Source organism: Ricinus communis, chromosome 1 (assembly GCF_019578655.1).
Source record: "Ricinus communis isolate WT05 ecotype wild-type chromosome 1, ASM1957865v1, whole genome shotgun sequence".
Lineage (NCBI taxonomy): Eukaryota > Viridiplantae > Streptophyta > Magnoliopsida > Malpighiales > Euphorbiaceae > Ricinus > Ricinus communis.
In genome coordinates, this window is record NC_063256.1 from 4,995,614 (window position 1) to 5,117,509 (window position 121,896).

At 34.4% G+C, this 121,896-nt stretch overlaps 19 protein-coding genes across 26 annotated transcripts in view; 9 read left to right on the forward strand and 10 right to left on the reverse strand.

The window, feature by feature from the left end:
- Positions 1-1,288, reverse strand: part of LOC8270359 (glycosyltransferase family 92 protein RCOM_0530710) — a 2,179-nt gene extending 891 nt beyond the window's left edge. Inside the window, exon 1 of the mRNA XM_002520147.4 lies at positions 1-1,288. This exon is cut by the window's left edge and continues 891 nt beyond it. Within this exon, the coding sequence (XP_002520193.1) occupies positions 1-1,023 (1,023 nt within the window). The 5' untranslated portion in view covers positions 1,024-1,288.
- A 9,007-nt stretch (positions 1,289-10,295) lies between these two features.
- On the reverse strand, positions 10,296-14,166 carry LOC8270361 (TORTIFOLIA1-like protein 4). Of its 2 annotated transcripts, none has more exons than XM_002520149.4 (5): positions 13,146-14,166; positions 12,758-12,866; positions 11,879-12,459; positions 11,055-11,548; positions 10,296-10,879 (listed from the first exon to the last, which is right to left on the reverse strand). In XM_002520149.4, exons 1-4 carry the CDS (start codon positions 13,971-13,973, stop codon positions 11,096-11,098), a joined length of 1,971 nt encoding a protein of 656 aa, XP_002520195.2. In that variant the 5' UTR covers positions 13,974-14,166; the 3' UTR covers positions 10,296-10,879; positions 11,055-11,095. The 2 variants fall into 2 exon arrangements, with proteins under 2 accessions (XP_002520195.2, XP_015575318.2); XM_015719832.3 differs by having other exon boundaries at positions 11,051-11,548; positions 13,146-14,164.
- Positions 14,167-27,127: 12,961 nt separating this feature from the next.
- LOC8270362 (paired amphipathic helix protein Sin3-like 4) lies at positions 27,128-37,070 on the forward strand. Of its 4 annotated transcripts, none has more exons than XM_015719798.3 (24): positions 27,128-27,285; positions 27,695-27,895; positions 28,356-28,583; positions 28,676-28,862; positions 28,948-29,046; positions 29,175-29,342; positions 29,423-29,765; positions 30,298-30,434; positions 30,891-30,966; positions 31,048-31,077; positions 31,570-31,850; positions 31,951-32,105; positions 32,400-32,527; positions 32,671-32,925; positions 33,213-33,869; positions 34,016-34,107; positions 34,522-35,169; positions 35,270-35,370; positions 35,451-35,589; positions 35,677-35,829; positions 35,935-36,098; positions 36,168-36,267; positions 36,383-36,558; positions 36,819-37,070. In XM_015719798.3, exons 2-23 carry the CDS (start codon positions 27,810-27,812, stop codon positions 36,524-36,526), a joined length of 4,371 nt encoding a protein of 1,456 aa, XP_015575284.2. In that variant the 5' UTR covers positions 27,128-27,285; positions 27,695-27,809; the 3' UTR covers positions 36,527-36,558; positions 36,819-37,070. The 4 variants fall into 4 exon arrangements, with proteins under 4 accessions (XP_015575284.2, XP_015575286.2, XP_048234304.1 ...); XM_015719800.3 differs by having other exon boundaries at positions 36,180-36,267; XM_015719799.3 differs by lacking the exon at positions 27,128-27,285 and adding an exon at positions 27,332-27,539.
- Positions 37,071-37,593: 523 nt separating this feature from the next.
- Positions 37,594-43,239, reverse strand: LOC8270363 (DExH-box ATP-dependent RNA helicase DExH15 chloroplastic). Its single transcript, XM_002520151.4, has 8 exons — positions 42,497-43,239; positions 42,237-42,412; positions 42,019-42,132; positions 41,808-41,916; positions 41,636-41,722; positions 41,208-41,326; positions 40,220-40,397; positions 37,594-40,088 (listed from the first exon to the last, which is right to left on the reverse strand). Exons 1-8 carry the CDS (start codon positions 42,944-42,946, stop codon positions 37,833-37,835), a joined length of 3,489 nt encoding a protein of 1,162 aa, XP_002520197.2. The 5' UTR covers positions 42,947-43,239; the 3' UTR covers positions 37,594-37,832.
- Positions 43,240-46,228: 2,989 nt separating this feature from the next.
- On the forward strand, positions 46,229-50,489 carry LOC8270364 (pyruvate dehydrogenase E1 component subunit alpha-1, mitochondrial). Its single transcript, XM_002520152.4, has 8 exons — positions 46,229-47,104; positions 47,193-47,272; positions 48,269-48,346; positions 48,879-48,974; positions 49,077-49,148; positions 49,388-49,441; positions 49,600-49,665; positions 50,117-50,489. The coding sequence occupies exons 1-8, from the start codon at positions 46,396-46,398 to the stop codon at positions 50,159-50,161; spliced, it is 1,200 nt and encodes a 399-aa protein (XP_002520198.2). The 5' UTR covers positions 46,229-46,395; the 3' UTR covers positions 50,162-50,489.
- Positions 50,490-51,920: 1,431 nt separating this feature from the next.
- LOC8270366 (zinc finger MYND domain-containing protein 15) lies at positions 51,921-55,886 on the reverse strand. 2 transcript variants are annotated; one of them, XM_048376853.1, is made up of 11 exons: positions 55,662-55,886; positions 55,475-55,588; positions 55,241-55,398; positions 55,104-55,153; positions 54,911-55,011; positions 54,401-54,488; positions 53,476-53,584; positions 53,069-53,231; positions 52,833-52,904; positions 52,596-52,709; positions 51,921-52,492 (listed from the first exon to the last, which is right to left on the reverse strand). In XM_048376853.1, exons 1-11 carry the CDS (start codon positions 55,761-55,763, stop codon positions 52,400-52,402), a joined length of 1,164 nt encoding a protein of 387 aa, XP_048232810.1. In that variant the 5' UTR covers positions 55,764-55,886; the 3' UTR covers positions 51,921-52,399. The 2 variants fall into 2 exon arrangements, with proteins under 2 accessions (XP_048232810.1, XP_048232811.1); XM_048376854.1 differs by having other exon boundaries at positions 55,292-55,398; positions 55,662-55,879.
- Positions 55,887-62,636: 6,750 nt separating this feature from the next.
- LOC8270367 (two-component response regulator ARR5) lies at positions 62,637-64,153 on the forward strand. The gene is made up of 3 exons (XM_002520155.4): positions 62,637-63,067; positions 63,157-63,379; positions 63,485-64,153. The coding sequence occupies exons 1-3, from the start codon at positions 62,905-62,907 to the stop codon at positions 63,873-63,875; spliced, it is 777 nt and encodes a 258-aa protein (XP_002520201.1). The 5' UTR covers positions 62,637-62,904; the 3' UTR covers positions 63,876-64,153.
- A 4,535-nt stretch (positions 64,154-68,688) lies between these two features.
- LOC8270368 (formin-like protein 4) lies at positions 68,689-71,827 on the forward strand. Its single transcript, XM_002520156.4, has 2 exons — positions 68,689-70,187; positions 70,291-71,827. The coding sequence occupies exons 1-2, from the start codon at positions 68,968-68,970 to the stop codon at positions 71,618-71,620; spliced, it is 2,550 nt and encodes an 849-aa protein (XP_002520202.2). The 5' UTR covers positions 68,689-68,967; the 3' UTR covers positions 71,621-71,827.
- A 762-nt stretch (positions 71,828-72,589) lies between these two features.
- On the reverse strand, positions 72,590-78,128 carry LOC8270369 (protein WVD2-like 7). 2 transcript variants are annotated; one of them, XM_015719803.3, is made up of 9 exons: positions 77,992-78,128; positions 77,193-77,305; positions 76,317-76,976; positions 75,755-76,180; positions 75,583-75,647; positions 74,639-74,735; positions 74,427-74,498; positions 74,110-74,220; positions 72,590-73,026 (listed from the first exon to the last, which is right to left on the reverse strand). In XM_015719803.3, exons 2-9 carry the CDS (start codon positions 77,232-77,234, stop codon positions 73,000-73,002), a joined length of 1,500 nt encoding a protein of 499 aa, XP_015575289.2. In that variant the 5' UTR covers positions 77,235-77,305; positions 77,992-78,128; the 3' UTR covers positions 72,590-72,999. The 2 variants fall into 2 exon arrangements, with proteins under 2 accessions (XP_015575289.2, XP_015575288.2); XM_015719802.3 differs by lacking the exon at positions 77,992-78,128 and having other exon boundaries at positions 77,193-77,938.
- Positions 78,129-79,169: 1,041 nt separating this feature from the next.
- On the forward strand, positions 79,170-80,058 carry LOC8270370 (germin-like protein subfamily 1 member 1). The gene has a single exon (XM_002520158.4). It carries the CDS (start codon positions 79,200-79,202, stop codon positions 79,854-79,856), a length of 657 nt encoding a protein of 218 aa, XP_002520204.1. The 5' UTR covers positions 79,170-79,199; the 3' UTR covers positions 79,857-80,058.
- Positions 80,059-81,227: 1,169 nt separating this feature from the next.
- LOC8270371 (probable galacturonosyltransferase-like 9) lies at positions 81,228-83,170 on the reverse strand. Its single transcript, XM_002520159.4, has one exon. It carries the CDS (start codon positions 82,769-82,771, stop codon positions 81,557-81,559), a length of 1,215 nt encoding a protein of 404 aa, XP_002520205.2. The 5' UTR covers positions 82,772-83,170; the 3' UTR covers positions 81,228-81,556.
- A 4,794-nt stretch (positions 83,171-87,964) lies between these two features.
- LOC8270372 (phosphomevalonate kinase, peroxisomal) lies at positions 87,965-93,352 on the reverse strand. Its single transcript, XM_002520160.4, has 10 exons — positions 93,195-93,352; positions 92,767-92,917; positions 92,400-92,497; positions 92,077-92,186; positions 91,935-91,987; positions 91,190-91,561; positions 90,223-90,327; positions 89,446-89,673; positions 88,713-88,835; positions 87,965-88,537 (listed from the first exon to the last, which is right to left on the reverse strand). The coding sequence occupies exons 1-10, from the start codon at positions 93,200-93,202 to the stop codon at positions 88,274-88,276; spliced, it is 1,512 nt and encodes a 503-aa protein (XP_002520206.2). The 5' UTR covers positions 93,203-93,352; the 3' UTR covers positions 87,965-88,273.
- Positions 93,353-93,425: 73 nt separating this feature from the next.
- LOC8270373 (vacuolar protein sorting-associated protein 25) lies at positions 93,426-97,296 on the forward strand. Its single transcript, XM_002520161.4, has 7 exons — positions 93,426-93,571; positions 93,891-93,993; positions 94,205-94,344; positions 94,836-94,889; positions 96,442-96,530; positions 96,614-96,689; positions 96,944-97,296. Exons 2-7 carry the CDS (start codon positions 93,935-93,937, stop codon positions 97,063-97,065), a joined length of 540 nt encoding a protein of 179 aa, XP_002520207.2. The 5' UTR covers positions 93,426-93,571; positions 93,891-93,934; the 3' UTR covers positions 97,066-97,296.
- A 727-nt stretch (positions 97,297-98,023) lies between these two features.
- LOC112535001 (extensin-like) lies at positions 98,024-99,184 on the reverse strand. The gene is made up of 2 exons (XM_048376227.1): positions 98,399-99,184; positions 98,024-98,265 (listed from the first exon to the last, which is right to left on the reverse strand). Exon 1 carries the CDS (start codon positions 99,164-99,166, stop codon positions 98,528-98,530), a length of 639 nt encoding a protein of 212 aa, XP_048232184.1. The 5' UTR covers positions 99,167-99,184; the 3' UTR covers positions 98,024-98,265; positions 98,399-98,527.
- Positions 99,185-99,920: 736 nt separating this feature from the next.
- On the forward strand, positions 99,921-103,953 carry LOC8270374. Its single transcript, XM_002520162.4, has 7 exons — positions 99,921-100,429; positions 100,726-100,866; positions 100,965-101,330; positions 102,260-102,502; positions 102,773-102,865; positions 103,207-103,407; positions 103,510-103,953. The coding sequence occupies exons 1-7, from the start codon at positions 100,103-100,105 to the stop codon at positions 103,720-103,722; spliced, it is 1,584 nt and encodes a 527-aa protein (XP_002520208.2). The 5' UTR covers positions 99,921-100,102; the 3' UTR covers positions 103,723-103,953.
- On the reverse strand, positions 103,864-105,568 carry LOC8270375 (non-functional NADPH-dependent codeinone reductase 2). Of its 2 annotated transcripts, none has more exons than XM_002520163.4 (4): positions 105,058-105,550; positions 104,732-104,975; positions 104,466-104,645; positions 103,864-104,208 (listed from the first exon to the last, which is right to left on the reverse strand). In XM_002520163.4, the coding sequence occupies exons 1-4, from the start codon at positions 105,384-105,386 to the stop codon at positions 103,984-103,986; spliced, it is 978 nt and encodes a 325-aa protein (XP_002520209.2). In that variant the 5' UTR covers positions 105,387-105,550; the 3' UTR covers positions 103,864-103,983. The 2 variants fall into 2 exon arrangements, with proteins under 2 accessions (XP_002520209.2, XP_048230820.1); XM_048374863.1 differs by having other exon boundaries at positions 104,146-104,284; positions 105,058-105,568.
- A 1,156-nt stretch (positions 105,569-106,724) lies between these two features.
- Positions 106,725-108,413, reverse strand: LOC8270376 (non-functional NADPH-dependent codeinone reductase 2). The gene is made up of 4 exons (XM_002520164.4): positions 107,787-108,413; positions 107,439-107,682; positions 107,180-107,344; positions 106,725-107,002 (listed from the first exon to the last, which is right to left on the reverse strand). Exons 1-4 carry the CDS (start codon positions 108,113-108,115, stop codon positions 106,778-106,780), a joined length of 963 nt encoding a protein of 320 aa, XP_002520210.1. The 5' UTR covers positions 108,116-108,413; the 3' UTR covers positions 106,725-106,777.
- A 2,083-nt stretch (positions 108,414-110,496) lies between these two features.
- Positions 110,497-112,066, forward strand: LOC8270377 (metalloendoproteinase 2-MMP). The gene has a single exon (XM_002520165.4). The coding sequence runs from the start codon at positions 110,862-110,864 to the stop codon at positions 111,954-111,956; it is 1,095 nt and encodes a 364-aa protein (XP_002520211.1). The 5' UTR covers positions 110,497-110,861; the 3' UTR covers positions 111,957-112,066.
- A 2,158-nt stretch (positions 112,067-114,224) lies between these two features.
- LOC8270378 (protein JINGUBANG) lies at positions 114,225-115,697 on the forward strand. The gene has a single exon (XM_002520166.4). The coding sequence runs from the start codon at positions 114,320-114,322 to the stop codon at positions 115,613-115,615; it is 1,296 nt and encodes a 431-aa protein (XP_002520212.2). The 5' UTR covers positions 114,225-114,319; the 3' UTR covers positions 115,616-115,697.
- Positions 115,698-121,896: the final 6,199 nt, after the last annotated feature.

The following is a 121,896-nucleotide window of genomic DNA, read 5'->3' on the forward strand; positions in this document are numbered from 1 at the left end:
ATCAACCACTTCTTGAATCCCATCATCACTATTGTTGTCATAGATGAACCACCGCTGAACACCAAGCCAAGCATGGTAAGTAATCCATTCATGGAGAAAAGAAGCTTGGTTCCACAGCATTGTACAAGCACAAAGCTCATACTTGCCTCTATTACTCCTCTTCTCATAAGACTTGGCACCATAAACTTTAGCCACAGATGGCAAAGGTGCATCAACACCATCTTCACCAGCATTAATGCGACTAACAGTAACACGAATACCCTGAGCCTTGACTGGATTATTCCTAATACTCCGGGGCAACAAACACCGAATAACCTCTTGTGCAGCTGTGATTGCTTCAGTGGTAAACACAATTCCTTCATCCTTGTCAAATTTACTCAAACCAAAATGACATCTGAACTTCGATGAATCCGATTCCTTATGCGGCCGCAAATTCAATCCTTTAACAAACACAGCCACAGTATTCCAATCCAACATCGCCTCATACACCACTCTATCCCAAGAAACAACTGACGCGGGGGCTGCAGCGGCAACACCTTCAGCCGCCTCCCAAGACCACCGTAAATAAACAGCGGCAGAATAGTTATTGGGTGGAAGCTGGCAGCGAACAATGGACTTATCTCTATGATATTGATTAACAGATAAAGCAGGCTTCAAAACCACATCATGTGAATTATACAAATTGGAGTAAACACAGTCTAGATTTTGACTGGTAGCAACTTTATTAGAAACAATGAGCAAGACGTGGTCTGGTAGCAAAACCCTATCTTCGACTATTAAAGGCAAAGATTTAGTATCAAAAGAATCACGAGTTAAACCTAGAGGAGTGGGCAAAAGTGAAACGGGTACATTAAGAACGGGTCGAAACGACACAGTTTTAATCGGCGACCGATCCGAAGAGATAAAGAGAAGAAAGACGAAGAATGATAAACAAGCGGTTAAAGACCTTACTGAAAAGAAAGAGTTGCTGGTGCTGTCTGGTTTGTATATTCGCTTCCGCTTACGGCGTTGCTCAGATTCCATGACTAATGAAACAAGAAAGTATTGGAAGTTTTCTTCTTCTCTTTTTCTTTTTGTTTTTTAGATCTTGAAGTATTGAAAACAGTGAGCGGATCTGGGGAAGTTTCTTGATTTATGCTTAGAGAAGGAGAGCAAAACGCGTCAATGGCTGCCGTCAAAGGAGGCTGCTGGCGAAGGTGGGGGGTGGAAGCAGAGAAATTATATAGAATATAGAATTCTTATTATATAATGGAAGAATGGGAAAGAAAAGCGAAAGAGATGGACTCCGAATTGATTAAGATTACGACTCTCTCATGGAAAATATTGCAATTTATATTTTTAATTTATAACTTAAAATTTTAAAACTAAAAATTGTAGAAAATAAATAATATTTTATTAAATAAAAAATTCAAATCGATGGTTAAAATCATACAATATAATTTATTATGTTGAATTTAAGCATAAAAAGATATTAATTCAATTTGATTTAACGTTGTTTAGTGATCATAAGAGCGTGAAAGTGACATCTGTCCCGGTTCTAAGAACTTTTGGTCGGTAAAGTAGTTAATTGTTGCTGTTTAATCATTTTTTTTTTTTTTCTGGTTTGTGAAATTTTGTAGGCCTTGAGATTTATTAATTGTGCAAATACGATTTGTTGCTGTCCCAAGCAAATTATTTGTTGCTTTTATGATTTCTGCAATTTCTTAGCTTTCCTTTTCAACTATTTAATTTAATTTCACAAATCTTCTTCTTCATTTCCATTTGTTAATTCATCAAACATTGCTGTACTGAATTGAAATATCATCTTTCATAGTTGGCTAGTGGCATTCTTTCAGATAAAAAATCAAAGAATTAGTTACAAGTATTCACCTCAAATATAATTGTGATTTTATTTTAAAATACCTATATCACAGTAGTGCATAAGAAAATTTTTATATTTTATTTAAAAAATTCATTAATAATTAAAAAAAATAGAGATTATAATATATAATATTTTCTTAATACAGTCCTTAATTAAAAAGAAAAAAGATGAACAACGGCTGTTTGTGATTTTATTATTGGTGTGAATGATTGATGAGGTGACTTCATGATAACGAACTAACTATTTCCTCTATTTATTATCTTTTTTTTTGGAGTTTTCTGGTTGGTTTTGATGACGGAAGTAACATTCATGATTATTTTTTTAATTGGAGTTTAGTCATTGTTTCCAGAATCCCTGTAAATAATTTGATTGGTTCAACGTTGCTTGTGGTTGAAAGAAGCAGGTCACCTCTCCCTTCTCCTCGAAAAACACAGCCCATGGCACTACTTTTCTTTGAAGCTCCATTCACACGTCTTACTGCTGAAAATGTATTTCACCCGATTCCATGGCTCAATTTTATTATTATACAATACATTCGGTATTTAAATGTCATATTATTATAACAGAAAAATTATTATGTCATACTAATCTTGAGGCATGGAGATTTTTTTTTTATATATTGAATTTTTTAAGTATAAAAATTTATATATACTCTTATTTACAAGACTCTTATTTTAATATAAATTAGGAATCTAAAAAATATGAACATATATGGAATGAGATATATATACTATTTAAGAGATAAATACCAGTATCAAAACTTTTTTCTTGATACTGCTTTGATAAGGATATTGACGAGCTGATCTTCAGATCGGACATGAGGAACTTTAGTTATCTTGTCTTCTAATTGCTCTTTAATAAAGTGTCTATCTATTTTCATATGTTTCGTCCGATCATGCTGAACTGGATTATGAGCTATATCACATGTAGCTTTATTGTTACAATATAGTCTCATATGACTAATATATGGAACTCATAGCTCATGTAGCAAATTTTTGATACAAAATAACTCACAAACACCTTTAGCCATCCCTCTATACTCGGCTGTCACACTAAATTGAGCTACAGCACTTTGCTTCTTACTTCTCCATGTAACAAGGTTTCCTCCAATAAAGGTTAAGTAACATGTTATAAATCACATATCATCAATACAATCAGCTCAATCAACATCAGTATAGCCCTCAACCGACAAAGTTATCCTTTTGGTGAATATAATGGCTTTCCCTCTAGAAAATTTCAAGCATTGCAAGATACAAAGAATAATATTCATATGATCTTCACTTGGAGAATGCATAAATTGACTCATTACACTTAGGAAATATGCCAAATCTGACCGAGTATGAACAAGATACATTGATATATGCCGAGCTTTGATATCTTTATTTATTTGTAGGTACTTGCTCGAAAAATATGCCGAGCTTTGTATGTTCACTAGCAGAAGTGTCAATTGGTTTACATGCTAGCATATTAACCTCTTGAAGCAAATCCAAAGTGTACTTTCGTTGAGATAAAAATATACCTTGCTTAGATCGTAGTACCTTAATCCCTAAGAAATACTTGAGATCACTAAGGTCTTTCATTTCAAACTCTTTAGTAAGATAGTCTTGTAAGGCTATCTTTTAATCATCATCATCTCTTGTTATAATTATATCATCAACATATATGATAAGAACAGTTGTTCTTTCTTCCTTATGTTTTATAAAAAGAGTATGATCAGAACTACTTTGTTATAGCTAAAAGTTTTCATTGAGTTTGTAAACCTTCTGAACCAAACTCTCGAAGATTTTTTTTCAATCCATATAGAGACTTCTTCAACTTACAGATTTGCTTACTTCCTTCAACCTGAAGTCTACATCTTGGAGGTAGTTCCATGTATACTTCCTCTTGGAGGTCACCATGAAGAAGTATTATTTACATCGAATTGATGTAGAGACCAATTTAAATTCACAGCCAATGACAAAAGAATTCTTATAGTATTTATCTTGGCCACATGAGCAACAATTTATGCATAATCTATCCCAAATGTTTGACTATATCCTTTCATAATAAGCCAAGCTTTGTATCTCTCCACACTTCTATCTACCTTGTATTTAACGGTATAGATCCACTTACATCCAACATGTTTTTTTCAATTTGATAGATCAACAACCTCCCATGTTTTATTCTTTCAAAGAGACTTTATTTCTTCGTTCATTGCTTCTTTCCACCTTGGGTCTTTTATGGCTTCCTACACACTGTTAGGTACATATACAGAAGATAATTGATTTACAAATGATTCACATATCTTTGATAGCCTATGGTACGAAACTTAATTATTTTTTGGATCTTTAGGTCCAGATTCATCATGGGTTCATAAATTGGTTTAGGTTTCCCTCGGGTAGTGCGGTTCGGGAGTATTCTAACAGAGGGTTCATGAGTTACATGAGATTCAGCTCGGGATGACTCATACAGTAAATGTGACACTAATTATAGTGCTTCAACCTTAGCTCTATTACCTTGACCCCGAATATCAAGCTCCCAATGCTCGGTTGATCCAAGGTCGGGAAAATAATGCTCAGGTTGTTCTGATAGGTCGGAAGTTTCAGTTGGAAGAAGGTCGGAGGTCTCTGTTGGAAGAGCGGGTTGAGTTTTTGGAAGGTCATTAAAATTTTGAAGGTCGGGTTGTTCGAGTTGTGTTTGAAGGTTGGCAAAATGTTGTTGAAGGTCGGGCTGTAAGTCAATATTTCTGTCCCTCTAACTTGCAGTAAGAAAATACATATGATGTTCATGAAATTGGAATTCATACTGACATACATTCATTAAGTTGGAGGGTAATAACACCTATATCCTTTCTGATGAAGACTACATCCGACAAAGATATAATGAATAGCACGAGGTTGGAGCTTATGGCGAGTATAGTGAGGAAGGTGAACAAAGACTGTGCAACCAAGGACTTTAGATGGTAAGTTCGGTAATGACAGTGAGGTAAGGATTTTATTTAATATATCAAGTGGAGTATGAAAGTCTAAGGTATGAGATGGAAGTCAGTCTATGAGATATGATGCTAAAAATAAAGTTTCTCCTCAATATTGGAGAGACATATTTGCTTTAAATAGAATAGCTCGTACCATTTTCAAGAGATGTCGATTTTTTCTTTCGGCAGCCTTATTCTATTGGGGAGAATAAAAGCATATGGTTTGATGGATTACACCATGTTGTTGTATGAATTGTGTGAGTTCACCATTAATAAATTCACCTCAATCATCCGTTCGTAATACTTGAACTGAAGTTTTATATTGAGTTTGCACCATTGAATAATGAGCAAATCTCCTGCTTACTTTTTATTAAGCATATCCATGTCATGCGACTATAATCATTAATAAAAGATACAAATCATCAAGCCATATTCAAGATCAGTACCTTTGGAGGTCCCGAAACATCAGAATGTATAATCATAAATGGTGCTAGACTTTTATTTAAACTAGTAAAAAAAGAGAGACGATAGTCTAGTAGAAAAAGAAAGACGATGACTTTTTGCCAGTTTACAAGTTTCATATTTGAAGTTTAAAATAGATGTTTTTATAAATAACTTAGGAAACAAATATTTTAAAGTATCTAAATGATACATATCCAAGGCACTCATGCCATAGCGAGATCGTATCTTCTATACTTGGCGATATCGAGCTACTATTTTCCAAGCTTGAATTAGTCAAGACACTTAAGCTAGATGGTGCAAGGACAAGATGATAGAGCTTTCATTTTCTAGTACCATAACCAATTGTCCTCTTTGTCTTGATGTCCTTAAAAATGCAATAGCCAGGCTAAAAAATTACTGCATAGTTTAAAGTGGTGGTTAGTTGAGATACAAATATTAATTGAAGTTTAAAGATGGAATAATAAAACAAATCCTAAATTTAGGGTGTCAAGTATGAATGACCCTTTACCAGTAACACTAGTTTTTGTACCATTAGCTGTAGATACAACGGATTGTTCGGTTATTTTAGCTTGGTAGATGTGTTAAAAGACATATAATCAGTTGACCCATAATCAATAATCTATATATACGACCTAATAGTAGCAGAATTACAAAAAACATTACTTGGTAATTCTAAAGATATGTGTAAGGCAGCAACATCTGGCGATGAAGGTTGTTTGGCTACAACTGTTGATGCTGATGGAGGTTTTCAGCTTTTGACTTTCTTTTCAAGGCTTTAGAAGAATCCTACCATTCAGGATATCCAATCAGATCATAATATCTACTTTGAGTATGACCTGCCGCACCGTAATGTATATATTGCTTTGTTGAATTAGTCTTTTTATTACCAATATGATGCAGGTTTTTTAGTTTTTTGACTTTATTTTCAAGGCTTTAGAAGAATCCTACCATTCAGGATATCCAATCAGATCATAATATCTGCTTTGAGTATGACCTGCCGCACCGTAATGTATATATTGCTTTGTTGAATTAGTCTATTTATTACCAATATCAAAGCTACGAGTAGTATTTTTCCGAGCTGACAAGTTAGTTCTTTTGGCGAGCAATGCAGCCAACTCCGAGAAAGCATGTTCACCAGTCAAGGATTTTTTTATTTGCTTCTCGATGAACATTTGCATATGTTCGTTGAAGATCTAAACTTGGATCCATTCGAAGAATTTCTCCTCTCACTTGCTCAAAACTCGGCATCAAGTCCGTTTAAGAAGATATAAATCCTCAACTTCTCCACAGCTGCTTTATACATAGTAACGTCCTTAAAAGTTTTCATTCTTAATTTATCCCGATGACCAAGTTCCTAGAATATTTTAACTAGCTCGCCATAGTAGGTCAAAACCATTATGCAGACTGCCGACTTAGGAATGCTCGTTGATTAAGAGCAAAAATCTGAGTTTCATCTGATCTATCATAAAATACTTTTGACATAGCACTTCAGATTTCACTGGTTGTACAAATACGAAGATATCTTTTTATGATTTCTGGTATCATTGATGTGAGTAACCAGCTTTTAACTTTCTGGTTTTCAACATATCACTTGGAGTAAGAAGAATCAGTTGATTCGGGTTAAAGAGAATCTCCCATAATATATTTTCTAATTCTTCACGCCCAACGATATGCATCTCCATAATTTGAGACTATGTGTCATAATTGGTTTTAGTGAGAGTTATTCTAGTTTTAAAGCCAGAATTTTCAGATGAAACATAAACAATTTGTGATGATGGTATGGTGGTTAATTTAGTGAGAGTTTCAAATGGATAGGAATATATTTTCTCTCTCTTTTTTTTACAATGGAGATTTTATACAGCCCGCTCTGATACCATATAGAAACTTGATTCGATCTTATTTTTTTCATATATTGAATTTTTTAGGTACAAAGACTCATATAGACTCTTATTTACAAGACTCCTATTTTAATACAAATTAGAAACCTAAAGAATAGGAACATATATGGAAGGAGATAAATACTATTTAAAAGATAAATATCAAATCAAATCTACTACATGGAAAAATTTGTTTATTATTTAGGTTGAAAACGAATGATGGTAATTTTATGGCAAATGGATGGATTAGTCAATACTTATCTTAAATTATGACAGTATTTTTTAATTTTATGTAAATAAAAAAAATTTGCGTGAGAGAAACTATTAGAGACTATTACCTTAATTTAAATCACAGTAACAATTAGCTTCAAATTAATTTAAATTACTAATGATGGTTCATGTTTTTTTTTTCTCTATTTATTTTTTCTACTTATGGATTTAATTAAAGTAAGCATATGCATAAAAACTATTAACTAAAAACTGAATAAATTCAACATAAATTTGGAGTTAGAACTCCAATGATTTCCCAAAATTGATTGAACCGCACAGGTGTATACGAGTACAATTTTTTAAACTAAATTAACATGAAATATATACCTAAATACATTTATATGAATGATGGTAAGGATATCATTTCGGAACCAACACCAAGCCTTATCTATTATCTGAGGAAAAAGAATTGTCACATACGCAACAAACAACAGAGAAAAGCAACAATTTGAAAGCAAAAATCTGGTGTGAAAGCAGAGACAATAATAATAAGAGAAAGAGCTGGAAGAATATAATAATAATAATAATAAATTGGTGCTGTTTGTTCTAATACTATATACACATTTGGGTGCGTTGTGTTGTATATAAGTAGTAGTTCAGTGGGTAGAAGGATTCTCACAGGACAGGAAGATATAGAGCTGGCAATGGCATTAATCAACAAAAAGCTTAGGTTAGGTTGTTTTCATATTCTATTATCGTGTAAACCACTCATTAGCCTGTCTTTTTCTTTTTCCTATTTGAGTTTGTAACCTCAAACATGTCCTGTGCTTCCATGTGCTACTCCTTTTTTCTTTTTTTCCAATTTTCAGATGTTCATAGGAGAAAACACACCAGACACCGGTCTAAACTTCAAACGTTAACCAGGTTTATCTTATTATTATTTGCAAATAAGTTACTAAACCAGATTGTGTGCAATCCACATTAACAAAACTCACACATTAAATCAGAAAATAGAGAAAAGAAGACATTAAGAAATGGATGCGTTAATGACCTGGCAATTGTTCATTTGCTTGTTTTACCTAAACTTTTTGCCAATAATGAGTGTGATGCACACTCAAGAAGTGACCTTTTTTCTTTCTAAATTACGCAAAAACTCTCGGGAAAGAAGAAGAAGTAATGGTGGGGGGCCACCATCAATTAGATGGTATATTTCTTTTAAATTTGTCAAGTACCAAATCTATTATTCATGTATTATTTTGTAAAACAAAAATTAGTCGGGGATTTAACTAGATATCAATGCGCATACGGGCCTGACGGACAGCCCAGTACCATGTAGGCCGTGTCTGCTTTGGTAACAAAGGCGAAGATTTCTTTGCTCATATGAAGTCGTGATGTGGTAGTCATTCTGTCTGTAGCCCAAATTTATGAGCTCAGATGCAAAAAATTTAAGTCGATTGGCCACGAGGAAATAATTAAATCCTTTACAAGAATACTTGTTGGTGGACTAGTTTACCAGCCAGCTAACGCAAGCTTGGCCATTTGATTTGCACAACTCGATCTCTTGACAGTAGAACATGAACTCTTCGCACAATTTCTTTGGCTGAACCATGAACAGCTCTCTTGCTGCTAATGTACTCTAAAGCTAAACTCGAATCCATCTCAAGAATGATCTTCCTATAACCTTGCCTCGAAGCCATATCCAGACCTGCTAAGGCTTCCCATAATTTTGCGTCTAAGGGAGAACACTTGCCAATGTTATATCCAAAACCCGACAACCAGCCAGCTCTACAATCCCGAATCACTCCACCAGCTGAAGCCCTACTCTCCATGCCCACAAACGCTCCGTCAGTGTTCAAGTTCACTATCCCTTCCTCAGGGAGTGACCATAAACATAACCTATTCAAGCTCAGAGCACTATCAGAGGCTTCAGCTGCAGCAATCTCATTGCAGCTATGCAAAATAGTTTGACAAGAATCATGTATGGGGATACTACTGCTCTAAAAAACAAATAGATTCCTCCAGCGCCACGCATGCCAAGACACTATACCAAAGGTCAAGCTCCAACTGTGTTCCTCCTTCCCAAACGCGAACTTCCTTGCTTGATTTTTATCTACCCAATCTTGAAGAGTAGGACAGCTAAATTTCGACCATTCTCATGAGGAACAAAATGACGCCAGACATTAGCTTCAAATGGGCAATGTCTGATGGCACGGATCGCTGTTTCTTCACTTCCTCTGCCTCTTGGGCAAACGTAGGGATGAGTTTCCTTTTGCAACATAATGAATTCGCTGGGAGACTATCCTCGGCAAGCAGCCAGAATAAAGTCCTCATACGCTGGGGGCCTTTCCATTTCCAGACTCTACTCCACAGAGGTTTCTCACGCAAATCATTTGCACCTTCAATACGATCATAGGCAGAACGTTGTGGTGCAGCTTGGATATGTAAAAGCTATAATGCACACACAGGCATCACATCATCAAGATATTATCTCTCAGCAAGATGATGCTAACACTAATCTAATTAATGTTTTGGTCTATTTAGCTTAGACTCAGCTTATCATACCAGTAGAGTGTTCTGAACTCAGCTCATTATCATGCCACGTCTTATTTTCTTCTCTTAGACTCTTACTAGTTGAATTTAGCCTTACCCCAAGACATGGACAGTAAGAGCTGAATTCACCACCCAGCGTGGGTGATAATTAATCATGCACAAAAAGGTCATGCAGTCCCAGCTTAAACGGCCACTACATCGCATTTAAAATTGCTGTCAGTGATGAAAACCAGAACGAGAATATCAAGTCATCTACAAGCATTGCCTTGGAAACCTGTAAGGACTATTCTTATTTTTAAAGCTAATCGCCACATTAATCAGAGCTGCATCCCATCACTTTAGCAGATTATTCATTACTGTTGGGCAACAAGACAATGGTGCCTTCTAACAAATGCCATATCTGATCCATTAATTGCATAGCAGAAATTACAGTCACATAACCAACATAATTCTAAGAGTAATAAGATATGAGAGCTCTCTTTAAATGGATGCTTTTATTCACCGTACAAAAAATTATAGCAAGCCATAAATGGGCGAGAGAGTGTGCAAGGACTGAACGGTAGTCTCTGTACAGATCAAATCAGCGCTTTTGTAAGTGCTAAATAAGAATCATATACGCAATGACTTGCTCTGGCGGTTCCGTAGGTCAAGGAGAAATCCTGCCTAAGAACTTAAGATATAACATTAAAACAGGCTGCAGAATTTGATGGCCCCAGAATTTTGCATTCACACCCTTCCCTCGCAGACTAGGCATGACTCAACTGGCTTTATCTAATTTCTTGCCATCTTCTGGTTAAGATGACTAGTGATACTTGTTCTCAGTTAAGGTTGTTGAAACATATTCCTACCTTGAAACTGAACATGCAGTTTGGCTTTTATCTTTCTTGCTATCTTCTGGTTTCGATGACTAGTGATGCTTGTTCTCAGTTAAGATTGCTGTTGAAACATATTTATCGAGGAGACAATCTGATGATGTAAAAAGAGAATGATCACATTGGTTACTATGGATAGCTGGGAAACAATAATTTTAAAGCATGCTAAGCAAATGATAAGGGCTAAAAGAAATGACTAAAAAACAGATGATTTGACAATAAATTTTTCTAAGTGCAGAACTTAGATATCTAATATTCTAATTACCTACTGCTTAAGTTCAATGTTGCTGTACAAGAAGCTGATGAAGCTTCAGCAATCAGAATGCCCATGTGCATTCTGGACTTGTCCGTCATCTTGAATTATGTTACTTGACAATTGACTTGAATAGTAGCCTGAATTCCTCCTTAACGGGGATATGACCAACCCGCTCCTAATTTGAGATTGAGATCTTTCACTATTTGCATTGAATGATGCAGTTCTGGCATCTCTATCACGAATGTTTTGTGCAGCATGCAGTGATCCAATACTTCCAGGGAAAGAGAACCTTGAAGTAGAAGACTGACCTTCTGTTCGCCTCCAAAACTTAGAACACAAGAATTCTGTGCCAGGCAGTTTGCAACAAGTGTTATCTGCAGAGTCCATATTAGGAAGCCTTCCAGTCGATAGTGCCAAGTCATAGGAAATTTCATCCAATGCCATCTCCAGTCCATTAACTCGTGTCTCCAGAGAATTTATACCATGCTGGGAGCTCCCGATAAATTTCTACATTCAAATAAAAAAGAGATAAATAAAGCCGGAAACAGCTATTCAGACGTTTAAACATCAGCATTTTGCTAGAGTACCACTGTCGAATAAAGCATTTGTACATTTATGAGATTGACAATTATTGGATGATGAAGACAAGATTTCATGAATAATTAGATGGATGGTGGAGATGATTGTTGAGAATAAGGAGACTGCAGATACAGGCTATAAGCAAACAGAACAAGAGTATTAGTGACAAGTTACACAATTACTTCTTATAAATAGAGGAAAACCGGAAAAAAAAAAAAAAAAAAAAAAAGAAGAAGGATATCGGCTTCAATATTGTACCTGGAGGAGGTCCAGAAGATGGGATTGCTGGTTTTCAATCTGAATAAGTTGGTCATGTATCAAAGATAGATCCTCAATATCTTTACTGTTCTCTATAGATTCTTCAGTAGGGTTATTGACCTCAACATCTTTACTGTAACAGTCATCATCATCATTACAAGGAACCACTCTCGACCCAGATCGAAAACCACCAGATTTGTGCAGCTTATCCTTTCGGATACTATTGAAGAGGACACGTTTAGTTTCTGGCCTACATTTCCCATTGTTTACATCCTCCCCTGATTCAAAACCCCCAAAATCCTGCCTTTTGATATCTTCTTCGCAGCCGCCCGTGTCTTGTGGTAGAGCAATTTCAATTTTCCAAGCAGAGGTTTCCTTGTGTTCCGACTTACGAAACATAGATGTCTTTGAATTGTCATTGATGCACTTTGCCGGGCTTTGTTTTCTGGCTGTGGTCACAACTGAAGAATCCGATAGGGGGGACCGATTTGCAAGGACTGTTTTCTTTGGTACAGGATGGTTGAAGCCAACTTCATTAGAATTATGAGGGGCAGAAGGGAAGCTTTCACTAATAGCATTATCTGGTCCCATGGCAAAACCAGAAAAACACATACAAGAAATGAGTTCTGGTCTATTTTAAGCTTATTTCATAACAAAGTACAAAATTTGGCAATCAAGAGCTCTTCAATTAATCATCAGGAAACAGGATAAGGAGCAAATTGTACTTTAAATATGTTATCTTTTCTTTTATTAATCCTAAATCCCTGATCCATTATTAGAAGGATGAACAAGTGACAAATTAGCTTAGCAAATTAGACTAAGAACTGCTTCTGATTTAAATTATAATAAAACTGATTAGCAATTAAGAAAAATTCTTACCTATCGAAGAAAATTTAGATTGAGATGGTACTGAAACTTCATCAGAAACACCAGGAACTTGTTTCCACAACTCCAAGGTACGATTCATGGTCTCCCGAACTGCTTTCACCTGTTAGATTAATTATATATAAGACCAGAAATCCCAATAATTTATTTTTTCTTGTATGGAAAATTGGGTCGTGACCGAGATTTAAACCCGAGACTCGAGAGCTCACGGGCCTAGTCAAAGTTTATAATAATGTCAATGCTTCTTAAAAGAATCAGAAGCAAAAGGGAAAAGCTTTTTGTTTTTTCTTAGTTCTTTTGCTTCCATTCATACATTTTCTCAGCAACCAAACAGACTAATCCAAGAATTCCTTTGGAAGAAACAATAATTAGGAGACAGTACCTTGTCAAACCTCCTATTCTCCAAACAACTCAAGCACACAGCTTTGTGCTCCTTAGCCAGCTCCTTCTCCGCTACAGCCAGCTTCCCTAACACCTCAGCAGCGGCTTTTCTAGAGGACCAATCATCACAACTCAAAAACTCAACCAAACACGGCATTAACCAGTCAAGCACACCCTTACTTTTAGCACCACCAACACTAACAATACTCCCTATAACACTCAACAAAGCAGCCTTGGCTTTAAACCCATCACCTCTCACTAATTTCCCTAGTCTCGGTAACATCTTCCTCAGCATCTCCAGCTCAGGCTGCGGCGCCGCCTCAATCGCTGCCGCTAAACATAAAGCAGAACCGATCTGACAATTAAAATCTTTCTCAACCGTCATGATCTCAATAAGCGGTTTCGACAGAGTAGAAAACGGAGGTTTAGTGATTTGAGATGACATGGCGGTGGTGGCTTCGACGCAGGCGGCGCGTACAGCGGAGTCAGGATCATGGAGCCGGCGAGTGAGAGTGGAGATCATTTTCGAGAAATGAGGAGCGAGAGAGTTTCCGTGAGAGTTAGAGAGGAGAGTCAAGAGGTTAACGCAGTGTTTGCGGACTGGTGATCTACAGGAAGAATCAGTGTTGTAAATGCATGTGAGGAATGAGGAGAATGCGTCGTGTGTTGCCAGAGTTTTAGCGATGGTTTCGAGTTCTGTCGTCGCCAATAGGAGCGTGTCGCGGTCTGAGAGCTTGTTTAGACATGATATTACTCGGTTTTTGAGATCGTTGTTTGTTGTCGTCGTAGACAACGTTAGTGAAGGTGGAGATCTTTTTTGTAGAGACATTGTTTGTGTATAGTTTGTGAAGTTTCTTCAGTTGGCTTGCATTCAGGAAAGCAGCTTTTGGCGACGGCGGTAATAGTGGCAGTTTGAGGAATTGGCGGCAGAGTTGGCCGGGTGGTGGTGGGAAATGTTAGTCAGTGAGTACTAGTGTTGAAGTAAGGTGCGTGAATGAGTGGATGAATGGATATTTAAACGTTCAGACTTTGAGGAGACGAGGCAGTAGAATTTGGAAATTCTATTTGGATTTTTAACTTCTACTGTTCTTCAACTTATACTTCAATTAAAAAAATAAAATACAATTCTTTTAGTTAATATTATTTTTAAAATATTAAAAGTTACATAAATATTAATTTTATATATGAGCGCTATTTTAATAATTTTTATTATTAGTTAAAAAATAAAAATAAAATTCTAATTTCTAATTAAATAGTACGTATGTTTATTTTTATGAATAAGAAATTTTAGGTTTAAATATTTTCTCTGTTGAATTCTCTTTTTAGCTTTTATATAATATAAAATTTCATTTTTATAGCATTCATGACTTATTGATACTGGCATGCATAAAAAGAGATTAATTACTGCACCAGAAAATATTTATGGGAGTGGTTATTGAGAATTATTGTTAGAGAGACAGTAAGAAATTATGTAAAAATGGTCCTTTCTTTTTCTTTAAGGGACTTAGGAGTACTTTTTATTGGGAAAATAAATCTTATAATATTGCTGTTGATGGATCCGGCAGGACTCTGAGTGGTCTTTAAACTGGTGAGGTTGATGTGCCAGATGAGGGAGAAAGGTTAATAATATATTTATTAAGTAAAAATAATAAACACATAAGAAATTATTAGTTAGTTCTTTGAGCATGCACAGTAGTTATATATAAATATATATATTATATATTTGATATTAAATTATTAATATATATTTTTTATTTAAAATTAATAAATATATATCAATTATTTATTAATTTGATGTATAAATAAATATAAATTGGGTTAAAATTCTTTTAAATATAAAAAAATAAATTTTCATAATCACTTTGTTTATTAAATAATAAGAAAAATAATAATATAATAATAACAATAACAATGACAGTAATGTTTTACTTGGCAATATGGATTAGTTACCCCAATTATCTTGTTAAGGAATTGATATCATAAGAATTGGATGATCTGAATGTAGAGAATGAATGAAATTCTGACAATAAAATAGAGCTCATGCTTCCACATGGAAGGTCTCCAGGGTTGCCGGCTTTAACACAAGAAAACAAAGAGAGGTTTTCACCATGGTCCATTTGGAGATAGAGCCATCAGCACGTGGTTTGGTGATCCACTGAGCCATGGTTTATCTAACTAATAAGATCATCCCGAGACAATCCCAGAAACAAAACATGCCTTGTGAGCAACTCAGCATTATGGTTCTTGCTTCCTCAACCAAACTCGGAATTCCTTTTGCTCCCTCTGCAAAATTTTATTTACATAACTAATGATAACCATTTCTTGCTTTTAGTTATATGCCCAAAATAATGTGGAAATTCTTTTTTAAGATACCTTTTGTATTCAATGAAAATCAAACAAAAACTCAGTACGAGTGAATAATAATAATGACTTTATTCTTCATAAGTAAAATAAATTACATGTATAAGAAATGTTATTATAAAAATAATATGACAAATATAACATTTTTGTGGCGTTGAATTCGAAGTGACCCACAATATATATAATATATTATCCAAAAAGGAAATTAATGATATGACTAATTTTCATATTCATCTCAATCATCGCATAGTTAAGCACACACCTTACAGTTTTTGTTGGAAGCTAATGACTTACTTTTCTTATCAATGTCTTAATTAGGTTAAACTTAGATCTAAATTTTTGGTAGACCCACATGTCAAGATTATAGAAATAGGGAACCCTGCAGGAGTATGGTGGTGGGCTCTTCACTTCTTTTATCGTTTTTTTTAATTCATGCATCTGCACAAAACCATGTTACAACTTATAAGCCACTTGAGAAATTTGATTAGACTCAAGTAGACCAAAATCAAATGAGCTGGTGCTCCAAAGATCCCAACTATACCTGTTAGCAACAATCTTATACACAATTATTAATTTGTAAATATTTAAACAGGAAGGACAATTTTAATTCTAATATCATTAACAGGACACATTCAATTATTGAACTATCAATTTATGATAAATTATTAACTCGCAATTTATTTCAGTTTCAATTATATCTTCAAATGATTATGTTACATCCATGATTTATGTGCCATATTCATCTCAAAACCTCCCTGTATCATCACCTAAGAGGATAAGAACAATATAAATTAACCAATTTTACCATCAACAGTTCAAGTATTACTAACTTCTAATGGAAAAACTGTGAAAAGGGTCATGGAAAAGGGCATCTCTTGGATGATGGGGGCATTCAAAGAAAGAATGGAAAAGGAAAGACACACACAAAGCAAATCAATGAAGAGAGGAGGAGGATTAATTATTAATGTTAAGTTGCTAATGGAGATAGATAGAAAGAGGAGCTGAATGTAGAGCATGTGAAAGATGCATGGAAGGAAGGAAACATTGTTAAAAGTGATTAAAACACAGTCAGGTCACGTGACCGCTGAGTATGGAGAAGAAAATTAAATGAACTGAAAGAAACAACAAAGAGTTTCTAGTAAAAAGTATGGCTTGATTGGGATTTAGATATTCGGGGCGAGTACAAAAGATGCGTTCGTATATTTCTTTTTTATCGGCCTGCTTTTTTCTCTGCAGTAAAATTCTTTTACCTTTACCGTAGTGGGCTCCAACCGCTTCAGTAATCGTGGATGATAACCACCAAATCCCAGCCATTAGACCTACTTACTTCTATATGTTTGACTTTGATTAAAACTCAGCAGTACTTGGTAACCCAATGTGATGCATGTGGTGATGATGATGATGATCAAGATTCTGGACCCACATAGTGCCAAATAGTCAAAACCCTATCCGTAACTCCCATTAAAACACCTAAGGTAGCTAAAAGATTTTGGTTTTGTTACCCACGTAAGTAGCACAGTTAGGGCATCTGAGCTTTTCTAGTGTAAAAAGAAGCCTAAAGTAGGTGTAAAAGAAGAAAGATGCCCCGTGAATCAAGTTAATGTGCAATAATTAAATGCGATTTGGGCATTGGAGCAGCTAACTAAGAGGATGGTTATTATGGACAGCAATTGAGATTTTCACGAAAGGTTTTAGGGAATTTCTTTTCATTTTATTGATGCAGTAGCAAGGTGATGGAGTGCACTTTCAAGTATATTTAATGATTAAATGTATATTTAGTAATACATGAGGCTGAAAATTATTATTAAGATAAAAGAAGTAATAATATCAAATGCAACTTTAATTTCCCTAATTTGTAGGGGAATAGATAGGGACAGAAAAAGAGTTAGAATCCATGTGACCCTATTTGATTCTAATGACAAAATGGATTTGGCAGTTCTTAGGCTTATTCTGCTGCTATCATGTTTGTGGGAACAATGTATTGCGTTACATCCCAACAAAATTGCTAGTTGGCCATTAGGTTGTCAATAAAGCCAAGAAAAGATTAATATATAAATGGAGCAGATTGATTTTCCTTATCTACTAGTTATTTAGTTTCATTCATTCTCCTAAATCAATGCAGTTCTAATTTCAACTCTTTTTGGATTTTGCATTATAGTCTAACTTGTGAGAAATTCCAACTTCCAAATCCAAAATCATAACAGCAATAGATTTGGGATCAAATATAAATGTATTATAAAAATTAATTATCTAACTAACCAAGGATTTCAAGTGCTGTATCAACTTCACTAAGCAGATTGATATTGACTTGTTATTAATCATAATGGTATGTCAGTTTTGTTTTATAGATATTAGAAGGAAGTTAATTAATCACTTTGGTTGGATTATTTCTAGCATTTGGTAGATGGGTAAACTTAAGTAATAAGCAACTATAGAAGGTCAATGTCTACATTAACAAGAATTCCTAATAATAGTGTCTGGCTTTGGTGGATTATGTACTTGGTAAAATGCAAACCCTTCCATAATTCTCAACTGAAATTATCCCGTAAACCAAGGGAAAAAGTTAGGAGTGATGACAAGCTGATGATGAAAAGTGTAATTGATGCAGAATGTGGTTAGGGTAACACAGACAGGATAAAAGGTGAAATAGGAAAGAAATAATCAGCTTTGGCTTTGCATGAAACACTTGCTTTGCTAAAGTTAGATTTTGTTCCCTTTACTTGCTTTGCTAGAAGCAGTAAAATAATTGTTTGATTGGATCCTAAGTCCTTACTCCAATTATCAAAATATTGGTAAAGGAACTAACAAAGAAATAGTTCAACTATTGCTATATGCAAACTCGACTTATAATAACTGAAATTTGTTAGTAGATAAATAATTTTGACACAATGATATTACAAATGTATTTCAGAATATGTAATTGAGAATTTGAATTACAATCGAGACTCGGTTAAAAGAAAAACTGATGAAGAATTCATGAGTCTAAGATTGAGAAGCAGGCCAGCTAGTTGCTAATTTGTCATGAAACTTCAAACCATATTTATTAATTTCAACAAGATCCAACATACAGGGTATATATATCAAGAAACTGAAAACAATTTCTTGCCAAGAACTTGGGAACTAATTTGAACTGAAATTGCAGTCAAATAATGGAATAACATTAGATTCCTCTTGCATATATAAGTAGGATACATGACCATGACTAGAACTAAATGCATGGCTTGTAAATCTATGACAAGAACTTGGGCTAGGAGAGGGGGGCTAGATGAGGAGAAATCAGCAATAATACATCTTATTTATATGTTGTTTGACTTAGAGGCAAAGACCCAGTTTGATAAGCTTGTCCTTTAGATATTGGTAAGGTCATCACATGGTTTGGCAAAAAAGAAAAATTTATGACCAAAACCATCGAATTTGTCCATTTGGTTTTTCTTGATGTATCACTTCCCCATGTGTGTTCTCCTTCTTCAACGACATCACCACATGCAAGTTTCAGTGTTCGTGTAACAAAGCCAAGACGGCATGGGACATTACATTTTGGATTTAATTTTAGTTATAGGGAGAAATTAAACCATGCCATCCCCACTAAAACATTCCCTTAGCCATTTGCCTTACGAAAACATTTATCTTACTCGGCCATTTGCCTGTTGCCACGTGACCACTCGCCTTTTGGCCTTATCTAATAATTCGATTCATTTATTTGTTAGGAAAAAACATTTAGCTTTTGTAACCCAAAACAGATGCATAAATTTGAGTTATATATAAATATGGGTATGTGTATATATTGATGTGGGGTAGGAGACATTCTCTTATGAAGTGTATCTATCAATGGCCTTGGATTTTTGGATTTGATCTTGCGAGACAAGGGCACAATATCAAAGAATGCCTTATTGGGTGATTGATGAATTGTGATGGTGACTTGACTTTAAAGAAAATAAATACAGTAGCCATTTTACAGTAAAATGAGTTCGTATTCATTTTCAATATTGAGAATTGGTTTCTGCTTTGGAAAAATTATTAGCAAGATTGTCTTTAAGTGAGGATCATGGTTGAAAGAAAACGGTGCAGTTTTATGGTTGTCAATGCATGAAGCTCAGCAAGACCAATTAAAGATTCTTCAAACACTTCCTTGCTTATCAAGTTGTTGTGAAATTCTAGACCGAGTTACAGTGTACTCTATACGTAATTAATTTCTAAGTACATCCCAAAATGAATCTTCATCTCTGTAATGCACATCCCAAGAACACATTTCCATAACAAAGAGTTTTTTTTTTTATGATAATATTAAAGAAAATAGTCACTTTATAAGTGTATATATATTTGAAATAATAGACATTCGATTGGTGAAAAAAAGAAAAAGGAGAGTCACTTATATATATATATATATACAGTGTTTGTTGAAGGGAATAAAACAAGTAAAACAAAGTTGATTGCCTTAAATTGAGGGAACTTTTGAGAGCTAGGACAAACTCCCAATCTTTCCATTAATGAAGCAAACATTAAACTGATACATTAGATCAATGATGTTTCAATCAAGTTTTCAATTTTGCTGGAAAAAAAGACCCTGCCTGACTAGAGGGACTAGATCACCAGGAAATCTAAGTGGAAATTTGCCAAAGACATGAAAGTAATCCCTAAATGAAACCCATTTAAAGAAAAAAATTAATATTTAGAGAGATTCTTCTTCCATTATTAATACTTGAATGATTAGTAGCCTGTATAGAAAACCTATCTTTCAGCTGGAGGGTACTGCCTTAGTGGTGGTCGGTCCAACCCTTCCTAGGTGCTGCGGCTCAATTTGTCCTCATTATCATGTACATGTTACACTTATTATTATTCTTTTTATCTCTCACTTTCTATTTATAATTCATTTTTACATATATGATAATTAGATATTAGACCTATCATAAGCCTTCATAATTCCACATGAAAACTGCAACACAATCATTGACTAGTTTTTGGCTTCATCTCTACATAATTAGATGGTTTTTTATCTTCAAATTAATTGAAATAAAAAAATAGAACATTTTCAATTCTCTTCCAGTTTATAAAATTTGGTAAACCTGAATAATTAAAAGATCCAGTGAAGCTATCAGGTACCAGTGCTGGGCTGCTGGCATGATAATTGGCAAGATACCCACTTCATTATCATTTGATGCTTTCACAATTATTAAATAAAACAACCCTTCTTAGTTATTTATTCATTGTTTTCAATGTAATATTGGTGTTAGATTATCAGAAAGATTGCAATCAAAGAAAAGGTAAGATGATAACTGGAGCAGCTTTAAGCTTTTTAGATCCCTGGAGTTGGTAATTAGGTAGGCAAGGCAGGCCTTACCAACTAATGAATATTTGATGATTGAGACCTTTTATTTCTCTCATCTCTTTGATGGAGAAATTTGATGCAGCTTTATACAAAATAAACACTAAACAAATACAGAACTAGTATATGTGCCTCAGGAAACTGTTAACTCATTAATATCCTTCTGTTGATGAGCCCACACGCAGTTCTTCAATCTGCAAGGTGACCTGTTGTTGATTTACTGCAACATGAAGGACTCTCTAAGCATAGCATAGCATAATATAATTAACAGTACTCAATTTATTTAGGATTTGAATTTTTCTCCTTTTGATCTTCCAGGATAGAAGAATTTTTGAGATAGCTTTCTATTCCAGAGAGAGAAATTAAATCTATCCTTATTGGGTTATCACCATTGCTTTCTTTTTGACTAGTAGCAAGCCCTATTTTTATTTTCTTTGTTTCCTTCATCTTCTTTGTCCAACTTCCAGTTCTGTTTCTTCAGATAATTATTCTGATTATATTTAACTCTTTTGCTTGTTATGACACGAAATACAACTTCATTTTTGTTAAAAAGAAAGAAAAGACTCGCAGAACAGTAGTTAATAATATCTGTAATAAATCAGAGTAAGCAACTTTTTCTTTTCTTTGAAAAATATATAATTTTGGCGTGATGTAGTGTGGCAGCAAGCAAGTGTCCTACAACATTTGCTAGGGTTAAAGGTCATTAAGGACGTTTTTTAGGTCCATTATGCAAGTGATTTTGGTTCACCAGCGTGAATTTTGCAGGATCGTACTAACACACTGTCAGGAAAGTCTTGCAAGAAAATTCTTTGGCAGGTGGATTTGGAAAGCAAAGAAAATGAATTAATTAGGTGGTGGACACAGAGGCAGCAGGAGGAGGATTCTGTCTTTTGTGAAGAAGCAGAAAAAGTCAAGCCTATATTTGGGCTTTTGTATTGGTCTTGGACCACTGCGATCAGCATTCAATACCAATTATGGTGTCTCAAGACTCTCAACAACCGCTTGTAATTTTGCATCTCTGTTCAAGTGTTGACGAAGAATACACTGTGATTATTTTTAAGCCATTTTCTTTTTCTTTTTCTTTTTAATGTGCTTTCGGGTATTTTCCAAAGAATGTATTATTATTGATAGTCTTATGACCTCTTCGCACCAATGCTCCCACTTTCACAACTCAAAAGAGAGAGATTTGATGACTTATGACCTCTTCGCACCAATGCTCCCACTTTCACAACTCAAAAGAGAGAGATTTGATGATCATTGATCACTACCCAAATAACACTAGCTTATGGCTGAAATTAAGCATTGAAAACCGATGAAAAATACCTTACATTTGAATCTAGACAAAATTTGGAAAGATGTAAATGTAACCTGAGTTAAGGCATCATATTTAGGAATACATATGGTAGTCAAAACTCAACATGTCTTTTCGAGCAAATTAATATAAAATTAATCCAGCAGCCAAGAAGTAAAGAGAAACAAGTGTGTTCATAAGAAAACACACAAACACAGATCATTGAGGAAGGGAATGGAGAATTCAAGATTTACATGTTCATGGGTTTGAGGCAATGATGCAGTTAATTACCCTCCAACTGGGTAGAAAGTTCCATTGAAGTATGAGGGACGTTCTTGATCTCCACCATCTAACAAAGGGAACATGTGAGGAAGTTAGGTGGTTATTGTTTTATTTGTTACTTACAAGTCTTGAAAATCATTTTCATCTGTGTTTGCTAAGAAGTAGCAATAACGATCGTCAATTTCCGGGAAACTTCAATACTGTTCAAGTCAAGTTGTACTTGTGACTTATTCTCCAAAAGATAAATAAATAAACAAATAATAAAAGTTGTACTTGTGATTTATGCAGTTCAAAAGAAAAAGTAGTTTGGAGTTATTGCAATTCACTAAATTCGAGGGGTAGAAGAAAATGAAATCTCAGCCTATGGTATCGCCAAATATTGGCCCAATCAAAACCGTTACAAGCCCAGAGACGGATGCTTTCTGCACCCATTCCAACTTAATAGAACAGCCCATAAGCTGACATTGGAAAAATCCAGTGAAGTGTATGGTTTGGACACTGGGATGTCTGTTAAGATTTTAGCATCTGAGATTGGGCTGGGTCGGAAAATTGATTCAGGTTCATGATAGCAGAAGATCAATGGAAGTGGTGGATAGATGGAGCAGGAAAGGATAAGGCCATAATTGACCAGATTTTAATATTTTCTGTTGATTTTTCTTTCATCAGAAGAAAGGCTTCATCTTTTGTGTAGATAGGTAACGAGGTCTAAAATATATCCTTCATATGATAAGTTTATAAAAAAAACTAATTTATTAAATATTAAATATTTTTAATCTTCTCCAGTATTATATATATATATATACACATTAATTTTTAAAATTTAAATTTTTTTGGCATGTATGTATAATTTTTGACACATTTTTTTTTATTTTGATATATATACTTATTTTGGACATATGTGATTTAAATTTATGTGTAATTTTATAGTTTTTTCTATTAATTTATTAATTCATAAATTACTTTTCTAATTAAACACTGTAGTCATAAAAATAGCATATTAATTATATTTTAATATTATATTAATTAATTAATATTTTTCTAATCGAATAATGACACTAATTCCATCCTAAAAATAATATATTAATTATATTTAATATTATATTAACTAATAAATTAGTTTTGTAATTAAATAATAAATTTAATTTAAAAAATAACATCTTAAATTATATTTTTAATATCATATTCAATAGCAAATTAATTTTTGTAATTATATAATAAATTTTTAATTTTAAAAATAATAATATCAATTATATTGATATATTAATTTATATAATACTAAAATTAATTAATAAATAAAATAATTTCTATGTTATTGCATTAATAAAAAATTAGAATTTTTTTTAAAAAATAAAGATATCTAAAAATAATTAATTTATTATTATTTTTTTAAATTCTATAAATTAATGATATGAATCAAGGCTGCCATGAGATTCCATTGCAAAGTCATGCACCAAAAGGTTCAAAATGGAAATGCAACTCATGCATGAAAACAAGAGTGCAACCTTATTGATGCAATAAAGACAAGAATTACAAATGATCCTTTAAGCTTTCAAGGAGGTCTGATGACAAGATCCAAGTCCAAAAGGATGCAAGAAGCTTTGTTGGGCTTAATTAAAGACATTTGGAGCGTTCGAACACAATGAGAGCTCAACCCAAGATTTAGGATTGCAAAAGGATCCAAAATCATCAATTTAGTCTGATAAGTTTGAAATTTTGAATTCATAGGTCCGATAAGATTCATTTAAAGCCTTTTTATTTTCATTTTTATCAGGTTTTTCTTAAGTTATGGTGTGATTAGTTGTCTTTTAGAGTTACAAAATGGATTCACATAATTAGTCATAGTTTGGAGTTACAAAAAGGATGCATATAATTAGTTGTCATTTGGGAGTTACAAAATGAGTGACATCAATGTAAAAACAGCCACTTTTAATAAGTTTTAAGGGGAATTAAAGGGAGAAACGTGGGGAAGCTCAAAAGACATTCATTTAGGTTTCTTTATCTTGTCTTGGCTATAAATATCAAAGCCAAATGCATTTGTAAATATAGAATTTTGAATGATAATCTTTGTTTGCTCTTTGTGAGTGTTTTTGCTTAAGTTCTTGCATGAACTTTGAACTTATCAAACTATTTTTAGTTTGTGGCGTTCTCTAACCAAAATCTTGTGTTTGATTCTTAACTTATCAAATCATACTTGGTTTATGGCGTTTGGAGTTGAATTCAAGTGCTAGTTTCATTGTTGGAACTAGTTTTTTCCTAACTTCACTTGAGGAGATCCTTGGGTTTTGGAATCATCTTGATTGGAGGGTGTTTTCTTGCATTCCATATGTATCATAACTCATTAGTTATTGGGGTGTGTGGTTGCTAAGATGATGATTTCCTATCAATTAATATAAATTTTATTAAAAATCTGTATCTATCATCTATATTTTATATTCAAAATAATAATCAGTACCTTAGTTTGACAAACGGATAAACCGCTAATAGTAATACATTAAAATGAATAATAGTGCTAGAGAGAAAAAAGAGGCATAATTAAGTGCCGGTTATCTATTTCATTTTTAGCACATAACTTGGACATTTACGAGTATGCTTTCATCAGCACTGCATGTATAGTATACCAATTGCGTAGAAACTTGTATAAAAACAAATGAATATTTTGTGAAGGGTTATCTAAAGGACAATTAGAATATTTAAAATAATGTCGAAAGTAAGTATTCTTTCTTTTTTAAGAAAAAATGGGTTAGAAAGTTAATATTTTTTTTAGAATAAGGTAAACTCTATCTATATTTGGGATAAAGTGATTTTTTTTAAAAAAAAAAATTGAGTTCAAAAGCTAAATACTGTAAAATTTAGAGGTCTGAAAATTAAAAATAAAAAGAATGCGAATAAGTTATTAATAAATTTTAATTTAACCCTCCTCATTAGCATGAACTAAACCCAAGTTAATATTATTAGCTCTTTTATATTTTCATATGTATCGATGGGATACATTTTCATTAGTTTTACTCCATTTAACTCTAATAGAATAAGCTGATGTGGATCTGACTATATGCTTGAATTTGACACTGCCATATCAGATACATTTAGCCACTTCATCTCCAACTCGCTCTTAGTCCAATTACAACTTTCACTAACACTTCTGTTAATTAGTATTTTTCACACTAAGTCCAGGAAAACTTGATCCTTCTCCGAGTCTTATTGGGTACAAGGAAACTTAAGACTTCTCCAAACTTTAAGATTAAAAAATAAATAAATAAATAAAAAATCCTAAAAGCTCTTCTCCTTCCTAAATTTCTTTCATTTTCCATCACTTTTTCTTTCTTTATTGAATTGATCCCGTAACATTCACCTTATGAAATGATGCCCAAATCTTTGTCCATATATATTTTTACTATTTTCTCAAAAAATCTAAAATCCTTAGTTATTCAACTTTCTCACAATTCCACCAATGCCTCCAGTTGTGTTATTCATCAAGGCCTCCTAGCACAGCTTAAATGTAAAAAAGTAGTGCAAAAGAGAGCGGGATTGGACTCCGAAGCCATTGATCAAGAAAATGAAAATGATGATATGGGTGCGAGCCCATTGATTGATAAGTTAGAAAAAAAGAGAAGCTAAAAGTTGTTAATGGTGATATGCTGCATCTTTACTCAGACCCATTTGATTCTCGAAGTGACAGTGATGAAGCCAAGAAAAATTTGAAATTTTTTAGAGAAAGCATCAAAGACAGCAACAATTGCTTGAGAGTTTCGTGGATCCTGATAGTTAAAAATGCCTTGTGATTAAAGTTGATTTAAACATGAAATGAATTAGAGGCGGTGTGATCAAGGCTAGATGGAACGGAATGATATATCAGCACTTGACTGAATATATATTAATTTAGGCTTTGCATTACCTAGATTTGGGCTTAAGGTTCAGGATAGCCTCGGCCCTGAGTGACGAACACAACACGACAATATTAACAGAATTGAATCCATGCCTTTTAAGGCCTTCAAAAGCCCAAAACATGAAGTGAGTGAGTTTCCATTCCCGCCTCTCTCTAACCGGTCCATTACTTGCAGATAATTTATTATTTATTTGTTTTTTGTTTGCAACTTTAGAAAACCCATCAAGATTAGCTTAATCTCGCACCTCTAATACCTTTTTTTTTCAATCTTTTTTGCTTCTCTGTCCTAAATTTAGACTCGATCAATTTTACCTACATTAAATAATAATAATAATTACAAATGAAAAAACAGCCACACTTAATTACCCAATAAGTATACGTAAATCAAAATCCAGCAGCAAGAATATCACCAATTTGTAGATAAATAAATGAATAAAAGAAACCCACAGAATTTTCCCCAACCCTAACCCATTAAAAAAAAAAAAAGTTCTATTTTGAATCACAAGATAACACTTCACTTCCCTTTCTTTCTTCCTGCTCTCTCCAACACACCCTTCAAAATTCTCAGAAATTACCAAAAATGCCCACTCTCCCCCAATCTGCAAATAAAAAATTAAAATCGACTCGCAACAAAAACAAAAAGAGAAGCCCTAACCATGCCCTAATTTGTACTCACATAGACATATATATATATATATATAGAAAGAGAGAGAAAGAGAGTACTCAACCGGCTACACCCGGTAAACTCAACCGGTTAACAGCCGTCTAATTTACTATCTCCCACGCCCCATTTTTAATCTTCTTCCTTATAGTTACTGTTATTATTTATCTATTTTTTTCCAAATTCACAACACATAAGAATAAGCCCCATCATATAATAGACATTGGATTGTATCTTCTTCTTCTTCTTCTTCTTCTGTTTCTCTCTACAGAGGGAAAAGAAAAAAAATTTGCAACCAAAACAAAGAATAAAAGTAAAAATCTAATTATCATATTCAAAGGTCCGTTGATTAAAATTCATATCATCCTTAAAACCGCAAATCTTCATTAAGCGCTTTTTTCTTTTCCTTCCTTTTCTTTTTAATTTTTTTTTCTCTGTTTGCTTATTTATTTGTTTTAATTTACCTCTCTCTCTGTCTTGCTTGAAGTCTCCTTTGCTAAATTGAGCGAGTAAACGATCTTAACTCTTTCTCTCTTTGTTAATTTCGCGTTTCTTGGATATGATTTTGGATATTCGCTTTCTCTTCAAGTAAATGTGAGGATTTTTGTGCTTCTAAACTTGTCTCGCGTTGTGGTTAAATAAAATGATCTGCGTGTGTTTTTGATTTCCGTGTTTCCGGTTCTGTTTGAGTTTGCGTTGGTTAGATCTGCTTACTGTTTTAAAATTTGCGATTTTGTTAATTTTTGCAGGATTGTTTTTGCTTTAGTTCAACGTTCTTTAGAAGCATGATTTGTTGTTGCTGAAGAGAAAGCCAGAGAGAGAAAAAGAGAGATTTTTTTTTTTGTTTATAGAAAAAGAAAAAAAATGAAGAGGTCAAGAGATGATGTATACGTCACCTCTTCTTCTCAATCTCAACTTAAGAGGCCTATGGTCTCTTCACGTGGTGAAACGTAAGTTAATTTTGTTTCTTATTTTTAATTTTCTGTTTAGTGCTTTGATTATAGAAGCTAATTGGCTTTAACTCGGTCTGATTGTTATTTTTGTTCGGGGAATTGGTGGTTTAAGAAATATGAATTCGTAGTTCACTGATTAGTGTATTTAGTCAAGGTTTCAGAATTTTGTTCTTCTCTTTGTTTGACGGATGAAGAAAGATCATATTTTTTGGCTAGGGTTCTCTTTGCTAATTTCTGTTTAAAAGTCTGATGTCGTATATGGATGTTAGATGACCATGAATAGCAATTATTCTAGCAATGACTGTTATAAACCTGCAATTAGTAACGTCTGTATAAGATTTATGTAATAAAAGTGAACCTCTAGTTGAATTTAGGCAATGATCTACTGGGTTGTTTTCTCCTTGAATCTTACAGTATTTATATTTACTTATTATGTTTGAATCTTTTTACAATGAAGTTCGGGGCAACCACAGATGATGGGAGGAGGAGGAGGTGGTAGTGGTGGTGGTGGTGGTGGAGGAGGAGGAGCTAGTGGTGGTGGAGGAGGAGGAGCTAGTGGTGGTGGACAGAAACTAACAACAAATGATGCTTTGGCATATCTCAAAGCTGTGAAGGATATATTTCAAGATAAAAGGGATAAATATGATGACTTTCTTGAGGTCATGAAGGATTTCAAAGCTCAAAGGTTTGATCATTACATGCCATGTAATGTGTTTCCTTTTTCAATTTACAGATTGCTGATCACTGTTTCAATGTTTTCCTTTGTCAACTTTGTAGAATTGACACTGCAGGTGTCATAGCCAGGGTAAAGGATTTATTTAAAGGGCATCGTGACCTAATTTTAGGTTTCAATACCTTCTTGCCTAAGGGATATGAGATCACCCTCCCTCTAGAGGATGAACAACCTCCACAGAAAAAGCCTGTTGAATTTGAAGAAGCAATTAATTTTGTGAACAAAATTAAGGTAGACAATATGTTTCATAACCTTGATTGGATATATAGTTTTTATATGTTTCAAGAATTTTAACCTTCTGAATTGTATTTTGCAGACTAGGTTTCAAGGTGATGATCATGTTTATAAATCATTTTTAGACATTTTGAACATGTACAGAAAAGAAAATAAATCGATTACAGAAGTCTACCAAGAGGTATGTCATTATCTCTCCTTGTCTCAACATATTTTGTTCTGTTTAGATACTCCCTTGTTTTCTTTCTTTACCTTCTTAATACATCTAAATAGTTCACATACCATTAATTAAACTGTTTTCCTTTGCAGGTTGCTACACTTTTTCAAGACCACAATGATCTGCTCATGGAGTTTACTCATTTTCTACCTGATTCTTCAGCTACAGCCTCTGCTCACTATGCTCCATCTGTTAGGAATTCTATTCATCGTGATCGGAGCTCTGCCATGCCCACCATGCGACAAATGCATATAGACAAGGTTTCTCCTTCCCTTGATCATCTCTTCTAATTTTATGCGAGTCACCAAACTAACATGTGGTTCTTCTCATCACCTTCCAGAAAGAAAGGATGACTGCTTCCCATGCAGATCGTGACTTCAGTGTTGACCGTCCTGATCCAGACCACGATAGATCTCTAATAAGATCAGACAAAGAACAAAGAAGACGTGGTGAAAAAGAAAAGGAGAGAAGAGAAGATAGAGTTAGGAGAGAACGGGAACGAGAAGATAGAGATTACGAGCATGATGGCAGTCGTGAGTTCAACATGCAACGGTTTCCCCACAAACGAAAATCTACTCGTAGGGTTGAAGATTCGGCTGCTGATCATCAAGGTGGGGATGGGGATGAAAATTTTGGAATGCACCCTGTTTCATCCACTTTTGATGATAAAAATGCTGTGAAAAGTGAGTTCTCGGCTTTACATTTGTGTTATTTTGTGCAGATAGATATGGTTCAAAGTCTCAATTTCATGAGTTCTTACATCAAGAAAGGACTTGAATTTTAGAAATATTTTCAATGAGTGAATGATTGAAAATATTGTCATTATGCACATGTGCGGTGCAAAGTAATCACTTGTTCCTGTTCACCATGCTTCATCTTTATATACCTTTTAAAGTTTCTATTGTCGTTATTGCAGTTAGCTTTTTAATAAATTGATGATGTCCTTAATAATTTATGGCTTAGTTTGTGCTATCTCTTTCTTTCATTATTTTCTTTCTCTTTTTGAGACTTCTTTTATTCATTGATTTTACAATTACTTCTTGTTCATGTCTTTATTCTTTTTGTGTTATGAGCTTTTTATTTTGCCCTGCATTTTTTTTTTTTTTTTTTTTTGTTAATTATCATTATAAGTGCTCCTTTTGTATTTTGAGTTGTATGTTACCATCCTTTTTTTAAATTATTTTTTCCTTGCTGATGTGGTTCATGTCATGGCAGATGCACTAAGTCAAGAACTGTCTTTCTGTGAGAAAGTGAAGGAAAAGCTGCGTAATGCTGATGATTACCAAGGATTTTTGAGGTGCCTTCATCTATATACCAAGGAAATTATCACAAGAGCAGAGTTACAATCCTTGGTATGGTTGATATCTTTTCTATTTTATACTATACAGACAAAAAAAAGTAAAACAAAAGATTTTAGTGAATTCTCTAGTTGTGCTTGTGAAACAGTTGAAATAATGGATATGGTGTTCATGTATAGCACAGGGTCTGCTTGAATTTTGAAATATGTTTTCTTTGAAATGTCTCTTTATTTTTTATTTTTGCATTCTAAATAGATATTTGATGGTTTGACTGGAAGGACACTCACTTTTGTTTCTGGATGACTCTAAGGCTGTTTAGTGAAAGCTATATTTTAACCAACTCTATATGACTAATTTGGCAGCCTCTCATTGTTGAATACTGTTGGATCATCTGTACTCATATGAACTTATAAGAAACATTGTCACTATCCAATTCCGTTTTAAACCACTTGTAGAGTGACGGTTGCTGTAATAGACCTTCTGATGCATGAATACTTTTGCCTGTATCAGGTAAATGATTTACTTGGAAAATATCAAGATCTTATGGATGGCTTTGATGAATTTTTGGCTCGATGTGAAAAGAATGGTAACTTTTTCTGATAGATGCTTCAGTTTATTATTTAGGAAATTTGCATTGCTGACATTATGTAATTGATTTGTCATGCAGAAGGTCTACTAGCAGGTGTTGTGAGTAAAAGTAAGTGAAATGACTTATTTTTAATGTTATTGTCCAGGGTCCTCTTAAGATGATATTGCTTCTCTAACAAAATTATTGGTGCATACTGATTTACATAAGCAAGTATCATGCCACACATAACCAGCATCAGTTTTTGTATCTTTGATAGAATATTGTTTTATTTTACATTTGAGTTTTCCAGAGCAGTGAAGTCAGTTTAGTATTTTTCTCTTCTTTTTATTTGGTTTCAGTCTTTCGTGAATTGAATGATTCTAGAAAGTAAACCAGATAACTGTTCATATTGATGATATATCATTAATACAGAATCTGCTTATTTTAAATATGTAGATATATAAATAGCCAACTAGCAATTGCACAATCTTCATTTTGGAATGATTATGTTTTCAATTCTGGCTTAAATTATTTGGAAACGGTTATTGGTTCAGATGTAAAAGAATCTGAACTGGGTTACCGAAGATTTAATGCTTGGTTGTTTATTATTTCTTATTCCAGAATCCCTGTGGAATGAAGGTAATTTGCCTAGACCTGTGAAGCTGGAAGACAAGGATAGAGATCGGGATCGCGGGAGGGAAGATGGGATCAAAGATAGAGAACGCGAAACGCGTGAAAGGGATAGACTTGACAAAAATGTAGCCTTTGGTCCTAAAGATACTGGGGGTCACAAGATGTCCTTATTTTCTAGCAAGGATAAGTTTTTGGCAAAACCCATTAATGAACTTGACCTATCTAACTGTGAGCGCTGCACTCCCAGCTATCGACTTCTACCAAAGAATGTATGTGACTTATGCTTGTACTTGGATTTTTTAGTTTAGGAGATTCCTGAACTTTTGTTCAATTTTCTGAAACCTTATGGCTGTCGTTATATTGAGGCAGTATCCCATACCTTCAGCAAGTCAGAGGACAGAACTTGGTGCTGAAGTACTAAATGATCATTGGGTATCTGTCACTTCAGGAAGTGAAGATTATTCTTTTAAACACATGCGGAAAAACCAGTATGAAGAAAGCCTGTTTCGATGTGAAGATGACAGGTTTGAGTTTGCCTGATGGTTATATATGTTGAACTAAAATTGTCTTCTGTTGCTGTGTCTTTGGGGCTGTATGTGTGCATAACTATGTACTTTTAAGTTTTAATTGAAACCTCTTATGTTGTCATGATGATTTTTATGGTTGAGGATCTTTGCTTGGTTAGTTTGTAGGAAGTTGAGATGGCAGTATTGTGTTTTCTGCTCTTCCTTTATAATGGAAATTTTCGACTAAGATAGTCTTAAACTTTTTTAATATGCTGTTACCCCTAATTGTATGATGATGTTTGTTGTTGTCAGGTTTGAGCTGGACATGTTGTTGGAATCTGTGAAGGTGACAACCAAGCGCGTCGAAGAACTGTTGGAAAAGATCAACAATAATACAATCAAAGCAGATGGCCTAATACGTATTGATGAGCACTTAACAGGTTATACAAGCTGATTAATGATTAATGAAATATTAGTACCTAGTGTTTTCATATGCTAATTTATTCGCTGCTTCCTTGTGCTTATTTATTTGACTCAATCTCTTTAATTCATTTCTTGATGGTAGTGTTTTCTCTTGTTGTAGCTCTGAATGTAAGGTGCATTGAGCGTTTGTATGGTGATCATGGGCTTGATGTGATGGACGTATTAAGGAAGAACACTTCTCTTGCTTTGCCCGTTATATTAACTCGTTTGAAGCAGAAACAAGAAGAGTGGCAAAAGTGCCGTGCTGACTTTAACAAAGTTTGGGCTGAAATTTATGCTAAGAACTATCACAAGTCCCTTGATCATCGTAGCTTCTATTTCAAGCAGCAGGATACTAAGAGCTTGAGCACAAAGGGTAAACTAATGATATTTACTTGAAATACAATACAACATTATTTTATATCTTTGATTGAACAAGAACAATGATGCATCACCGTTGTCATGTTCTGCTATCTATTCATTTTCATAGCTAAAAAAATAAGCTAGAGAGAACACTTCTTACTGATAACCTAGTAATGTTTGGTCTCTTGACTCTTGAAAGATTGTATTTCCATCTTTCTCTGATGGCTGTTTGGGTTTCCTGTCTATGATAGTCACATGAATTTATTTATGATTCATACTAATACACCATGTGTTTTGCAGCCTTATTGGCAGAAATCAAAGAACTTAGTGAGAAGAAGCGGAAAGAAGATGATATGCTTCTTGCTTTTGCTGCTGGAAACAGACGGCCTATTATACCAAATTTGGAATTTGAGTACCCAGATCCTGACATTCATGAGGATTTATATCAGCTCATTAAATACTCCTGTGGAGAAGTCTGTACAACTGAACAGTTGGACAAAGTCATGAAGGTTTGGACAACTTTTTTGGAACCCATGCTTGGTGTTCCTTCTCGGCCTCAGGGTGCAGAGGACACAGAAGATGTTGTGAAGGCAAAGAATCATTCCTCCAAAAGTGGAGATAGTGAAGGCAGCCCTAGTGGTGGTGCTACAATTATCAACAAGCATCCAAATCCTTCTAGGAACGGAGATGAAAGCATGCCACTTGAGCAATCCAGTTCATGCAGGAACTGGTTGCCAAATGGAGATAATGGTTCTCCAGATGTAGAACGAATTGCTCGTAAGAGTGATACATCCTGCAGTACAATTCAACATGATAAATTGCAGAATAATCCTGCCTCAGCTGATGAAACATCAGTAGTTGGCAAACAAGCTACTTCCAGTGAACGATTGGTCAATTCAAACACATCACTTGCCACTGGAGCAGAGCTAAGTAATGGAAGAACTAATGTAGAATCAGGTCTGATGCATGCTTACATGTTATGTAATTTGTAGCTCTTTTTATCTTTTTAGTCCTGACAGCCCTATGCCCGTTTAGTTGTTTCTTTCAATTTCTTTTCCCTCTGAAAAGGATAGCTATTTTTCTGACACAGTTTTTGTTGCTAGGGCTTAACAATACTCCTTCAAGACCAAGCAATGGTGCCCTCAATGGTGGGTTCGGATTAGGTTCAAGCAATGAAAATTTACCTTCAGCAGAGGTATGTTTGTGCATGAGTTCTGTATCTGACACTCAAGCAGAACATGCTTTTATTAGGTCGATGTCATGCAGCTAGGTTTTAAGCTGAAGTATTTGCTAAGTCTGATGGTTAGCTTGGTTGTCATCTTTTATAAGTACTGAATCCATGAATTTAGCTAGGTTCTTATAAGCTCTTATCTCCTTTTTCTTTTTGCCGTTCTTCTCTTTTTTGGACAAGGTTTCTAGTTTCTAGTGGTCTTAACATGGGTATTTATTAGAGAAATAAACAATGCCTATGAAAGTGATTGACAGCTTGATTTTGCTTGGGGCTGTTGACAAATAAACAACTAAATTAATGAAAGAAGGTTAAGGATTTAGATTTATTGTTATAATCTTCTGATGAAAGAAGACTGTCTTCTTATTATTGATCTAACAGGGTGGTGATTTTTCAAGACCAAACATATCCACAAATGGGCTGATGATAGAAGGCATGAGGAGTCAGAGATATAATGATGAATCTGCTGCACAATTTAAAATTGAGAGAGAAGAGGGTGAATTGTCTCCAAATGGAGATTTTGAGGAAGATAATTTTGCAGCTTATGGAGAAGCTGGTTCAGAGGCTGTGCATAAGGCAAAGGAAAATGCTGTAAACAGGCAATACCAAACAAGACATGGTGAAGAAGAAACATGTGGGGAGGCAGGAGGAGAAAATGATGCTGATGCTGATGATGAAGGCGATGAAAGTGCTCACAGGTCATCAGAGGACAGTGAGAATGCCTCTGAGAATGGTGAGGTTTCTGGAAGTGAGTCCGGTGATGGTGAAGATTGTTCTCGGGAAGAGCATGAGGAAGCTGGAGAACATGATGAGCATGATAATAAAGCTGAAAGTGAAGGTGAGGCCGAAGGGATGGCTGATGCCCACGATGTTGAAGGAGAAGGAACGATGTTGCCGTTTTCAGAACGATTTCTTCTAAACGTGAAGCCTCTAGCAAAGCATGTACCACCAGCATTGCATGACAAAGATAAGGGTTCTCGGGTTTTCTATGGAAATGATTCTTTCTATGTGCTTTTTAGGCTTCATCAAGTAATGCCCTTCTCATGTTATAGTTCATTTAGATGACCTTTTAATTTTAGATATGCGACTTTTTTCATTAACATCATATTCCCATTCCATAAATGTTCAGACGCTCTATGAGAGAATACAATCAGCAAAAATTAATTCATCATCTGCTGAAAGGAAATGGAGGGCGTCAAATGATACAAGTCCTACTGATCTCTATGCCAGGTGCTTAAGCTTTAAAACTTCTGGTCATTCAATCAACTCGGATGTGATTAATCCTTATTAAGGTGGTTATATGCTTGCAGGTTTATGAGTGCTCTTTACAACTTGCTTGACGGTTCTTCTGATAATACAAAATTTGAGGATGACTGCCGGGCTATTATTGGAACCCAATCATATGTTCTATTCACATTAGACAAGTTGATATATAAACTTGTCAAACAGGTTAAGTTTTTTTTTCCTGTTGGATTAATTTTTGTTTTTTCCCCATTTTTCTGTCTTCGAACCTAAACCTTGAATTGTTTTCTTCAGCTCCAAACAGTGGCATCTGATGAGATGGACAACAAGCTACTTCAACTATATGCATATGAAAAATCAAGAAAACCTGGACGATTCATTGATGTAGTCTATCATGAAAATGCCCGCGTTCTTCTTCATGATGAGAACATATATCGAATTGAATGTGTTAAGTGTCTAGTGGTTTTGCTCTCATTTCCTTTGATCGATTGTGATGCAAAATATGAACTGTTAATTATACGATAATTGTAATGCGATGATTGTCCACTGCAGTGTTCCACACCAACCCATTTGTCTATTCAGCTCATGGACTTTGGACATGATAAGCCTGAAGTGACTGCTGTTTCCATGGATCCTAATTTTGCAGCATATCTGCACAATGAATTCCTCTCCATTGTTCCTGACAAAAAGGAAAAGTCTGGGATTTTCCTGAAGAGGTGAGTAGATACAATGGGAAAAAGTTTATTTTTCTTGTTTTCTGAGGCTAATAACATCTGCGCTGGCAGGAATAAACACAGATGTGGAAGTCATGATGAATCTCAGACTATGGAAGGATTTCAAGTGCTTAATGGTCTAGAGTGCAAGATTGCTTGCAATTCATCCAAAGTATGCTCTTCTGTATTTATGATATCTTTTCCAGTCAGACAAACCATGAAACATGGTTTCCTGTTGGTTGATTCGTATTTCTTCTGTTAATGTTTTGGTAATTTCTACATGATAGGTATCCTACGTTTTAGATACAGAAGATTTTTTGTTCCGAACTAAGAGGAGAAAAAGAACTCCGCAACCAAACAGCTCATGCCATGACCAAACAAAGACTTCCAAAAAAGTAGAGCAGTTTCACAGATGGTTATCCAGCTCATAAGAGGCCTTTCTGTGACCCTGAAAGTGGACATGGTGTGTATTGATTCTTTTGATACTGAATTTGCATTTACTTGGCTTTATTATTTTCGAAGTTTCATTTAGACAGATCCATGCACATGCAAACAACCTTTGTTGAGGTTTGTATGTGATTCGCTAATCTTCTCAACGTCTTTTGTCAAAACAAGCATGTGGAACTGACTTTTTAACATCGATTATATCTCTTTTTTTTAAAAAAGAAAAAATCTTAACAAGCAAATGATAGAAGACGATTGATCTGATATTTGTGCTGTCAGAGCATATTGAAAGATGATGGAGGCGCTAGAAATGGAAGTTTGATGGCGCCACAACTGAAATTATCTTCAAAATGTGTCTCACCAAGAGAATAAAGAATCAAACAGAAAATGGCTCCGCCAGATTGTAGTATAGTGTAAGTTCGTGGCTTTTTTCTGCCACAATCTTGTAAATAGAAATGACATGTGATGTAATACCCGAGATATATGTTCATTCCATTCATCAATATTTTTATAATATTTTTCTCTCAGATACATGGAAGGTGCCCTTCTAATCTATTTCTCTTAAGATAAATGCTTTTACCATTCAGATGGTTCAACAATTGCAACCAGCTATAGTTAAACTTTGTTAGGAATTGATAATAGTGACTGGGTGGGGAATATTCCAGATATTCAATTGGGAAAAAACAAGGTCAAATTACAACCATTTTATGAAATTCTCGAATCCTGCAAACTATGGGCATTTTTCTTATTTCCTTCTAATTTTGTTAAAAGAGTAAGCTGTAGTTTGTTAAATCTATTCAAACACTCTTCTTTCCCTTGCTGTTGCAGGCGATGCTTCCTCCCATGACAGCCAGAATCACCTCCCCATCTCCTATTCTAAAATTAACAATAAAAAATATATTATTAATTTATTTATTTACTCTAAACCATCAACATGACAATATCTTTGCGCATCGCCTCCATTCTCACTGTCGCCTTACCTGCTACAAGAGAATTCCTTGTAGCAAATATCTAAGGAATCAATTAAGAACAGAACTAATGATACAGAACAAACTAATAGAAGAGACCTGAGAGAACCACATAGCATTAAAGGCGGCAGCCTGGCAGCTCTAGAATTCTATACATGCATCCTTGTTCGTGTCACGAATTTGTCAAATGAAGTTGTACATTGTGATTTCAATATAATCATATTGGCAAACCCAGTTTAGGGCACAACCTTTTTGATTGAATTAAATGGATACACATTTAACAAATGTTTTGAGTTCTCGAAACTCTGAACCATCTGTAAAAAATTTATCCAGATAATTCGCTTATCGGTGGACGGTCCATGATATCATATGCAGTCTTTGCATTGCTTTGTAACGCTGGGTCAATGTCGGGCAATTTTGGGATCTGAGCCAGTAGGTCTATTGTTCGTCTTATTAGTCGAGCTAGATCTCCATCATCCATCGCACAATCCATCATCATTTCCTTCCAACTTAGGCCTGAAGCCCAGGCTTCAACCATACCTGAAAACTGGCTATCCAAATAACAGGATATTTCCACACCATGTTTTTCTTGAAGTTGCAAAAGAGAGCTTCTTTGCTCTTCCAATTTGCCAATAATATTGAACACCGCAGAAGAAGGTTCATAAATGTAGCTATTATTTTCCCATGCTCGAACTTTGATCCCTTCAGAAACTACACTTGCACATACCGCAGCAAGTTGTGCAGGTTTTAAATCCAATAAGATTTTGCTTCGTAGAACCATTGCAAGCCAGAGTTCATTTTCTCCTCGAATTGCAGCCGCTGTCTCACCAAGCGGAAATATTACCTGTGTATTGATGTCCAATGCCCTAATCTCATGTACAACATTGCTGATCTTCAAAAATTCCTTCCAACCTGATGGTTCAATTTCCTCTATTCGATTAATCAAACGGTTTGATCTAGCCTTCAGGCGTTTAATCTTGTCTTCAGTAAAACTCTTCCAATCTAAGATCTTTTTATATTCTCTAAAGCCCTCTGTACGTGCTATCTTTTTCTTTAAACGTGCAACTTTGGTTCTTTGTCCTTTGTAATGCTCGACAGCATCATGATAGGCTTGTGACCCGTGCAATACCTCATCATTTTCAGAAAGGCTATTTAGAACTGGCACATTTAAACTCCAGGACCATGTCTCTAAGGAACCTTCCATATACCATAAGCCACCAAGTTCAGAATCGGCGAGCTTTTCCCACTGCTTCTCTTCCTTGTCAAGTAGCTTTCGCATAACTTCACGAGGTACAGCGTCCCCTTGAGCCAAAGCCACATTGGGAAAGCCTGTCCTATAAATAGTTTTAACCCATTTCTCTGTAAAAAGATACCAAGAATTATCTGAACCAAGAGCCACATAGTAACATGGTACGAGATCTTCCACAGTTTCCACTTCACTAGCAATTGACTGGACTATTACAGCATTTGTTGCAAATGAATCAGATGTAGAAACCATGTTTTTAAGTTTCGAACTATCAGTAGAGTCAGCCTTCCCCATATAAACAACAGGGACAGAGTGTTCTACTCCCTCAGAGTCTTTGTATTGTATGCACAAAAAGGGCAAGTGATCATTTCCCAACTCCTCAAATAGAAGCTTGAGAGCACTCAGTCTCTTCACTTCCATTATTCTTCGCAGTTCAGTTCGAAGGCGTTTTTCTTCTCTCAGTTGTTCCTGCAGATCTGCGATCTCCTTATATGGCTCCTCAGATAGGGTCTGCCTGCTTTTTCTATCTATAGCATCATCACTGATTTCTGACATTAATTTTTCAATCTCTTCCTGTGTTCTAGCAAGCTCCTCTCTTGAAGCAAGCATCACATTGCTACCAATATAGGTCCCAAAACTTTGCTCAACTAATTTTCTTGCTTCTTCCAAAGTTCTTCCAGCCTGAAGAACTTTTATATTATCTGATTCATTTGATATATGCGTGACTTTTGCACCAGCAAGGAGATTCAGCACCATACCATATGAAGCTGTAAATTGAGATACAAGAGGTTTTAGCCCAGCAAACAGAAGCTTGCAGCACTCCTCAGCATCTTCATTAGGAGTCTGAACCAATACAACATGGCCCCTTTCATCAATGCCTCTACGACCTGCTCGTCCAGCCATTTGAAGCAATTCATTTGGGCTTAATTGGATACGTCCACTACTACTTCTCTTGCTGAGAGATGATATAACAGCTGTCCTAGCAGGCATGTTGATTCCAGCAGCAAGAGTTTCTGTAGCAAAGACAACTTTAATAAGTCCTCTTTGAAACAGTTCTTCAATAAATGATTTCCACAGGGGGAGGCAGCCTGCATGGTGTGCAGCAACCCCTTTTAAAAGCCCTTTGACAGCAGTCTCCCTGACAGCATCAGGATTTTGAATGCTGAACCGTTTCAAAGCTAGTTCAACCTCACTCGTCTCACATTCATCTAAGAGTTTGCAACCTTCAAGGTACTGCATGGCTGCATCACATCCTCTCCTATTAAAGATAAACCAAATTGCTGGCAGCATATCCCTTACCTTAAGCTGTGTCAGTGTATCAACTACTTGAGGCACCTGGGAAGTTGTAATTTACTGTATAAATAGATTTCTTTTTTTTCTTTTTTTCTTTTTCCCTTTTCATTCTAGAGATGGATAACAAAACCAACCACAAGGAGAATACTTTATTCAAAAAGCATGGCTCTTACCAGTGAACGGCGGATTCTGCCAATGTCATTCTTAGACAGAGGTTCTCCAGACATGCTAGCAATACTGTTAATTCCCATGTTACTCCCACGTTTTCTTGAATTCCTTCTTCTGGGCCCATCGTCTTTGTAAGACTTAACTCCTGAAGCAGAAAGTTGCAAATAATTAAGTGACAGCTTCCTGTTCCAATTTGAAAAACAAACCAGAATTAATGATAATAATACAATGTAGGTGGGGACATGGGACCAATGTAAACCGCTATCTAAAAGACATGGCATTAAAACTTGAGCAAAATATGAGCACCACAAATTGCCATCATGGGCATGTATCATGCTTGGCACAGCAGATCATGTCATCATAATTCAATAGTAAATTCCACCAAGGATATAGGATAGTTTCACTATTAAGTATTCAGTAAAAAAAAAAAGAAATAATACAGTTATTGACTGAATGTAGGAGTCACTGTTTTTAGTGCAGTGCAAAAGTCTTGGACTTTAGCATACAGCTTGATCTAGACAATCTCTCACAGGACTGTAAAAAAAGCAAGAGCACGCTAGCAATGATTTTATTGGCATATTTACAGTTTTACATTGTAAATCATAAAACAACAGGGCAGCCTTGATCTCCTCCTTTACAGATAGCCACACTTTAAAATTAAGAAATAAATTCCATATTGTTAGGAGTTTCCAACCAATTATTACCCGAAGTGACAGCACACAGATACGAGTCTTTTTTTATTTTCCCTATTAGATCTTTCTAACACTATGTTCCCTAGAGCCTTGAACACTGAAACAAAAATTGAAAGAAACGACACAACCATTGTATACATATACTGTCACCACCAATGCTATGTGCAGTTATCATCAGGAAGATATAAAGTTTAATATGCAACAACTATTAAAGAAATGTGCTAAATTGAATAAATCATTTTAAGGACAATAAGAATATATTTTTCTTCCAGGAGATAAACTAGAATAATGGAAAATAAACCTATTCATATGCTTTCCCTTCTCATCAAGCAGAGGGAACAAAGAGGTCTTTGTGGAGAAGTGCCAAGTCAAGGGAACTGGACGCTTTGATGATGTCACCAATTCAGTTTTACCATGAACCTACACAGAAAATCAAAGTAACAAAAGGTCAATATTTTCACCCTTGAAAAATGATTTACATTCTGTTCACAGATCACTAATCACAAGAACATTCAGAAGCCAAGTTAGACATAATTAGCAAGCAGAATTCAGTTGATACATGTAAAATTGTTCAATTTATTTCACCCAATGCCACAATCAACTAAAAATAACCTTACAATGAAATAAAGCATGTTATTTAAGGCTTATAGGCATTCCAGTGTATCTGCCATATCTGAGATGGCCTCAAGCTATGTAGAAATATTTCTCCATTGAATAAAAAACCCGTACCTCATTAATCCAGCCAGCTAGCTCCTCTGGATTCTTTACTGTTGCTGACAGACATATAAGTTGAACCTTTTTTGGACAATAAATAACCTGAAAGAGAGTTAACAACGCCCGTCAGTGGGATAAAAGTTTAGGCTATAAAGAAAGAAAAAACCTAAATAAGAATGAAACTTACAATCTCCTCCCACACTGTACCACGAGAGATATCGCTTAGAAAATGAACTTCATCCAGAACAATCACATCAACATGAAAGAGTCCACTCCCAGAGGAAACCATCCCAATGCTGCAGGAGAAAAGCTTACAACCACCAATTCCATAGTTGATTCCATATAATAAAATTAAAATAACGAAACTACAGAAATTAAAGAAAAAATTTCTAAAATACCTTTGATACAACATGTTGCGCAAAATCTCTGTAGTCATAATCAAAACTTGAGCATCTTTATTCACAGCAGAATCTCCAGTGAGAAGACCAACATTTTCATCGCCAAACGTCTCTCTATAATAAATAAATAACGATAAATTATCTCACTAGTGGGCCTTGTTTGGAATAAACATTTTTAGAGTATTTAAATCCAAAACAGTGTTTATGAAATTACTAACCGAAAATCACGGAACTTCTGATTGGACAAGGCCTTGAGTGGAGTAGTATAAAAAATCCTCCGTCCTCGTGCCACGGTCGCAACTGCTGCGGCTTCAGCTATTAATGTCTTTCCACTACTTGTCGGCGCCGATACCACTACCGAGCATCCTTTCAAGAACGCTTCTATAGCCAAACGCTATCAAATACATCAATTAAAATAAATAAATAAATAAATTCACCAAAACAAAACCTAAATAAATAAATAAATAGCAAAATGAACCTGAAATTTGTCGATGCGAAAATCATAAATAGAAGCCAGCTCGTGAACATCAATAAAATCATTTCCAAACTGTTTAACTTCATTAACTATCTTATCAACTCTTTGCTTCTTTGATTCCTCATTACGCCAAGTTAAATCTTCAGTAGTTACGGATATAAGTTCAGTTTCATTTTCTTCGATTTCTTCGACGGAACTTTCGCCGGAGAAGTAATCATATTCATCGGCAGCTTCTTCATCGTCGTCGTCGTCGTCGTCGTCGTCTTCGGCATCGGACAGGTGGGAATCGATGGGAAGAGGTGAGGTAGGGGATTTGAAAGAGAGTTTAAATTGAAATGAAAAATGTGAAGGTGAAAAGTGGAGGGGTTTAGGGGAGCAGAAGCCTAGGGTTCTCGAGTGGTAGGGAAGTGATGATATTGAAAGAGAAGAATGGAGAATGGAAAGTGTGTTCATGGCGGGAGAGATGTTACGCTTTCGTTAACGGATGGATTTGTTTGGGGTTTTATCGTTTTAAAGACAGCAATGTATCATTTCTCTTGCTTCGACGTCGTTTGGCTCTCGATACTGGAGTAGTTTCTTCGACTAATCATCTATCACCGTCAGGCCGGGTCGGATAAACAGTCCCGCCTTTCTTTTTCTTTTTTTCTTTTTTTTTTCTTTTTCTTTCGTGAAAAGAAAAAGAAAATTCTTTTGGTTCAGTTCAGTTCAGTCCAGTCCATGGATTTATTTTGAGAAGGGATGTTCCGTTTGGTTTGGAAAAAATATGTGAAAAACGGAATTCACGGGTGTAATTGAGATCACCAACTCACAATTACTTAGAATCAATATAAAACTATATTTGAAATTGATTCAATTTTGCTACTTCAGTAATTTGGTGACTCAAGTTCAAGCCTTATAATATTTTATTTGAACCAATATTTCTTTTTATTTCAATATCATTTTATTCTGAATATTAGAACTTATTTGATTAATCATTTTTCACAGTCATGTGTTAAATAAATAGTTTTACTTTTTTTTTTTTCCTTAACAATAATTATTTTGCTCAATCCATGCATTTATTTTGATAATGAATGTTACATCTAGTTTAAAACATTACGTGAAAACAGAATACAAAATATAATCAAGTCGATCTAACAAACGAGCCATAAAAAATATACTCAAGAAATATTCATAATTGATTTAGAACTAATTATATTTGAAATCGAGCAGGTTAATGAACCATATTCAAATTTTATACCATTAATTGAGTTTAAGTTTTTATATATATAAATAATTGTTGTTTAAGAATATGATAGGCATAATTTATTATAATAATATTATTATATTAAAATAATAAAAGGTATTTTAAAATCAGAAAATTTGAAGCGTAGAATATTAGTACGAAAAATTATGCTACAATTATTCTTTAAAATGCTAAATTTCAATATTCAAAATTTCAGCTAAATATTACCTAATTACTTTTTATTTATAAATATTAAGAATAAAAGTTTTGGTCTTCTCTAATAAAACACCAAATTTTGTTAAATGTGACTAAAATTAATTGAATTTTTCGACTGCACTGACTAAGATAAAAAAAAAATAAAAATTAGCAGATAAAGTTTATAACTAATAGAAAAAATTTAAACACTAATTGATTTGATTATTAAATAGAGTGGATGTACTTATAATTGTAATCTAACTTCAGGGACTTTATAATAATAATTAATTGATCCATAAAGAAAAATAGAATGTTAATGGTTCAAATCCAATTAGGTTGGCGTTGGGCAGTGGGTAGCTTAACCGCACGATGCTATTGTCGGGTAAGAAAGACAGAAATATGTAACTGGAGCTTTCCGGTCGATGGAGTTGCTATTTTTGGAGTTTGGGCTCAAACTGCTTTATGCTTGTGTTGTGTTGTGACTCGTAACCTCGTGCACCGGTTCTTACTAAAAATAGAAACAAAACAGAGACACAGAGACTGGCCAGTACTGTTCAATTCATTGTATAATATGATTTATGAATCATTTATTACAATGCGCTTCCCTGTTAAAATTCAACATTTACAGTAGTTTATACATTTTTCTATTAGTTTTTTCACTAACTTTACTATCAAATTAAAAAAAAAAAAAACAATTCAATTTAGAAAATAAAAATAAAAGTATTATTATTATTATTATTATTATTATTATTATTATTTTCCTTCATGATGTTTACTTTTATGTGTTTTATAATAATATATTAACTCCTCCATAGTCAATGTGTTAGTTTTGGCCCATTGTAACTGGAACATCTATTTTCGTTCCATTTGAAATGTTTTTATATTTAATATTACATTTTTAAATTCTTTATATTCAATAACACAATTAATAATCTTATTACAATTTAGTTGAATGTCTAAATTTATAGGACTAATAAAAACAATATAAATTAGTACCTATTATATTAATATATTTAAAATTAAAATTTAAAATAGTTATTGAAACTAATAGTAACTCTTAACCCACTTTTCCAGTAATTAATAATCATCTTTAGATAAGATTATAACTTAAACATATCATAATTTGTGTTATGAGTTTAGAAACTTGTACTTTTCATATATTAATATTTATTATTTTTATATTAGTTTATTTATTTTCATGAGTTAAAAAAAACAGTTAAATTATAATATTTGTTGAATTTTAATATAATAGCTCAAAGCTCTATTGAAAAAAAAAATGATATTATCAATAGAATCTTAAATTGGAAATTATAAAAATAAAGAGAATTCTTAAAAAAAAACAAGGAACATTCATATATTATCATAAAACATAGGAAATTTTAATATAATAAAATAAAATAAATGACTAACTACTATAGTATCACCAATGTTAGTGATTTACTTTTTTTTTTTGTCAATTACGAGATCTTAACTCAAATAAAAAAAATTAACAAAAAAGGATAATAAGCATATTGTTAAGAATTATAAAGTGTAAATAGTTTATTCCGTATTAAAATGTTTTATTTTTTTAATATAAAACCATTATATTTTAAAATAGCTTAATAATATCCATAAGAATTTAAAATATAATAATTGTATATTCAAAGCTAATTTCATCTGTTTCATTATGTAATAGTACAAAATAAATTATTTTTAAACATTAAATTAATTGCTTTAAATCTTTTTAATTTTTACTTTTTTCATATAAAAATATTAACTTTATTTTTTGTCAAATAAAAATTATAAAATATTAATTTTTCATTCATTTTGATAAAGAAATTATTATTAAGTTAAAAAAAGTAATTAGTTCTAATAATATAATTGTTCTATCTTTAAAATTTAAAAAATGTAGTCGAATCATCCTAAAATTTTCTGTGTAGTGCATTTTGATAGAAAGAACTTTAGGAGCTTTAAGTATATTCTTTTTTATAAAAAAGAGATCTAAAATTATATTAAAAATGATTATCAGAAAAATATAATTACTAAATTTATGAAATATAATAGCATTATAAAGAAGTAAAATAATAATAGTTAAAAGAATATCACTTGAAAGAAAAAGAATTCCAAGCGATGCGATGTCAATTATTTGAATGAAAGATATTTCTTGATCAGATGAGTCCTGTTTAATTAACAGATTTTTAAAAACTTTTTCTGTCTCAGTAAAAAGAAAAAGAAAAGGGAACTCTGAATCGTTTTACTGCGTACTCTCTTGATCCAGAGGTAAATTAATCCGCAAAAGTAACGGAACCAAATTAAATTAAAATACATAATAGAAGAAGCAAAAGAAAAAGAGAACACAATTTGGAACCGCGAATAATCTAAGTGACTCTTCATTCTTCAACAAAGCCATTTTATATTTATATATTCTCCACCGAACCCCCTACTCTCTGACCATCCTCCTCAAATCACACCCCCTATCTCCGACCGATTCAATCCAACGGTCGATATGGCTTTATCACACCTTACTTCGTCATCAAGATCCAATCTCCTTAAATCCCTCACCACCACCACCACCGCCGCCGCCGCGGCGTTCACTCTCCGCCGTCCGATCTCGACCTCTTCGGATCCCCTCACAATCGAGACCTCCGTTCCCTTCACACCTCACAGATGCGAACCTCCATCGCGCAACGTCGACACCACTCCCCAGGAGCTACTCTCCTTTTTCCGTGACATGGCCACGATGCGTCGTATGGAGATAGCCGCCGATTCTCTCTACAAGGCGAAACTAATTCGTGGATTCTGCCATCTCTACGATGGTCAAGAAGCAGTAGCCGTGGGGATGGAAGCTGCAATTACGAAAAAGGACTGCATCATAACGGCGTACAGAGATCACTGCACGTTTGTGGGGCGGGGTGGGACCATGTTACAGGTGTTTGCGGAGCTGATGGGAAGAAAGGATGGGTGTTCGAGAGGAAAAGGTGGGTCTATGCATTTTTATAAGAAGGAAGCCGGATTTTATGGAGGGCATGGGATAGTTGGAGCTCAGATTCCGTTAGGTTGTGGATTGGCGTTTGCTCAGAAGTATAATAAGGATGAGACGGTGACATTTGCGCTTTATGGCGATGGTGCTGCTAATCAAGGACAGCTCTTTGAGGCTCTTAATATTTCTGCTCTTTGGGATCTCCCTGTTATTTTGGTTTGCGAGAATAATCACTGTAAGTATTTCTTCGTCTTCTTCTTCTTCTTCTTCTTCTTCTTCTTCTTTTAAATTGTTTTAATTGTGATTTTTGTGTGTGTTGTTAGATGGTATGGGAACAGCAGAGTGGAGGGCTGCTAAGAGTCCGGCTTATTACAAGCGTGGTGATTATGTTCCTGGATTGAAGGTCTTTTCTCTCAAGTATTGTTGAATTGTTTTATTGTTATATGGCTGTTTTATTACTATAAAATTAGTCAAATGGTGCATGTGATTTACTTTAGTGGTCACCTTATACAACCTGGTCTTTTAAATGTGCATTGGGTTACTATCTAAGTTTGAAAATTAGAACTTAGAAGACCATGGGCGAGCTCTCTGTACTGGTTGTGCTTAATTGCTGGATATTGTTCTGCATTTGCTTTTATTCTTGTTTTTATTATCCTTTTTTCTTTTACATTGCATCTGAATGGAATGTTTTACTTTGGTGCTGTGGGGTTTGACCAGTAATGTGCAATTTATTTCTATGATTCTGTGTCACAAGTGAGCCTGAGGCGCCCCCAAAAGGTGGGGTAATGTTACAAAGGCACCCATCTTAGTGCGCCTAAAGCTTTAGGCGAGGCATACTCAAGGCGCGCTTCTGTTACAATTTGATTATTTTATGTGTATACTTTGAGCCATTCATTTAAGTTTAAACCCAATCACACCAAGTTATCTCAATAAGAGAAAAAAGAAGAAGATGATCAATAGAAAAAGAGTAGACGGGCAAAAAAAAAGTTCGAAGTTGCTGGAATACTTGTTTAGGTTAGTTGTGCTTTGATAGGTGTTTTTCTTCAAGAATTTCTGCTCCTTAATATTAGCAGCATTAGGAATATCGTTCTAATTTTGAGGTCTTCTAAACATTTCTTTCGAATTTTTTTTTTGATTTATAAAACCTTTGTTGTTAACTTTTATGTGCTTTTTTGGTCATGACACTTGTGTTTTGAGTATTATTAGTTATATTATTGTATAAGCTTATTAGTAACGAATTTTATCATTTTCTTAGAAAAAAATTCTGCCTTGCGTCCGTCAGGTGTGTGCCTGTGCTTAGGCTTGAGTACCCCTTTTTGCCTCTATGCACCTTGTGCATTTAAACAAGTATGACTATTACGGTTTATGATGTATTCCTTTTTCTTTGCTATTTTTTCAGGTAGATGGTATGGATGTTCTTGCTGTGAAACAGGCATGCAAATTTGCAAAGGAGTTTGTCTTGAAGAATGGTCCACTTGTGAGTTTCATTTTATGTAATTGTTTTTTCCTATACTTTTCTGTTTCCCTTATGTTAAATATTTTTGGTGTACTTTGAGCCAGTACACATGCCAAATTGGTAATCTTTGTTATCAAGTCAAATTCTAAGAGTTGTTTTGCCATGTCCTGGAGGAATCCAAATAATGCATATTTCTAGCCTACTACAGCTGGTTGACTGGACTAACTTCAGTGTGGTTTTGAAGTTCTTATAAAAAGGCGTAATTAAAAACTTGCTTTAAATAGCTCTTGTTCACATTCATGAATTTGATTTCTATTTGTGAATTTAATCACATCCAAATTCTGGTCATACTTCACATTAAATCTGTCGATTATAGGCAATGAACACTATTTTGAAAACCAGCAGAAATGCTATGTCATGATATCTGCTCTTGTCAACATTCAATTGGGTTGTTAGAATATACTAAGATATTAATCGAATTGCTTGATGCATGTTTATTTTTGCCTTATATTAGTGGTATAAGCTGATTATTCAATTTTTATGCATGTTTCAGATACTTGAAATGGATACCTACAGGTATCATGGTCACTCCATGTCTGATCCTGGCAGCACCTACCGTACTCGTGATGAGATTAGTGGTGTGAGACAGGTTAATGCATAGTTTATTCCACTATTTTGTTGTCTATTAAGTTGATTCTCCATTTTAGATGTTTTACGTGCGTATGTTTTCTTTTTATGACATGATTTTCAGGAACGTGACCCCATTGAAAGAATCAGAAAGGTGATATTAGCTCATGATCTAGCTACCGAGAAAGAGCTAAAGGTATTTATTACCTTGTTATTGTATTTTCTTTGCTATTAGTATATGTTTGAAGCAGTATCATATCTCCAAAATTTAAGCTCCATCCCTTCTCTCTTGGTGCTTGGTGGAGTAGTATTCTTAAATTTAGAATGTTGTAAATGTAATGCTTTGTGAGTATACTTGAACTTAGAATGTTTTAAATGTAAATTTCATAAAGAATGAATATGTTGAGAGTACTGAATTTTTTTTATTTCTTTCAGGATATGGAGAAAGAAATAAGAAAAGAAATAGACGATGCTATTGCTCAAGCCAAGGCAAGAAGAAATCCTATATAATTTAAATTTGAATGTTTTGTACTCTTTGTCTATTGGATGAAACTTTTCTGTAGCTCATTATTTCTAGTGTGCTTCATATCGTTTTCTAATTTTCATGGTTCCTTCCTCTGATTTCTTCTTTAAATTTGTATGTACAGGAAAGCCCAATGCCAGAACCATCAGAACTTTTCACAAATGTGTATGTCAAAGGTCTGGGAACTGAGGTAATCTATGTCCTTGTATCTTTCTGTGTTTTGGTTCCTGTTATTCTCTACTCCTTGTTGGAAGATTCTAATTATCAACATGTTCTTATTTTTTTAACTAAAAGATTTTACTGTTCATTTAATCACAACTTATTAGCTTTAATTGCATCCAATGCGATAATTAGATATACTTTAACATTAGGGAAACTGTGTAGCTGCTATACTTTAAAGAGCATAAGTTAGTTTAATGTATTTGCATTTGTATCAAATAACTGAAGAGCATAAGCCAGTTTGTCATCTTGATGTCTGTTCCTACTTCATTCCATTCCAGTTGTGCATTTAAAGTAGCACATAAGCGTTTTTATCTTCATTTGCAGAATAAACATACAATAAACTAATTTGAATTTCAACATACAGGTGCCATCCTTTTTCTTTTCTTTTGATACTGATGATTTTCTGATTTCAATTGCAGTCATTTGGAGCAGATAGGAAAGAAGTTAGAGCTGTGCTTCCATAAACTAACATTTGGGATAAGCTTCCAACAAACCCCACTCATTATCCACAGAAGTCATCCCAAAATGATAGCAAATAAATGTTAGTGAAGATGGTGATCTCTTCCCGGCAATGATTTTTTTTTTTTTTTTTTTGGTTTTCTGTATAGAATTCTGATTCTTCTCAAGTTGTGGGGCAGAATTCCTGCATTTTGTTTGTGTATTTTTCTTTTGAGGAGCTGCGATTTGATACATCTGTGATCATCAATTGAATAGGCTGCAAGTGCTCTGGAACTGGAACACAATATATTCATTTTCTTGATATGCCAAATAGTTCTAACTGTTCTGCTATCATAATCAGTTTTTTTTTTTTTTTTTTTTTTGTTATTTAAATAATAATAAGCACTTGAAAACTCTTTTTGCCGATTGCTATTTTCGTGAACTCCACCAAGGCTGAAATGAGCTGTGCACGTGGGTCCTGCATCAGTCGTTAGTTTCATTGGTATGTCATCCTTTCTAGTATGGGTGCAACTCCTGGTGGTATGATAAGCCTTCATAGAACAAACACCTTCGGCTTGGGCTTGGGTGATAGGTGGACTTCCACCAGTATGTCAATTGTCTGGAATCTTGTTTTTAATTTAGAATCCAAGCTTTTCACACTAATCACTAAGATGGAGGTTCATTTCTTATGTTATATATATGATTGTTGATCTTTATGAATTGAGGTTTACATATTCTTGAGAAGGATTGACGTCCTACCAGATGTTCCGATATTACTTACTCGCCGGTACTGCTGAGGCTAACATAGCTTAATCTATTTCAAAATAATCAGGTGTATATCCAGATCCGACGTTGGGGAGAAGGAGCCGCCACGGCTACCATTTTAACCCTTCCAACAGAGCCATGTCCGCCTACTGCTAACTTGCCATGAAAAGGAGTTGTCACCATGCTCAATGTTTATGCTGACACGTACCAAAGTCATAATCCATCTTATGTCTAGAATTATAAATAACATATAATTTTGGAATCTGTAGTGTCGTAAAATCCAGCTGGTGTAGGTTTTTGGCATTAAAAAAAAAAAAACTCATTCCTGAATAAAGCATAGGAGATTTGATAGTTCCTCTCATAGAAATGTATGTTCTTTATGAGAATTTGTTTTCGCTAGTTTCCTATTTCTAGACTTGACTACAGTCTCTTGGTTTATTAACTTTATCACGGGGTCTCGAATTGGCAAGAAATCAGAAAAATACTCTTCAATATGCATTATACCATACTTCTAATGCCCCCAAGAATTAAATACTTTCCATTCCCTCCAACAACCAAAACTGTTGTGTGCATCGCTATTGTCTTAACTAACTGATATTGCCATGTTTTGAGAATGATTTTCCTCATCTTGACGCTATGGCTCTACCAGTCGATCCCTTTGATGAGGGCAGATATTCATGGCATCAAGTCTATTGATGTAAAGAAATGCCAAAAAGGATTTAGAGAAAGTCATATTGGCTTTTCCATTAATTGCCTAAATTAATGGGATTTCCATAATTTCTTAAGAGCCTTGAATTGTAGATGAACAAAATACACTATTTTAAATAGTGAATTTTATCCTTTTATTATATTTTAATATTATTCCAAATAAATTTATCTTATTCTAACATTATCATTACTTTTAAATAAAAATTCATTATTTTCATATTTAATGCAGATGGTGAGATTTTAAGAATTCACATATTTTAAATAAATGGAGTTTAAATTCATAAATTTTAATTAAATCTATGAATTTTAAAATTTCTCGGCCCAAATGATACCTTAATAAATAATGTTACTAAAAGCTATAAAATACATGAAAAGCGTTATCCTTAGCTAGCAACTGCTTCACAAACCATCTTTTAAGTTCAGTGGGAGAATCTGAATTCCCCACTGTTATAAGTTAGCTTGAACAGACCAAAACGACCAAGTGGTAAACGCCAATTACCATTATAGAAAGCTAATTTTTGCTCAAATTACGCGTTCACCTCTAGATCTCCGTAACCACGGCATCCAAGCACAATGTGAACTTTGTCAAGCCGTCTGCAAGCTTGCTCCATCCATAAACTTGTCTCGTCCCCATGCCAATACGTAAGCTTGGTTTCTGGCTCTCTTACTCCAGCATATTCCTTGAAGAAGCCACTGAAAAATGCTTGAAGAACTAGACTACCATGTTAGATGCAACTATGCAACCGTGGCCTTAAATTCGCACCATTCTTAACCCATCTAAGCTGGCCGCTTTACATCCCAAATATAAAGCAATTTGAATAGCAGGGAAGAAGCAAGGCACTGTCTTCTACCACCATTGGCTGCCTGAAAGGATTTATTTGAATCTACAAAGCAGAGACCGCAATTACCAATCACAAAATGATCAGCACTGCAGCTCAATAATTAGAGAAAACTCCTGAAAATGAAAGAAGTATTATGAATACAAACCGGAAGGGCAAGAGAACAGCCAGTTACACTGGTTATGCAGCTCACTCCTAGATGACAAGCTTCTTCACAATAATCTGAAAATACTGCCGGGACACCTATCTCGTTTATCAACTCCTGGCATGTTCATCCAAGCAACCAGCTATAGTCAGTAGAAGAAGAGACTGAAATAAACGAAATCATTAAAAACAGAACGCCAAAATAGCTTAGAGGTAGATGCTCATAGCATAAAAAACATACAATAGTAGGTAACCAACTCGAATAAGCAGCAATGCCAGCATTTGGAGCAATGACTAGATTTGGAGATGAACCCTGTTCAAGAAACACATCGTGAGAAACTGCACAACTAACAAATACAGAAGAGAAAATCACTTCCCAAATAATAAAAGCTTAACAGACAACACAATGAGAAGGAGAATATGTGACTATATGTATATGTATGCTGATATTTTCACAGAGAATTGGGAAAAGAAGACCTCTGCTAAATCTCTGTAACAGTCATGGTAAAATCCTCTGTGAAGCTGTAATGTCACTTGTGAATATTTACCAGCGTCTGCACTCGTTTTGCTTGAGGGCCTGCAGATGCAATCTCTATCTGAGCAATGAGCATAGCTGCAAAGATCAATCTTCTGACCATCCCTATTCAGGAAGAAAAAAGAAAAAAGAAAAAAGCTCCAACAGGTAAAAAGAACAAACAGAAAGAGAAACAACAAAAATCCTCGAATTAAAGATTCAGTGGATTTGCTATCTAGAAACAGCTGTGTAAGACAGTTGAGAGGACTTCCAAGTGGAAGCCATCTGAAAGCACAAGGTTGACGCACAGTGATACAGAAACTAACAAATGAAATGCCAAAAGATTTTTAACTTCAAGTAATTAACCAACCTATGTTCTGGAATTGCAGGTCCAATGAGATCTACATGCACCTTCATGCCTGGAAAAAGGGCATGCAATTCTCCAAACACAGCCAGTTGTAGAAGCTCTTTTTCAGGCCCTTAGAAGAGCAATTGATAAATTTAGATCCAGGGAACCTATAAATAAGCTACTTGTAACATGGAAATTTAATTAACGCATATTGAAAAACTCAAATAAGTGTATACTCCAAGTTTATAACAGTATTAATTGACACAAAAAGAGAGTACCTAGAACCTAAGTGGCCAAAAACTTCAATGCCAGGCGTTTAGAATGGTAATTTTTATCATTATTGTTTTGAATCACACATAAACACTTTGTTCTTACAATGGTAGCTATAGGTGATTAAAAAAATTTGTAGAGGATGTTGTAACTACTTCATCGACCAAGCAAGCAAAACAATTCCTTGACAGGTACTGTCATAAACTAAGTCTTCTCTGGAAGTAAGGATGTAGGGCATCTGGGAGCTGGCAAACCAACCGCAAGCCCATAATTGAACTTGTACAAGAAGGGAAATCGAAAAGCACAGTTCAGAACAACTACTCTCGTGAGAAATCAAACAGCTATAATCATAAAATAAAATGATATACATTTATGTCATCAAACAGAATCAACATCCTGCATTCTGATCTTAAGGTTAAAAACACAACTCTTCAACTAACCTTATTTATTACGATAAAAGAAAGTCCAACTTTATTAGCTACAGTAATTAAATAACATCAGAATAATTTCCTTAGGAAACAGGAAAGGATGAAGGTTATTAAAATTATAAAGTCACATAGAAGCAAAGAAAGGACATGAAAAGGTATAAGTTTAGTCAACACTAAATACAACAAAAGTATAACACTAAGAAAAAAGTTGTACAAAAATTTATCAAACTTTCTTATTGCACACTCACCAAGATAGTGTATGCACAATTTTTTGCAGCTTTGAAAAGTCGAGCTTATCGTACGGGCAACTTGAGTGGCATAGTAAATTGTAAGTGGCTGATAGATAAAAACCCTAGAATCAGCTATGTTATATATGTGCTTGTAATGGAATGCAGTACTGGAATATATAGGAGAATGAAGTTCATAAGTTAGACCCACTTATCTTGCAAGAATTTTTGAATTTAGTTTTCCTTGACAAATTTTTATTCTTACAACTGAATGAAAGGGCAGTAAGTTTCTGGCTAAATCTGCATAAACATTTTAAACTAGCATATTTTGGCAGTTTAAAGCAATTGCTGAATTCAGTTCTTAAAGTCCACCCAGAAAATTTAGAAATCAATTCCAAAAATAAGTATCCAAATAAGGCCTTAAACTTGAGAATCTATGTTCTACCAGGTTCTTTGATTAGACTACATTTATAGGTCTTACGATGCATATTCTAACTTTCAATTAGTTACTAACATAATCCACATTCGTACCCAGTGAAGCAGCAAAGCAACAGGTGAATGTAGAGGGATGCACCTCCACTCGTAGTAATCCATCCAGCTACTTAAATGCTTTGAAATTGGTGACACAGGCCCTGCATAAGACTGCATGGTGATTTTTTTATGTCACGAAAATAACAAAAGAAAAAGGTATAATAAAATAAAAGCTGGAAGCATAGTGTGATACCACGGCATGGGCATACATCACCAGAGAGATTCCAACCTTCATCCTTTGACCTGTTGTCAACCACATAAAAATACACAGCCAAGATAAAATAAAAAACAAAAAAAAATTAACTAGTTTATTTAACAATGATCAAGTACCCGTGTTGATTATGCAAGAACGCAGTTAAAACGAGATGAGAATTAATGAACCTTAAACAGTCAGAGTAAGCAAGTGATGCACCGCAGCTGCATTCACAAATCCACATCCCTAACCCGTGAATCTCTCTTTTGCTCAAGAACGAGCACCTATTCTCCTCCTATTTCAACACCCATATGATTAAATCGTAATTAATTGATAATATGCATCTGCGACAAAAAAATTAGTAAAATTACCTGAAATATGAGTTGTGGAGTAAAAGTAAAAGGGAAATCATTCAGGTCATCAGCACGCTTCATTTGTTGCTCTAACCTTTCACACTCTTCTTTATGCTCACTCCAATGCAATATCTACTTCCAAACACAGCAATTTAGAACAAACAAACAAACAATCATTCGAAAAGAAAATCAAGATTGAGGTTACCTGATGAGAGACGGAACAATAAGCGACAGCACTGCAACGAGCACAACGTCTTGTAGGCGGGCCGATGCACCGGCGTCCTCGTCCCTTCGCAGCGCACTCCATTCTTCCCCTTTCAGCTCCGGCGAAGTCCGTCCATCCAGAGAAGTTATTTTAATCAATTGGATCATGAGAAGGCCCATTATTGAGATCTCCAAGTCTAAAATAATGTGAGCCCAGTAACATATTCCAGCCCTATTTAGTTTGCTAATTTTTCAATGTATTATTGCAATGAGCAAATATAAGGAGAAAAAAGATGTGTTGCAATAAGCAAGTGTTTGTAATGTTTTTCTAATTTGTATCCTCCAAAAGAGTCTGTTTGAAATGCTGTATGTCTATTGATATGTTTCAATTTTACGTTTGAAATTACAAATAAATTAATAATTTATTGTAATTCATTATTTAAAGTACTCTTCATATAATATATTTTAAGAATATATAATAAATAAACAAAGTGCAATATAAAAGGTTATGCATCCTTTGATTAACTCATATTAATATCATAGCCATAAACAAATTAGGTCATTAGAAGTTTTTAGAAAGTTTTGCCCATCCATTCTTTAATATGTTGTTTGAACTCCCTCACATAAATGAGTTCATTTATGCTGATAATAAAATATAAATAAGTAAATTGATAAAAAATAGAATTTAATGAGTATGATTAAGTCAACCAAAGAGTGGTAGGGAGGTCCAGAATTTAAACATTCCACATTCCTGGGTTAACATCAATAAAAATCTACTGCTTTTATATGGAATATCGTATTATAGTTTGTGACTACTCAGCTTCTAATGAAAAAGAGATACGTGGAGACATGCCAGTGGATGATTAGTGAGCTGTTACTTTTGAGTAAGATTTGAATCGCCGGCCTTTGGGAGTGGAATGACTGGATAACCAGATTATTGATGAGATAAAAAGATATGATATTGAAAATATAAATAAATAAAAGAAATAAACTAGTAGTAGTGAAATTAGACTGTGGAACCTAAGTGGGTGTTGCCAGATTTGGAGTTTCTTTTCTATTATTTTCTCCACCACTTCTGACGAATCAAACCGAACATTTGGTTTCAAGTAGTTAATCAAAATTGACACATGAGAATAAGAGGATCAATGACCTCACCCTTTTTAAATTTAGGTCCATCTTCTTGTTCTTGTTGTATTTTTGTGCCTAATTTTGATTCATTCTGCCAATGGGTGCATGAAGAGTGTCGGATTCGCCGTCCATCAAACTATGACTTGTACAGATTTTAAATCAAAGTGATAACATTAGATGTGCCTAATCTTCATCAATATATTGATAAATATTCTTGTGAAAAGGGTGGGAAAAATACATTACTATAGCATATCCCTTTTTGTTTGTTCCTTACACACACAAAAAAATAAAAATAAAAATCTTTTTATTATTATTATTATTATTATTATTACCTTAGATGAGAAGATGCTATTTGCATTTGAAAAGATGTGTTTTTTGGTATCTTTAATTTTTATTTTCTTTGATTACTTGCTTGGTAAAGGGAGAAAGATCCGTGGCTCCTATGATGTTGCTAGTACAAGAAGCAAGAAAGAAAAATAAAAAAGATGCTTCATATCAAGAAGGACTCAATTTTTTGGGAAAAAAAAACAAAAGAAGAAAATAGATGCCCAAATCTCATAAAACAAAAGAAGAAAAGATCACTCACAAACACCTTTCTTTTAAATGATTTTTTTTTTCATTACCCCATTAAAAGGGTTTGTCAAAAGCTTGAATTTAGGATGTGGGTTCTATTTTTTTTTTATCTTTGTTCTTTATGATCTATTCATAGACCACATATATAGTCCATGAATGATTCTCAAAGAACCATAATATGCATGGTCGGATCTATTTCAGTATAGGTAATTTAGTTGGTCGGCCATGAAATGAGTTGAATGTACACATAAATAAAATAGAAGGGCCAATGTGCAAGGCCATGTATTATGTTGAGGATCGAGATTCAAGACCTTATCTAACAAAGATTGGTGAGAAAATTGTGAGACGGATCGACCCCACGATGCTCAGAAAATAAAAGTTTCTCCTTTGATAATCACGTAAAAGTAAACTAGGAGGCAAGATTAAATTTTGTGGGTCCTATTTGCGCCAATTTGAGATTCTGTTTGACTAAAGCAAATATTTTGTGCTTATTTTATTTGGATCTCTTTTGATTTGTTTTAGCTTTGCTTTTCATGATTATCAAGTCAACTAATTGTTTTATACCTCCTTGGAAAATGTTTTCAATTTTTTCTTTTTACAGAAATTTACCTATTGAAAAAGGGATATTAGGAGCTTGATTTTTATGCTGTTTTATTTTAAATTTTTGCTTTTAACTATGATATGCAAAAGTATTTTTATTTAAATTCATAAAAATTAAAGTAGATGTAAATAAATATTTGATATTATATATGTGATAAACTTATATTTAATATATTTTAAGTAGTTTTATGCATATAAATTTATAAAATTATTTAAATATTACGTGAGTGGGTCACTATCTCTACTCTAATACTCGAAAAGTTATATTATAATTAAGTTGAGACATAGAGATAGAATAATAACTAGGTAGCTGAGAAATATAATGATAATTGAGAGCATGTTTTATAGCATTTGATAGAATAAAATTTTAACTTACAAATTAATAAGTCAAATGCAGAGTTTTATCCTCTTTTAGAAAAATAAAATGATTAACTTTACGAGTTATAGTTACCGTAATTTAAGTATTTTATTTGTTCAATAATATAAATAGATTAAAATCTAAAATATAGTAAGCTGCTATAGTGTAAAAAAGTCATCAATATCTATAATATTGAAAATCGAAACGAGATTAATAAAATATTAGGCTGGGGATTGGATCAAAGTTGGGTTTAGCATCTTAGGCTATGAGGTGGGTTCAAAAGGATCGTGAGGTGGCCATTAATGAAGACTATGGAGGGCAGCTATAAAAGACCTACAATGGACATTCGCATTTTCTCTCCAATAAGCTACTATTTCTTTGTGCTTATTGCCTATATTATGTGTTATAGTAACGCATTATTTTTCCCTACACAAAACGCATTGTTTCTCAACTCATATATATATAATTTTTATTATTAATTTATTAATTTTTAATTAAATTTTAATTTTGAGAGATACAATATTAATTATATTTTAATATTATATTAACTAATAAATAATTTTTTTAATTAAATAATAATATTAACTCTATCATGTAAAATAGCATAATAATTATATTTTACTATTATAGTAGCTAATAAATTAGTTTTATAATTAAATAATAATTTTAATATAAAAATAACATCTTAAATTATATTTTAATATTATATTTTATATAATAAAATTTTAATTTTAAAATAATAATAATATTAATTATATTGATATGTTAATTTATAATATTAAAATTAATTAATAAATAGTTTTTATATTTTTATATTAATAAAATTTTGAAAATTTTAAAAAAATTAAAAAAATATAAAATAGTTAGTTTATTATTTTTTAAAAAATTATAAAATAATATTAATTATTAAAAAATTTATTAATTGTATCCTGTCAACTTAATTTTAAAATTAGAATAATAATAACGGCCGTGTGTGTACGAGTAAATGAATAGTTCATTATATAAATTAATATCAGATAATTTTGATTTTTTTTGAAGTTATTAAATATATTTTTAATTCATAATTTTTTTAATTTTAAATAATATACATTAAGCTTTAATAAAAAGTTGATGTATATTCTTTTTTTAAGAAAAATTATTATTGAGAAATAGTCTCTAATGATATAGTTGAGGTGTCAGAATTGTTAGTTATAAATGAACGAGGTTTATTTGTTGATTTTAATTTCACACAATTACACGTGTCAACAAAACAAATAGAATCCACTATTACTATTACTCAACTTATCTGAGCTAAAAATAGCCTCTATTAAAAATGGGAAAAAAAAAAAAGTAATCTGAAAGTAGATAACAGTTTACAAGAAAATAAAAGAAATTTAGAGGAAAAAGAAAAAGAAAAAAAAAAAACAAAAAAGTAAAAACATTTTCCCTTGGCGGAAACCGAAGTACCATGTGCACTAGATGGCTTTGAAGTCGAATCAAACGGCAAGTGAAGTGACTGTGACAAAACAATCATAATTACTTTGTAAGATTAGCTTTTTTTCTTAAATTTATTTTATTGCTTTATTGTAAGAAGATTAATTAAGGCTTTGGTAATAGGCGATAATTTAATGCGAGATAGACAGGAAGGATGAGGGAGAGGAGAGAAGAAGATACGATACGATGATGATAAGGAAAGGATATGAAGAAAATGGAAATAAAATCATCGCTGGTATTAGACAATAGAATATAAAAGAAGATATGATGTTGTCTGAATAAATATTTTGAAAAGTAAGCAAAAGTCCAGAGCATGAAAAAGGGCGTTTTGGTCCCACACCAGAGATTTCTTTTGGGTCTCCTCAACTCATTCTTTCCACCTCCCTCCCTTCCTTCCTTGTCCTCTTTCTTTCACATTTTCTTTACTATTCTTTACAATTTTGCCATTTCTCCTACTTCTTAGGTCCTCCATATTCTATATTATAAACTTCAAAAACAAAAACTATTTATTCTTTTGGTGGATATGGAAATGCTTTTATCCTAACTCCTTGTTCTATTTAATTACAAATTTATATATTCTCCTCTGAAATGATGAACTTAATAAAACTATTAAATATAAAATGAATTTAAATAAAGATTAGAATCAATTAAACTTAAATTTGTTGAGAATGGATAGAAATCATCAAGATTCCGAGGCATTACCTTTTATTTAATAAAAGAGTGGAAAAAATAGATGAGGAGGAAAAATAAAAATAAAAAGTATAATTTTCAAATAAGATAACTTTTTATAGAAAATAAATTTAAAAATATAAAATGACAATATTATTTTATAAAAGCTTTAATTGAAAGACTAATTTGTTATAAGGATTAATATGTAATTTATGATAAAAGCTCAATAAGTTTTTTTTACTATTTTGTTGTAATTTTTATTAATTATAAAAGTATAAATGAATCGAATCAACTCGTAAATTATTCGACATCGATTTGAAAAAATATTTGAATAGTTTATTTGATATTGATTAAGTTGAGTTTAAGTTGGAGATAACTAAACTCAATCTCCATTATATTTTGATCGAATCAATTCGTAATCAAATTAAATTTAAATTTAAAAAAATAAATATAAGTTCTATTTAAATTACTATCTTATATAAATATATAATTCTTATCTATTTAAATCTCATTGTAATCTATGATATATAATAAGAGTATTAATTTTTATGTAAAATTGTAAATATTATAATATAAATGTACATATCCTTATTTTATAATTAAATTATGTTATTATATATATGATAATATATTAAAAGTATGATTTTATGTAAAATAAGAATGCGTGTATTCATAGTCATAAAATTATCTACTTAATTATATTATTTAAATATAAAAAAGAATTATTATTTGAATTTTATTAGATTTGAACTTGTAAAAGTAAACTAAATTTAAATTTAAACTTTTTAAAATTCAATTCAAATTCATTTATTTGGATCGATTTTTTTCATTATCATCCCCTCTTTAAAATTTTGCCTCCATAATATTATATACCAAGAAAATATCAAATAAAAGTAATTCATATATTTTTTCCTTTCAAGTAATATATATTTTATGGCTATGAATTTTCAAGTAAGATATTATATATATAAATTTTTGAATTAAATTTTTTTTAATATGTGTGCTTAAATTTTGATACTTAAATTTTTTATTTTTGACACATGAAGTTTAAGTTTATGTGCAATTTAATAATTTTTTCAATTAATTTATTGATTAATAAATTACATTCTTAATTAAATACTCATTCTAGTCCTAAAAAATAACATATTAATAATAAATTAATTTTTTAACTAGATAATGATTAATTTTCTAATTAGATAATAATTATTTTAAAAATATTATACTAATTATGTTTTAATGTTATATTTAACTAATAAATTAATTTTTTAGTTAGATAATTATTTTAATTATAAAAATATATTTAATTAATAAATTAAATTTTAATTCTAAAAGAATAGTAATATAATTATATTGATAATTTATATAATATCAAAATTAATAAATAAATATTTAAAAATAATTTTTATATTATTTTACTGATAAAAGTTTTAAAAAATAATAATATTTAAAAATAATTAGTTTATTATTAATTTTTTAAAATATTATAAATTAATAATAATATTTAAAAATTTATATTTAAAAATTTAATTTTATAATTAAAATAATAATAATCGCTAAATACACATGAATAAAATATTAATAACTTAAAAAGAAATATAAATTTTACAGTATTAAAGAAAGATAAGAAAAAAAGAAAACGAAGCACGTGTAAAGACATAAGGCAAGGCTAGCAAGGCTTACAGGAACAGCAAGTCGATTATGCTGTCACGTGTCTTTATTACAGAAATGCCACCTGTTCTCTCTCTGCTTTTAAAAAAACAACATATACAGTAGTCACACACTAACAGCAGCAGTAACAGAAACAGAAACAGAAACAGAGCTGTAATAAATCTCCACCACCGGCAAACTTAGAAAGAGTAAAATAAATAACCCTTTGGCTTTCGCCGCCGGTTCGGGTTCCGTGTCTGTCATTTCCCTATTCGGATTTTGACGGCGCGGTCCTCCATTGACCCCCGGTCAACTCCCTCCTCCATCCCGACCAATCTCTCCTACCCTTTCTCGCATCCCAACACTTTTTAATATCTCGCGATACATTGAGTTATTGCTTTATTTTATTTTTTCCTATCCTTCTTCGTGTGGCTTTCACTTTGATTTGGAGATCGCACCAAAGTGGATTTCAGGAATCTCAGCGTTATTAAGTCCTCACAAATAAAAGAATTTCTTTATTTTTTTTAGAAAAGGCAGATTTCAAGATTTCTTAGAGAGAGAAATGAAAGATTTGATTTTGATATAGAGAGATATAGAGAGGGAGAGGAAACACCAAAATGACAGACAGATGGACATATTTCATTTACATCTTCATTACATTAACATCGTATAAAAGCAAAGGTCCCAAGAGTCGCACATCCCTTGTTTCTTTGCCTCTGCTTTAAGCAACTAAACAAAGTAAAAAAAAAAACAAAACAAAAGAAAAAGAGAAGAAAATACCGACTCTTCAATTCCTATGGCAAGAAACGGCATCGCTTCCCGGAGATGGAGGTCAGAGAAAATAGAGGGATTTGAATTCTCGTCTTGTGATAATGATGAAGTACATGTTTTAGCAGTGGATGATAGCCTTGTCGATCGTAAAGTCATTGAACGTTTACTCAAAATCACATCTTGCAAAGGTTCGCCTTTTTCTTTTTTCATTCCTATTCCAAGCATTTGAAATCTTCGTTTTTCCATATAGTAAACTGTGATTTCTTGTTTCTTGCAGTCACCGCAGTGGATAGTGGAAGAAGAGCTCTCCAATTCTTGGGATTAGATGAAGAGAAAAGCACTTCGATTCAAGGCCTAAAAGTGGATCTCATTATTACAGATTACTGTATGCCTGGAATGACTGGTTACGAGTTACTCAAGAAAATCAAAGAATCATCTACTTTCAGAGAAATACCAGTTGTCATTATGTCATCAGAGAATGTCATGGCGCGAATTGACCGGTAACTGAATATGTTTAAAAGGAAAAAGAAACTAACTTTTAAATTATAATAATCTATGCTCATGGCTTTTAAAATGAACCTAATCGCTTGAATTTTGGGTAATAGATGTTTGGAAGAAGGGGCAGAGGACTTCCTAGTGAAACCGGTGAAACTATCTGATGTTAAACGGATAAGAGATTACATGACTGCAAGAGAGCTCAAATTGAAAAGTCAACAAACAAGCCACAACTTCAACAACAGTACTGGTAACAATGTAAACAAGAGGAAATCAAGAGATAGTTTTGATCTCTCTTCATCTCCGCCGTCCATCTCATTTTCATCGTCCTCATTATCTCCCTCACCGTCATCTTTATCTTCTCCATCCTCTCCTTCGCCTTGTGGATCGCCGTCATGGTCCCCGTCGCCGATGTTGTCATTTTCAGCGCCGTGTTCTCCTACTTCCTTAGATTCCCCTACTAGACGGCTAAAAATGAGCAGCGGTAACAGTTCCGTTTAGATCTTTTTATTATCTCTCTTTACATTACAAATTAGAAAGAAGAAGAAAAGAACTATGAGCAATTCTCCGTTAGTTTTAACGGTTTTTTGTTGCTTCTCTTTCTTTCTTTCTTTCTTTTTAATCCCGTTGTTGGGAACCTTTTTCTCCTGTGTATTTTTTTATAAGTACAATATTTATTTTTAATACTTGATTAGTTAACTAATCAAAGACTCAAATCAAAATGTTGAAGATCTGTGAATCGGAAATTGTGCTGAAAAAAGAATTGATTTTGTAGGTAATAATATTCTTATGGCATATATTAAGTAAAATACTGGTAATTATGAGTTCATTTAATTGTAATTTAGCCTTAATCAATTAGTCTATGTCTGCGAGCCTCTCAAATATTTAACACGGAATATAATCTCTTTTTTTTTTTTTCAAATAAAAAATATAAATTCTCTTGTGTAATATTAATATTAGAATAAATATAATAAGTCTAATTTAACTAGTTACTTAATTCAATGCTTTTCTAATTTAGCTGAACTACTAAAATTCGCGGGTAAATAGAACATGGAAAAGAGTATATAAAAGAAGGAAACTAGTTTTATCTGTTTTCTTAATCGAGATGATACGAGTTTAAGTTTTTAAATTTGCAATTATTCAAGAATTTATTTATGTATAACATTCTGATAAAAAAAGCAATTAGTATCATATTAAATATAGTATTAGGGATACCTTGATTGAAAATCTAAAAAAGAATTCACCAAAAAGAAAATCTAAAACAGATAATAATTTTATATTTCATGATCATAATTGAATGGATGAAAAATAAATGTGGATTCACCATCTTATTGGGATGGATGAGAAATAAATGACTTATTTCTCGACCTCTTTTGCTTTTTCTTTTTTCTCAAGACAAGAAAAATTACTTTTTTCTTTTTATTTCATCATTTTTTAAAAGATTTATTTATTTTCTTCTCTTATTATTTGTCTCTTTCCAAACATTCCAAAAATATATCAATCAAATTATAGTACTTTTGTTTTTTTCAAGATCAATTTATAAATGGAACAATATCTTTATTTATCTCAATTTAAGATTTACATTTATTTATACTTTTTATTTATTTTTCAATGATTTATTTTTTATTTTTTTATTAAATATAGAAAAAATCTAAATATTATATAATTTTATAATATTTAAGATTTCTGTCAATAACGACCTTAAAGAAGGAAATTTATTTTAACAAGAGATATTAAAACCATTTAAATTCTTCTTAAATCGCTTTAATTTTTTTCCTTTTTTCTCTTTATAATTCAATATTTTAATTTTATTTACTGTATTTTATTTTATATTATTAAAATTTAATTAATAATGAACAATAGTTATGTTTGTTCATACATACTTTATATTATTATAAAATTAGAGTTTAATTATGATTTTCTTTTTTTTATATATATATTTTATAGATTCTCACAGTATTTACATTAGTTTTCAGTATTCATATCAATAATTTATGATTAGATAAATGGAACTAGAATGATAAAAAATAGATTGAAATGGGTTCAAAAATAGAAGCCGGTCAAAATCGATTATTCTAATTTCAACTAGTAAAAATATTTATTTTGATTAATTCTTTATTTTTTAAAAATTGATTGGATCAAACTGGAATTAGAATTGACTAGCTCTATTATCACTGCATCTATTTTTATATATAATATGATAGTTATTATATTTATATTTGATATAAAAATTAATATGAATAGAAAATATATAACATATATGCTCTATTAGTTATTTAATTTATGTTAGTAACAATAATATCTTATATAAAATGATTGAGTAATATAATTATATAAGATATAATATAATAGTACTTCATAAATAAAACTCATAAAACATCAGGCTTGAATTATATGTATAAAGTATGAGCCTTAAAAACTGAATCTGAAACGACAAAGTAGTGAGTGGGAATTAGCATTGTCCAAACCCTCTTTAATTAGAAGTGGAACCCATTGGATAGAACAAGTAGGATTAAAGAAAGAATGCGTATTGGCTGAAACATGTGTGTTTGTTAATTAGGATAGGGATGAAGGGGGGATATGAAAATGGGAAGAGAGAAGAGAAGTGGTTTGGGGGCAAAGGAGGTGGTGATATTGGGGTTGGAGATATGTATGATATTGTCTGGTAGAGGGAATATTTGAAATGGGGATTATGTTTTTTTCTGGATGATCTGTTGGAGATGTTCCCTTGCCAAGGGGCTATGTGGTGTGGGGTATGGGTTGGAACTGCAGTGATTGTCTATTTGTCTCTTAAGAGACTGGTATCTGCTTACTCAATGCTCTGCTGTCAACAGGGGCCATTACATCCTCATTTGGGTCTTCTCTTCTCTTTCCTTCTGCATTATAATCCTGATCCCAGAAGGATCACTGGACCCCCCCTTTACTCGAGAGATTTTGTTTCTTGCTTCCAGAATAGGTGCTTTAATGCTTGGCCAACCAAAGCTATTACGTATTTGTCTAGCTCTTTAGAAAACTAGAGATTTTGGATCCAAGTTTACACTGTGGTTTACATTATTATTTTGGACAATGCTAAATTACCCAAGGCGTGATAATTTGTAATAATATTATGAGATGAACGGTCCAATTTCATGAGAATTAGGGACAGGCATAACATATTAGTGTGAACAGAACAGTGAAGACACGCACGTATATATAAAATATCATAAGATCCTTGGGGAACTGCATCACTAGCAACATGTTCTCATTAAAATTATTAATAATTTGCTAGTGTTAATCATTTTCCAACGAGTGTTTATAAATTATTGGAAAGAACCCTTCAATCTGGAGGGCAACTATTATTCGATGGGCCTATGAGACTCAATTTCTGGGTTCTGACCCATAAAGAAATGGGGTTCAAGTTAATGGTGCAGATGGGCTCATTGACGTGACCTTTATGGGCTGCACCGCCTCTAATATCCTTTTAGTTTTATATATTCATGGTTGGTTATGCTGCAGATGAGATCACAGCGAGAGGATACTTATGTGGTGGAGCGGAAACTTCCTTGTCTTATTTATTGGGATGGTGTCGTTTTGGTGATGAAAGCTCAGTTTGGCTAAGATTCCAAATTCTGCTTTTATCTGTTGGCTTGGAAGGGGTAGACAACACTCTTTCTTCTTGGAAAAACGTAGAAATAGATACAGTTTGTCATTATTAGAATTTTAAGACGAAAACAACCTGTCGCATTGATATTGTTTTGGGCTATTTATTATACAACTATAATGCCCCCTTGAGGTTTAGTTTGTTATTTTAAAGAAGAGATTTGAAGGTAATATATGGTGAGATTGGAACTATTAGGCTAAGCCACTAAATGTGTATATATTATAGATAATAAGACAGAAGATTAAGCATTGATGTTTCATTTCTCAGTTATTACCATCCTTGACTTGGTTAATATATATTCAGGTGGGATTAATTAATTCCAAATCCAAAGCACTATTTATTTTTTTTATTTTTCTATAGGAAAAGAATCATTTCATTAAAGTATAATACTGTAATGAAACAAGGTAATATTATAAATACAACGCTGATTTAATACGAAAAAAGGAAAGATCCTAAATCTTCTAAGAAGAAGAGAGGTCTTTGGGCTATAATGTGAACTGACTAAATCTTGAATGGGTAAATGACTATTGACTGAACAAAAAGGGAAAAAAGAAATTAGAAAAGAGGTTGAGTATGTTGTGCATTAGTAAGGCTTGTGATTCTCCACTCCATGCATTGCTGCCCAACTTTGAAATGGTCTCATCATCCAACCCGCACGACTACATTACATAAGGGTGGGCACTCCAGCGCCATTTCACCTTTTTAAATTACAAATTGTCACACCTTTTACCATCTCTAATAATTTTTAACTTTTCCATTTCCATTTCCACTTATTGAACCCAAATACATTGGTTTACTGATTCAATAAAATCTCAATAGTTTAAATTTTCTTTGAAGCAATCAGCAAATTTATTAAATTGAAATTAATGGTTTACAATTTTTGAAACTCAGTCTTGATATCACTAATTGTAACAAAATTAGAAGACAAACAAATTGCCTCACAAGAGAAACTAATAAATTCAACTAATTATCAAAAGTCAGAGCTGATGGGATAGCAGCATGAACACCTTATTTAACTTTTTTCTCAACTACATGTTGGTCCATGGAATTAATGCATTAGAATAGCAAAAATCTTTGATATAATTGAACCATTTGGTGAGCCACTCCTCTCTTCTTTCCAAATTGATAATACCCCTTTTCTTCTGGCCAATATGTATTTAGTGAACGCATACCTAATTTTGACTACAACCTTAATCCTCAACTTGGCTTAAAGAATTCATCTTCTATGGTTGATAGTTTCTTTCCTTTTGGCATTAAATAATTAGAAACATCTTTTTTTTTTCCTTGTCTGGGTTTGAAAGAATCCCTACCTGCTAATGATTAGAAGATGGACACTTGCTAGAATGCCTTTTTGACTTTATAAATTTCGTCCAAGAATCAACAATCCTTAATTAATTTTTATGATTATTTTTTTTACCATTATTTAAGTTTAAGTTGAATTACCTGTTCAACTTCTTCACCAGCAACCCATCCATTTTGGTGTTTGACAGGGTAAACCATTAAGCAAAACATCATTATTCATGCACAATTAGTTACTAATTAGATTAATCTTTGGTTCAATTTAGTGGTTTATCAGTTTAAAATTATTTTTAAAGATCTTTCAAAAGAATAATAATAATAATAATAAAGTGTGATCTCAACTTAATTATAGTTTAGTATAATAAGAGATTAATGATAGAGAAAAGAAAAAGAAATGGCGGGGAAAGAGTGACTAGAGCATACCTCAGTGGCAAATTACCAGAACCGCAATGGGAAACAAGTAACAACTCTTTCAAGTTTGAATTTGTCAAGCAACACAAAACAAAACCAACTCCTAATTAACACAGCCCGACACCTCTTACATGCTTCACCTAAAATTAAACAAAACAAGACAGCTAACTTCTGTTTCTCTAGTCCTTCTTCAATCAGATCAATTCCTTTTTTTTTTTTTTTCCATTGTCTCAACTCAAGAACATGAACCCTCGCCGCCCTTTGTCTCTTCTTTTCTTTGTCTTCTTCATTATTTCTTCTATTCGTTTCGCTTATTCCATCTCCAATTCTCAAAATCTTGAAACTTTCTATCCATTTCCAGTTCTTGTTCCATCCCCTGCACCATCACCTTCCAATTCTGGTAACAGCCCTCCTCCAAACTCTTCTTTACTGTTCCCTTCACCGCCGCAATTTTCGCCATCTTCACCGCCTCTTCTTGAACAGAGTTCCTCGTCTGATAATAGTACTCTTGTAAAGGCTGTAGCTGCTACAGCTGCTACGACTTTTGTCATTGCCACCTTGCTTTTCTTTTTTGTACGGAGACATGTCATTGCGCGAAGAAAAAGAAATAATTCAGATGATAAATCCAGTGGGGGATTGCAACCTGGGGCTGCAGGTAATGGTCAGTTTGCGCGAGGTGATGGGAACTTTAAGGGGATGATTATTGATGAGAATGGATTAGATGTCCTTTACTGGAGAAAACTTGAAGGGAAAAACAGGAGTAATCGGAGTGTTGTAACTCGGGGTCTTGAAGAAGATGATGAAGCTGATGATGTCGATCTGACGGTTCAAGCAGGACATAGACGGAGAAAGTCTGAGCCTATCCAAGAAATTCCTTTGCTTCGAGGAAAATCTTCAGCTTCTCAGAATAAAGTTGTGCCAGAAATTAGTAATCCTGACAGAATTATGGCAGAACCTGTCAATGAGGCAATTGGAAAACCAAATTTATCGAGTCAGACATCAAACCCTCCTCCTGCACCGCCGCTGCCGCCGCCACCATCATTGATGGGAGTTCCAGCCAAGCAACAGCCTGCACCAGTACGGCCTCCACCTCCTCCAATCCCATTAAAGAACAATAATTCAACACCACCTCCGCCGCCTCCTGTTCCACCAAAAAAAACTAATTCAACACCACCTCCAACACCACCTCCAGTTCCAGTGAAGAAAAGTAATATAACATCACCTCCACCCCCACCTCCAATTCCGGTGAAGAAAAGTAATATAACACCTCCACCACCTAAAGCTGCTGGAGCGGCTAAAGGGTCGGAGGCAGGTACGAGCGGAACAGGTGGTTCTTTAAGTGCAGAAGACAAGATAGGAAGTGGGAATGGTCAGGTAAAACTGAAGCCATTGCATTGGGATAAAGTGAATAAGAATACTGATCATTCCATGGTGTGGGACAAAATTGGCGGTGGCTCTTTCAGGTAATTTTAATACATAATTTCATTCTTTTCTTAAGTTATTTTTTTTATTTCACTGTTTCTTATGCGGATTTTCAAAGTTTCTTTGTATGCATATATGTTTCAGGTTTGATGATGATCTTATGGAAGCCCTCTTTGGATATGTTGCAACTAACAGAAGATCACCCAAGAAGGAACGTGAAACAAGCGATTCAAAGAGTCAGAGTAGCAGTTCACCAGCACAAATTGCTATACTTGATTCCAGGAAATCTCAGAACATAGCAATTGTGCTCAAATCTCTTGGCATCTCTCGCAGCGAACTGTTTGATGCTTTAACTAATGGCCACGGTCTAAATGCAGAAACTCTTGAAAGAGTTATGAGAATTGCCCCAACAAAAGAAGAAGAATCACAGATTCTCGAATTTGATGGAGATACTAGTAGACTTGCTGATGCTGAGTCTTTCCTTTACCATCTCCTGAAGGCTGTTCCATCAGCTTTTGCGCGTCTTGATGCTATGCTTTTCAGACTAAATTATGACTCAGAGATTCTCCAGTATGAGGATTCTTTACAAACACTTGAACTAGGCTGCAAGGAGCTTCGAAATCGAGGACTGTTTGTGAAACTTTTAGAAGCAATCCTTAAGGCTGGTAATCGAATGAATGCAGGAACTTCTAGAGGAAACGCACAAGCATTTAATCTAACTTCTCTTCAAAAGCTATCTGATGTTAAAAGCACAGATGGGAAAACTACTCTACTTCATTTTATTGTGGAGGAAGTTGTCCGGGCGGAGGGAAAACGCTGTGTTATGAACAGAAATCGCAGCTTGAATCGCAGCAGTAGCAGAAGCAGCAGCAGCAGCAATAGCATCGCAAGTTGGGATAATTCAGCGTCCAAAGACGAAAGAGAAAAAGAATATATAATGCTTGGATTGCCAATGGTAGGAGGGCTCAGTGCAGAATTCTCTAATGTCAAGAAAGCAGCACAGATAGATTATAATTCCTTTGCAGGAACTTACTCGGCTCTCACAGCACGTGTAGCAGAAGTTAGGCTAATCGCGTCGCAATGTGCAGCTAATGGGGAAGGAAATTTTGCTAACGAGATGAAAAGTTTCGTTGAAGCAGCAGAGTATGAATTAAAAGTCCTGAGAGAGGAGGAAAACAGGATTATGGAACTTGTAAGAAAAACAACAGAATATTATCAAGCAGGAGCTTCCAAGAAAAAAGGAGCACCGCCACTTCAACTATTTGCCATAATCAAAGACTTTCTAGGCATGGTTGATCGAGTTTGTATAGAAATTACCCGAAATATGCAGAGAAGGAAAACACCCTCTCCAAATTTTGGCTCCTCACCCAAGTCACCAGCATCACGGGTACCGGTGAAGTTTCCAAACTTGCCTGAACATTTCATGAAGGAAAAATCAAGTAGCAGTTCAAGTGAATCTGAAACTGATGTTTAAGCACATTTTTTTTTTTTATCACAGAAAATAAATTAGTTAATGTATATAGTTGTTATATATATATATATATATATATATATATATTTAAAAGAAAAACTCAAGATGTAAAAATCATAGGTGAGTGATTTTTGAAATTCTTAAATTGTTTTCTAATTCTCGGCAATTTCTGAGTAAGTGAATTGAGAATTTTTTTGTTTGCAGGTGTTACTATGCTGAGCTTTCTCACTCTAGTTTAGTTATTTTGATTAACATCTACTGATTCGACTTGATATATTGTAACAGAGTATTCTATGAGTAGCATTGATTGGTAATGAAATTTGAAAAGCATATGCACAAGGTTACATGAATAGGACAAAATATTTTCGATCAAGGGAACTCTAAATAATCATTATGCTTGTTGGTATGTTGAAAACTTCAGGCATTTCAAATGGCTTCCAAATTTATGAATATGGAAAATATATACATTGAACCATTAATTTTCAGGAGCCTGCATAGACGCAAACAAGAGGGAAAGAAAGAATACAGAAAAGGACGAGGGAAAGAAAAGAGAGCTATATTTTATTATACTCTGGGATTATAAGTATTATTTCATATAAGTTTCTTTTATCTAAAAATGATTGGATATTTGAATTATTGGCCATATTTAATGCAATATACATATTAGACGTGATGAGCATTTGGGTTGGGAAACCCAGAATCTGTATCAGAAAAATATAACAAAATCGCTCAAAGGACCAATTCCTGGCCGTTGCTTTCCATAGTCTTCTTAATCAACTAAAATATACCCTTTTAGTTGAGCAAAGCCGGGCAACTTTCAATTGATCTGGAAATGCACTGCCAAGTCACAACTCAAGTCTGTTTGAATTTTGGTCCAAAATCTTCAACCGAGTATCATGATGTTCAAAACTGTATACGCACCTCTGTATGCAGAAATCAGAATACCTGAGACTTTCTCAAGTGCACGGAAAATAGTAGTGGCAATAGCAATCACGATGCAGTATGGAACCAATGTAAACCTTACAAGTATATGGTCGCAATCAATTACAAGGTCCATATATATCTAGAACTTTTTCATCTTACATGACAACTTTCTCCAATACATGTGGCGGGAGAGACCCGGATGACAATATGATCAATGATATCTGGTTTCTTGTAGCAGCTCAATATACAAAAGGTGACTAATCAAATATTATTTTGCTGTTTGCTGAGTTATAATATTACGGCAGCAGTCCTAACTGGAAAGCAGTTCATCAATGTGTATTGCCCTTGTCCATATGTGCAGCTTCCAAAGTGGAAGTAGATCAAAGTGGTGGTGCTAAAACCATCAGCCTTCATAGAACATTCGAGTGTCCTGTTCTTGGTAGATGATGCATGCCTCTCTATATCCCAAGTGTCTTGGAGCCCTCCTGTATGTATAATCACCACAATTTAGTTACCTATGTATTTGATCATTCATTCCAAGAAAGTAAGAAAGTAAGTTGTACTTGATGAGGTCAAGCACATATTTCAGTTGCTTCTATCTACCCTGTCAGAAGGAAGCCATCGAAAAGCTTTACTTAGGTGTGGAACGCCCATTGTGCATTTGGGTTACATAAAGCTATTAGCCTCTCATTTCATAAATCCCCTCAACTTAACTCTATAGGGATCTAAACCTAGAGCATCCAAGTTAAAATGTTTAGCCTTAATATTAGACAATCAATAGTTGCTTTATATTCCTCAAAATCAGTAAATTAGATTGTCTTAAGATCAGGCATGACAGACGAGAAGCTTAAACTGACTTGTGACGAATGTAATTCGAAGCCATTCTTAAACTAATTTGCCTCCTTAATGGCTTCATAAAAGCATCTCCCAAAAATATCAGCTACAAATGATTTTATTTAAATTCTTTTATATTTCCTAAAAATATTAGATAAAAAATCATATTGTTCCAGAAATTTTGATGCAAAATGAGAAAAGTGAATCTTGCTTTTTGAAAATATGAATCAAAATGGTAAAGGAAAACAGGTGCAGGTTATTCATGTTCCCTGCGACACATTCAATGTAATGTCCACTTGACAGGAAAGATACAAAAAAAAAAATAAAAAAAAATCTTAATCTTAAGCAAGGCGGCTGTAGGCTCCTCTACTCCATATACCTTCACTAAATAAAAGCTTTGCAAACACTAGTAGCAGTTGACTTCAGCTTAAAAACTAAAATTTTTACAGTCCAATTATGACAAAAATATCCAGGCAGACACCAAGGGGAAAATGTACAGGCGGGCCCATGATTAGCACCAACAATCACAAAATGTTGGTGGGCACATACTAATATATAGAAAACAGAAGGAGAACAAAGGGGGAGAAGAAGAAAGATGAAAAGGGCAAAAAATGCTAGTTGAATGCCTCCCCCATGCTATTTATTACATTTTGAATTTCTTTCCACCATGTATGGACCACTTTTCCAAACATTCCATTTGTGAATGTAAAACGTATTCAATAGACATGGCATACCTTATCTAGAGGGCTTTTTGATATCTTTTGTCGCTGATAAGAACCTGGCACGGGCCTTCCTTTGAAATTGAGGCTCTGTCTTAGCTTTCTAATCTCTGCCCCTTTTTCCTCCTGTGATCATAAAGTATCAAAATATGCTAGTGTTGCTTTATTTCATGATTCAGTGACAGTAATATGCAGGGAACATCCAACCATCCGAATAAGACCATATATTGGAAATTAGTAGCAAGACGAGTACACATTTGGCAATTTCTTAACTTAAACCATATCGACATGCTATTGCCAATGGAAAGATGTTAATAGGTAGAGAAACATACCTTTGATTTTGTTCGAAGGCCTGTACTCTCTGCCTCATTAGCATTTGATTTTTCTACCAATTTCTTAGAAAGCTGAAACAAATTGTACAAGACATCTTAACCTATGCGTCTGATGGAAATAACATTGTTGTCAAGATATCCAAAGCATTTTCAAAAGGTTTTTGTTTATGCATAACGAGAAAGAAAGAGGAGGCTAGGGCTCCACGGGATACCTCTTTCCTTCTCTCTGTCCTTTCATCACTTTTCAAGCCAAACGAAGATGGGGCTGCCTTAGCAGTTTTCTTATCCATACTAACTGCTTTGAAAGACCTATTGAAAACATTCAATGTATGAGCTTTCCTGAATAGGTAATAGGAATCAATTTTTGGTGTTTAATTAACTTAGAGGGGCACTTTACTAATGTTTTAAATCCTTTTCTAATTAAAAAGTGTGAATATTAAATTGTTTCCCATTATAAGCACACCTGTAAGTTGCAAGAATTTTTCATAAAGTGGCACACAGATACCTAAGATTTATGTAATGTTGAAAAGACAGACAAAACAAACCATTTATAAATGGATCTAGTGAAGAGGATATTGTAATAGTGAATTGGAAATGCCACTCGTGGAAAGCAAAAAGGGTGACCTTGGATATTCATGACTTTGTACGTGGGAGGTAGCATCAACAGAGGGATAATGCGGTTGAGATCCTATGATTATCCATGTTCAGGATTGAGTCTATAGGATATTAAAAGTAGCTTAACCTATTACTGATGACATAAATGGATATAAGGTAAAAACATATTGATTCAAATCACATTTTCCAATGTACCAAAAAAGAAATCGATGAGATAAAAGGTTATGCATGAAAATCATTTTACAAGGAAACACAAATCTGTAGACATATTTCATGAATATCATATCTCAGTTCCCTTATTCACCTATCTGAGCCTTATCCTATCTCAGTTCCCTTCCATATTTTATTGTTAAATAAAGAAAATCACTCAACTTTCAGAGTAAAACATCCAATTGATGGGAGTGAACATGCCATAAAAGACAAATGTAGCATCAATGGGATAAGCGTTGTACGTGTTCAAGCAGTGCAACTATTACTGAATTATTCAAATGCAAGCCAACAAATGTAAATGCATCCTTACAAAAGGGAATCAAAACATTACCCTGCATTCTCTTTTCGTGGAGTCATAGAACTGGAAACTTTAACTTCTGTCCCCTTTGTGGGCACCTGACCAAGCAGATTGAAATTTGAATTCAACAGCCCAAGAATGAGTAATCATACAATAGAAATTCAAAGTTCCCTTCATATGGGTAAACCTAATAAAAATGACTAACCTGCTTTGCTACCAAAGATCTCTCATCAGCAGAAGATTTCAATTGATTATAATTGTTTTGGAATGTCTTAAATGCTCGTTTAACGATCTCCTTATCTTTCATTTTCTCCATAATAAACGATTTCCTAGCAGTTGTTGTAGGAGCTGCAGCGAGAGGAGCTGGATCAGAATTTGGAGTATCCATACTAAGAGACATGTGCAAGGATTTAGGAGCCACTTTGTTGTTTCCTGCCACAGAAGGACTCTTGCTCTTTGGTAATGATGAAACAGTTGCTTTCTTTGTTGAAGACTGTGGTGTAGACAATACGCCGGAAGTTGGCCCCGTCTTTGTGACCTTCGGAGTGGAAAGTTGGGTTGATTTAGCTACAGGTGATGCTGGTTTCTTCTTTATCCTTGCCATATCTCTAACCTTACTCATTGGAGAAGTCTAAATGGACAAAGCAGCAAACTTATGAGATACCAAAACTACCAAAGAACCAAAACTTCAAGAGATACAGAGAGCAATCTTCAGAATTAACAGTTTCCTTATAAGAATCAATGATTTCAATAGCGAAGTTGTTCACCTTTTGAGGCTCCTTTCGTTGATTTATCTTTGCATTTCTCTCCTTAACTATAGGAATGCTTTCTGCTTCTTTGTCCAACTTCTTTGGCAAGTCTTTCATCGCCTGAGACTCCATGGGTATAGTTTCTGCTTCTCTAACAAAAGGAGTTTCTTCTGGCTTATTTAATGAGGGGCCATCTATTCTGCTACACAATTCCTCTTCCGCTTGTTCAACTGATAAGCCTTGAGCTTCTAAATTGATTGCACCATCTTCATAAGGTTCGTTGACAAGGCCAGAGTCCAATTCACTGTCCAATTTGATTTCTTGCCTAGTCCCTTCACTAGAAGTTTGGGTATTGAAAGTATCAAATTCAGAATCTATCCCATTAGCTTTTCCAATGGGATCTCCACCATTTTGATCATTTGACCCCAATGGTTTATGTTCCATTTGCTTCTCCTGTCCCAGTTGCTCAGCCTTTTTAGCAGCAATCTTCTTGTAATGGGCTTCAAAGTATGCCTTTTTCATAGCTACAGATCCAGGTGTAGCACACTTCTCAACTTCCTCCAGGTACTTATTTGGTGAGAAAGATGACCATTTCTCCCAAGACAATGAATCATTCTCAAATCTACCAAATGAAACCGACACTTCCAGACTACGATCTGAAGTAGCTGTCTCCCCCATCTGTTCATGTAACAACAAAACCAAATTCCAACCAAGAAACAGAATGACAACTCATTACTACACAAACAGCTAGGGAATCTTACAATCTAGATTTGGAAATCAATCAACAGTCTAAAACAAAAATAAACAAATAAATCCAAAAGCATAATAATGGGTTACCAAATTTGATACAAAAAGAATCACCTTTTACAGATCAAATGACAAATAAGCGTGTACCTTATCTTCATCATATGAGGTAGCCACTATTGATTCACCCATTAATACTCAAACAGCAGAGCTGAATTACCACACAGCTAACTCTCCAAAAGAAAAGCTGTGAACACTACAGGCTGTAATTAGCATTAGAATCAATTCAATGGATCCCAATTAAAGTTGCTTGGAATAAGCTATCCGCAAACGAGACAAAAATAAGATCTTAAAATGTAGGCAGTGAACAAGAAAAGGGATGGTTGGTCATGTGATCGTGTGTCATAGTGAAGATACCAATCTAACTAATTCATTTTTTTCTACTATTTTTCTTTCTACCATCACTTCATTTCACCTTTTCACAGTAATGGGTACCCCGTGTCTGTTTCTGGTAGATATATGGAAATTACCAAATTATAAGTCCAATCATCAAAACAAACACGATTACCTTAAAAGAGAGAAAGAACAAAATAACATAAAAGTACAGATAACAATAACCCACATAATGATTTATTAGCATGATTTTAGCTTTTTGTCACCATAATTGTTTAGTGAATGAAAGTAAGAAAAGGTAGAACTTTTATTTTCATCATGGCAATAAAAATTCAAAGTTTAATATGAATAAAAAAAGAAATTGAAAGAGATAGATGAAAAGTAAAGCGAGAGTTCAAAAGGGAAATTAAAGATTTAGTTGGCACAATTAATGGGGTATTCAAGCAAGCAAAGTGGGCAAGATTGATTGGACACAGACAGAGATATCACAACAAATTGGTTAATGCCATTAAAATGATTTTAATTTAAAATGTAGCATTCCCTTATCAATCATTACCTAAAGATTTAAGCTTTCTCTTTATTGTGTCAAGAATTCAGAGAAAAGCCAAAAGCTTTTTTTATCAGATCAGCCATGGAAAAAAAAGAAAAAAAAGATTAGAGAGGAAAGGAAAAAAGAAAAGAAAGGCCCACCATGGAAAAAGTTGAAGAGTAGTACAGTGAAGAGAGATAGAGATAGAGAGTGAAGTGAGAGTAGAGTCAAGCAAGGGACAACTCTTTCTCTCTCTACCAAATTAATAAGTCCAAAAAATAAAAATGATACAGCATGTTGCCAGCTTTGGAGTGTTGTGGGCCCAATAAGTGCTGCCATTATTGAATTGAATTGGAATTTCTTCTTGAATGGGAAAAAATCTGATGAACTGCAAAAACGTTATCTTCACTAAGAAATGTCCAAATTTGGGGAGTAACCCACGTCGTTTCCCTGTTGTTATTGATGTCGTTTGTAGCCGCGAGTATGACACACTCCTAACCTTCTTTTAAGAAAAGAAAATTCTACTGTTTTTTGCCAATGTTTGTTTTGACAAATTAAATGTTTAAGTTCTCAAAATCCAAAAAAGTGGATTCTTATGGAATCTCTTTTTTTTTTTTTTTAAATAAAAAAAATCAGTTATGTATATAACAGTTTAAGCATAACTAAAAAATTTGCCTTAAATATATAAGATTTTAAATTTTTTTCTTTTTGGAGCTTTGTGAAGTTTAAATTATTGCACCACTATTTAAAGTAATATCACTCTACCACTGAATTAAGGCGACATATTAATGATAAATTGTTTAAATTAAAAATATTACTCAATTTTATTTTGATCCATGTATTAAATAATGAGAAAAAAAGTATATAACTCATAAAATTCTAATAAATTGTACGAATTTTTTTTTTAAAACCATTTATGGATTTTAAACGTGCAACTTGGGAGATTATTTTCTAAGAAAATGATAAAAAAGAGAATTGGTTGTCTGTTAATAAACTCAATTCAATCAATCAATTTTGATCATATTACACTCATGTGGGCTCCTGCCAACTAAATCTTGAATCTACTTAACTTGCCTTGCTATTTCCTCCTCAATGCTCTTAAGCTACTCAATCATCTGCCTTTCCACAAATGTTTTTCCTTATCTACCATCCACTATATATACATGATAAACATACCTAATTGCTTATACCAAATTCATTAATAAACTGACCTAAAAGATAAAAACAATCTCATCATGAATTCCTCTTCTTTGCTCCATACATTCCTCATCCTGACCCTTCTATTGGGCCTTGCCAAACCAGACCCAGACCCACTTCAAGATTACTGCATTGCTGATTCAAAAGCCTCTTTTTACTTGAATGGCGTGCCTTGTATCAACCCAAACCTCGCAACTACTGCCTATTTCACCACATCAGCTCTTGCCAAGGCTGGTAACACAAGGGCCAACCCTTTCGGCTTTAATGTCACACTCACAAATACTGCTATTTTGCCTGGGATAAACACCTTAGGTCTGACCTTGGCCCGGGTTGATCTCGATCCGAGCGGGATCGTGCCACCTCATTCGCACCCGCGGGCTTCTGAGGTTACCATTTGCCTAAAGGGTTCAATTCTCGTGGGGTTTGTTGATTCTTCTAATAATTTGTATACCCAACAGTTACGGGACGGGGAATCATTTGTATTTCCAAAAGGATTGATTCATTTCCTGTCTAATAATGACCCTATGAGACCAGCACTTGCTATTTCCGGGCTTAGCAGCCAAAACCCAGGAGCCCAAATCGCTTCTCTTTCAGTTTTCAGATCAAACCCCTTCATTCCAGATGATGTTGTGAAGAAAGCATTTCAAATCACAAGCCAAGATGTAATGAGGATCCGTAGGAACCTTGGAGGATAATAATGCTTTAAGCAAGTCCGCACCCTTTTCACGCAAGCCCACTACATATGCAAATAAACCACCTACCTAACACCTATCTTGGCCAGTCTTGATAGCAATTAACACGAGGACATCTCTTATATTTTGGAAATTTTAGAAAGGTAGAAATATTTATACTATGTTGCATATTATTTATAAAATTTAGTATTTATTCCCATGATGAGCTCGTGAGAAGTTATTTTTAATGCACCAAGGTGTAGTCTTAAATTCACTAGAAGGTATGAACTTGTTAATATGGGCGTAGAGCATAGAAAGATGGCTTTGTTAATAAGGTAGGCGTATCAAAAGGGTAAATGAACAAGCGCATGGTAAAAGTGGATTGGACTCGAGGAATCAATTGAAGAAATCTAAGATTAAACAAAGACAAGAGAAATATTATTGATTTGGGTGATAATTTAATTCCGATCCAACCTTGTGTTGACCTGTAAATAAACAAGAGTGTCCTCCACGTTCCAAAACCAAGGCATACGATTCGATTCATTGCTTCATCATTATATATTCTGGTAGAACCAATCATCGCCTCCACATCTAATTATGTCTCTCCACTTGTTAAATAATTTTAAAAATATTTATTTCCTTAAGAAAAAAATATGGGTTGAAAAAGCATATACCCATATATACTGACTGATACAGCAATTACAAGTATTGAGATTGAAACTAAAGACTCTCGCCCACCATCACATAAACCATCTGGTGAAAAGGCGAAGGCAACACGTTTACGTCAAGCATACCATTACCAAGTCCAAATTTGAGACATGGGAATACTCTACAATAGCAGCTATGACGGCTAAATGGGGAAGATGATTTCAACCCTTGAAGTTGAACTTACATGGCAGCAATTTAGCTTCTTCCAGGCTAATGCCAAGACAAGTGTACATTGAAAAATTTAAGCCAGTCAAGGTCAATTAGATTTGTTTAATATGTTGAAATGCATAATAATCAACGTGTAAGTCACCTCCTCCAATAAAAAATCAAACAAGTTCCACTAAACAATTAGCTATTTTGTGGGACCTTTAAAGTGGTTGAAAAATATTTGTATATACAGAGAGAGAGAGAGAGAAGGAATGGGGGCATGTAAGTCAGGCTGCTAAGTGCCAAAGAAATGCCCGTGACTTGGAGCCTTCTGAAATGGACACAAATTCATTGCTTTTGCTTTCTCAACTTATTCCTTTTGGCTTTTCTTTCCAAGACTCTGCATCTTGTGAAAATCATCAATCTTTGATCTCAATCATATAACCTTTGCTAACTGGCTACCAACACCATTAAAACAAAATGGCATACAAGATAAAATTTAAAAAGAAAAAAAAAAAAGATCAAAAGACAAACAATGAGTGAACAGAACAACTGTATGTTATTCTTCCATTATCTCCCCTCACTCCAATGGAATAATATTCAATTACATACAAAGAAATCAATCCACCAAAATTGTTCCATAGCAATGGAACCCCTCTCCCACGTATGTAAGCACGCGAATTTCAAGAAATCAAAAAAAAAAATAAAAGAACAATGTAAAAGAATCTTTAAAAAAAAAGTACAAACCAATCAGTTTCCTGCCCCTCCTCGTCTGCCAGTCCCAATTTCTAATCTGTACACATCTAGTAAAGAATTTCTTCAAATGTGTGGACTAAAAATCAAAAGAATAATCATCATCTTCATCACTATCACAAATAACTAGAGTAGCCCATGAATGAAGATTGTGAAGAAGAACTGCCCAAGAGCTGATGACGGCTCTTCACCTTGTTTTTATCATCACCACTCTCATAAACAACTACTTTATAAAGATCATAAGGCTCCCAAAGATGATCCAGCGGACATGGTTTCTTCGCGTCGAGTCTAACCCAAGGCTTCCCTTTTCCACTCCAATGCAACAAACTAACAGGCCCCGGATGCAATGACCTACAACTCCCTCTCACATTATCACCACCTAAACCATGTTGATTCCATCTATGATCAATCCCCTCCACATTGCCTCCAAACACTAATAAAAAAGGCGGCAGCGAACCCAATTCATAAATCCTCCTTTTTCTTTGCATCTCCATCCAATTCTCTATTCTCCTCCTGTAATCACCCTCCCTCCATTTCACCATATCCATTACCATTACCCCAGTGTTGAAATAACACGGTTTCTTCTTCCGGGTCCAAAAAACCCGAGAAAGAACCGGGTCGAACCAAAACCCATCAGTGAAATACTTGGTAAAATTTGCATGACAATACTCAGGTGCCCCTATGACTTTTGACCCATCAAGAGTTGTCTTCCATAGTTTATGTATATCATCGACAACAACAACATCTGAGTCGAGATAAATAACTCGGTCAACGCAAGAATCAAGAATATCACCCAAGTAATTTCTTGCGTAGTTTAACGGGTTTTCTAGGGCTTGACGAATTGAAGAAGAGATTAGGTTAATAACCGTGTCTTCTCTAAATATATAAACTTTGAAACTGAGTGAAGGAAACGTCGATCGAACGAGTTGACTCAGAACTCGCGGACTCGCTGGATCGAACTCAGCCGCAATGAAATGGAAAAACACGTTTTCAGGGCAAGAGGCGTGTTTGAGAACTGAATGAACAGCGGCGATTGAGCCACGTAGATACTCTGAATCCAGTGTCATTGCTACATGAACTAAAGATGGGTCACAAGAAGAGACAAATTGCTGTTTAGTATTAGTTGAAGAAACTGGGCAGCCTATTCCGTTACGGTAGTCCGGCGCTTCAGCAAATCGGAAAGTGAAACTAGTGCTGCCCATTGCTTGAACATTATCTCCACCGTCGATTTCTCTCCCGGGTACTGAACGAATCCCGAGGCAAAACGGAGATGACAGAAGGGAAACTAGAAAGAATAAAAGGGCAGAGTGCAACTGGAAACAACCCATCATTTTGAAAAGAACTACTTGTGTGGTGTGAAAATAGGGGAATGAGCTTTGGGTTTTATATGGTATTGATTTACATTTAGGGAGGTGAAACCGAAAAGAGGAAGTGAAGAAACCAAAACAATCAATGAAATTGGAAATGTGAAAAGAAAAAACAAGAAACTGTAAGAAAATAAACAGGGCTTACTATTCTTGATTCTTGAATAATGGGTTCGTTTTTGGTTTCTTTCCTTCTTTTCTTTTCTCTCTGCAAGCGAAAGAGAGAGAGAGAGTAAAAGGGGTATTGCTATATACTAGCGATCCATAGAGATAATAATTTTGATACACTATTATTATTGTCAGGTCTCTCTCATTTCCCTTTCTTCTTCCTCTTCTCTCTCTCTTTAATAAGATGGAAAGTAACCAGTTTTGAGGAAACTGCTAGCAAGAAAGGTACCGAATCCACTCTGTATATTTTTGTTTCTATTGCCTATTTTCTATTTCTGGAAAGTGCTCTTCACGCAGTTTCTGGTGCGCGTGGGATGGAATTTTGGATAAATAAAAGGATGCGCTTTTGTTAGTGTTATAAAGTTTAAATTTAATTATCATAACGTGTCTCGCGGTTTTAAAAATAATTTAAGAGAAAATTGTTTTATTTTCTCCAAGCACAACACAAATTCTGATTTCTTCTTTCCTTGGGAGGGATTGGATTGCTTATATTTTCCTTTTAATTAAACATATGTACATGCATATAATTTTTCTTTAATAGGTTTCAATCTACGTTTTACTTCTTATATTATATAATTTTATCACCGAATTAAGCCACGTATTAATATATATAGCAGTGGACTGTTATCTTATCTTGATATTTAAATTTGTAATTGCGCACACACACACACACACACCTACCACTGTGGGATTGTTGGTAAGTGGATTTGTTTTATATATAATATTAAAACAAATGCAATTTATTTCATTTTTTTCTAATTCAAGAGTGCATTAATCATTGTTGAGTAAGCTAAAGTGACGCACATCGGAGTCTATCCTTTTCACTGAGACCACAGTTTTGGTCACTGTCTACTTGTATTAAAATTGAGATTTTGAAGTTAAAACCAAAGGAATTTACTATTATTAGAATAATTATAGGTCTAAGTTTATTGAGCAGTTTAATATATATGGAAAACAGCGCTGATGAAACTTAAATGCTGTGACTTTTTAGTCTTTCAAAATGTCAGTTAAACAAATTTCATCTTAATTTATTTTGCTACCAAATGTAGTTGGCAGCTCAATACGGCTAAAGTTTAAATAGCTTGGATATGGAAATTAATTGGTTAAATGTATGTTTTCTTGGACGTGAATATCATTCTTTTTTATTTGAGAAAAAAGTCTAAATTGGCCAAAGATGGAATGTTTATAAAAATAATATCAAATAAATTAAATAATTTAATAAATCATTATGAGATGGATGAGTGAGTGAAAAGTTTTGAGTTTATTTCTATAACTAGAGAGAGCACGTGTTAATCTATCTTAATCTGTCCACGTAATTTCTTTTTTTCCAAAAATGAAAGTGTAGAAAAAAGGCATAAAATTTGGTAAAGAAAGCGAATTAGCAATAAAAATAAATAATAAATTTGGAGGAAGCAAAGCAAAGCAAAGCAAACAGCGAAGTAGCAAAAACAGATAATAGAAAGAGGGAAGGAATCAAAAAGGCATTCTCTCTGATACAAGTTATCCGGACAAGTAATATTCTTTCCCTCCACTATCGCAATGACAACTGTATCTCCAAAAGCTAGCCAGCTGTATTCTGATTTTGACATTGACGGCTCTGATCTAGCCTGGCTTTCACTGTTAAATGGGCCCACCTTTTCTCTGTCAATTGGCTCTTGGATTCTCATCCACGTGATCACGTGCTCCCTTACCATATCCTTTGCCTCAAGCAGAGGCGGAGGCACCATCCCCTCTTCCCCCACCATTTTGTGTATTTATTTATCACCATTGTCCTTTGATTATTTATTTGTAACGGAGTTTTGGAGAATTTAGTTCCTTTTTTTGTCAATTCCTTTTTACCTTTTCTTTTATTTCTCTTTTCCCCTGCCGGAAAGATTATTTTAATTATTTCTCAATAGATTAGGAGGAAATATTTTTACTGTGGAATTTCCTTAAGAAGCACTCAATGTCTAGAAAATCTAAATTACGTGGAACTGTGAGGATCAGTAATTTATTTTTATTATTAATCGAAGACATAAACAAGAAAAGATATTTATTAATGACATTTAACCTGCATTTTTTTGTTGCAATGGATCCTGGTAGAGTTATCGAAAACGAATCAGAAGAAAGATGCATTGAATCAGAGTTATTAAAAGAATAATTCATTTTAGGCATTAACTTTGTTTAAAGAACAAACCCTGTGATAATTTCAATTCAAAATATTTAATTCAGAATCTTAACAACTGTAACTGCAACCTGAAATCGGCTAATGATTATGTAAAACAAGTACAAGAATACAACATATCAACCACCTAAATATATATGTTTGGTTTGGTGTACTGCCTAAACTAAAAGATTGCGCATTTGCTTATCATATCAAGCAAACTTTAATATATAATATATTTATAGAATATTGAGACAAATAATTAATGGAATTTTTAAGTTTAAGTTTATGTTGATCAATAGAAATGTATTTACAAAAGATAAATGTAAATTCTTCATTGATAGACGGACTGTTATAACTTGATGCGAAATAATTAAAATAAAAATAAATTAGAATTTCACAATTAACTAAATACAAATTAGAGTATTTACATCATTGCCGTAGCCGGGGATGCTCCTTATAATTATAAAGACATTGAATGCCATTATCAATGGCTTAGCGGATAGGTTGGGTTAGAAGTTAAATCTGAAAACCCCTTTTGAGCTCCTGGTTCTACTGTTGATAGTTGACTCCTTAAAAGTGAAATCACAAATGCCATCGGAATTTAACTTTTAGTCACCAGCTATATTACTCTTTTTGAAGCGTTGGAATTCTCTATTTCTTTGCTTTTTTTCTTAAAAAAAAAATAAATATTATTATTATTATTTTTCATTTGAGCTGATGAATTACACAGAAAATACCCAAGCCTTTTCTTGTACAGAATGATTCAATTACTAGACTTCAAATTATCTTTTATGGCTTCGATTCTTCCATCAAATGAAAAATTAGAAAAACAACATCAAAAAAGTACTTACGATAGCGAAGCATTTTTGTTGGCAGGCAGGGATTCTAAGAAACCAAGAAAGAACAAAAAAAAAAAAAAAAAGTCTGTGAGAGGCTAAAATCAATTTTATTTCTTTAATGATTATTTAAAATGAGATGCTATGGCTCAAATTTAGCATCTCTTATTGCACTCCCACTCTCAAAATATAAAAATGATAACTGGGATGCCCTGTTCCAGCTGCCGTCTTCAACGACAATGGCGATATCTGCATGTTTTAGTGAAAGTTTTGGTTTATATATTCAGGAACACTGGCACCTGCGAAGGAAGGGTCCAAAAATTTATATATTATTTATAATTTATTGAATTTATTTTACTATATTCGGCAATTATTTGAAAATTTAACTTCCTGGTATGATCCCACTAATTTATAATCTAATTGTGCCTTGATCTTTATAAAATACAAAAATCATATAAATCTTGCACATTTTATTTTTACCAAATTGAACATTAATATCATTTTTTCCATGACATTTCGTTGTATTAACATATAACAATCTTGCGTGGGTTCGAAACTCAAATTATGGTGATAAAGTACATAACTTTAGTTTAGCATTAAAAAAAATTAACGTTTTCATGTGAATTTTGTGTGGGTTTGCACATTCTGCAGTCTTGCTTATGCCACTGTCTGTGTTATACACCCATTTAAACTTAAATGAAGAATCTAACTTTTCGGAAAAAGAAAAACCAAAAATTGAACACTTTTGAGCTGCAGAAAAAGATATCAAAATTCTAGGGAAGTATCATTTGAGAGTAGAAGTAGGAAGAGATAAAAGCCTTAGTGGCATGGCACCACCAAACGACTATTAAGAATGGACGGTGGGCACAAAAGTATTGAATTTCAAACTTCTGATTGGAAGTAAACAAACTAATCAGACAAAATAAAAAAGAAAGGGAGAGACAACATCAGTAGCCCTTAAAAAATTGAAGAGACCAACGAATCCTATAAAAATATAGAAGACAAACTCATATTGAAATCTGTCAAATGATTATATTTAAGCAAAGCAAAGTGAATTAAAAAAAAAGGGTTGGTAGTAGGGGGAGGGAGGGATGTAGAATAGATTCTGAGAACCTGCCTGCCAACTTGCCATAAATAAACCCTCTTTAACTCTTTCATTTATTCAGTACCGTAAAATTAATATTTTTTACTTCCCAATATTAACAGTTGTCTCTTACAATTCCAACAAGATTATCCTCTCAGCTCTTTGTGAAAACAATACAAATTTTGTTCGCCCTATAACTTCACCAGTGTTTATTATATTACTGTTCAACTTATTGACGAACCAATATAATTATAGCTTAATCTAAATATTAATTGCTTTCTATGGTATAGTTTGTTATTTTCTTCATACTATATTTTCAACGACTAGTAATAAAGAGTGATTAATTCAAAAGTAATAAGAACAATAGAGAAGGTGAGAAGTAGGTTGATGTGACTAAAGCATAGGATACTCTCTGGGAAATATATCCCCAGCACGAGATTTTCATAAAAATAAAACGATGCAGCTAAAAACCACAGACCGAGACGGTGGCGTTTTCGTCAGCATGTGACATTCTTTATAAACAAATAAATATGCTTTTCCACGTGTCAATATTGCAGGCAGTGTATAAATGTCGTCGTCTGGAGCACGTGGACTAAAAGGTGCAGAAGCACAAAATCTAAGCCCTCAGTTTCATCTGGGCCGCCCGTGAACGAGCCTGTTTCTTGCTGGTACAGTTGAAACCTCTCACGTATTGCATATGAAGTATGACCGTTGGCGCCGTTTTATTTAAATAAATAAATCGCCAGAAAAGGTACTTCGGACTGTAGCTCAATCCCTCAACAGTTATTTTTGGGGCTAATTGCCAGAAAAAGAAAAAAAAAGAAAAATCTATTTTGGTAATGGCGAAGAAAAGGAAGAAAAAGCATTAGAAAGATAGAACCGCGCCTTTTTAGCGAGGATTAATGATTTAGTAATTAAATTGTTGATTCAATGAAAACTCTAAATTGGCTAGATATCTCAATTCAGCTCCTTCAATCAAACCCATTTTTAGCTTACTGGCCTTTCTATTGGCCGGTGTCTCCACAACCCAAAATCAAAACATAGAACAAGAGCTTTCTAATTGTACTGTACTCAAGGAAATTAAAGAAGGTAGCAAATCTAAGAATTGTTATCTTTTTCCTATAATGATTGAAGTGAATTAGTGCACAGAATCAGCTCAGAATTCCTTCAACAAATCGCATTGCCCACTTTTATGATGGTGGTATCAAACAACAAATTAACAGTATCGAGGGTACTCAGATGCAAACAGCAGCAACAGCTGATGTAATTTCCTTAGTTCTTGGATCGCCACTTTCTAAAGAAACCCCATGAGGATCTTCTCTAACCAACAAGGCCAGGACATTGCGCGAACTCCAAGCTTTTGTCAGATTGCTGCTAGAATCCCCCAAGGTTATAGCAAACACTGCATCATATCCACCTGCTCCAGGAATTCCAGCCAACAGAACTCCCTCCATATCCATAGTAGCATCTAAAAGTCGAGTCTGTGGTTCTGGCTCTATCTGCAAATATTGCATGTTGAAGGGATTTATGAACAGACACAAATCGCTAAAATTAAAAGAAGCAATGGTTATCTCAGTTATCTCCTCTGTCTACCATCTCTGTAAGCATTTTTTATATGGAAATGGAAACAAATGAAAGAGAAATGAGTTTCGAGTTATGTGGAGTGGAACCTACCGGAACACCTGCAGCCTCACCCATTTGGCGCATATGGTTTCTGATCTGAAGCATGGCATTTCTTGCTCCTAATAAAGCTTTAACAACTGCTTCTTGGCTGGGTTCCGTTACCAGCTCAATCCACTGTTCTTGCAATTCATGGATTGTCCAAAAATGAACATCAGGAGGATGCAAGGAATCTCATAGGGTTATAAAAAGATCCAAAGACAACCGCATTTTAATTGTAATTCAGTAAACAACCAATTGTTTTACTTTTGGATGGATGAAAGTCAACACTAGTCTACATTGAAGACAAAGATATTAAGTGACATGTTACTCTTGCAAGCATTGGCACAAGCAAATGACAAAACTTGATTTATCCGGATAAAACTTTATTTATCCGGATAACACTCCCAATCTTCATCTTCAATTTGTATTTTTCTTCAGAGATGTAAATGGAAATAAGGGATAGAGTCAGATTTAAAATGATATCCATTTTTCTCAAAATGAATGGATGTTTCATCTTCTTTGATGGAAATGGCCTCTTAAAGCAATGATGAAAATCAAATACTTGCAATATCTGGAAATTTCACAAACTAATAGCAAGCTTCTTACAATCCTATTTCACAACTCCATGGAATACATTTTCCATTATTTTAGATCAATTGTTTGATTACAATGAAAAATTGACAGGTAATTATTATTTTAGCATTGTTATCAGTGTAGATATGAGAAACAGGAGAATCAGAGATACCTTCTCCAACTTTTGCATGCTGCAGCTGTCTATTGTGCTTTTATATGCATCCCAATGTTCTTCTGCAAGCTTGCTTAAAATATCGAATTGTATTTCCAGTACTGAATTTGCCTCTGACAACTTTCTCCATGTCTCTTCGGAACTCTCAGGGTCAGATTTTTGCCATTTCTTCACAGCACCTACCATTGATGGCGTGGATGAACCTCCAGTTCCTGGTTCTCCAAGAAGCTTCAAAAAGAGTCATTTTCATTAACAAGCAGCTATCAGGTTTTTATAGATGGTGAGGCACTTATGAAAATTTATAATTGCTGTTCAAGGCTTTAAAAAGAAAGGCTATCTTCTATGATAAATTCATGAGGTTTCTTTCAGTTTCCCCCTTGCTTTACCAGTGCATGTTTACATTTTTATACAATCTTCATATCCATAGGCGCACTCAGTAGGGAAGCACAGGTTTCTTAGAATCTTCCGATAAAACATGATTTACAATAGAGGGATTAGAATCCACAATGCAAGAGGAGAGGATCCACTCACTCTACATCAATCACAAAAGACTGAAAATAAATGTCCATAAACAGAAGAGGAGGCACATATACTGCAAGTGAAAGTAAGATATTTCTACTTTCCAGAAAAAAGGTAAATTGGCATCATATAGGTGAGCAGGTTGAACCATCATTATAAATTAACTTGTAATTGCATGTTTGTCTAATCATACATGCGAATAATTAGAAATATTTACTCGAATGAGGAACATCAAACCATATAGCCTGAGATGCTTACCAGGTTCATCAATGGTGGCAAGGAGAACATAGTCCTTTCATGGTCCCATTTTCCTTTTAGGATGCCAGCAACAACTTCTTGTAATGGAATTCCTTTTATAGCATCCTGCAATAATTTAAATGGATAAGGACAAAAATTATGTGAAATCCAGAAGGCGCACCCTAAAATTTAGCACGTAGTTATTCTAAGAATTTCAAGGATACTGTTTCAATAAACAAACTTAACCTATGCTGCTGCATAAAAAGTCAAGAAAGCAAGTATTTATTTATTTCCTTTTAGAATACATATTCTGCTTATGGCCAGAAATTACTCAACAGTAAGATGCTTAGGGCAAATGTTCAAATATTGCAACTTGAAGGGAGCCTACTTACTTTTTCCTTCTCTTTTTTTGAAGAGTGATGAGTCAATGATATGGTTTATTAAGATTAACGATAAGGGATGCCCGTATCTCCTTTTAATAGCCTTGTGAAGGATATCTGAACTTTGACAAACTTAAAATATAAGCATGTGCAGAACTCTTAAAGCACAGAGACCTGCAAACTGCCTAGGGCACCAAATTACCAAGCCTCAAAATGAATTGGCAGATGATAAAGCATGTGCTAAAACTTCTCTAAAATGTTCCAAGATTTCAGTTTATCAAAAACTCCAGCCCCTTCTGGCGCATTAAAACCAGTAGACGTAGCAAAACATCCAAGATACCACGCTTATTTTTACTCATTTAATTACAGGTTATATCCAGTGCATGATTATGCAAGATTAAACTTAAACTTCCTTTCGCAACTCAACCTAGTTCAACTTAACTAAGCCTTAATCCCAATCTAGTTAGGGCTGGATAATGGATTCTTTTCTTCCATTCCATGCAGTTGAGGGAAACATTCATAAGAGATAGAGTTCCTAAATCCGTTTCACAAACTCAGGTATCGGGAAATGAAGAAAGGTAGAGAGAGTAAGGAAAAGGCAGCACGACCTGCGCTGGGGAAAGCACTTCTGGTGAAAAGCGGATGTAACGATGACTGCCATAAACTGCAGAACTGACATCAAACCCACTGCCAACTTTCCCTTGTGCAATACAGTGGGCAGTTTGAGCTATAATATGGATGACATCAAGATCACGAGATTCCTCATTTTCACGCAAGATTGAAAGATCAACCGCTCCAAGGTAATGAAGTAAAGCAGCAACCACAGCAGTGGTCATTGCTGCTGATGAACCCAATCCAGTTTTAGCTACCTCAGGTTTGCAGTTTTGTCCATTAATTTCCTCTATGTTGAAGGTGATTGATGTGAAAGGAGGAAGTGCAGCCAATGCTTCTGGTGTCAAAGGGAGTCCACGAGCTTCAATCTGTGAATGAGGTAAGCAAATATTAAGACAAATTAATTGAATGAGCATCCTATGGACAATTCATGGATCAGAGCCAACCACTTTAAGTGTCTCATCTGACAAATTCTTGCACTCACCTTCAAGAAAGAAAATTGTTACTATCATTGTAAGGGTGCATAAGTTGTCACATAAATTTAATCATACAAATTAGACATCTTGAAAAATCCAACCTAATTGATAGTTACAGTTTATCATGGCCAAAGAACACAGAAACACCAAAGAAACGATAAAACAAGGCATGGATGAGATGAATAACTACTGATACCTAGTAAAATGCCTCCATAAGATTGTGCATGTAAATTAAACAGAATTAAACAACTAAAATAAGAGTTACCTGGTTTCGGTAGGAATAGAAGTCATTGCCACCTAATATTGTGATATCAAGACCTGCATAACTAATCCAATTGAAACATCAGACTCTTGGTGTCCCAGTTTTCTATTTTCCTGAAATGGAAAGAGAAAATTTGAAACATTACCCTGCAAGAGTAGCTTGTTTAAGAAATCCTCCTTATCTTTGTCAATTGTGGCATGAGCAGCTGCTACGGCATATTGCACTGATTGTTCCACAAAAGGGTTCCTCGAGTCACTAAAATATTATCAGCCACCAGTAAGCTTCACATTATAAATTATTTAACCATATTTGGACCGAGGATAGTTTTCACTAAAAGTCCTAAATGGGATTGATGCAGCTGACATATGCATGATCAAAGATATGCAAATAGAGATGAACATAAAAGATAATATGTGGAAAATCAATGACCATAAAAGACGCATATCTAAGTAATTGATGAAAACTTACCTTGAAGTGACACACTGAAGAGTTGAACTCTTCAGTGACAACTTGTAAGTGCTTTCCCTAGAGAGTTGAGGAGAAGTTAATTTCACATCAGTCCATGCCTGAAAGGTGATACATGGAACAAATAACTATAAAAAAATCCAACAATGCAGCGGCAGAAATACACGTCCCGTGGAACCATCAAACCCAACATCAAGATCAGTTTCATAGACTTAATTAAGAAGCCACTAAAGGATCGAATCATTAGACTGAACCAAAAATAAAGCTCTAATTGACTCGATTTAGATAAGATATGGCAACAAACATAACAAGAACACGCCTTCACATTCACGTACACATAACGAGAGAAGAGTTAAAAGAATAAACGCACCCACGACCAGCTATCGGGCTTGATTTCATCGTAAAGAGGCTTGACAATGGCATAGAATCGAGCATTAGTGCTGAGTACAATCCCTGCATTGGGCCCTTCCAATATAAGGTATCCTCCAGTCATCAACACCTTACCAGGAGCAGAAGCAACTCTGTAGTAATAGTATCGGGAACATCAAACATCAAATCACAAAAGCCATATAAAAAAAAATAAAATTAAGTAGGAAGTTGATAGTGGAAATCCATCTCTAGCTCTTAAGAAGTGGGGATTTTGATCCAAATTAAGCTATATTTCAATCACTAAAGACCAAAAACAAAAATCAAAGAACGGCTTTTCTAGAATTGGCATATGAGTATACTCAGAACATTAAGAAGGGCACCGACAGAGATTAATTTTACGATCACTGAGGATTGAAGAATGGAACTTACACAGCCATTGCCTCTTTGATCTTCCCTCTCTCTAAGTTTAATCTCTGGAAAATTTGCAATCTGCCTTCTGGGTTGAAGAATAAAATGAAATTGAACCAACCGATGAATTTGATATTGAGAAATAAACAGAATTGAACTAGTCACTTTGTCCGGTTGGTTTTGACGTTAATAATAAAAGTCAAAACTTATTGTCCTGCACATCGTTGGACCCAACAACACTGACGGAGGGCAATTCCGTCCTTTTGCCATTTAAAACTCCTTCTGATTGATTTGAGCAAAGCTTACAACTTTCCTTCATTCCTGTGCTTTCAATTCTTCCATTAATCACTGCGGAAGTATTTATTTCTTCTTCTTTCCTTTTAAGCATTAACGAGCTGGTAATTCTTTTTATCTTTTTATTATTTATTTTTGAGTTTGAGTTTACTTTCGAATTGGGCGCGAATTAATGAGCAATGGTAGGAACAATTAGAAAGGAGAAGAGAAAAAGTTGTGAAATTGATTTTTAGTCGTGAATCTCAGTCTTGAAAGCTTTCTATTCAGAATGGAAAGAAAGCCAATCTTTATAGAAACACTTGTGCTTTTTGTACAATCAGAGTTATTATGTGATGAATATCTTCTATTAAGTCTTTTATGAGTCTTTGATGTTCAGGTATTCAATGCTGCTGCTAATGGCATGCCCTTTTTGTTGAATTACAGTGATGCAGTTGTAGGGTTCCTGTTGTTGATCGAGCGCTAGAAAGATGCAGAATTTGGGTGATTTCAAATTGCCCCACTTCTTCAATTACCCACCTTACTTCACGTACGCTTTTGCCTTTTTCTCCCCTTACTGCTGAATAGTTTATCTAACATAGTGCTTGCTTTTAAATTTTTGTTTTGTATGCTCAAACAATACAGTTGTAGCACTGTGGTTTTCTTCTCAGTTTATGTGTGGAATGCTACAATGTTCTTTTCTGTTGTTGCTGATTCTATTTTTTAACATTTTATTTGTTATACCTTGACATCTTCCTCAGTATGCAGCCAGTTAGGGACACTCGAGAGAAACAAGTACAGCTCTGGAAGGAACTTATCATTGATTATTGTAAAACTCAGAAGATATTTGTGATTGAATTGGAACAAGAATTTCCTTTGTTCTCTAATCCTGTTATTGAAAGTAAGCTTTTACATCTTTGTTAGGCTGTGAGTTGTAAATAAGTTGTTTATCTGTAAGTAAATTTCCATAATTGTTGTGGAGTCTCATGTCCAATTGGTAATGCAATTTTGTTTCTAAAGGCATTAAATTTGGAGCTTGTAGACTGGGAGGATATAACTTAATTAGTGATGAAGGGACCATGAACTGCTTTTTGGTACTGTTGCTATGAGGATTTTGGTGGTGCTAATATCATTACTATGAATTCATTATCTGAATAAATAAATCCCCAATATGAATATTAAATGTTCTTTACTGATATTTGACTGCGATTGCTAGAATTTGTTCATTTCCCTGGTAGTCTTGGAGGGTTTATTTTTCATACTAAACTACACCATATAATATAAGTGGTGAATGGGAACAATAGAGTTTAACAACCGTACATAGGGCTATCCCTTTTATATTCTCCATATATCCAGTTCTACTTCTAAATGATTTTGTGGATTTTATTTCAGGATCTCTGAGTCATGAGGCTAGGGAAGCATTTCTCTCTGCATTAGTTTCAGAAGGTTAGTTTTGATCTTGCTCACCTGAACCTTTATTTGTTTGCTTTAAAGGAAATTTGAAAAATAGACCCTATGGTTATGTGATTGACATTTCAAAGACCCTGACTATTCTCTTTATTTTGCTTTTCTCCTGTTCCCAATTGAGTATCCTGTGAATTTGTATCTTTCATGTGGTTAAGTGTTACTTGCGTGACACAGGGCACTAGTGAGGCACAACAGTATAATTTACTTTAAATACTGCCCGCTTGGCACTGTGTTAGTATCCTTGTTTTCTTAATTCTTAATTTTTTATTTATAATATACAAAATAAATATGAAGAAGCGAAAGGAGATTAAGTTAAGTTAATCTTGAAAATCATAGTTGCTTCTCTTAAATGCTTTTTGGTTACAACTTGCAAGGGTGAAAATGTGGGTATAGGAATGAAGGAGCATTGCACTAATCAGTCTTTTAGTACCTCTTCACATATAGGATTGAGAATCAGGAAATAAGGGTTTATTTCTTCATAATTCCTCATTCCTATTTCTTTCATTTTGAATATTTTAATCATTCGAGGAATGAGAATGCAAGGTTGATTCCTATTCTTAGCCTTTCATTGTTGGTATCCTTACAGAACCATCTTAAACCCACATTTTCTTCTTTTTAACTTTTAAGTAATCAGTCTTCTTCCCTTTAAAAATGGAATTTAGAGTTTCTGTTTCTTTAGAACTTTTTTGTATCCCTTTGCAGTAAAAATACCATTTGTTCTCTCGAGTCCTGTCAGCAACAAGCCTATTTATATTCTTCTTTTTTTCCTTCCACACCTAAATGGAGGCAATGTCTAAAGTTTGGCAGAAAGTGGTAAAGAAAGATAAAAAATGGGGCATCAATGAATATAGATGGTAGAGATTGCCGGTGCCGTTTGACTAGGAACTTTGCCATAATTTGTGCTTACACCTTTCAGATGGCTATTATAGTGGCAATCAGCTGTTAGCGAGAAACCAATGGTGGCTGTGGAGAGTGTAAATTTGTCTGTTGGATGCTTAGGGTGCCTTACTTATAATGCCAAAGAAGGTGGAAGTGAATGGATAAACTGTGGTTTCTGATGGTTTAAGACTTCAAGCGACTGGGTAGGTGTTGGCAAGAGGACATGGTGAGCAACTGGCTGGGAATTTTGATTGAAAGTTTGCTGCTAGGAGCCCTCTCCGGAGGGACTCAATCCAAGGTTGGACAAAAGTTAAATATAAACATAAGCAATAATAAGAAGTTATAATAAATGATATGGGCTACATGACTGCCACATAAGCTCCAGGTGAACTTCGAAATATAATTTACTATATTATACCACATAAGCACCAAATAAACAGCTCCTCATAATGTTACAAGAATTGGTATGTAAGTGCTAATGGAGGGATTCATAGGATATTCGGACAGTGGGGATAAAATTAGTCCTTAAAAGTAACCTAACTGTATTTGAACTTTTTTCCTTTGTTTGTTTCGTCAACTTTCTAAAGCAAAAGATGCTGTAACAACTATAGTTGGAATAGCTAATATATTATATTCCATATTGTGCCAAAAGGCCGTGCAGAGTGGTTAGATAAAGGACATCGGAAATGCCTCATTCTGTGGCATCGTATTCAAGACTGGGCTGACATTATCTTACGTTTTGTGAGTAGATTTGTTTTTCAACTGATCTTGAACCTGGGATTTGCACTTCTAGAATTATTTGATATACTGGCATGTCTCAATAGGTGAAGGACAATGGCTTAGAGGATGATGTCATGACTATTGAGGAAATGCGCTCGGGAATTGAATCTCGGGGAACAGGTAAAAACTGTGAATGCTTTGCATCAAGGGACTTTGATCAGCTTCAGAGAATTCCACTGCATAATAATTTTGTTATCATAGCTACAGGAGCACTATACATTCTCTTTCTTCCTCGCTACACCAACTCCCCTTTCTCTGTCATTATACAAGTTAGAAATACCCTATTCTAGTACACACGGTCTACCACAATTTCATCATATTTATTCAGCATCATGTTATACAAGTCTTGATTGGAATTAATCTTTCTACCACAGAGCTTCATGGGATAGATCGGATAATTTTGATGCGGGCATTGAAGCTACTAGAACATAAAGGGAAGCTTGCAATCTTCAAGGGAACTTCAGCTGACGATGAAGGTGTGAAGTTCTCCATATAATGTTTAGCCTGCCGTATTGTAGAGGATAGTCTTTCTGGATATGTTCTCAAATGTAGTGGTACCGAACTGCTCATCACACTTTTTGTGAATACTGTCAAACAAATGAATCGAGTGTTGGCTCTTTCTAGTTTCTAGAGTTACCCTTTTCTATCAGTTCCCAACAGCAATAAACTGAAGGCTCCCTTGTTATTCCAGTTTAATTTAAGCTTTTAAGATGTCTGTTACTCTGAAGTATTTTCTTTGAAAAGAGTTCCATCAACTTGCCTTCAAATTCTTGGTTCTTTGTTGGGTCCCTGTAAGTTGAACCAACTTAATTTTTGTTTACGATTTTAATCCTCGATACTTAATAATTTGCTTTGCCATTGTCATGGAAAATAGCAAAAACTTATGAATAAGATGCGATGAGAAAATAAGTGTTCTGTTTGTCTTATAAGATATTTAAACTGACATGTATATTATATTTTATCTGGCTCACTAATCCTGCTTGACAAGGCAGTTTTTTTTTTTAAAAGAAAAAATAGGAATACGGTATTAAAAATGGAGAATCATGAGATTAGTAGGTTTATGATAAGCATTTATAAATTAACCACAACTTTAACTGCTATTGGTTATGCAGCTGACTGCAATGGTAATCAACTGCTTAGAGACAAAAATCTATCTGAACAGCTTCAAATTTCTGCAACTTAATCAGTTCTAATCAAATACCTTGTTGTAGACTCTCGAGGTTAATGCCTAATTGATAAAATGCAAATGATTGCATTTTTCACCAAATTTTAAGTTTTACATTTTGCAATTAAAATCTTCCTCTGATTTTCTTTATACTCTATTTCTTTTATGAAGTAAATAGAGCAGTGACTTTTGACATTTGCTGTTGTGAGAAATAGCACATGGATGGAGAACTAAAGCTCTCCTATTGTAGTGAAACTCGGTAGATAGACAAACCAGAGAAAACATGGTAAAGGGTAAACCAGATCTTGTTAAAACAGAAGAATTGACAATGAAAATTAGGATGAAATAACCGCAAAGCATTCTTTCTTATTATTATTACTACTTATTCACTTGATCTGATAATTACATAGTTAATAGCTTGCATCTTATTCCCTATGAAAAAAATGTTACTAATTCTCCCAAGAAGCACCTAATCTTTCTTCGTACACATCCCATAGCATGATTCCACAATTCCTTCCAATTTGTTCACATCTGCAAAAACAACAAATTCACGTAAGACGTTAAGAAAAGCACTTATCACTAGTTTCCCTCAAAATAATATAATCAATGGATAAAGAAAAAGTATATTGGCTTCAATATGAATGTCAAAGTGTACGTTTTATACCTGTACTTATGTAGAAATCTCCGGAGTCCACCCAACTATAAGTGCAATCATTAGTAGCATCAGAGTGTGGACGCTTGCATCTTATCATACACATGACCGCACATCGGCCATAAAAGAATGGAATCCTGATCATTCTGGCGCACTTAAAAAGACAACCTGCATAACATAACTTGGGACGAGGAAGAGTGGGAGGAGGCAATGCAACATCTGGAGAGGACAGGGAAGGGAAGGAGGAGGTAAGTCAGGCAATGGAGGGGAAATGGGGAGGAGAGGAGGTGGCAAGGCAACTGCTGGAGGAGGGGAAAGTGGGAGTTGGGGAGGTGGCAAAGCAACTACTGGAGGAGGGGAAAGTGGAAGCTGGGGAGGTGGCAGAGCAGCCTCTGGAGGAGAGGAAAGTGGAAGCTGGGGAGGTGGCAGAGCAGCCTCTGGAGGGGAAAGTGGTAGTTGGGGAGGTGGCAAAGCAACTAGTGGAGGAGGGGAAAATGGGAGTTGGGGAGGTGGCAGAGCAGCCTCTGGAGGGGAAAGTGGAAACTGGGGAGGTGGCAAAGCAACTACTGGAGGGGAAAGTGGAAGCTGGAGAGGTAGCAGAGCAGCCTCTGGAGGGGAAAGTGCAGGGAATGGAGGTGATTGTTGGGGTATTGTTGGAGGCAAAGGAGCTTCTGCATGTGGATTTGGAAGGAGAGGACCAACTGGAGGAGCTTGTAGAGGAGGGATAAGAGGTAGGGAAGGAGAAAATTGGGCTTGCACAATGGCAAACAAAACCATCATTAATATAGTTACCGCTTTAAGGTTTGCTGCCATATTTCTATATCTAAAAAATAAGAAATTTTGGAGGATAAAGAATTTTACAAAATTTATGAATTTAGTCTATTTTTTTATTTACTAAATAATAGGTTTAAGCTAAATTTTAAATTAAAAAATTTTATAAATTTTTTTATTATATTAATTCAAACGATCCTTAAATTAACTTTATTAAGAATGGGAAATTTTTTGAAGGTTAGAATTTAAGTATATATCAATATTTTTGTGACGCCATATGGTAAATGAATAAAACAACTTTTATTAAAGTATAAAGGTGGTTCCTCTTATATCTAATAACATCCGTGTAAACTTTTATATATATAATACATTTCTTCCCCCCCCAGCAATTCATTTTTCAAAAAACAACTTATTAACAGAGAAATACGTTTAAAAACTATATGAAGTCAGTTATCCATTTTTTGTAGAGAAATGTTATCACCAATTAATATCTTGAGCAAATCACAAATTTTCAATAATAATCAATTAGAAGCTTGAACTTTAATGGGCAAAATTATATAATTCTTTTTATAAAGTAATTCTGTTTGATTTAGTTTATAAGAAAAATGTTTTGATTTTTATAGGATTTTAGTTGTCAAACTTCACAAATTTCCTCGAAACAGTGAAATATCGTTACCTTAGTAGCAAAACTGAAATTCAAAACACAACAATTCCTTCAACCGTATATCCACCAATCATTCCAAAAGTAAGCACACTTGTCTACCTGTACACCCGCCACGTCATTGTTTTTTCCAACCCCCATCGTCAACAACCAAAAAACAAGTCAATCCAAACACCTCCTCCTCCTTCTTCTCTCTCAAATCCGCATAGACCTTTCTCCTCCGCTGGAGTTGCTCTCCCGGAAAAAGGAAAAAAAAAAAGAAAAGAGAAGAAAGAAAAAGGCCAATGAGACTGAACTTGATTGTATCAGTATCAGTATCAGTATTAGTATTGTTAGGGTTAGGGTTTGGTTGTAATTATGGTGAAGCTTTAAAAGTACCGTTTCGTGCTAAAGACGTGCTTCCCGTGTTGCCACGTCAGATATCATGGCCTGTGCTTAATAACATTCATAGTCCTGTTGATTTATTGCCCTATTTTGTTGGATCATTGGCTCCTAATAATGGCTCTATTCAGTGGAAAGGTGCTTGCTTTTTTGAAAACGAGGCTCGGATTGACTTCGTCGAAAGTGATCGAAATCAATCACAATTGGGAGGCGGTGTTATTTATCTTAAGGTTTGGAGTTAGGGAATTTGAATTTATAGACTTTATTATTGCTTAATTACTTTGATTTTGCTTTTTAGACTATATTATTTGTATCCAAGTTCTTAAGGATTAAGTTTATGCCTTTTTTACGTGTTAGAATAGTAGAAATTGATAGAATTTTGGTTCTATGTTTCTTCAAATTTCTGCTACAGTAGGTTAAGTATTTTGCTGTTATATTATATTGGCTAGAATTGAAATATTCTTGGAATTTGATATTTTATATATTAAGTATGTAATGGCAGCAATTATATTTTTCCTTTCTACAGACCTCTGCAGCGCACAGCTGGACCTGTATGGATTTGTATGTTTTTGCAACACCATATAGAGTTACGTGGGATTATTACTTTTCTGCACGAGAGCATACCTTGAAATTTGATTCCTGGGAAGAAACTGGAGAAATGGAATATGTACGCATTGTTTTGTTGTTCTGTCTGTGTTTGTTGAAATTTTGCATTTGATAAGTTCAATGGATAAAGTATGACATTCTGCATTGACGTTGGAGCAGGTTAAGCAACATGGGGTTTCTGTGTTTCTCATGCCATCGGGAATGATGGGGACTTTGCTTTCCTTAGTTGACGTGTTGCCTTTGTTCTCGAACACTGGATGGGGTCAGAGTGCTAACTTAGCTTTTCTCAATAAGCACATGGGTGCTACATTTGAGAAACGCCCTCAGCCCTGGCGTGCAACCATTAATCCTGATGATGTTCATTCTGGTGATTTTCTGGCTGTGTCGAAGATTCGTGGTCGCTGGGGTGGATTTGAGACATTAGAGAAATGGGTGACTGGTGCATTTGCTGGTCATACGGCCGTTTGCTTGAAAGATGAAATGGGTAAACTTTGGGTTGGTGAATCAGGACATGAGAATGAAAAGGTATGTGTTTAACAATTTTGAACCGCAGAAAGAAGTGAATGCACTTTATATATCTAATTTTAAACCTTTGCATGCATCAACTAAATGTACATGATTTGTCCTGTAACAGCTCCTTGCGTGACATGTGTTCTTGTTTTTGCTTTGTGTCTTCTCGTCACAAGCTTTTGTTGTGTGGCCAGAAGAAAATCTTGTATTTTATTTCTGTGAAAAGTATTTTGGATATTAAATTTAAATTGGTAAAAGATTTGTTTGGAAGACCTAATTTTAATCTCGTCATTTCTGTCGCGCCTTTTTTCTTAAATCTACTACTTTTAGGTGCAAATGAAAGCCATCAATGGCTCATCAATTAAACAGGTTCTCCAAATTGTTTTAAGGTTTCATTTCTAAGAAATAATAGAAGTCAAGGGGATGCAGTTTTTTTTTTCATTGACTCTCCTGGAACAGCATAAATAGTCCTAAGGCTTTCCTAAAAACTCATTACCTTCTCTGCCTCAGATGCTGGCCTTATTTATCAGATTTGGTTATACCCATTATAGGGCCATGAAAAGCCGGAACCTGATGAAACACTATTTTAACTTCTGGAAGGATGCTTTTTCTGAAATCTAGTTAATTATAGGTGATTATTGACATACCATGCATCGGATTCTCACAAATCACTCTGAACCAACAGAAAGCGAGTTTTTGTCCTTATGTTTTGCTGTCGTCAAGAGGGAAACATGGCATTTTTTGGCCTTGGATTGTGCCAAAAAAGTGGCAGATTTTAGGCATGTGGCAAATTGACTTTTTCCCCATAAAATTTTCTTGGGAACTATACAAATATGGTGTTTCTTTTCTCCCTCCAGATCAAAACAGTAACTGAGGAGAAGTCTTCTTTTTCTTAATGGCTTCTTGAAGATTTACACCACATTAATGCCCTTGTGAATTTTCAGGGTGAAGAGATCATAGCAGTAGTCCCATGGGATGAGTGGTGGGAATTGTCTTTAAAAGATAGTTCTAATCCGCAAATAGCTTTGCTTCCTTTGCATCCAGACGTGCGTGCAAAGTTCAACTCCACTGCAGCTTGGGAGTATGCTCGAAGGATGTCAGGCAAGCCATATGGCTATCACAACATGATATTTAGTTGGATAGACACAATTGCTGACAACTATCCACCGCCGCTTGATGCTCACTTGGTACGAATCTCCTTTTAAGAATTTAAAAAATGTTGTATTATTAAAATGCTAGCACACAGAGAGACATTATAAGGCCTTTCTGTTCGTATGCGTGGGGCATGTTTGACTGCACAAGCTTATGCAATAGATTATGTGTTAGGGTTTGCATGGATGTTAGAATATTTTAATTTGACCTTTCCTTTTTCATTTCTCAAAGCTCAAGAAATCATCTTAGTTTTTTGTACTTCTGTTTTATTATTTTTTTCTTTAACTGGTCTAATTTTATTGCAGATCGTTTCTGTCATGTCTATGTGGACTAGGGTGCAGCCAGCTTATGCTGCAAATATGTGGAATGAAGCTCTAAATAAACGGCTAGATACTGAGGTACTTACCTGAATTTACCTTTTTTTTTTCCGTCAGTTGGCTATGGCTAGAGAAGTAGTTGTCACTGCAGAATGCAAATATTATATTCCAATGGCATTTCAATATGAAAAAATCCTTTAATTTGGTGATGTGTTTCAAAATTCTTATCTTTTAGTTTCAAAACTTGAAGTTGACACAATCTCACAAATGCATGTACTTTTTACTGGAGTGATTCTGCAGTAGTAAAAGAGTGTAAACCTAGTTTATCTGTGAACCCGTGGAAGCACCTTTAGGATACTGGTGTTATTTGAAGTATCAAGCAGTTTAATTCAGGTCATCCTTTCGCCTGATGTTTCTTTCAGGATTTGGACTTGTATGGAATTCTAGCTGAGATTGAAAAGCGTGGTGTAACCTTCGATGAGTTGCTTACTGCTCCAGAACAGGATGATTGGATATACAGTGATGGAAAATCAACGACATGTGTTGCCTTTATCCTTGCTATGTACAAGGAGGCTGGAGTATTTGGTCCCATTTCCAGCTCTATTCAAGTTACTGAATTTACTGTAAGTCATAAATGCCTTACTAGTTTGTACTTGTTTAAATTGCTGCATTTTTCTTCAAACACTCAGTTTGTTATGCATGACATGTCTTCGAACCTTTGGCAGATTCGTGATGCTTACATGCTTAAAATTTTTGAGAACAACCAGACACGCTTGCCTAGTTGGTGCAATAATGACAATGGCAGACTTTTATTTTGCCAGATTCTTGGCGAGTATTGGATGGAATTGCCTGATTACAACAGCTTAGAGCCATATGCCAACATGAACGAAAATTGTCCGTCCTTACCTCCCAATTATGATAGACCTGGTCGATGTTAATTTGAGTTCAACCTATTTGCAAAAACTGCAATGCTTCCCTTCAAGTTTATATGTTTCAGTTTCTATCTGTTATTCTCTTTCCCACTTTCCACTCGAGAGATGCAGCCGCTGTACATAAATGTTGATTGTAAGACAGTAAAATCTTAGAACTTGTTGGAAAAAGTTGAATAGAATTCTGATAATGATGATAGAAACAAGTGACGAAGAGGACACCAGTGACATTATTCATTATTCATTATTCTACTTTAATTTATACTGAAATCAAAGTTCATCATCCCATAGCTCTTCCACGGTCCTGATAGGCCCCTTGTTTGATATGTAATCTTCTCCACGACACCCTCTGTTCTGGGGTATCTCACTGATCTTCTTGGATTCTTCGTCGCTCAGTGCCCAGTTGAATATGTCAAGGTTCTGTTTCATCCTTTCCCTGTTGAAACTCTTCACCGCCACACAGATCCCCTGCTCAAGTGCCCACCTAAGGCAGATCTGGAAATGTTTGTCACAGCAAATGAATCTCCTGAAGTTCTATTCATCCAAATTGTACAACTAAACGAAAATGGATCTGAAATGAAAAAATCCCGAATTTGATTGTACATTTCCATATTTTGAAATTCACTGATAATGTTCATTCTAGGTTTCCTTCAAGGACAGGGAACTACAAATCAAATTCAGGAATTTTCTTCTTTCTTTTAAATGAAAGAGTAATAACTAAACCTTGAGAAGGCAATTTCAATTAGGAGTACCTGAGCAACACTCTTTCCTTTGCCATTTGCAATCTCATTAAGCACATCATTCTCCAGAACCCTGTTGCTACCCCAGATGGTACCTTTTGCTCCTAAAGGTGCATATGCTGCCAAGATGATTCCTTTGGCCTTGCAAAATTCCATCAGCTTCTTTTGATTCCAGAGTGGGTTTATCTCAACCTTTCAATACGCAAACAAAAAGCTAAAATTAATTAAACTCCAAAACACCAAAAAGGCTTTGCAAGAAACTGACAAGAAAAAATTACTTGATTAACAGCAGGAGGGATCTTTGCAACTGCAAGAATGTCTGAAAGCTTTTTACATGAGAAATTACTGACACCAATTGATTTAGTAAGTCCAAGTTTCTGACATTCTTCCATAGCTGTCCATACACCTTCAAAATCCATAGGTAGAAAATCTTCCTCCTTTATTGGGAACTCATAGATCCCTGGTCTCGAGCTAACAGGCCAATGAATCAGATAAAGATCGATGTACTCCAACTGAAGAGTCCTGCGCAATTATTAGCAATGAAATTAATGAAATCTGTTCAAATACGTACTAATATGGAAATAGGGTTGTTTGTTTAAATTACTGGAGAGTCTTTTGAAGGGCGGGAAGAACAAGATTGCTATGAGCGTCACTGCACCAAAGCTTTGAGGTGATGAACAGCTCATCTCTTGATTTAATTAGGCCAATAGAGAGCGCTTCAGCAATGGCTTGACCCAGTGGCTCTTCTGTTAAGTAGAGTGAGGCTGTATCAAAGTGTCTGTAACCAACCTCAATTGCTTGAAGAATGGCTGTTTTAATTTGTTCTGATGGCAATGGAGGGGAAGCTGCTGTGCCCATGCCCAGCAGAGGCATTCTGTGAGTGCTGCTGCTAGTGCTAGAGATTAAAACAACTTCAGGAATGGTGATCGCCATTTTGTTGCTGCCGATCTTTGGTAGGAGGCAGCAATAGAAAGTCTTGGTTTTTTATTTTGATTTAATACGGAGTTCACGATGTAGCATCTGTGTTTGAAGGTGGTATATATTGAATTTGATGAATAATTTTAAGATCTTTGAAAAGGGGTAACGTCCCTTATCTGTAAAGCTGCAGGTAGCAAATTATATCTTATGTTTGTTTCTTTTTCCTTTTTGTCCATATTTCACTTTCAGTCAACAATTCAGAAATTCCAAAAAAGATGGCCTTCTCAGTTCTTTCTGTAATAATAAAAAAGAAGAATCCATTTTCTTTCTCTCTCTCTCTCTTTTTGTTTTTTCCAACAAATGCCTAGCTTTTATCAGGCCTCAAGTGCCCTCCTTCTGTTTACTATTTTAGTTTTGGTCAGAGGAAAATTTAGCTGGAATTAAAATGGCTAAATGCCCACAACAACCCAATATATGACGAATACAACACATGCCTTTCCAAATCAACATCTAAAGGGTCTACAGTCCTAAAACGGCTCAAGTGTCAGCTTGAACGTGCTCGACTTCACTGGATTGACTCCAAACTGACCCATGGTAGCCACCGTAAAGACATGCCAAGTCGATAAAATTTTCAGACTCAAAACCAGAGAATACCCATATTATAAACCAGCATCGCACTCGCACAGACAAGGATTTACGGAAAACACGACACAAACACAAAAACGAGTAAAGGAGACAGCATGGGGTAAGTTTTTAGTGGCTTTTGCTTGCCACCAGAAACTTACAGAGGACGGGTACTGGTAATGTTAATGAATGTGAGAGAGAAGTGGAAGATTTGTTCTTTTTAATTACGTGTTAATTAATGAATAGTCAAGAATCATGGAGCAATCCTGCTTTCCATCCTCTTCTGAGGAAAGACTCGTAGGGGTAACTCATATAAACCAATGGTTTTTAACCTACTCTAGCTTCTTATCTTTCTTCTCTTATTGAATGGGTAGTGACTGGATTTGATGGTCAAGAAACTTGATTGAGGCAATCACGCGAAAGCTGTCACTTTGATTTGATTGGTCTTTTCTTTTTCTTAAAATTTTAATTCGAAGTTTCATGTAGTTTATAGATTAAGAAATGATGGCAGTATTATTAAGAATTATAAAAAATAAAAATCTTTACTTGTATATTGCCATGCATAATAAATATGGATAACAAATATGAATGAATTGTGTTTGGCTATAGTCCTTCACTGAAAACTTGTTAGATGAATTGATCTTTGAATCTAACTATTGATATACATACAAAATGAAAAAATTGCATAAACAAAAGTCGCATCTTATATTTCTCGCCTTCAGCTAAGAATTTTTCTGCTTTTTTTTTTTTTCTGTTTTTCTTTTGGGGCTATATGATCACAATCAAATTTCTCCATCCCAAAGCTCCTCAAGTGTCTTGAAAGGGCCTGTATCTGAGATGTAGTCTTCTCCACTAGATCCCCTACGCTGAGGAATCTCAGTAATCCGCTTGGATTCTTCCTCAGTTAGTGTCCAGTTAAATATGTCAAGGTTCTCTTTCATCCTCTCCCTATTGAAACTCTTCACCAACACACAAACTCCCTGTTCATAGGCCCACCTGAGGCAGATCTGTTTACAACACAAGATTAATTTTTATTGGCTTCAATTTTTACTACACAATAAAAATTTGGGCTCAAATAGTGTCTCACCTGATTTGTCATAATGTTATTGGTACAATGTCTGTATGATGCATTTATAATTGAATGTGAGTGATTATAAATATTAGATGAGGTATGTAGCTCATACCTGAGCAACACTTTTTCCTTTGGCATTTGCAATCTCTTTGAGCACTTCATTCTCCATAACCCTGTTGAAAGATCCTCCTAGAGGAGCATAAGCTGTCAAGATGATTCCATTGGCTTTGCAGAACTCCATTTGCTTCTTTTGTTGCCATATTGGGTTTATCTCTACCTTTCAAGATCCCAGCACCATTCGTTTTACCATAAATACCGAAAATATTTAGAAAGGGTTTTTGCTAGAAAAACAGAGGACTAGAACAACTTACTTGATTAATCGCAGGAGGTATCTCTGCAATGGCAAGAATATCTGATAGCTTTTTACAGGAGAAATTGCAGACACCAATGGATTTGGTTAGTCCAAGTTTCTTGCACTCTTCCATAGCTGCCCAAACACCTTTAAAATCCATCGGTAAAAGGTCTTCTTTCTTGATTGGAAACTCATAAATTCCTGGTCTTGAACTCATAGGCCAATGAATCAGATAAAGATCAATGTACTCCAACTGAAGAGCACTGCACAGTGATAGTCAAACAAAGAAACATGTTCGTGAATCAAGACATTCATATGGGCGCGTCTTAAATTTCGTTTAAAGGGCTTAAAGATCGTTGGTTCTTACTGGAGAGACTTCTGAAGTGCAGGGAGAACAAGATCGCTATGAGCATCGCTGCACCATAGCTTGGAGGTGATAAAGAGCTCCTCTCTTGATTTAACTAAACCACGAGAAATGGCTTCTTCAATGGCTTGACCAAGCGGTTCCTCCGTTAGGTAGAGTGTAGCTGTATCAAAATGTCTATAACCAAGCTCAATGGCTTGAAGAATTGCAGCTTTAATCTCATCTGATCCGACTAAAGGAGAAGTTGATGTTCCCATGCCGAGTAATGGCATTCTCCTGCCACTACAGGTAAGGAGCACTTCCGGGATGTTAATCAATAATTCGCTTTCCATTTGATATTCAGAGTTTTTCTTTCTCTTTTTCCCTGGGAAGATTATGATTGCTCAAAGTTTTGAAACTGTTGTACTTTTGTTCATTATAGGAGACAATATTGGAACAATTTACGGTCCTTTTGTGTTTAATAAGATAAGTGGTTATTGTATGTTCTTGTAGTCAATGTGGTTAAGATGTATTGTAGGTTAGTTTAGTGGCGGATGATGTTTCTGTTAGGCAACTGTTTCCGAACTGATAGTCATGCCATTCATTTCCTGTTTGTCGAACAGCATTGGATCCTATGTAATAAATGCTGTTATGATGATATTTTCCTAGGAAAAATATTATATATTTTTTCAGAAACTATTATTTCTAAGATAGATATAATTATACTCATTTTACATTTAGTTTCAGGGTAGTTAAAACATTTTAAATTGATTCATTTTTAATGCTTAAACACACAATTTACTAATAAAATCCTATTCTACTTTTATTCAAGTACAAATTAATTTTGAAATTTACTAGTTAAAATGAACTCAAATCTTAATATAAAATCGATCCATTCCTTTTTTTTTTTCTTTTTTAAAGTTAATATTTTATCATTATTTAAAAGAAATACCTCATCTTTGTGTTTTTCAAATGAATTTTGCTTTATTGAAGACATGATAAACAACAAGTAACAGTACACTAAAATATGCATAGGAAAAACAACAAGATTTTTAATAATTTAAAATTTGGATTAGAATTTTAGTTTAAAATCTGAAGGTTGACGTGGTCTTGAAAGTAAGGGAGTTGAGACACATGCGTGGCTCAGATTTATACTTGAAAAATTCAAACCCTCAAATTTCCTAAATTTGGGAACGCAGCTTTCTACACCCAACCGCAATGAATCTAACGTCAAAGGTGAGCTTTTTGGGTTTAATTATTTTGAATTTCTCAAATAAGTTGAGGGTTTATGACTGCTAAAATTGGGTGTTTAATTGATTTTTTTTAAAAAGTTCAAGGGTCTTTTCAGCCCTTTTACCTTAAATAATTTGTATTATCAGCTATACTATCTGTATGTTTAAAAAAAATTAATATATAGCATCTCATGGAAAAGTAGGCATAAAAACATCAGAAGTTTTCTTTATTATTTGAGCAAATAAAAAAACTATATAATAATTTTATTTTTTTTATTTTTTTAAAAAATAGCGATTTCTCGAAGAGCAAATATGAGTGGTAATTTAAATTTTTTTTAACAGTATTTAATTAATTTATTACTCATATTTTTTTCTCAAAATAAAACTCAGTGAAATAACAATAATTCTTAACAAAAAGTCAACAAATGAATAAATCAATGCAAGTTCCTGTATTTCCATCAATTATGAATGTGATAATTGAGCAGTTGGTGTTTTTATAATCAAATAATTTAAATGCCTTATTTATGTTTTGGTTTGTGCCGGTCAAGTCTGTGTTTCTAGCAGGTTAGGTCATGGCCCCTCCCTACTCCCTTTTTATCAAGTTTTCATTATTGTTTTTTTCTCTCTTCTTGTGGAGCCACCATAGGCGGCGGCGGCAGGAGGTGGATTGCTGCTTTGATGATATACCACTAAATAATTAACGTGGTATCATGTCTAATTATATATATATATATATATAACATAATATAAAAATAGCAGATTTTTCCATTTAATTAATCAAGACCAAAGGCAACTTTAATTAGCTGGGTTATACAATATTTAACAAATTAAATTTTTTTGAATAAAAAAGATTCATCTAAATTTCAAAATAAAAATATTTTTAAATATAAAATTACTCAAATTTAAGTTAGTATTTGAAATTATAATTGAATATTTATAAGTGATAATCATATATATCTATAAAGAGAAAGAATTAATGTGTTTATTTGTATATGATCAACTCATTTTAATATTTTAATCAGATATTTGAATGTACAATTGCAGATGCAAATGCATCAATTGGTACACAGTCCACTTCTAGAAATGCAAGACAATTATGAAAAGATGTTTAGAAGGTTACTTAATTAGACTTTTATACATTTCACCTTAATTATTCTTCTGTTCCTTGGAAATAAAATAAAATCTTATGAAAAATTCAAATTTCAGTTGGACTACAACAGGTTTTTGCAAAAAAATTAAGACAAATTCATCTGACCCTTCGCTTGCGTGTCTTATTAGCCTCTTCTCAATAATTTCTCATTGGCCTACCGTCAATTCCTATTTGACATGTGCCCAACCAAAAACTATAAAATACAAAGAATAAATTAAAAAAGAAAAAAGAAAAACAGTTTAACCTCCCAACTTTGACTTCTCTCATACCCATCCACCTTCCAGTTCTCCTTTCTGCAGCCATGCCATCCAATCCAATCCAATCCAACCAAACTCAAACATATTCATGTATTGGCCCATTATTAATACTCTCAAGGACGACGCCGTTTGGGGGTACAAACATTCACTACATCATGTCGTGCGTAGTAATAGACGAGAACCCCAAAGAACCTGGAACCCAGGAACCATTCAAAACTCGAAAGAAGAAGAAAATTCAACGCGCATCAAATACTAAAGTTTTTTTCCTGACAAAGACTGAAAGACCACAAGCAAGGCACCTACAAATCACCCAACTCCATCCATTGATTCTCTCGTTCTAGACACCGGCCTTCATCTTCCTTAACTTTACATCCCTTTTCCTTTCTACAAAAAGACATTCATTCTTTTATCAAGATTTTCCCATTTCTTCATTTTCTTGATATCGTTTTAGAAAAGAAAAATGAAACTGTTACGTGTTTTTGCTATTGCAATTCTGGTTTTAGTTTCTTTTCCGTCGACCTCAGCTAGATTCTTCCCGAACGTATCATCGATCCCTCCTAACTTACTCCCCAACATCACAAGCCCTACTTGGGATTCTTTCAAGAGACTCGCTGGCTGCCGGGCCGGCGACAAGCTCGAGGGGTTATCCAAGCTCAAGAATTACTTCCATTACTTCGGTTACATTCCAAATACTCTTTCTAACTTCACCGATGATTTTGACGATGCTCTTGAATCAGCTATCAAAACCTACCAACAGAACTTTAATCTCAATGTCACCGGTGAGCTAGATGAGCAGACTCTTGACCAGCTTGTACGGCCAAGATGTGGCAACGCTGATATAATCAATGGTAGTACGACGATGAATTCTGGCAAGTGGCAAACGACAACGACGTCATTTCACGCTGTCGGTCATTACTCGTTCTTTCCCGGCACTCCCCGTTGGCCAGACAGCAAACGTGATTTAACCTACGCGTTTTGGCCTAGCAATCAATTGACTGAGGTGGAGAAGAGCGTGTTTACACGCGCGTTCGATCGCTGGTCTACTGTTATACCTATGAACTTTACAGAGACGGAATCTTATAATGTTGCGGATATTAGGATTGGGTTCTTCAGTGGTGATCATGGTGATGGAGAGCCGTTTGATGGGGTTTTGGGGACGTTGGCGCATGCTTTTTCTCCACCGAGCGGACGGTTTCATTTAGATGGCGAGGAGAATTGGGTGGTGTCCGGTGATATTAGCAGCTCAACGATATCGTCAGCAGTTGATTTAGAATCAGTTGCTGTACATGAAATTGGGCATTTGTTAGGGTTAGGGCATTCATCTGTCGAAGAGGCCATAATGTATCCTACAATTCCTTCAAGAACTAGGAAGATCGAATTGGCAAATGACGATATTCAGGGGATTCAATATCTCTACGGTAGCAACCCGAACTTTAATGGGTCATCATCATCAACACCGTCTATTCAGGAAAGAGAAACCAGTGGGGCCTATCATGCGCGTTCACTATGGGCACTGGGCTTGATTGCTTTTGGACTTTCATTTTTGCTTTTGTAAATTCTCCTTTTTTTTTCTTTTTTTTTTTTGATGTTATTATTTGTGTTAATTCTTTAGTTTGTATATTTAAGAGACTAGTCTATTTTTAAAATTGATTTCCATGTTAGTTACATTTCTTTTTATAACTCGATATTAATTTATATATAAGTATCTTTGCTATAATACAAAATTTAGAAAAATTACTATTAATCCTATAGTTTTATAATCCTAACAACATTATTGCTAATAGACCTAAGGTTTTCTTTCTTGAAATTATATAATATCCTTTTTTTTTTTTGGTTGAGAATCTTGCTTTTATAAATTTCTAACATGGTAACAGGTGATAAAAAATGGAGATGGACAGGTCTCCTAAAAGATTGAGAACGAACAAGCCGAGGACTAAGCGATCTCGCCATTATACTGTTAGAAATCTAGAAAAGAATGGTCCGGCAGGAACCTAACCTAGGAGAGCAAACGAGGCGCTCCATTACCCAACTTGGGGATAAAAGAACAGAGAATAATAAGTACTGTAGCCAATAAAAGATCTCTTAAATAGGAACGAGAGTTAGGTAGAAAATGGATCAATCAGCATAAAGATTCCTACCCCCTCTCATATATAAGGAATTTCCCTGTAATGAAAATGGTAACATCCAAGAAAATCCTAAACCCTTGTGTTTCTTTTCCTTCCTTAGCTAACTTGAAGGAAACTCAAAATTATTTTAATTGTCCTACTATCCTATTATTGAAGTAGCGGCTCGAGACATGTATCAGCTTCCAATAAAAGATATATGAAACTATAAAATAGCTCAAGTACTGAAGTCGCTAGTATTTTCATTTTCCATGTTAAGCATTATGCTAATGGCCACTCATGTTACTCTAGAGTTGTTTAGTATTTTCCATGATCATAATGGTAACAACTCCGACATTTTCTTTAATTGTTAACTCATGCAAAACTCTTGTGAAGATGAATTTAACAGCCCAGCTAAAGAGTGGTCAACCACTCATTTTATGTAATAAGGAAACTCAAAGCATCAGATTCTGACCCGCCCCAAATAGATGGAAGTCCATATGCTTGTCTTCCCCAATAACTCGGTTAATGCCTAGCAGATGTTGGATGAAAAGGTGAAATGGAAGTCTTCAACTTACATCCACCGACAACTAATGTAACAAGATATAGAGAAAATGCTAACATCTAAAATGCAGTCATTCCTCTCCTTTCTGCTCATTCTTATCCATGTCTAGTACCAAAATAAACATTAAGACAGATATAAACAAACTCTTTCCAAGAGATGTTGGAGTGCAGAAAAACAAATCCTTTTCTAGATTTCTAATAGTAACCATCTGAATGTTATTCCATGCAGAGACTTGATATCAGCTGCCTGATGGTAGATTCATGAATACAACACAGAATGTATCTGCAGTAATCCTAATAAACAGTATAAACTAACTCGAAATTGGCATAGTTGAAACTGGACTTAGTAGTCACACTAATGATTTAAGTAACTGAAAAGGGGTTCTTTTAAGTAGCAATTTAAAGAAACAACTAAAACACGTTAGAATACAAAATTTGACAGGTGCTTCATAGTGCTTGCAAAAGTTGTTAAATGCACAGAGAACATAACAGAAGAGAAAAGAAGAGACATTACACGGAAATAGTTGCTGCAATAAGCCTAAATACAGAAACAACTAGGAGTATCCTTGAACAGTATGAAGCCCCAAAACCAAATCAAACTAACCCAAGCAAGCAACGGCCAATTCAGGTACATCTAAATCTAACGGAAAAGAGAATTCAGACAAAAAGTGAATACTAATATGACAAATGGGCCGCAAACATATTGTCAAAGGAACATATCTAATGTAAAAAGCACTATGAGTACAACCCCCTGCTATATCAAAGAAGCCACTAACACAGCAATTCAAGTAACTAAATTGCAGTCTTGAATTCATGATTAGGGATAACAAAAAGCATTCAGATAGTCATAGCCAAGGCATAAGTTAGTAATTAATTACACTTGAATAAAATAATTTCAACCCTTAATAATCCCCTAGTTAATCAAATTTGTAAAATTTATCAAATTTTTACTTAAACTTGGTGTATACAACACAACCATAACAAATAATAAAGTTACATATTAGAGTATTTTATACTTTGTTATTGGATGATTGACACATATTCTATTATTTAAAATTAATGAATGACAATATATCTTATACTACAATTCGCCATATTAGCTAAAATTTCTTTTTATCTACGCTTTATCCGACTTTTATAGATTTATTTATAAGCAAAAATTTTCGCATAAGCAAAGCTGTATATGTCAAACCCAGACAACTATGTTATATCTTGAGCTATCATTCTCTAGCTGTTGAGCTAAGTTTACAAAATGGGACTCCTTCCATGTCCTTTATTTCGCAGCAAAGACAAAGAACAACCTCAATCTCTATTCCGATCACAATCTCAGCCACACTCCAATTTTCTCCACTCACAATCATCAACTTCTTCATCCCTCTCTTCTCAACCTAGTCTTCCATCAGTTCCATCTCTAACACCACCATGTTCTCAACAACATGAACAAACCTCGGTCGTCCACCACCGGTGCTTAGCCATACTTAAAGGCCACTCCTATATATTCTCCCTCATTCTGGACGGAAATATCCTCTATAGTGGCTCTTCTAACAGCGATATACGATCATGGAGCAAAGACCCTTCTGCAGATGAAAATCCAACTGCCTTAAACATAATAGCTACTAGTAATGGAGCTGTGAAGTCAATAGTTGTTATAGGAGACGAGCTCTTTAGTGCACATCAGGATTGCAAGATTCGTGTATGGAAAATTGGTAGTAACGACAACAATAAACAGCACAAGTATAATTGCATAGCCACTCTCCCCACGATGAATGATCGTTTCTTGAGATTCTTTTCATCTAAGAACTATGTACAAGTGAGGAGACACAAGAAATGCACATGGGTTCATCATGTTGACACTGTATCAGCTCTAGCAGTATCAAAAGATGGCTCTTTTCTTTTTTCTGCTTCATGGGACCGAACGTTCAAAATTTGGCGAACCTCGGATTTTAGATGTTTAGAGTCAGTAGCGAATGCACATGATGATGCAATCAATACCCTAGTATTGTCCAATGACGGATTTGTCTATACGGGTTCAGCCGACAAGAAGATTAAGGTATGGAAGAAACAAGCAGGAGAGAAAAAACATTCACTTCTTGCAACAATGGAGAAACACAAGTCAGCAGTTAATGCTTTAGCTCTGAGTGCAGATGGGTCAGTGTTGTATTCTGGTGCTTGTGATCGATCAATTCTTGTATGGGAAAAGGATGCTAATGTTGGTGGAGAAATGGTGGTGGCAGGTGCGCTTAGAGGGCACAATAAGGCAATTTTATGCTTGGCAGTTGCGGCAGATTTGATATGCAGTGGATCAGCTGTTAGTACAATTAGAATTTGGAGGAGATCAGGAGTAGAGAAGACGAATTATTCTTGTTTGGCAGTGTTCGAAGGACATAGAAAAGCAATTAAGTGCTTGACGATTACAGGTATGGATGGCAAGAGTATCAGCAGTGGCAAAGGTGATGGTTCTAATTCTGCAGGCACATCTTATCTTGTTTACAGTGGTAGTTTGGATTGTGATATTAGAGTTTGGCATATTTGGGTTCCAATTCTTTGATATCATTCAAATATATTTCTGTATTTGTAACCTTGATCAATTGTATATAAGGATGAAAGACTCTGCGTCTATTTTTAGTTTACATTGAGCTCTGGTATTTTGACAATATCACTCCATCTGAGTCGGAAATCTGACTTGAATACATAATTTGGATTAGGCCATAGTAATATATTTTACTACTCCTTTCACTAGATGGATATACACCTGCAAGTAAGTTGATGCAAAAGTACAAAGTACGAAAACTCAAGGCAGTTTGATTAATAAACCTTATGATAGAATTATTTCCAGATTCTATAATTACTGGGAAGTTAAGTTTAGCAATTAAATACAAATTTGGAATAAAACAAGTTCATTTCCGTAAGGACCTAGTCGAAATTCGAAAGCAATGGTGTATGTATATTGCCCTAAGCCTCGTTTGGGACAACTTTCCTTATGTTCTTAAGTTTTCTTCAAAAGCAATATTGCAATTCTGAAAATGATTTTTCGAATCGTTGAAATCTTTAATTATTTCTGACGGCTGGTTTTAGAAAAAACTAATTCTGAAAATTTAAGAAATAAAAAAACTAAAAGCAATGTTTGAAAAATACTGTGCTATGCCGTAATCTTAGCCATCAAAATTATATATATGTAGAAGCGTAGAGTGAAGATTATAATAATATGAAAAGAAATCAAATTTCACTAGACTTAAATTCAAGTATAATAAAACAATTAAAACTAGTGATATATATATATAATAATTTATTTTTTAATACGTTGGACCCTTTTATCACTTGAAATATATATATCCTTCAATAAAAATTGAAAGAACCTAACTAATCCCAACAGGACATTTATGAATAGACTGAGACTCATATAATCATAGCCATCAAAGTCATAGGAAATTTGATGAAAATTAAAAAAATCTAACTATCCGAATTGAATATTTATAAATAGACTCAGACTGAGACCTACCAGGATTATAAACAGCAACTATGCATATATGGTATAATATAGAGCCTATTAATAATGAGCAACTTAAAGATGCAATAATTATTTAAATGACAGAGAAGACGAAGATCCAATGAACCAAATAGCTATTACCCTTTTTCAATTTACATAATGTCACATGAAAGCATGAGTATGCTTTTGTTGATAGGTACGTGGTAGGCTGAAAAAATATGCATGTAAAATTTATATAATCTTTAGATGTTCATGAGTCCTTATAAATAATGCATTTTACCCAGTTAATCAATCAGAAGTGGGTTGATATAGTTAGGGTTCTATCTCTATATTTTACCCATTCCCGTACCTTTCCGCCTCTCCAAAACAATCTATTGTACCTATTTATTTATTATTTGCGTATCTTGAAGATGGGACATTGGGAAACGCAGCATCATCAAGACCTATCCCGCGATCCTCTTTAAGGTAATATTTTCAGAAGTATGATCAACATTCTCACTTATATTTTACATTCTAGGAAAACCTACCTGCTCCTACTTCAATTCGTTCCGGAATCTCAATAGTTATTACGTGTGCATGATTTCTTTTATATACATGTGATAAATGAAGAGATAGTTAAATTCATATTTTATCTAAAATGTAGCATATAATTAATATATAAGTTGAAATGGCCAAAGAAAAATGCTACTATTGGTCATTTCTTTGAACTTGGAGGTTTCCATAAATATTAAGAAATTGGTTAAGTGTACGCAAGAGTTACTGCTTGATTCAAGTCTTGAGAAGGGACAAAATGCTATTCATAATCATCATTTTTTAGTTAAGCATTATATCAGAGTGATAAAACTGAAGGCAACAAATGACAAGTGTCAAGTGACAACATTAATTTTTAGCATGCAAAAATATACATGTTAATTATGAGAAAATGACAGCAGATAGCTACATTAGACCTAACATGGAGTTCACAACCAACTCTTAATACACCCTTAATTATCTGGTTGTTGTGGGGGCAAGTCTTTAAATTTCGTGACCATACAGAAAAATATGTATTATTATTTATATGCATACATTAATTAAGCACTAATCTGAGTGCTAAACCTGACACCAAAAGAAAGGTTTAGGAGTATAGTTGCGGAATTAAATTTGGCTTCACTTCGTAGGATAGAACATAAAGCATGCATATAACATCAGAAGACAATTAAAAGCGAAGACAATGAGACAATAAGATAATGTGCTATTGACCTCAAGCTATATGGCCGGATGACTTTCTAGGATTTTTGAGGGGCAGACACATGAAAACGCAAGTGGAACAGGAACCTTCGTCCTACCAACACATGAAACAAGGAGCAAGCTGTTAAGATTGAAGAAAAGATTTATAGCGTTTTATTGGTTAGAAGTAAAAGGAGAACATCAAAAACAAAATATATAACCCTAATACAAAAGAGAGCTATATATACTCATACACTAAGAATATAGAAAAGACTAAACTACTTTTACAATATATAAAGAATTACATTATTTAACATCTTCTCTCAAACTCACGAAACGATGGCAACAAGCATCGAGAGTTTGTCAGACAGAAAATGAAACCGTGAAGCAGTTAAACATTTTGTAAACAAGTCTGCAAGCTGTAAGGAAGAAGAAACAAAAGGCAATGTCAATGTGTCATTCTGAAGGTGATAACGGATAATTTGACAGTCGATCTCGATATATTTGGTCCGTTCGTGAAAAACCGAATTGTGAGCAATCTGAATAGCATTCTTATTATCACAATGTAAAGGAGTCGGTTGCCGCAGAAAGACACCCATATCAGCAAGCAACCATCGCAACCAAACTATTTCACAAGTAGTGGAAGCCATAGCGCGATATTCAGCCTCCGTTGAGGATCGAGAAATGACGTTCTGCTTCTTACTTTTCCAAGAGATAAGGGAATCACCTAGAAAAATACAAAATCCAGTAGTCGATTTGCGGTCAGTAGGATCACCGGCCCAATCAGCATCAGAGTAAGTACATAACTCTAATGATGAAGTAGATGAAAGTAGAAGAGTCTGAAACTGAGTGTCGTAGAGGTATTTCAAAATGCGAAGAACAACAGCCCAATAAACTGTAGTAGGAGAAGTAACAAACTGACTGACTATATGAACAGCATATGCGATATCAGGATGAGTGATAGTGAAATAAACCAGACTTTCAACAACAATCCGATACAGACTTGGATCCAGCAGTAGAGAACCATCAGAAGCAGAGTAACGAGCGTTGAGCTCAATCGGAGTATCAACAGTCTTATTATCAGAAAGCCGAGCACACTCAAAAATATCAGAAATATACTTAGATTGAGAAAGAAGATACCCTTTTGGAGAGGAAGCAACTTCAATACCCAAGAAGTAACGAAGGGAATCCAAGTCCTTCATAGCAAAATAACGAGTCAGTTCGGACTTTAATAGACTAATCCCGACAACATCATCACTTGTAATAATCATATCATCAACATATAGAGAAAGCAAAATTTGACCAGCCAAAGTGCATTTGACAAATAGAGTAGAGTCATGGTTGCTAGGATGAAAACTAAGTGAAGTAATCACAGTAGAAAACTTTTCAACCAGGCACGAGGAGCCTGTTTGAGACTATAGAGAGCCTTCTTGAGTTTGCACACTTCACCAGGATGATGATCAAGACTAGGAGGAAGAACCATATAAACTTCTTCATGAAGATCGCCATTCAAAAAGGTATTTTTAACATCCATTTGAGTTATATCCCAATGACGAACAAAAGCAACAAGAATGAGTGTTCGAACTGTGGTCATTTTAGCAACGGGAGCAAAAGCCTCCTCATAATCCAGATCATATTCCTGAGAATAACCCTTAGCCACTAGACGAGCTTTGTACCTTTCAATAGATCCATCAGGCTTAGTTTTAATCTTATAAATCCAACGAGAGCCAATAGAACGTTTACCTGCAGGAAGGGACACTAAAACCCAAGTATGGGTTTGATGAAGAGCAGTTAGCTCCTCAGCCATAGCACGCTGCCAGAGCGGATCAAGAATAGCTTCTTTGAAAGATGAAGGCTCAAAAAGACAATGAATAGAAGCTAGAAAAGAAGCAAATGAACTCGAATAATAAGAATAATCAAAATCATATTGTTTAGTGGATTTATGATTTCGTACAGGATAGCGAGGTTCGGTAGTATCCGCAATCTCAGGAGATGATATAGGGGAAGAGCCAGTAAAATTGTCAGGAATGCCAGTAGAGGGTAGCTCATCAATATCAATAGCAAAAGGATCAATGTGGATAAGATCAGGCATAGATATATTATGAGGACGATCAGAAATGGTAAAATAAGGCATATGTTCAATAAAAATAACATGACGAGAGACATATAACTTATGACTGACTGGATCAAAACAACGATATCCTTTTTGACCGCACCATAATCAAGAAAAACACATACAGTAGAGCGAGTTAACTTACAACGTTCAACATGAGGAAGAAGGACAAAGCATGTAGAGCCAAAGACACGAAGGGAAAAGTAATATGGAGAACAACCATACAATCTTTCATAGGGAGACAAACCAGAATCATGAGAAATAGGAATTATGTTAATTAAGTGAACAAAAGTAAGAATTCTCTCCCCCCAAAATTCACTAGAAACACTAGCAGACAACAAGAGGGATCGAGCAGTCTCAAGAATGTGCCTATGTTTTCTTTCAACAACTCCATTTTGTTCAGGAGTATCAGTGCAAGAAGTCTGGTAAATTGTACCATCTAAAGCAAGTAGGTCTTTAAAAGCATGAGAAGTATAATCTTCTCCCAAGTCACATCTAAAGCACTTAATGACAGTTGAATGTTGGGTTTTCATAAGAGATCGAAATTCATTATAAATGCCAAAAAAAGTCTGAACAACGTTTCATAAGATAAACCCAACAATAACGAGTGCAATCTTCAATAAAAGATACATAATAATGAGAACTCCCTTTTATAGAGACAGGAGAGGGTCCCCATACATCAGAATGAATAAGTTCAAAAGGAGTAACAGAAATAGTAGTACTTTTAGAAAAAGGCAATGCAGTAAACTTTGCTAGTTTACAACCACTGCAATCAGAAATATCATGAGTTTTCAAATTTCCTAAAGCTCCTGTAGAGACTAAAAATTGCAAACGAGACACAGAGACATGACCAAGGCGAGAATGCCACAAATAAAATACAGATGAGGACGGACTTAAACGAAAGGATGACAAATTGACACCAGAAACAGATGCTACAGTATGAGGATTTTTGAGCCGATCCAATACATAAAGTCCTCCTTCTCTATGTCCGATCCCAATCACCTCTTGAGAATGTGGATCCAGAATTGAACAAGTAGAGGAAAAAAAAGAGACTGAGCATCCAGTATCACAAATCTGACCAACAGAAGCTAGATTCAAAGCAAGACTAGGAATGTGATAAACATTGGATAAGGATAAAGAAGGCGTAATAACTGAACCAACACCTTGCAATGGCATAGGTGTACCACTAGCATTCATAACAGGGACTGAAACTTTAGGGGTTAGAGAAGTAAATGATGATAAATTATGTGACATATGGTTTGAAGCACCAGAATCTAAAATCCAGGAGGAAGGGGATATACCTGAAGAACTAGATGACAAACCTATTTGAGAGGAAGTAGACATGGCATGAGGCTGAGAAGTAAGGAACTGCTGAAACTGCTCGATCAAGGATGGGTCCAAGGAGGAGGTTGATAAAGCATTGTGAGGACGAGGTAGAAGAAGAGGTCCATTATGGAGAGGCGGTGGTCGATAAGACCACTGTTGAGACTACTGTTGTTGCTGCTGTTTTCCTCTGCCCAATTCCGAACACTAAGATTTTCAATGACCTTTTTGCTTGCAGAACTCGCATTCATCCCGAGCAACAGATCCAGATGGTCTGAATTGAGACTTAGAGTTTCGAGGAGGCATGGCAAAAACGGATGTAGTAGAAGATGAAGATACCTCTTTTACAACCGAGTGCTTTAGATTCAAACGAATTTCTTCGGCCAAAAGCTCACTAACTACAGAGTCGATAGAAGGCAGTGGATGACGATGCATAATAGACCCGCGAAGTCCCTCAAACTCATCACAAAGGGCCATTAAAAACTGTACCAACCTTTGCTCCTCTCTTCGTGCAACATAAGCCCCAAAGGCTCGCAATTCAGCAAATTCTGTGAGAGCTAATTGATCCCACAAATCTATCATAGATTCATAAAATTCTTGAATGCTCATATTTCTCTACTGAAGAGCACGAATTTCAGACTCCAACTGGTATTGTTTTGCAAAATTAGACTGTGTGTACAGTCTAGCCAGATGATCCCAA

Excerpts from the sequence above, each read along its gene's own strand:
- LOC8270374 (XM_002520162.4), top strand. The coding sequence starts at position 100,103 with ATGAGACTGAACTTGATTGTATCAGTATCAGTATCAGTATTAGTATTG. Across the intron at positions 100,430-100,725 it reads GCGGTGTTATTTATCTTAAG|ACCTCTGCAGCGCACAGCTG; the intron begins GTTTGGAGTTAG and ends TCCTTTCTACAG. Across the intron at positions 102,866-103,206 it reads ATAAACGGCTAGATACTGAG|GATTTGGACTTGTATGGAAT; the intron begins GTACTTACCTGA and ends TGTTTCTTTCAG.
- LOC8270361 (XM_002520149.4), bottom strand. The coding sequence starts at position 13,973 with ATGTCTCTACAAAAAAGATCTCCACCTTCACTAACGTTGTCTACGACG. Across the intron at positions 12,460-12,757 it reads ATCTAAATTTTCTTCGATAG|ATAATGCTATTAGTGAAAGC; the intron begins GTAAGAATTTTT and ends CCATGGGACCAG. Across the intron at positions 11,549-11,878 it reads ATCTTCTGGACCTCCTCCAG|AAATTTATCGGGAGCTCCCA; the intron begins GTACAATATTGA and ends ATTTGAATGTAG.
- LOC8270376 (XM_002520164.4), bottom strand. The coding sequence starts at position 108,115 with ATGGAAAGCGAATTATTGATTAACATCCCGGAAGTGCTCCTTACCTGT. Across the intron at positions 107,345-107,438 it reads TACCTCCTGCGATTAATCAA|GTAGAGATAAACCCAATATG; the intron begins GTAAGTTGTTCT and ends GGATCTTGAAAG. Across the intron at positions 107,003-107,179 it reads AAGGAAAAAGTGTTGCTCAG|ATCTGCCTCAGGTGGGCCTA; the intron begins GTATGAGCTACA and ends TGTTGTAAACAG.
- LOC8270377 (XM_002520165.4), top strand. The coding sequence starts at position 110,862 with ATGAAACTGTTACGTGTTTTTGCTATTGCAATTCTGGTTTTAGTTTCT.
- LOC8270373 (XM_002520161.4), top strand. The coding sequence starts at position 93,935 with ATGCAGAATTTGGGTGATTTCAAATTGCCCCACTTCTTCAATTACCCA. Across the intron at positions 93,994-94,204 it reads AATTACCCACCTTACTTCAC|TATGCAGCCAGTTAGGGACA; the intron begins GTACGCTTTTGC and ends CATCTTCCTCAG. Across the intron at positions 96,690-96,943 it reads AATTGAATCTCGGGGAACAG|AGCTTCATGGGATAGATCGG; the intron begins GTAAAAACTGTG and ends TTTCTACCACAG.
- LOC8270363 (XM_002520151.4), bottom strand. The coding sequence starts at position 42,946 with ATGAACACACTTTCCATTCTCCATTCTTCTCTTTCAATATCATCACTT. Across the intron at positions 42,413-42,496 it reads TTCGCATCGACAAATTTCAG|CGTTTGGCTATAGAAGCGTT; the intron begins GTTCATTTTGCT and ends TGTATTTGATAG. Across the intron at positions 40,089-40,219 it reads GCAGAATCCGCCGTTCACTG|GTGCCTCAAGTAGTTGATAC; the intron begins GTAAGAGCCATG and ends ACAACTTCCCAG.
- LOC8270369 (XM_015719803.3), bottom strand. The coding sequence starts at position 77,234 with ATGGGTGAATCAATAGTGGCTACCTCATATGATGAAGATAAG. Across the intron at positions 75,648-75,754 it reads GATCTTTGGTAGCAAAGCAG|GTGCCCACAAAGGGGACAGA; the intron begins GTTAGTCATTTT and ends CTGCTTGGTCAG. Across the intron at positions 73,027-74,109 it reads CAAAAAGCCCTCTAGATAAG|GAGGGCTCCAAGACACTTGG; the intron begins GTATGCCATGTC and ends TTATACATACAG.
- LOC8270362 (XM_015719798.3), top strand. The coding sequence starts at position 27,810 with ATGAAGAGGTCAAGAGATGATGTATACGTCACCTCTTCTTCTCAATCT. Across the intron at positions 31,078-31,569 it reads AGCAGGTGTTGTGAGTAAAA|AATCCCTGTGGAATGAAGGT; the intron begins GTAAGTGAAATG and ends TTCTTATTCCAG. Across the intron at positions 33,870-34,015 it reads AAGAACTAATGTAGAATCAG|GGCTTAACAATACTCCTTCA; the intron begins GTCTGATGCATG and ends TTTTGTTGCTAG.
- LOC8270375 (XM_002520163.4), bottom strand. The coding sequence starts at position 105,386 with ATGGCGATCACCATTCCTGAAGTTGTTTTAATCTCTAGCACTAGCAGC. Across the intron at positions 104,646-104,731 it reads TCCCTCCTGCTGTTAATCAA|GTTGAGATAAACCCACTCTG; the intron begins GTAATTTTTTCT and ends GCGTATTGAAAG. Across the intron at positions 104,209-104,465 it reads AAGGAAAGAGTGTTGCTCAG|ATCTGCCTTAGGTGGGCACT; the intron begins GTACTCCTAATT and ends AAACATTTCCAG.
- LOC8270371 (XM_002520159.4), bottom strand. The coding sequence starts at position 82,771 with ATGATGGGTTGTTTCCAGTTGCACTCTGCCCTTTTATTCTTTCTAGTT.
- LOC112535001 (XM_048376227.1), bottom strand. The coding sequence starts at position 99,166 with ATGATGGTTTTGTTTGCCATTGTGCAAGCCCAATTTTCTCCTTCCCTA.
- LOC8270370 (XM_002520158.4), top strand. The coding sequence starts at position 79,200 with ATGAATTCCTCTTCTTTGCTCCATACATTCCTCATCCTGACCCTTCTA.
- LOC8270378 (XM_002520166.4), top strand. The coding sequence starts at position 114,320 with ATGGGACTCCTTCCATGTCCTTTATTTCGCAGCAAAGACAAAGAACAA.
- LOC8270368 (XM_002520156.4), top strand. The coding sequence starts at position 68,968 with ATGAACCCTCGCCGCCCTTTGTCTCTTCTTTTCTTTGTCTTCTTCATT. Across the intron at positions 70,188-70,290 it reads ATTGGCGGTGGCTCTTTCAG|GTTTGATGATGATCTTATGG; the intron begins GTAATTTTAATA and ends TATATGTTTCAG.
- LOC8270366 (XM_048376853.1), bottom strand. The coding sequence starts at position 55,763 with ATGGAGTGCGCTGCGAAGGGACGAGGACGCCGGTGCATCGGCCCGCCT. Across the intron at positions 55,589-55,661 it reads ATTGTTCCGTCTCTCATCAG|ATATTGCATTGGAGTGAGCA; the intron begins GTAACCTCAATC and ends GTTTGGAAGTAG. Across the intron at positions 52,493-52,595 it reads GCTGTTCTCTTGCCCTTCCG|ATTCAAATAAATCCTTTCAG; the intron begins GTTTGTATTCAT and ends TCTGCTTTGTAG.
- LOC8270367 (XM_002520155.4), top strand. The coding sequence starts at position 62,905 with ATGGCAAGAAACGGCATCGCTTCCCGGAGATGGAGGTCAGAGAAAATA. Across the intron at positions 63,068-63,156 it reads CAAAATCACATCTTGCAAAG|TCACCGCAGTGGATAGTGGA; the intron begins GTTCGCCTTTTT and ends TGTTTCTTGCAG. Across the intron at positions 63,380-63,484 it reads GTCATGGCGCGAATTGACCG|ATGTTTGGAAGAAGGGGCAG; the intron begins GTAACTGAATAT and ends TTTGGGTAATAG.
- LOC8270372 (XM_002520160.4), bottom strand. Across the intron at positions 91,988-92,076 it reads AAACAAGCTACTCTTGCAGG|GTCTTGATATCACAATATTA; the intron begins GTAATGTTTCAA and ends TTAGTTATGCAG. Across the intron at positions 89,674-90,222 it reads TGCCACCATTGATGAACCTG|CTTCTTGGAGAACCAGGAAC; the intron begins GTAAGCATCTCA and ends CTCTTTTTGAAG.
- LOC8270364 (XM_002520152.4), top strand. The coding sequence starts at position 46,396 with ATGGCTTTATCACACCTTACTTCGTCATCAAGATCCAATCTCCTTAAA. Across the intron at positions 47,273-48,268 it reads ATTATGTTCCTGGATTGAAG|GTAGATGGTATGGATGTTCT; the intron begins GTCTTTTCTCTC and ends CTATTTTTTCAG. Across the intron at positions 48,347-48,878 it reads TCTTGAAGAATGGTCCACTT|ATACTTGAAATGGATACCTA; the intron begins GTGAGTTTCATT and ends TGCATGTTTCAG.